Source organism: Trachypithecus francoisi, unplaced genomic scaffold (assembly GCF_009764315.1).
Source record: "Trachypithecus francoisi isolate TF-2019V2 unplaced genomic scaffold, Tfra_2.0 Lachesis_group18, whole genome shotgun sequence".
NCBI lineage: Eukaryota > Metazoa > Chordata > Mammalia > Primates > Cercopithecidae > Trachypithecus > Trachypithecus francoisi.
Genome location: NW_022681463.1, coordinates 24201058 through 24345236, shown reverse-complemented (window position 1 = coordinate 24345236; position 144179 = coordinate 24201058). Strand labels below are relative to the sequence as shown.

Genomic DNA, 144179 nt, shown 5'->3' with positions numbered 1-144179 from the left:
GAGCTAACCTGTATATGAGACATACTGCAGTACAATTGCTAGCAGTCTCCCAAAATTGGAAAAATAGGAAAATACATTTATGAAGGTCCAGGGTCTGGGCTGGGTAACTTTAAGGCAGAGAAATGCTAGAAATGGGCAGTGTTTACTTTGATTGCTAAACTTAGCAGTAAGATGATCTTGTAAGGGAGTCTTGAGGAGCAAACTGTTAGTCTTGATAATAAGTTGTTTAGGTCTTTCCTGGTCTTATCTTTCAGGAGCCAGTAATTCTGGAGCATGCAGATAAGTTATTATTGCTCGGTCCCAGCATTGTTTAACATAGGGACAGAGAATTAGTTAGGCTCAATTGTTGAGTCTCACATAGCAATTTTGCCTTCAACAATAGAGTATCTTTTCTAAAAAATTATTTTTGTTTATCTAATTGCATTAAATCGTGACTCCATGTCAAATTAACTTACAGTGTGTAATATATAACAGGGACTTCTTATTCCTGATTTTAAAGCAAAAGCTTTCTGTAATTCTGCATTGCACTCTTGAAACTATGTAACTGTTTTACAGTTTTCATGATTTCTATTTCTATTGCTTTTAACCTTAATTTATTCCTTCTACTGTCCTTTTTTAAATGTTGTAATTTCTTGCATTGAGTGATTAAAGATTTTGATTATTTTTGTTTATTATACCGATGGATTTATTTATGATAGATTTTTTCTGTGAGCACTGATTCAGCTGTATCCGTAAGTTCTTCATTAATTGTATTTTGCAGATCATCATAAATTTGATTCCTTATGACCCAAAATTTCTTTAGAAGAGTTGTTAAATTTTCCTTTGGCATAGTAGTATTTTTTTAACTTTTGTTGCTTATATTTATTATTATTTTTAGCTAAAATTATACCCATGGTTAGGGAGAGACCAGGAGTGAACCTTCAAGCCCAAACTGGTCCAATTAATTTGTTCATTTCTTGAGGAAATGAGGAACTGGACTAGGGAATTTTTCAATGAAACAAAGAATGACTTAAACAAGGAATAGGAAACACTCAGAAAGACTGGCATTGACTGAACTTATACACAGAAGGAGAGAACAAATATATGCATGGAAAATATCTACTGGTTACTTTTAGCTCTCTAGTCTCCAACTTAGGCTGTTCTTGGAACCCAACTGAAACTCTGACTTTGGATTTCATGAAACACCTCTGTAGCACCATAAACACAGCTCCCATTTTACTTACACTGGCCTCAGGAGATTTCTCTTAATTTCAACCTGAAAAGACCAATAAATATACAGTGGAAATGTTTCTGTTGTTATAACAATTAACAGTCCAGCAGATCAAGTAAAGCCTGGGCCAAATTGAAGATATCACGTAAAACTGGCATTCAAAAAAGAATTTTAAGGGTTGTAAGAAATTCTGTGAATCAAAACTTTCCAGCAAGACATTTAAATCTAGAAAATTAGCCGAAGAAAATCAAGGATAAGTAAAAAACATATATACAATTAGTTTATAGTCACATTATTTATCATTGTAAAGAATGTCCCAAAATTGGAAATCATCTACATGTTCAATATTATGGAATTCATGAAATATTATAAATTACTTGACATTCCTATAATTTTTAAAAGTCGTAGTGATAAAAGTTTTATGCAGATCTACCTACCTAAATATGGAAGAATTTCTGTGAGTTATCAAAGGAAATAATGCAAATCATTTTGTAAATGTTCCCATTTTTACAAGAAAGGCTGTGTGTGCACACATTTGTGTATGTGAATTGAAAAATATTGGATGGATACACAGCAATATGTTATGAGTTATTATTCCCTGCTTGGTGGACTAAAGGTAATTTTACTAGCATTTTTAAAAATTGGTATTATTTATAGTAAACATATACTATGTAATTATAAGAAATAACCTATTTCATCTTAAGACAAAAGAAAGAAATGTATGTGACCAAAGAAAATATTTTATGCTGAGAAGAAGGCCATAAAAACTCAGGCATTATGAGATAAATAGGAAATGGAGTCAAAGGTCAAATCTTGAGGCACTGGGAAAGACCTCATTGCCAGGTAATGGGAAAGAACTACTAAGGATCAGGTTATTTCTCTCTTAGTAACTGCTCTAGACAAGTAAGTAGGGCAGTCTGGTAAAGGGTAGAAAAAGAAGTTCATGTTTGATAAACAGATTTTTATCATTGAAGATTCTGAAGAAAATGTTTAGATTTTCGTCCTGGGGAAAAAAAAAAATGATAGGAATGCTTTGCTGTGTTGTCTTAGCAATTTACATCACTTTAAATTAACTCAGCAAGTCATCCTTTGCCCTGTGCAAATCTTCCAGGCGTCCTTTTGTATTTCCTTTGCCCTTTTCTCAGCCCTGTTCTTTGTTGTATTGTTCCAATAGGAACCAAAGTAAGGGCCTCCTGAGTCCTCTAGCTTGTTATTTGGCTGATCAGAGGCCTGGCAGGAAAGGGAAGGAAGACAGAACACGAGACACAGTGTCCACTCCCCGGGCAGGCTTCCCGCCAACAGAGGAAGACCCTGCTTCTCTTCACACAGCATTTTTATGCTCTGTCTCTTTACCCCTTCCAATGTAAGCGTGACATTCACCCCACAACCAGTTCTGCACTGATCCCCCATGGCTTCCTAACCCTCTGCCTTCACCTTACTAAATAGCCCTTTGATGAAACTCTTCTCAAATTACCCAGTGTGTAACTAAAAGAGTATAACTGGATTGTTTGTAACACAAAGGATTAATGCTTGAGGGGATGGATACCTCATTCTCTATGATGTGATCACGCCTGTATCAGAACATCTCATATACCCCATAAATATATACACCTACTATGTACCCACAAAGATTCAAAATTAAAAGATTTTTTAAATAATATAAAGTTACCTAGTGTAGCGGACCATCTGCTTCCTGCAATGCACTCATCAATACAGACATTAATCTGTAAAACAGATGAGCAGGACCTACCGCCCTGTTCTTTATACAAAATGACTTCATTAAATAATATTCATCAACTTCATGGTTGCTCGTGGAATGTAATTACAAACGGACCTGCAGCGGACATTGTCAGTATTCTGCCTGTAACTCTCACATCTCTTTGCTCATGTCTTTCATTTTTAGTCTATGAGGCAGCACTTGCTCTCTTTGTTGGAGGCCTACCTCCATCTGCCAGAACCCTTCTGACAACACACAGGAAAAACAAACATGCCTAGAAATGTACATACCCCCATCATGACTGATGGTGCAGTTGTAAATACTTCAGCACCCTCGTCTCTGATGGGGACGATTCTAAGAAGTGACTGACCTTATCTCCAGATCTACTTTGCTGGATTGAGCCACAGATGTTTTCCATGGAGTCTAACTATATAATGCAAGCTTGCTTGGATTTCTTCCCTTTCCTTCACTTCCTTTCCCATCTCTGTTTCAGGTCCCCGTCCATCTACATGTTTTTCCTGGATATATTTCCTAATAAACCGTGTTCACCCAAATCCTCATCTCACGGTCTGCTTCAGAGCAACCGCAATCTAAGTCAGGAATCATATCACATACATTAGAAAATAGGTTTTTTTTAACATAAAATGATAGCAAAAATAAAAAATCTCATATAACCATTGCAAAAAAAAATTACACATGTCTAAAAGAAATCCGTGTCAGATAAATTTAGTGTTTTGATCGTGATTTAATACAATTAATTTTTGGCCTGGTATCAATTTTCTAAAAAGCACTGCTCTGCGGAAAAGTGAAAGCATATCCCTTTCTCTAACATATTCTTAATGTTGAGATATTAGATTCTAAAACACAGACTCTATGGACTCTAATGAGATCACATTACCCATTGCTAGTGGGTGTGGCACTGACAAGGATAAAGAGATAGCATTCTGCTGGCCTTTCAGAGACCTGAAAAGAAAGTAGTACGTGCTCAGTGAGCTAGTTACACTTTGAGAGGTCTGCTGATAACCATTTGTCCACTTCCAGGGGCCTCTCAAACCTGATTCATCTTCAACCTCACCAGGGGAATACAGTCCTCTTTGTAAAATCAGAGTAATGAATGGAAAAGATACCAAAAAGATACGGTTCATTATCTTCCCATTTCAGCCTTTACTTTGACAAATGAGGTGACCAAGCACAAACGTGTAGGAGGTTTACACAAAACCATTCAGCTGGTTAGTGGAAGGGCAGGGACTTAGATCCACATGTCCAACATTCTAGCTAAGCAAGTTTCTTCAGTTGATACTACTGATTCCATTTTTGAAATTATTCAAATATCCTTCAAGATTCTGAGAGAAATGCACATTTAATCTTTCACAACTTTTTTTCTTATGTAATTATTGCCATTATATCAGAAAACTAAGTGCTGATTTTATCAATTACCAAAGATTGAGGTTGGTTCTTTGTGAAGTCATTAGAAAGCTTACCTTATCAATTATGAACCTGACTTCAAGATGAGGGATGGGGGATGTGGGTCACCCTCCTTTTTCTCCCAGAAGGACTGAGGTGTCACCATCTCACTTCTAGAAAGGGAGCCACGTGTCACCAACAAACCAACAGTATTAAGGAGAATGTTTAACGTAAAAAGTTATGTTTTATAACAAAAATGTAGAACATTTATTCAAGTCAATAAAAGGAACAAAATACTGAAACAATGTCTTCTCTAATCATTTTTTTTTGTTCATTTACAGAGTAGTAATGATTATTTTCTCTGCCTTAATTTCTAAGCAATTTCTCAATTTAGAATGAATTAACTGGAAGAATAGTTGCTTCTTTCTACACATACAGAAGATAGTACAGATGCAAATAACTTTTTCAACAAGATATCTTGATAAATCCACGCACCTAAATTATTTCCACTGGTACATCATTACTATATTTTCCAACATCTAATAAGCAAACATAAGATCTGAAAATGAGTTCTCCCTGCATATTTGCATCTATTACAATGAATATTGTGTGTGGTTTGGGTTTTGGCTGATATAACTGTGACATATTTATAAAATTCATTCTAAAAAGTTTACATGCACGCTAGTGGCTATTAGTTAAAAGTAGGAATACATAGCACATGATGGTCTCTTCAAAGAGAAATGTCAATAATACAGTTTAAAGATATTTCACAAATGCATTTAAAAGGTGTCAAATTATGTTTGTACTTTTCATCAGTTTAAATAGCATACATATCTTAAATCTAGGTTTTTAAGTCTTTTGTAAAGCTTCTTTTCTAAGAGAAGAGAGGCGCCTATTAATGGAAGATTTTTAATCATTTATAAATTAAAAAGCAGAAATGTTACACTGTCCTGTAAAAACCTACACATTCTATTTCTGTAAAATTTGCTTCTACCTACATGCCAAACTAACATTATTTGTCAGAAGAGATTATGGAAGAAATAATTAATTTTGAGAAGAAACTATTAGTGTGAACAAAATAATGCTACTTAAAAAGCAATTGCTTCATAATTAGAGCCATTCTGCACAAATCTAATTCATGTTTGTTGTTTTTGTTACACGTATACACAAAATTATCTTTGAAATGGACCACTTACCATCTCTTCCGACATTAACCCAACCAGCAGACTTGAGCCTAATGTGCGAATTCAAACCAAATTCACCTCTCACCAGCTGTGTGACCTTGGGCAAATTACATCACCACTCAGTTTTCTCATCTGTAGAAAGGATACGTTAATGAGAGTAACTACATCATAGCATTGCTGTGAGGGTTAAAACGAATCAATACAAAGAAATATTTAGAAGCATGCCTAGCACAGAGTGACATTATATATGTTTTTACTATTATTGTTATTCCCAGTCCACAGGAGGCACTCAGTAAGTATCTGTTAAACTAAATGCCTCTGACAAATAAAACAATATATAGCAGCCTCGATCAGATAAAATGACACAAAATATTCTCACATTTATTAAACACACAATTTCTGAGACAGAAATTCAGAAACTCTGTTCCAGAAACTGGTATTTACAAGGCCAGGAACCGTTTGTGCAGTGTTATCTGTAGGTCTCTGAGAACACCATATCCCTCCCACAAACTGTTTTAGGGCCTGAAGCCCAAACAGTACTCCCTTGGCTAAATCTTTGGAAGTCCATTTAAAAGGCAATTTTTAAAAAGCAGAAGAGGTGGTGTTACATATTAAAACATAACCATTTAGGGCCGGGCGCAGTGGCTCGTGCCTGTAATCCCAGCACTTTGGGAGGCCGAGACGGGCGGATCATGAGGTCAGGAGATCTAGACCATCCTGGTTAACACGGTGAAAACCCTGTCTCTACTAAAATACAAAAAAAAAATTAGCCGGGCGTGGTGGCGGGCGCCTGTAGTCCCAGCTACTCAGAAGGCTGAGGCAGGAGAATGGCGTGAACCCGGGAGGCGGAGCTTGCAGTGAGCCGAGATGGCGCCACTGCACTCCAGCCTGGGTGACAGAGCGAGTCTCCGTCTCAAAAAAAAAAAAAAAGAGCCATTTAGAACAAGGTGAGGTGTATTTGAACACCTACTGATACTTTAGTCGTACAGTTTATTAGATTAGTCAACTAGTTTTAGACACATTCCGTGGGATGATATCAGTGAAAGAACAAGGATACTAATGGGAGAGTTCTGGAAGGACCCTGTCATAAGGTGGGAGGAATAAATTGCCTGTGTAATATTTTTTCAGAGGCTAGTACACCTCTGTCATCTTAAAATGCCATCAATACTAGTTTAAACAAGAATTTTCAACCTCAGCATGTATGTGGTAGTGTGTCTAGCTTTTGAAGTCACTGACAAAAAGATCTGATAATGTTCCATGTTATGACACTTCCATTATCTCACAAAATAAAGACTTTCTTGCTTTAAAAAAAAAAAAAAAAAAGTGGTTCCAGACTTCAAAGCAAAAGCTTGTCTCCACCTAACACTGAAGGTTTCATTTCTACTGTGTGCTGAGTACAAACTGCAGTGCAAAAGTCAGCCTGGATCTGTCAGTGACACAATTAGGAAACCTGACACAGGGTCACCAGGACACAGACTGCTGCTATGTAAATTTAACCTGCTACATTCAAAGGTGGAGGAAGAACTGAGAAACCACTGTTGTGCTATAAGAAGCAAATGGCACCGATTTTCAGTACACACCTACTGAACTAATTCCAAAAAGTTCACAATCCCTCAGTATTACTTTGAGTTCCAGGATCTGGGTCAATGTACTCAGGGCATGCGTTATAGCAGGGAATGAAGGTTGGAATGTAAGTAGTATCCCATCTGATACTTCTATGGATTAACATTACATATATTTGGAGTGGTGGATCCATAATTAGCATTCTTCTCCTTCCTTCCCAAGATCAGATACGATAGACACAGGAGTCAGATTGATGGAAACGAAGGCGCCACCTCTCTTACTGGAAGAAGCTAGCTCGGAGGACACATGGCAGGTGTGCTGACAGATGGCTTGCTGACACTCATGCGAACTGAACTTTCACACACACCCCTAACCCGAGGAGATGGCAAGAAGCAAAGTCAACTCCACCAGTTATGGAAGAAAGCAGACCACAATTAATTTTCACTACAAGTAGGCAGTTTCCACCTCCCTCTGCCCTCAAGAACAAAAGGGAAAAAAATAAGTCAAACACACCAGTTCTTTCTTTCACTAATGAATTAGAAAACGCATCCCTCCTCCTATGAAGAGAGTTCAGGGATTTTGCTCTAGCATGTGGTTTTCAGCTGGGCTGCAGATAGACTCCACAGGAGACTTGAAGAAATGCAATGAGATGCTCCTGGCATTTAGTAGGTGCGTGCCAGAGTTACCAAACATCCTGCAAAGCACACTACGGTCCCAGCCAATGAAGAACTCCACTGCCTAAAAGACAGTACCATTCCTGTTGAGAGCACTTCTGGGGAGATTTCCACAGGAAAACATGAGGAAAAAGGAAAGCATCACCCTAGCAGTATTGTAGGTGGGCATGTGTGTGTGCACATGCAAGTCTGCACCTTTGGGGACACAGCTAAGTGAATTCTTGCTCTGTCCCTCTTTTTTTTTTTTTTCTTTGAGATGGAGTCTTGCTCTTGTTGGCCACACCGGAGTTCAGTGGCGCAATCTCAGCTCACTGCAACCTCCACCTCCCAGGTTCAAGCGATTCTCCTGCCTCAGCCTCCCGAGTAGCTGGGATTACAGGCGCCCGCCACCGTGCCCAGCTAATTTTTGTATTTTTAGTGGAGACGGGGTTTCACCATGTTGGCCAGGCTGGTCTTGAACTCCTGACCTCAGGTGATTCCCCCGCCTCAGCCTCCTAAAGTGATGGAATTACAGGCGTGAGCCACGGTGCCCAGCCGAATTCTTACTCTCTTTTTTAAAAACTTAAGGTGTAATTTATATTCAATAATAGTCACTGTTTTTAGTAAACAATTCTGAGACTTTAATACCACCAAGATATAGAACAATTCTATCTCCTCCAAAATTCGCCCATGACTTTTGAAGAAAACTCCTCCTACCCCTAATCCCTAGCCACTGTTGATCTGCTTTATGTCCTCATAATTGTGTCTTTCCCAGAAGATCATATAAATGGAATCACACCTTTGAATCTGGCTTCTTTCACTCAGCACAGCACATCGGAGATTCATTCATGCTGTTGCACGTATCAAAAATTCATTTCTTTTTATTGCTGAGTAATACCCCATTGTGTGAAGGTACACCAATTTGCTTATTCATTCCCTAGTTGAGAGGCCATCATGTAAACTTCTAACCTTTAGAGATTTCGATTGCAGGTAAGATAAATATCTTTCAAGAAGCCATGTCCAAAACTGAACTTGCTGAATCTCTCACCATATTCTCTCTCGACACCTTTGGGAAACCATTCTGATTCAGGTGATGTAACTCATTGAACACACGTTTCTTGTACATGCTGCCATCATGTCATTTACTACACTGTAATTGCCAATTTCTCCCAACAGGCTTGAATTCACTGAGGTAGGTGTAGTGTCTCATTTAATACTTTTTATCCCGGGCACAAGTACCAGGTTTGGAGCATATAGGGTGTTAATATTTATTGAATAAATGCTTGAGCAAATCAATGGCAAGTGAATGAAAACACTCTTATATGTGTCTTATTTATGTATTTTTGAACCAACAGTGTATGCATCTGTGCAGAAGTCTGTACTTGACTGTTGGTATCTAAGAGGAACTCAAAGTTCCCCTCTGCTTTTTTCTCTACACCCTACACACGCACACACACATCTACACACACTCACACCTAAGTAGAAATGTAGACTCCTAAGTACGTGATTGTTTCTTTTGCAGCCACCTTACCCTCTAAGATTTATCAAGAAAATATTTAAACAGAGACCAAGCCAGGTAGGTGTGGGTGTCTTATAATAACGTCATTATAGGCAAGAAATGTTGGCACAACCAGGGAACTCCATCCTGGGCTCGATGGCCCTTAATTACATAAGTCAAGCTGTCTCCTCTGCTCCTCCCCTCTAAGCCTGCGTCTAAATCTCAGCTCCCTGAATCATAGTACTGGGATGGCAGGAAAAGATAGAAAAGCTAGCAAGAACGTGGGGGTACGCCTCAAGCAGGGGCCAGGTCCCATGCAGAAACCGCCTCTGGGAGGCTCTTGCCTACCCTACAGCTCTGGAGAGAGAGTGGAAAAAATCAAAGGGACACCCAAAACGTTTACGTCTCTCTTCACCACATGAAAACTGGACCCCTGAGAATTGTGGCCGGAAAACAAACCCTTGCACTTAACCCTGATAAAGGGCTGAGAAGGAGACAGAGAGAAAGAAGCAAAAGGGAATCTCTAGTGGCAGTTAGGGGTCAACAATCTAGTCTAACAATCTCATTTTGTAGATGAGAACAGCCTGTGGTCAGAAAACTTCTTTAGAAGTCAGAAAAGCTAAATTCTTGATCTCCTTCCATCGCTAATTATTAGTGATGAAACGATCTTGAGCAAGTCCTTTAACCTTCCTGAACTTCCTTAAGGAAAAGTCCCATATTCCGTGCTTACCCCATCGATGCATTATTTCAATGAAACAATATATTAAAAGTACTTTGAAATACGTATGATATTATCATGTTTAGAGTGCTGCTATCAAACAACTCACTTGGGATAACAGTTAGAAACATCATAGATTCCAGGATAGACTATGCCTGGGACTGAAATAAGAAAACCTTGATGAAGCCTTGCCTTAGTTCTGTTACCAACGGGTTCTATGATAACCAAAAGGAATATTTCTCAGCCACTTATTTTTTTTTCCAGGCATGACACAGGAACACATAAATTTCATTTCAAACAGTGTAGAAAAATAAGTATTAGCCACATTTTATAGGGTAAGAAAATAAAACTTACAGTGGGTAAAAATTTTGCCCAGGAAACAAATTATAAATGGTAGCTTTGGGATTCAAATCTTGGCCCACTTGATATTAAGCTTGTATTCTTCCCATTATCAACATTTCTAAGCTGCAGTTATTTTATCTGAAAAGTAAAAATGAGAGAAGATTTGAACATCTACATTATCCTTTACAGGTCAGAAATATTTTAACTTTTAATGATTCTAATTTTAAATTTTGTATTTCTCTATATATCCTCTTAATTACAGAAATCTTTTATTTTGCCCTTCTACTCATCATCTCAGTTCCTGATTTTATAACCATGGGTTACAGAAATTTTTCCAACTCAGTAAAGTGAAATACAAGTAGGTTAAGCTACTGCCTTCATCTTCGCTCACCTATCACTTTAAAATATTTTGAAATTTCATGTAATTTGTTTGGTTTATATCTATAATTTTTCAAATGAGTTTAATTAAATAACATAAACATATTGCTAAATCTATAAGACATGAAAGTAACTATTGCAAATGTATCTCCTACAGAAAATCGTGAGCTTTTTTTTAAGTTAGTTCATGTCTCACCGAATGAATATGACCAATAACTAGAATGAAGCAATACATTAACTGTAAAAAAATAAATTAAAAAGTCCAATTTTCTAAGAGATATATTTGCAATAAAATTTTACTTTCATGTTTAATACCTATTTATAGATTTTAGAATGTATTTGTGTTGTTTACTTAAACTCCTTTTTAAATTTTTTAATGTCAACCAAAAAGAACTACATGAGCTCGTAATAAGTAGGTGGTAATAGAAGAGATCTTGATAACTATATCACTTACTTTGTAAATTTCTTCTGAATGTTATACCAAAATTGTGATATATTATCAGGAATGATTTTAATAGTATATCAATTAATAACTCAAATATTTTGTTTTTAATAATGTTGAAAGCAAATTTTGAAACCACTTGACCTGCAAAAGAATATTTTGCCCAGAATTTACTTTCTCAGTATCTGAATAGTATCCCAGAAAAGCTTTACAAAGACTTAGCAAGTGGCTCTTGATTATAATGGTAGCTCTTTTACTTGGGGACACCTTTTTTTAAAGCAAGTGTGCAGAAAGGAGTTGACATAGAACTTGAAAAAAAGCTGTCCTTGGCCAGGCGCGGTGGCTCACGCTTGTAATCCCAACACTTTGGGAGGCGAAGGCAGGTGGATCACCTGAGGTCAGGAGTTCAAGACCAGCCTGACCAACATGATGAAACCCAGTCTCTACTAAAAATACAAAAATTAGTGGGGCATGGTGGCATGCACCTGTAATTTCAGCTATCCAGGAGCCTGAGGCAGGAGAATAGCTGGGACCTGGGAGGCAGAGACTGCAGAGAGCCGAGATCGTGCCACTGCACTCCAACCTGGGTGACAGAGCAAGACTCCGTCTCAAACAAACACACAAAAAAGCTATCCCTTTGAAAGGTCTGCCTGCAAAATTGGCTCATGACTGGCACCTGGGAACTTAGATTTTGAGTGGATTCCCACCACCATTAGATGATAATAATGGCTTATGATTTCTAAACTATTTATGCAAACAATATGGCTTAGGCTGAACACCTGCTTTCCTTCTGGTAGTCTGGGATTTGGGTACATGACAGGCAGCAGGTACCTAGGTGACCAGCCCCCAGTAAAACCCTGGGCAGTGAGTCTCAAAGAAGCTTTTTGTGGCAAACAACAATTCCCAAGTGTTAGTGTCACTTGTTGCTGGGGGAATTAAGTGTGCCCTGTCTGACTCCACTTTGGAAGCGTGTGCCTGGTTTTCTCAGGACTTCGCCTCATGCACACTTTCCCTTTGCTGTTTGTGCTTGTACTTTCATTGTAAAATATTAAAGCACTGAGTACAACTATATGCTGAGTCCTATGAGTCATCCTACTAAATCATCAAATCTGAGGGTGGTCCTGTACCCCCAACATACATAGTATAGTCAGAAAAAGTTGGAAAAAATTAAAATATAGTTATTTCAACATACATTTTCCAACGCAATATTTTTATTATTTTTCATCTTAATTTTTGTAAAATATGCTTTCATATTTTTGAAACCTTGAACTTGCATATTTTGGTTACTTCATTTATGGAACATTTTCACAATATAGCCTAAATGGCAAAATCATTCTTGTTACCAAACAATTAGCCAAAGCTGACTAAGGAATAAATCATCTTGTAATATTAATTACTAGAGGTTATCTCATCAAAATTAAACCAAACGAGATCCAATATATTTATTTTATCCAAATGTGTAATATTAGAAAATAAGAAGAAAAACATACAGCTTCTCTTTACTTTATAATGAGATAAAATATAAAATTAATACACGAGATATAGCTAAAATTAAAGGTATTAATAAAATGGAAAATACAAGTTATGGTATTCTTTGAAAAATGTTTATATGGAGAGATTGACATCCTGGATTCAATTTTATAGAATAACTGCATAAGAACCAACTATCAAATAAGAAATAATTAACTTTATACATCATGATCAAACTTTTCTAATATACCAATGAAAGAGAAAAGAATATAATGTTAAAATGAATCCATTCATGAGCTAGCATAAAGTTTTAGACTTTGTCTATAGGTGGCAAAAAAATACTAAATATATAATAAAATGAAATAAGATGAGGCTACAATTGCAATAAATATTTCATAGTATGACTTATTTTGAACTTGAAAGAAATCATAATAAAGTTTTATCTTGGACTTTTAGCCAATGTATCATGAAAAATTTAATAGTCCTTGAAAATATTCCAGTTAGAGTTAAAAAGTCAATATGAATAATCTGTTTTGCTTTGGCTTTTTGAAAGTACTTTTGAAAGTTTTCCAAGGGTGAATTTTGAGAACAGTGAAAAAGAATAGTTTATGATTACATATACGAGAAAAATATTTTTATTGCTCAGTACATCTTACTGATATTTACTTAGCTGTGTTTTAATCTCCTTCAAGAGTAATGCATTTTGTACAATAGGACAAAAGGGGAATGAAATAAAACAAAACAAAACTTTTGAATAAACATGGCCATTAATCCCACAGTGCAATTCTACCAAATACCTGAATCCAGAAGATCCCACACAAATCAAACTACCCTGCTGACGCCATGCTGTATGCTTAAGAGAACACGTATGAAGAAAGAACAATGAAAATCTCTGATGGTTTCTTGTGCATTGATCAGTTGTCAAAAGTTAAAGGGGTCATTCCTTTAACTTTTCATTTTAGTATTGAGGGTGCCTAAAGCACCATGATAAAATTTGGGGTATGGTAGGGTTCCTTTCTTTGATGAAATGGAAGAATTTTCACAAAAACTGTCACAGACTAATTTTAGAAAAGCGGTCATATAAAGGTGGAGAATCTGAAAAATATTCCTTAAAACATCTGGGTTCCCTTACCCCTTAGAAAGTTTTCTTACACCCCCAGGATTAACATGTCAATCCCAGTTTGAAGATCACTAGTGACAAAAATTTTTCCTGAATATCCCTAAGATTTCTTTCTGACTTAATTCCCAGGTCCAGTTGCAAGTGGAAAAATATTATGGGTAATATAGGATAAACTTGGAAATGAAGGCGTTCACTTAACTCACATGCTAGGCTTTCTTTCTAATGATGCTTTCTGTGGTTCTTCTTTGTAGGATTTCACACCACCCCAGCTCCAACTTGCCAGCCATTTTTAGTGTGTCTTGTCAGTCTAGGTAGCAGCTCTATTAATCCACTGACGACCGTAATGTGATTTGCCTTGTTCAAGAGATAACAGCATTATTAGATATAGGATCTTTAACAGCAAAAATATACGCCCGAATATTATTGCAGTAATTTGTATTTCTAAATCTTATTATAAATAACATTATAAAATCCACATAAATATATGCATGTGCAACTTGAAAAAAAAGTGAGATTTTGTGTTTATTATGTTGAAACTTAGATTCTTTCATAGAAGAACTCATGGAACTTAGATAAAAGAAAAAAATTGAGAGCTACTGGTTTAGGAAATAGAAAGCCAATTTGGCAATAACCAGTCATTCTACTTTCTTCCCTTGGCCAGTGATCGCTAAATTTTAAATCATGATTTTTCTGTACTTTAATCAATAATTATTCCAGGCTAGAAATGAAGTGTATTATTATAATATATTTCTAATAATGTGCAATAATAAGGATAGACAATCATCTGGCATCCAGAATTAGTATGCTCCGTCTCTAAAGTGGTTGATACAGTGAAATAAATGAAGTAACCTAAGTGAGTTTACACAGAGATGTACTTACGTATCTAGAAATAAAACCCAAAACCAATTTTGGTTCAGTCATTTATCATCCCACCAAACCACAATTCCCTCTTCTATATTGTTTAGGCTCTTTGAACCACCAGTCCTTCAAAGTGATGTATTTGAAATAGATTTCAGAAATTGACTTCCACTTTGTTCCTCATATGTGATATTTTGAGCATGACTAGTAATGGCAGAGAAAGAAAAGAAAAGAAAATGAAAGAAAAGAATAGAAAAGAAAAGAGAAAGAGAAAAAACTGTTATTGTGAAAAATCTGAACACACACGACTATCATGTTAGGTAGATTATTACATATAAAAATAACCCTACTAAAAGAAAGAAATAGACTCATTATTACTTACAACATCCTAATATTACATTATTATATATATATGTGTGTGTGTGTGTGTATATATATATATTTTTTTTCAGATGGAGTTTTGCTCTTGTTGCCCAGGTTAGAGTACAATGGCACAAATTCGGCTCACCACAACCTCCGCCTCCTGGGTTCAAGTGATTCTCCTGCTTCAACCTCCCGAGTAGCTGGGATTACAGGCATGCGCCATCATACCCAGCTAATTTTGTATTTTTAGTAGATACAGGGTTTCTCCATGTTGGTCAGGCTGGTCTAGAACTCCCAACCTCAACTGATTCGCCCGCCTCAGCCTCCCAAAGTGCTGGGATTACAGACGTGAGCCACTGCACCCAGCTACATTATCATATTTCTTTTAAGAACGTTTGCTATACTAACAAGTTTATCCACATAAAACAACAAAGTTAGCACCACTGACAAATAAAACTGATAATGTTTAAATAAATCTCTGATAGATTACTAAAAAGGTCTAGAAAACAACTTTCTATTTAGTTTATATTTATAATTTGATCAAATGCAGCCTATGTAAAGGAACTATTATGTATTTCTGTGCATCACCATAATTCAGCTATAAAGCAAATGAAACTGGGAAAAATTATGCATTCTACTGGAATTTTATTTCACTTCTTTTGCTTTATTAAGTACACCCTTATCTGGCTTTTTAGGAACCGATTCTTTATCCAGGATGGCAGTTTCAGGAAATGATGTATAAAGTTTCTGCGTATGTCTTGCTTAAAATTCCAACTGGACACCTTTACAGTTTCTAAAGGGTAATTCAGACCAATCTTATGCACAATACTGTGCACTTTTTTCAAAAGAACTGATATTTATGTGCTTTGCCAATTTCTCAGAAACCACAACTATCTGAATCTCTATGAAATAAATAGGGAAGATTTATGAAACCATCCACATTCTATCTATAAGGTCAAATGAAAATATTATGGAAACTCGGGGATGTACAGAAAAGTTGGAAACTGTGTAGGAAGAGAAGTTGGTGAATTTACTTGAACTTCTTTTTCTTGCAAATATCCAATGGCGTCAACACACGGTGGTTATGCAGATACTAAATAAGCTGAGAAAACCTCCAAATATTTGAAATTCACATATTTCCTCAGCCCGAAGTTGCTCTGAGAATTGTACTCAGCTCAGAAATGCTTGGGAATGCAGCTCCTAATTCCCCCTGAAGAGAAGTTTCTTTCCATTTTGATTTTCTCAGCCACAAACTAATCATTCTTAATTGTTCCCAGCTGTGATTCCTTCTCCCAGAGGTTACTTCCTGCTGGTACCCAAGTAGTACAGAATCCTGCAATTTTGTTAAACTTCAATAAATACATGGGAGTTTTGTGGAACCTAATTCATGATACAAGATTGCAAGCACTGTAACTATCAAGTAAACTTTCACTTGGCTTTGAAAACTGACCACATAATGAAGACCACTCTTTGTTACAAAGAGATGACAAGATAGCAGGCAATTAAAAGTTATGTTTTCTACTATTAGGGAGTATAATGGAATAATATTTATATATTTATTTGTAATATGTGTATATATGTATATGTATTTGTGTATGGACATACATGTTAAATTATTTGTAATACATTGAAAATAGTTTTCACATATGTTTGGGATATTTATTTAAATTATTGTTATAGCAACAAGAAATAAAATAACATTTCAGGACCAAATGACACTGTCTTGAAACAAAACACTCTATAACAACACCAAGAAAGTAAATCAAAATAGGGAATGTTGACACATTACGGTCTGCATAAAATCAAATAATTGGTTCCTCTTTACATGTTTACATTTTAATCTCAAAAACAAATATTTTTTAAAAATTTTTAAATCCTTGTTATCAGAAGAGCATTTAAATTATATCATTGAAAGGATATTAGGATTTTGTCTTTTCTAGTTTATTAATGTTACAAACTCAACCATTTTGTTGGTATTAATGAATCAATCCTTTTTAAATTATTTTTAAACAAAGAAAACAAAGCAACAAAAAAACATGATTAGAAGAAATTAAGTACATGTGAAAGTGATTTAAAAAGTGACTATAGGCTTTTTTATTAAAACCAGTGAATCTGAAGTTTCAGTTAATGAACCACCATTCATGGCTATTAGCTTCACTAATAAACTTTGTTACTGGGGAGAAAATTGAGGATAATAAAAACAACATTTCAAAGCTTGAGAACAGGTTGTCACTGACAGAAACCATGCAAGTTTAAAATGCCTAAGAAAGTTTGCAAAAAGACATTAAGAAACGCACAAAAATAATTGTTCTTCTGCACCTGTAGCCTTAATGAACTCATTGGCTATTTCAACATACTACGGTTAATTTGTGCTCCAAATAATACTTACCATAGCATCAATGTGCTGAAGGAAGATTAAGATTTAGGGTAATATGGAGAATCTCTTAGTGTTATTTTTATTTCTGAAAGCAATTTTATAAATAATAATTCAAGGTGTGCCATATTTACACTAAAACTCAAGAAATGAAAACACAATGTTCAGACAGAAATGAAATCTAGAATAACTAAACTGAGAGAGGATTGAGTAGTTCATGCCATACTAATGCCTCCACAAAAAGCAAGTAGGAAAGATACATAAAATATAATAATCACTTATTTAAAACATCGGATTTCTGTGGAAGCAACAAAAACTAAAAACGAATATGTTAGACATGGGGAGACTTTGGAGAAATGCGCTGGTGATCTGCAGCCACGAGGGCATCTGTCAGGCTAGAGCACCAGGAAGAGGGAAGGAATGTGGTTTGGTCTAGGCAGAAAGCCGCTATGTGGAGAGCAGAATCAGCAGATTGTTCAGAGCTGGAAAAACAAAACTGGAAAGTTAAGTGACCTCAAACATACATGTTATCCCCAAAACTGGATAGGAAAGAGACAGAAGAGGTAATCCAAAAACCTTGATAAAGTAAAGCAGCCAAAGATAAATATAGGGGAAATAAACCTATAAAAAGATGCGTTGCAGGCCGAGAGCAGTGGCTCACGCCTGTAATCCCAGCACTTTGGGAGGCCGAGGCGGGCGGATCACGAGGTCAGGAGATCCAGACCATCCTGGCTAACACGGTGAAACCCTGTATCGACTAAAAAAAAATACAAAAAATTAGCTGGACGTGGTGGCGGATGCCTGTGGACCCAGCTACTCAGGAGACTGAGGCAGAAGAATCGTTTGAACTCGGGAGGCGGAGCTTGCAGTGAGCCGAGATTGCACCGCTGCACTCCAGCCTGGGCAACACAGCGAGACTCCATCTTAAAAAAAAAAAAAAAAGATGCGCTCCATCAAATGTCATCAGGAAAATGCAAATTAAAACCATGAGATACCACTACACCTATTAGGATGGCCAAAACCCAAAAGAGTCACACCACCAAATGCAGGAGAAGCTAGAGAACAACAGAAACCTCATTCATCGCATTCATTGCCTGGGGGGATATAAAATGGTACAACTGCTTTGAAAGACAGTTTGGCAGTTTCTTATGAAACCAAACATACTCTTACAATGAAGTTCAGGAACCACGCTCCTTGGTATTTACCCAAAGGAGTTGAAAACATGTCTACACAAAAACCTGTTTATGGATGTTTACTGCAATTTGATTCATAATAATCAAAACTTGGGAGCAAGCAAGATCTCCTTCAGTAGGTGAATGGATAAACTGTATTACATCTGGACAATGGAATATTATTTAGCACTTAAAAGAAATGAGTTATCAAGCCATGAAAAGACATGGAGGAAACTTAATGTATATTCCTAAGTGAAAAAAGAACAACCTGAAAAGGCTACATACTGTAGGATTCCAACTATATGGCTTTCTAGAAAAGTCAAAATTGTGGAGATACTGCAAAGATCAGTGGATGCCTGGGGTTAGTGGGAGGTGGAAGCGAAATATGGTAGAACTTGAGCCATAGAGTGGAGTCAGTGAAGACCAGAGGGCAGTGAAAATACTCTGTATGATACTATAATGGCGGATGCTTGTCATTATCGATTTGTCCAAACCCATAAAACACACAACACCAAGAGTGAACTGTAATGTAAACTATAGACTTAAGGTGATAATGATGTGTCAGTGTAGGTTCAGAGTGGTTATATACCCTGCTGGCGGGGAGTGTTGAAATGGGGAAAGCTATGTGTGGGGTGGAGTGGCAGCAGGGAGGCATATGGGAAATCTCTGTACCTTCCACTCAATATTACTGGGAACCTAAAACTTCTCTAAAAGAATCTATTTGGTTAACAAAAAAAATAGAGCCACTAAAACAGTGGAAAAAATAGTAAAGTAGACTGTTTCACAGTAATGTGATGCTAAAGAGAAAAGACTATTCAGATGAACCGGTCCTAGTGACTATCATATTTTCAGTGGAAAGTCTTGGAAGGAGAAATGTATTGGTGATCCAGAGATGTACTTTCAATGTTTTCAGTGGGCAGAGAAAGGGATTCCACTCTTGTCCCTGGAGAAGAACTGGATTACAAAGAAACCAGCAGAGACATCTGTGGTCACACAGGATTAACATGACTAAATTAAAGACTTCAGTTTCCCCTTTAAGACCTTTGCCTGCTTACTTGAATAAATGGATCACCTTCGAAACTGAATCCTTGAGTAATCAATTAATTGTTGCCTAATAATTTTGATTTAATGCTACATATTGTAAATAAAAAACAAGAGACACAAGATAAGGTTATCTTCCTCCATTTAGCAGACAGAGAAACAGATAAGTACCTTCAAATAATAATGATATGTTAATGGCAACAGAGGAAGAGAGGAATAAATAGATGAGCAAGAAAAAGAGAAAGAATTTGATCATATAACTGAAACACCTTTTTACTTTTAGAACTGAAAAATATATCTAAAATTAAGAAACTATTGGTTGGGTATACTGGCAAGTTGAACACAGTAAAAAATAAGATTGTTGGAAAGATAAACTGGAAGACGGGTCAAAATAAAATATAATAACCGAAATATAGAAAGAAAAATGATTGTGAAATAAAGAAAGCATGAGAAGCATGAACGGCATAGTGAAAAGATCTAAAATATGTAAAATTGGAGTTCATATAAAGAGAAGGAGAAGATTGAAATAGAAAATATATCTAAGGAAACAACGGCTGAGAACTTAACAAAATTAATGAAAGTGATTAATAAGAATCTACAGGGAGTTCTGCAAATATGAAACAAGATAATTACATAGAAAGTCATAAATAGGCACATTGTGATAAAACTGTTGAAAATCAAAGGGAATGGGAAACTTGTTAAAACAGCCATAGGAAAATGATACATGACTTTCAAAGAAGCAGCCTTAAGGATGACAGCAGGTTTGTCTACCAAAACCATGGGAACCAAAAGACAAGGGAATGGTGTCTTCATAATGCAGAAAGAAAATATCTGCCATCCTAAAAATCTATGCCAAGTAAAAATTCTCTTTAAATATAAATATTAAACAAAGTCATTTTTAGGCAAATGCAAGTTTTTAAAAATGTATTGACAGAAGACTTTCACTAAAATAAATAAAAAAGGAAATTCTTTATGAAAAAGAATAATGGTCTCACAAAAACAAAAGCAGTAAGAAGGTTAAAATAGGTGCTTAAAAAGTGGGCAAATAGAAACAAATATTAACTGTAAAAATAATATTAAATCTTAAGACATTAAAAAGTTTATCTACTTATCAACTAAATGTAATATGGTATCATAAATGGAATCCTTGAACAGAAAAAGACCAATTAGGTAGAAAACTAAGGAAATCTGAGAAAAGTATGTACTTTCATTAATCATAATGTATCAATATTAGTTTGTTAATTTAGACAAATATACTTAATAAAGTAAGATGTTTATAATATGGAAAAGTGAATATGGTTATTTGGAAACTGTGCAGCATCATCATGATTTTTCTGTAAATCTAAATCAAAAAAGTAAAATTAAATGTTTATTTAAAATACATAGAATTAAAACACATGGCAATGACACAAAGTATGGAAAGAGTATATAGGGCCGGACTATTCTTGGATTCTAGCATGATCAGGCAAGTGTAAGAATAATAATTTCAGATAGACCCCAATACACATATGGGCTGTACTCTCCGGAGGAACACTGTATAATAAAATTTTCTGTAATTATAGAAATTTCCTGTATATGTACTAACAATACCATAGCCACTGACCATTTCAAACGTAGCTAGTGGGACTAGGAAACTGAAATTTAAATTTACTTAAATTTAAATTAAACTGAAATTTAAATTTTATTTAAATTTAAATAGCCAGCTGTGGCTAGTGGCCACCACACTGAGGAGCATAATTCTAGAGTAGCTTGAAATAACAATAAAAACTTAGGTGGCCAACAAGTTATCAGAAAAAAAAATAATAAAAAATTATATTTCATTCATCCAATTGAAGGCAAAGAAGGTAAGAAAACATTACATAATGCAAGTGGGTCTAAAAGAAAAAAAATTGTAATATGGTAGCTATAAACTCAACTGCATCAATATTATATTCAATGTACTTGGACAAAACATTCCAAATAAAAAAAAAAAAACAATATGTTGCTTAGACCCGATTATATATTGTTTGTAAAAATAAAAATGCTCTTTCCAAGACAGCAAAATAAGGGAAAAAATCAATTTTGCAAGGTAGGCAAGGACTTCAATCAACGCAGAAAACTGAAAGAGTAGTATCTTAAATTTCAGTCCAAGGTTAGTTGGATATAAAGCAAAGGCAGAATAGACGACTCTTCCAAAGATACCTTCTCAATCAATACTTCCATATTTAAACTTCAGCTCTCAGGTATGAGTGACAGCACAAAAGGAAAATTTGCTAAGGATATATACCCTTTGCCTGACATTTTTAAGCCACTCCTTTTCTCACTTATTTTTATTTTCTCCTACTTTACCAGCTCTTGTCCAGCACGGTAATATTTCTAGAGAGCATCAGTTTCAACCACAACCAGTGGTCAAAAAAAAAGAGAACTAAGACAGTGTTTGTAAATCACTCACATTTTTTCTACTAGATTTTTCTTTCCTAAATCTATGAGAATATACTGTTCTTGTTCGTCTGGGATATTGAGTCAGCCCCAGTGAATTGAATTTATTTATATATTTCTTTACATTCAGCTCCAGTTTTAGAGAAATCTAGTTTATTCATGACAGGTTAAGTTAGGTGGTAACAGAAAAATCCCAAAATCTCAGTGGCTAAAGAAAAAGTTTTATTTCATGCTTAAGGAAGTTGGCAAAGGGTCTGGGTGATGCTTCAGGGGTTCTGTCTTCTAATGGCTTAGCATTACACCTTCATTTCAATATTTGCTTTTATAACCACATAGCAAGGGTGAAAGTGCTGAAGCATCTCACAAGTAAAGGATTCTTCAGAGGAATATGAGTTACTTCTGGTCAAATTTCATTAAGACCATAAGTCAATGGCTATGCATAAAGCCTCAACAAGAGACAGGAGTGTCATCCTTCCCTTGCAATCTTATCCCAACAGAAGGCAAAAAGGAACCATTGATCAAATAAAAAATATATTGGGTAACTAATGTTTTAAACCAATTGTCCAAGCTATGTCAAGTCTGAACTGTAAAGGAGAAAGAAATATTAGACTTGAAAAAACTGGATACTAGATAAGGAAGAGAAAATAGGGTCTATCCAATGATTCAATATCACATAGCTTCATTGAACACTGACTTGAGAAGACTTCTAAGCCGTGTTAGCTCAGTGGAAAAGAGTCATTTAAAAGGCCAGTGATATCAGCTAGGAGCCCAAGAATGAGGGGTAGTTCTATGTAACAGTCTTACTCGCCCCAATTCCAACTTTCTCCTGCTTCCACACTTTTGCAGGGCTTCATGGAGGGAGGGCAGAGTGTGCTTCTCCATCCTTCAATCAGGCTTGACCCTGTAACTTGTTTTGCCTAATAGCACATGGGTAGAAGTGTGCAATTTCTGAGCCAAGACTTCAGTGTCCTCCTGTGTTTCCACTTGCTCTCATGTGCCTCTGTCATTCTCATGAAAAAAGCATACCCCAGTTGGCACTCTGGTACCAGGAGAAGAATGTGAGATATATGAAACATAAACCCCCTGTTCCCAGGGCCTAAAATGGCGTCACCCCAGGCATTCCTTAGGCTTGTGAAGGGTGATCATCAAAGCCATATGTTGAGTTCAGTCTACATCAGCTGAACTTCAGACAATCTTCAGAGAAGCAAGAACAAATGTTCGCTGTTTTAAGCCATGGAACTTTGGGGCAATTTGTTATGCAGCAAGAGCTAATCAGTACATGCTGGTGTGCCAGACACTGACCACACATAAATTACAGTGGTTGGAAAAAAAAAAAAAAAACACAATCTAGAAAAGAAAAGGGATGGCAGACTGTCACACAAAGAAAATTAAAAAGACAGGCATTCTTGAAAATTTGGAAAGAAAAAGAAGAATAGATAAATTTAATGTGACTATTTTCTAAATATAGATATATGAACTAACAGTGTCTTTTCTAGTTTCAGTCTCTATTTATCTGGAAAAAAATCAAAGATACAAAATTGTACTTTAAAATATATATATTTAAAAACTGATTTTATTTTAAAAGAAAAAATTAAATGAAATGGAAATAGTACCTGACAATACACATGAATGACTATTAATAATTATTCTATAAAATTACAAATTTCAACATCATGTTTATTTAAAAATATATATATATGGAGAGAGAGAGAGAGAGAGAAGGTCTGGCTCTATCATCTAGACTGGAGTGCAGTGGCACAATCTTGCCTCACTACAACCTTCGCTTCCTGAACTCAGGTCATCCTTCCACCTCAGTCTCCTGAGTAGCTGGGACTACAGGCACGTGCCACCATGCATGGCTTATTTTTCTATGTTTTGTAGAGATAGGGTTTCATCATGTTGCCCAGGGTGGTCTCAAACTCCTGAGCTCAAGCAATCTGCCTGCCTTGGCCTTCCAAAATGCTGGGATTATAGGCATGAGCCACCATGCCTGGCCTAAAATATCTTAATGTATTAAAATTAAAGAGATGTCTCAGTCTTGAAGGAGGAAAAAAAAAGAAAGCATAATTTCCAACAGTAAAACCATAGAACTCAGTGACTTACTATAAAATGTTAAAATGTAAATGCAATCATGTACCCAATAATGATATTTTGATCAATGACAGACCAAATAAACAATGCTGGTCTGACAGAATTGTAATACTATCTTGTTACTGTACTTTTTCTACATTTAGATATGTTTCAGTATGCAACTATTTACCACTGTGTTATAATTGCCTACAGAAGGGGTGTCCAATCTTTTGAATTCCCTGGGCCACATTGGAAGAATTATCTTGGGCCACACACATAAAATACACTAACACTAATGATAGCTGATGTGCAAAAAAAAAAAAGAAAGAAAAGAAAAAAAAGAAGGAAGGAAGGAAGGAAGGAAAGAAGAGAGAGAGAGAGAGAGAGAGGGAGGGAAGGAAGGAAGGAAGGAAGGAAGGAAGGAAGGAAGGAAGGAAGGAAGGAAGGAAGGAAAGAAAGAAAGAAAGAGAGATTTATGTTGGGCCACATTCAATGCTGTCCTGGGCTGCATGTAGCCCATAGGCTGCTGATTGCATAAGCCGGGCTTACAATATTCAGCACAGTAATATGCTGTACAAGTTTGTAGCTTAGGAGCAATAGACCATATTGTGTAGCCTAGGCATAGGCCATACTGTCTAGGTCTATGTACACTCTATGATGTTTGCACAATGATGAAATCTCTTAATGGTACATTACTCAGAATATATCCCTGCTGTTAAGCAATGCATGACTATAGATGTTTTAAGGTGAATTTCAGAATGACAATTTTAAAATGGGATGGGATATTTAAGAAAGCTAATTTGAAATACCTTTTGAAATGAATACCAATGTCCAAAAGGTAGCCAGACACTAGTTTTATAAGAGCAAGTATTGGTTTGATTTGGCAGCATTGTGCTTTTAACCCAAGACTCCAGCCCAGGTATCAGCAACCTTTCCTTGCATCAGAATCACTTGGGATGTTTTTTAACATACAGGTGCCCACACTCTATCTCTGAGTTTTTCATTTAATTGATTTGGTTACAGCCTAGATATTAGTAACTTTTAGAAGAATTCTATATGATTTCAAAGTGTGACTAGGATTAATAATCATCACTACTTTGTCCTTTTTAAGATATAAATAAGTCAATTATTTCAAAACGATTCATAACAGTTACCACCTCTCCAGATCCCTGGCTGTTCCCAGTCTCATTGCATTGAACCAGATCAAGTCTGATAATTCTTATAATCTGTTTATAATCATTCTGATCCTTCTAATAATCTATTTCTTATTCTGGTGTTTAAAATCTATAGGAACTGTCATGTTCATATTATAAAATATGTTCAAAGTAACACAGTGGCATCTTTGCAAATTGTACCTCCCAGTAGTCAAAGTGGATTACATAACAAACAGAGGCAAAAGATTACCAGTTAACCATAAAAACAATCTGCTATATCTATAGAGATCACGGTTTACACAGAAAGTACTAGTTTCCAATAATATGAAGTAGAGAACTTTTTTAGTGTAAGCATCATGCTATGGAAGTGACTGGACAAAAGAAAGAACCACTATGTCATAGATTGAACTTTTGAAAAACAGTGTATCTTTTCAATAAAAATGAGATAATATTGAAGCTGTATTTACAGGTTATTTAGAAAACAGTCACAGAGAAAACTTTGCTGAATACCTACTGAAGTCCAGGTGTAGGAACTTAGTACATGGAATACAGAAGGACACAAGACTAACCGTTTTTCAAAAAAAAAAAAAAAAAAAAAAAAAAAACAGAAAAAGGAAATAAAGAAGAAAAGATAGAGGGAAGAAAAAAGGAAAATGGGAAAATTTATTTTCCTTTTCAATTTTGAAGAAAGTTAGAGAAACAAAAACAGGAAAACCGTTGGAAACTTACTACTTGCCAGTGTTACTATTTGATTGAAGTGATTTCTTTAGAAAATTCCATTTGAAGTTATTTTTTATTAATAAATTGATGTGTTTGCAACTGTAAAACATCTTTAAGATTCCTATAGGTAAGAATACCCCACAAAACAGCAGGTATAAAATAAGTAGAAGCTTTAGCAAGAAAAAAAATGTTTAAGAATATGGACTCTGCTATCCATGTTTCTGTTCAAAGGGGCACTCTGATTATAACCTTATCCCAGATTTGGAAGCTATGAAGGGGTATGGGGGGGAATTTATAGCTGCACAGATAATAGAACAAACTGGCAACAGCACCAGACGGAGCCAACAAACTTCATGCCCAGGCAAACAGTGCGGAAAAAGGAGGAGAAGAATGGGAGGACAAGAAAGAAAATGTTGACAGAAAGTGTTTTATGCCAGAAGTGTACCAGCAGCTTTGTTATTAAACACAGGCTTTGATGATGATACATTTCCCGTGTCCATAACTACTGATTGGTGAGTTACTTTTACATTTATCTTAATGAGATGACACCCTGCTCTGAGATTTTATAAGCCATTTTCCTACCTATAAAACAAACAAAATATTATTTTCTCCTATTTCATTACTTCGTTGACCTTGGGAAACCTGAACAAGAGCATAGTCTTGGTTACGTATTAACCTATGTGTCTGAGGTTGTGTGGGGAAAAGGAGTAGTCAGGCTTTACTAACGCTGAGGTGTTTTTCACCTGGGAAAATCGGTTCAGTGTTTTTGTGACTTTTATTTGTACCCTGAAACATTAGAAAGACAAATGATGAGAAGTAAATGGAAGGGGGAAGTTCTCAAAAAAATGTAAATACATATTCGGCCTTGAAAAATGCATCTGAAATCAATTCTTTTTTGTGGGTGAATAAAAATTAATGGAATGTGATTCATTATGGGTATTAAATATTCAAATTAATGAAGAACACAGCCAAGCAGACACAATTATTGTATTCTTCAGTTATTACCTGCATGCTGCAGCGGACAGAGGAATTTGGAACGTGTCTTTTATTGCTGTTACGCTGCTTGGAGCACGGGCTTGGGAATTAAGGATTTGTGCCTCTACATAATGATATATGATTAGCACTGTGAAAGTAATTGAACTCTTCATTCTAGACAATCCTTTGCAGTGTCAGCAAGAAGCTGGAACAAACTGTGTCACTGAACAGAGTTATACTGTGAGAAAAACCTCTGATCCCTGCACAATTAACTTCCTAATAATTTTTAGGTTTTTGAGATCAAATGAGAGAATTAATATAATAGAGCGTGTAAATGTGCATCAGAATATAAAGCAATGCAAAGGCATGAAAAGGGATGGGAAATTTAAAGAAATTAATAATTGTGCTCAAATATAATAAGAGACAGGTGTCGAGCTGTTAAAAGGATGATTGTTGTAACTGGAACAGCTGAAGATGGTAAAAGCACAGCTGTTGCAAAGATTACTTGTATAGGAACAGAGAATACTTGTTTCACTGTGCACTCCACTAAACTAAATTGTATTACAACAAGCTCATAAAGTACCTTGGAAAGTGAAGTAATAATGATATTGACACATATTTTACATAATAAAATACTATAACTCAAACCATTTACCATAATTTTATGTCTTCAAAATTTCACAAACTGGCTTTATTCTTTATGAAGTTGCTCCATTTTCTTCATTAAATGCATAACATATCATAATAATTGTAAGATAACAATAATGCAATTACATTATATCACATTAGGATCACATTTTGAAAGTAATATATTCTCCTTGAGGTTTGCCAGTGCCAAACAACATTTTATTTTGGGAGTTGAGCTTAATCAAAATGTTATTTTGTTCAGTGCAGAGTAATAAATTGTATTTCAGGTAATTCTGTAAATTCAATGAGTGTCCCTTCTGGATGAGGACCGGATTGTGTTTGTTTCAATGTCAGACTCATGCTAACATTTAGGGGGAAAAAAGGAGATTGTTTTATAATTACTTTCAGTTTTTTGTTTGTTACAAACAAAATGATGGCTGGGCACGGTGGCTCATGCCTGTAATCCCAACACTTTGGGAGGCTGAGGTGGGAGAATTACCTGAGGTCAGGAGTTTGAGACCAGCCTGGCCACCATGGTGAAACCCTATCTCTATTAAAAAAAAAAATTACAAAAAAAAAAAAAAAATTAGCCAGGCGTGGTGGCTGGCGCCTGTAATCCTAGCTACTTGGGAGGCTGAGGTGGGAGAATTGCTTGAACCCAGGAGGCAGAGGTTGTGGTGAGCAGAGATTGCACCATTGCACTCCAGTCTGGGAGACAAGAGTGAAACTTTGTCTAAAAAAAAAAATCATAACTAACCCCCTTTGTACAGTATAGATCACAGAGAAAAAAAAAACAACTTATTAAAATAGAGAAGTGACTGTATTTATGTTTCCCAATGTTATTTCATCTTTACAGAGTCTAAGAATAAAAATGAATTTTGGTCACTTATTCTTAACTTCCTAAAATATGTACATTCGTTGATGGCACTAGGGTTATTCAGTGAGTTTTCTTTTAGGTTCATAATATTTTGTTTTGATAGATTACAAAATTTCCCTCTCCCACCTGTCTAGTCAACACCATCTCATGTGAGTTACATTCACATCGGCAACTAGATGCTCATTCTACCAAACATGAATTAAACATGGAAATAACACATTTGAACTGATAAATTGCTTTGAGAATTGATCTCAAACAGCAGTTTTGTGCAACTTTGGAAACTTTTCCAGTATTTAATATGTGTTTGATGGCTGGCTAAATAAACATTTTTCACCCTAGCAATATTACATTGACCATACACAAAGTATTAGACATTTTTTGTTAGTGATCAGAAGAGTTTTGTGTCTGCCTGGATAGACTTAAATAAAACATTCATCTTTTTACTATTAAAGTTAATTTGATATTGCAGAATTCAAATGCTTAGAATTTTATTCTTTGGGTTTTGTTCTGCTTTGTTTTTGTTTGTGTGCTTTGTTTTGTTTGTTTTTTGCTGGAGTAAGTTGGCTATGCAATTAAACTTCCACTAGTCTTTAATTACTACCGGCCCACTGATTTTGGAGCCAAGGTTTGGTAGACACTCTGGCTGACTGCCTAATGACATTTCCATTTGAATAATCAGAGAGAGACCAGTGTGAAGCGATGGTGAATTTTGATAATACTAAACTGTTCTCCTTATAAAGAGCAAAAAGGAAAAAGCATGCTATTAACCGTGTTAAAGAAAAGTTTAGTAGAACTTTTCCTATATGTGCTATTCTATTCTTTCAAGAGCAATTACTTCACTTACTGTTTCTAAAACCTTAACAAAATTTTACTTATAAGAGAGTAAATGAAGTAATTCAATGAAAAATTATATTGTTGCTGCTGCTGTGAATGATTGTCAAAGGTGTGTCTTCAGGGTGACATCAGCCTTCTGAGATGGTGAATCTGGCTGGTTGTGGCATAATTAATAACATACCACAACCACTTGACTTTTCCATTATCTTTGCAATTTAAATTATATAACTAGTTTCTCTGGATCTTTTGTTGTTTATCAAAGTTACTGCCACTTAAACCAATGAGCTAAAGTTCTTGGAAAGTTTTTAGATCTTAGTATATAAGTTGTTTGTTTACTTATCTTTCCTCCCTGTTTTCTGCCCCATGCTTATACCAAAAATGAGCCAATCACACAAGAGTAGGCATTTTTTTTTTCATGGTTCTATGCCCTGCAGTATTCAACAAATTGCCTTTCTTTTAAAGGACTCACAGATAAGTTTAAACGAATTGAACACATGAACACCCATGGAATCCAAGCAAGGGAACAGAAGATCAAGATAATGCACAGAAACCAAAAAGGAAGATAGTACCAGAATGCAGAAAGGAAGATAGTATCCAGAATGCAGTAGGGAAAATAAGTGAGAAACAACAGAAGCCCTAAAAAATAAAAAGAGGCAGACAGGCTTCAGGATGGTTGCAGCAATTGGAGGATCCAGACAAAGTAGGAGTTTATTTCACTCAATGCCCAAATATTGGTCAAGTAACAGGAAGCACAGCAAATATGGAGTAACAATGAGTAAGACAAACACCTAACCTCCTGCAAGTGTTTCCTTGTGGAAAGCACAGTGAAGGAAACGAACACTGTGCTTTGGAAGGTGGTAATGGATGGACAAGGGGTTGACAAGGAGTGGAGTAGGCAGCTAGGATTTCCATGAATAGATGTTTATTTTGAGATCTATTATTTCCAAAAGTGGAAAAAAATAAATTCCAAGCAGAGTGGACATGTGCCAAATTCCTGAGGTGAGAGAAAGCTTGGAAAGTCCAAGGAACTGCAAATAAAAGCCAGTGAGGCTGGAGGACTGAGAGGGGGGTTGGCAGAAGTAAAGTTGAAGAAAAAGGTGTGGCAAGGCATTGTAGGGCCTTGAACACCAAGATAAGGATTTCATTACAAGTGCAATGGAAGAATTTCACAACTCTTCCAAGTGCACCAGATGTCAGTATTTAATTTAACATAAAGATGGAATATATACATATAAAACACTTCCTGGTGACCATGTGAAGATTAAGTGTTAGGGAAACAAGAATGGAAGAGGGAAGGCCAATTAGCAGGCCATACAGCATCTCTAATGTGAGATGATGACAGCTTCAATTTGGGCAATGGTGGTGAAGACAGTGAAGCATAGAGCTCTTTGATGATACAGCATTTGCTGAGGAATTGGATGGTGGAGATGGAAATGAGGAAAGTAATGAAACAACTGAATTTTAGGTTCATGGCTTGAGAAACTAAATGAAGTTAATGCATTGATTAATATGGGGAATGTAACAAAAGCGAGGGAAAACTGAGTTTGAGTGGGAGTATGAATCAGTAGTCCAATTTTAGCTATGTTCATGCAGAGATACCTAAGATGTCTAAGTGGACATGTCTGTCTTATATACGAATTTAGAGATCAGAGATGCCTTGGCTAAGGGATTTATTTGGAAATCATCTGCACAATATAGCATTTAAACGAAAGAAAATGAAAGAGGTCATCCAGAGAGAGGAGAAACAAAAGTAAATACCCAAGTACCACCAGCAATCAGAAATGACATGACTATTGCTGTCAGGTGTTTTGTCTCTGACCTAAGCAGAACTTTCTTAGAAACTTCTAACTACACTTCCACCTACATGGAACAGGGGAGGTCTTCTCATGGAAACAGGAGATTCATTGCTGACTGGCTTGAGGACGTATGTGGCTAGAAAATAATAATAGTTGTTAATAATGTGATGTTTCTGTCTTAGAACTGCCAACATAGCTTCTGGTTAAGAAAGATCACCGTATCTTCCTTAAATCTAAAGCACAGTCTGGATATCCTCTTGCTCAGGTCAAGAGGAGGAGGAAATCTTTTCTCTGAATAAACATTCATGCCATACCCTCTCCTGTAAACATCTTAAGATACCTGGCTGCAGCTGGTTACAATGACTAATAAAATGTTGGTCTTTTGAGCCCCAAACATCTTTCCCACCCTCCCCTCAGCATGGTTTTCCTTCTTTGAACAATATCAAATCTCACGAATGGATCCAAAATTATTCTGACATAGTTAAAGATGACTGGTAACTTTTAAAATATTACGTTTCCCTGAAGAATTTTCTTTTCAACAAAAAATTTGGAAAATTATGATATCATTGAAAATAGGACGGTTGAAATTGAAGCCTTCAGTGGTAGAGTTTCAGATGATTGCCTTCAGGAAAGATGAACCAAGATGTAGAAGGGAAGAGGGGTTTTATGCTACTGTTGGTAGCATTAACATGTTCTATTAAACACACACACACACACACACACACTTTGGAAGCAGAGAATACAAATTTAGCTGAGAAGCCTATCTTTTGTATCATATGCCCTTGGCTGGTATAAAGTCCGGGCATCCTGATCCAAGTGAATTCTGTGTAAAGGTAATAATGAGTTGTCAAGCTTTTACCCAATAAAATTGGTTATATTTTTCTTTATGAACTGAAAAGTATGTCTATTGTAGCAGAAAAATAATAGCAATGATGCTTAAGGTTTATTTTATGTTTATGAATTTATTTTTCTCACTCTGAAAAATTTATTTTTCTCTTTAATAATTGCCTTGAGCACTTTTCCTCCTAGGAGGAACAAAAGCAAGGCACACTAGAAAGTACTAGACTGAAAGTATAGCAGAAGCTCTATTATTTGAAACAAAGTTCAAGTCAACACAGACAATAAAGTCATTGGCTGGGGTAAAATTTAACTGACCCTTTCAAGGTTGCGAAAAATCTTCAATCAAATGTTTCTCTCTCAGTGGATGAAGAGTTCTGTATTGAACTGATTTAACGGTAAAACTTACTGAAATACTTTTCACTGGGGAAAAATAGGCTAAAACAAAAACAACAATAGTAAAAACCCACTACAATAGTGGTTAAGAATATGCATTAAGCTGCATTTTTCTGTTTCAAAGGCTATTACAGGCAAGAGGACTTTTTTTAAGTAAAACGAGTCAGATGGACAAAATTAGTATTTTTTAAGAGTAAAGTTTTGTTTTGTTTTTGTGAGAGGGAGTCTTGCTCTGTTGCCCAGGCTGGAGTGCAGTGGCCCGATCTCCGCTCACTGCAAGCTCTGCCTCCTGGGTTCAGGCCATCTCCTGCCTCAGCCTCCCCAGTAGCTGGGACTACAGGCACCCGCCACCTCACCCAGCTAATTTTTTGTATTTTTAATAGAGACAGGGTTTCACCATGTTAGCCAGGATGGTCTCGATCTCCTGACCTCGTGATCTGCCTGCCTCGGCCTCCCAAAGTGTTGGGATTACAGGCGTGAGCCACCACGCCTGGCCTAAGAGTAAAGTTATTCCTCTCTACTGTTATGGTTAAGTATGGCATTAGATCTAAGATTTTAGACTTCTATATATATATACACACACTTTATCTTTATATACATATAAAATATAAATTATATATATTTATATAAATATAAACATGTATATTTATATAAATATATATAATTATATATTTATAATTTATAATTATATATTTATATAAATATATAATTTATATTTTATATGTATATCAATATATGCAACTTATATTTATTTTATTTTTATATTATTTTTATTTGTATTTATATTATTTTATAATATAAAAATTAAAAGGTTATGTATACAAGACATACAAGTAACAATATACAAATAAAAAGAGAATTTTTTTGACACAGAATGATATTTGTGATTTGTTCTATTATACTTACTATCAATGTCACTGGCCTGCCTTCAGGGTTAAATCCACTAGTAAGTGTTCTGCAGTAAACGAGTTACCATAAATATGGTATTAACTTGCGCTTCCTGGAAAATGTAAACAAATTTCTCTGAAAGTTGAGGAGATCATTGTTCATCATAATGAAGTATCTTCCAGTGGCTCTATTTTTGTTTTCTAAGTTCTAATTATTTTAGCCACAATCACAGCCAATGCACAGGGTCTCCAGCTAGACAAATTAAAATCAATGGGTGGCTCGAAATGATTCAACATGATGTGCCTTTTTCATTTCAAAATGAAGAACAACAAAAATTATAACTTTACTTCTACTGATTCCAGCTGGAAGCAAATCTGATAGGTTCACAAATCCCTCAAAAAGGAAGGTTAATAGAAGCCGTAATTCTGACACCTTCTCAAATTGTGGGAAGCAAGTCAGAGGCCACACAACAAGCCCCGCTCCATTGTTAATTTCACACTTGAGTAGTACCACATAGTTAAGCATTCACTGCATAAATTCAGATCACAGCAGACTATTGGTTTCAGTAATAATCAAAAAGGAAAGTTAAGTTTAAAAAAAGATGAAAACTACAGAATACAAGGCTTTCTGTCACAAAAAAGTCACTTTTACCAAAATACAGATTTATCAGACTTAATCATAATATTAGTGTACATAATAAAAACTATCAAAGAGGCCAAAGCTTATGCCATCTGAATGAATAAAAGTATGAAAGTAGTTTTCCAGATAATTCTATAAGTGACTATTCCTCTTGCTTGAAATCTGAATTAAGGTGAAAGTATTCTCCTCCCTTTTTCTATCCCTAATTGTCATACTATTTTGGCAGTTTGCTCAATTCTTTACTTTGATAGTGCAAATTTCTTGTAATTATTAAATGTTCTCAGATGATTTCATGATCTCTAGAAAGCTCATGAAAGCATTGTATGCTTAGAACAAAATAGCACCATTCAACAGTGGCCAGAATTGTGAATAAGAAATAGTATATCTACTGATTGAACTATTAAATAGTAGACTGTACTCATGTAGAGTTCATGGTACTACCTTAGGAAAATGTGTACTGAATGGAAGAAAGAGATAAATTATCCAGAAAAGAAAATATGTTTGCCAACTTATGAAAAGTAACATGTTTCTCAAAGTAATTTCTAAGTAATTTTAATGTAAGGTTTCCACCTGATTTTTAGCTGCTTTAAACATGAAACATAACAATTTGCACACATGCACATTCACCTTCATATGTTTATATTTTGTTTATGCATTTATCTGAAGGCTTGTATCTGTCTCAGGCCCATCAATGAGACCCTTTGGCCGTTTGAATTTTCTAGTCATCAGGCATAAGTAGCGTATTCATGTCCACTTATTTTACTTTTTTTGTACAAAGACAAAAAAATGTTTTGGCCTAGATCAATGTCCTCTTTTCTAAGCTGATACTTACAGCTGTACCTCATCCATCAGATGAGTGAATATTGTTACCACAGATCTTGACAACAATAACCTAAAAAACCTCTAAAATGAAAATACTGATCCAAAATAAAATTACATTTCCCTCAAATCTATGTTACTGACTTGCGCATTCATTTTTAAAGTTTGTTTCCAGCAAAACCATTTACCAAGGTGTAAGTGGAATCATAATAGTTCAAACTCAACTACATTCACTGAAAGTCAAAAGTCGAAAACATTTTAACTTAAAATGCTCAGTTTTAAACTTCAATTTATGTGTATAAACACGGTCTATATGTATGTAAGTTGTCCCCACAAGAAAAGCACATTGTAGTTAGTTGAAAACATTTTAAAGAGATTGGAGCAGTAAATAGAGCAACTTATGTCTAGGCAAGAATACACACAAAGAAAAGTATAATTGCTTGAGTTCTATATAAAGCAAAAAAATTCGGTGGAAAAGTTTCTGAAATCACTTTTTTGAACAAATTAACTAGTGGACCCACTACCTACTTTCCTCATATTGTGAAAAGTTGCCTAGCCCACACCAAGTCTCACTTTGTAAGAACATTTTTAAGATTTATGAATATTTTTGAGCTGTTGTGATTGCCATTTGATTTAAGATTTGGGTAATGAATAGTCTAGTAATATGCAGGGTGCAGGCACTTAAAAGCACAGAACATATTATTTTCAAATCATTTTCCGTTAAATACAGAAAGATATGAAGGCAGGATTGAAATAGTGCTCCATTACATACAGTTCCCTGATGTGTCTCTCCTCCCTGCACTCCTCATACCTCCCTCTGCTTATGGGCATGTGTCAGAGCCCATCCCCTAGGCATATTCTGCTTTACTGCAGCTTGCCGCTACCGCGTCTTTGATCTATGTGCCCCACTGTGTTTATGCTCCATAAATTTCCATGAGAAATCAGTGATTTTTTTTTTTTTTTCCTAAAGTACTCTGGGGAGACTGAGCATTTAAATGCAGTTATTATCTAATCTAGCAATATTTACAATTAGAGAAGTTTAAAACGTATACAAAGGCTCTCCATAGTCTCCCTTCATAACGTAGTTTTGTTTTGAAACAGGGTCTTGCTCTGTCACCTAGGCTGGAGTGTGGTGGCATGATCTCAGCTCACTGCAACCTCCACCTCCCGGGCTCAAGTGATTCTCCTCTTCAGCCTCCCAACGCAGCTGGGATTACAGGCACCCCCCACCATGCCTGGCTAATGTTTTTTATTTTTAGTAGAGTCGGGGTTTCATCATGTTGCCAGGCTGGTCTCGAACTCCTGACATCAAGTGATCTGCCCACCTCAGCCTCCCAAAGTGCTGGGATTACAGGCGTGAGCCACCGCGCCTGGCCTATAGTTTTGAAGGGTACAGAGAAGACACTTTAATAGAATATTTACATATTAAGAAACAAATGATTAAGCAAATAACATTAATGAAATCCCTTCAGCATGAATCTACTCCATTCTTGTGGCAGCAGAGTCCTAAAACCACGTCTAAGATCTTGTTTTAACTAATGGGAAGCATCAAACGCCTTTCTAACACCTGATGCTAGTAATTATGTGTCTTTCCTCACCTTACTACATTCTAACTCTGTGTTTCTCAGAATTTAGTAAACATAAATTTTGGCTATGGTAAGTATAAGCATAGGTGAAGCCCTAATATCCACTGTGCTTGGGGTAATAGTTTATCAGTTAATGGCAAAAACAAACAAAACAAAAAATTCTAAATACAAATGATACAAATAACCATTAAAATAATTAAAATTAATTTTTACTTTAACAAAAATGCACACATTTATTTAATTTTTTTATACACAGGTCTTTTTTTGTTAATTAGAAATCAGTAGATAAGTATTCTCCAGAAATTCATTATTTAAAATTTTGGGTTTTATTTATTTAAAGTGGTCTGAGAATAAAAGATACTAGCAAAGCAATCAGAATACAGAAACTGACAGCTGGTATTTTTTATCTCAGTCTTTCACCTTCTTGCTTATACTAGAGAGCCCTTTTTAGTAACTTACCATTATCAATGTTTTCTATAGCATTCAACATGGTTTCATAGAAACAAAAATAACTGTATCAAGATACACAACTGGATATGTACATATGTCCTGACGTATAATGAAAATGTATATTATAGAATCCTAGAAAAGTATAAACTTCTTATTTCTTTCTGTCTCCATATCAATAGCATAAATAGGTAACTTTATAATTTAATTTGTTCATACTGACTTCTACTCATTTTGACATGTCTAGCAAATCTGTAAGAACTTAACGATGGAGGGAAGGGAAGGGAAGGCAAGGGAAGGGAAGGGAAGGGGAAAGGGAAGGGGAAGGAATGGAAGGAAGAAAGGAAAGGGGAAGGAAGGAAGGGAGGGAGGGAGGGATGGAGGGAGTCTCACATGAGTTTAAGTTTCACTGTTTTTAACCTGCGTTATAATAGGCAATATCAAATATCATATATACAGGAGTGCTGAACTACACCTAGTTCATGTAGGCCTAAAAGAGTACATTTGTAAATTTGGAAACCAGTTGTTAAATACAGCCATTGCCAAAAATTTAATTACATAAACTTACAATTAAATAAATTACAAGATAAGGAAATGAAGTAATACTCAAAACCTAATATTTCCCAATTATTTTAATGTATTTCACTATTATCTGTGCTTTTGTAGCTGCTTATATTTATTGCATCTTTACTATAAAAATACTTTATAATGATACCTCTTCCTAACTCTATATCCAGTGACATCAAGTTGGTACTTTGAAACTGGCCATGGGGGAGTATTTAAACCATGGAAATCAGCAAATGCAACACAATAAGTTGCTGTTTTTCTGGGAGGAGGATAGCTGTTCAACATTCACAGGTACACAGTTTTATATAGAGCATAATATGCTACTAAAAGATATGTTTTAAATATATTTTGTCATGTTCTTAAGTATCGAAAGTCATATTTGAAGAGTCAATTTTCAAAATGTTTCAAAAAGGTAATTTCTAAATGTGTTACTGCACTGTCCTCAAGAAGAAAGAAAAGTACTTTGGCAGACACAATGGGAAATCAACTCAGATTATACAAAGAAATTTAATCTGAAAACCAATGGTCCAGTCACCATGATATTTAAATAAAGTTAAATATGCAATGAATTGTACCACTTAAATGCTGTGGCTGACAGCTGAAAACTCAGCAAAATTTCTAATGCAATGCACAGATTTTGCAACCTATAGGTATACAATTTTGCACATCAAAAACATTTACAAATGGTGTAATACTCTTATTTTAATAATGGAAGTTATAAAAGCAAAACATTGTGTGCTGGAAAACTCAAGAAATATAAATTCAAAGTTTATTTTGCATTAGATAAGAACTCATGGAAAATAAAGCCTAACCTTCCCAGGCATATGCTCTCATTGGGAAATCATCCACTTACATTGGTTGTGGCCTAAAGTCCAGGGTCTTTGACATGTAACCAAAAGTTTATATCCTTTAAATGCTGTAATCTAATTAAGTAGATGCTCCATTTAAGCATTAGTAGCAGAGTGCCTGTTAAAGTCCAGAGGGACAGTAAAAGATGAACTTAGAGAAAAAAGGAGAGTGGAAGAATAATCATCTGAGATTGGAATATTTGTCTCTTACATAGTCCGTCTCCCCATCCCCAGGTCCTTCTAGCCTTTGTCTATAATGGAGGATAGTATTTCCTCAAATCTGAGACAATTATCAAATTATCAATTTTAGATGCACCATTCCTTCATGTGGAGCTAATTTTAAGAAATCAGCCAATTAAACTGACACAATGCTTTCTAATAACTTAGAATCTTTATTTGACACTTGTTGAAAAATTTAGACATACATGAATATAACACTTTTCAAATATCACTCTCATGCACTTGTAAAATGAAAATAGAAATAAAAATAAACTGGCAAAGAAATACATAAACTTCTTTGCAGAATCTTACTCTTTTGGATAATTTTCAACAAAAAGTCATTGATAACTCTGTTTTCCCATAAAGTGTCATCCTCAGTGCCATACAGAGTATTGATTATGCTCTTAAAATATGCCCAAATATTGTCTTTGAGGTCTTCTTTCAAGCTTCCAACATCCTTTCAGTTTTGGTTTAGTGTTCTCTTGATCTTAATTGATTCTGACAATGGAAAAGTTTGGGTAACAGTCGAAAGACATAAACTTTCCTACTAATGCTCTCAAGTAGTCTATGATTGAGATATCAAAGTTTTTATTTGCCATATGGTACAGAAGCAACAGAAAAGGTGAAGCATGGGTGGGAAATAACATGCCATTATCTCCACCTGATCAGAGTCCATTTTAAGATTCCATCAATCTTAAGACATGTCCCAACTTCAGAAAAATTAAAATGTGGAAAATGTGCAGCCTAGAATCAATAAAATTAAGTGTTCAAGCTGCTCCAAGTTAACTTTTCCAAGCTGAGTTAGGAATTTTGCCACAATTCTTAAGTCATTAGACTGCTGATTGATTTAATCTGTCTATGTGACTTTCCCTTTAGTAAGAACCCATCCTTCCTGCCCTCATAATCCATTACACTGAAGTCACCTACACTGCCCTCTATGCCTGGGTCTAGAGTTTGTAATATCAGCAAATTTTGCTCTCCGAATTTCTCCTCCCTTCATGAAGAATACTTTATAAACCATTTCTCTCAGCAAAAGATCCAATATTTCTTTTAACCAAGCAGTAAAACACATAGTAAAATACTATCCAATGTAAAGGTCTATATCCCTTCTCTAGGACCAGAGTATAGATGAGTTTCAGAACTCTTAATTGTTTAAAAAAAGTCATAAAGATACTACAGTACCTGTACTATATCCTATGTAACCCCAGTGGGGTCTAGAGTGGCACTCTGAAATCAAATGCTAATATTTCTATAGCAAAATGTATAAATAGTAACATTAAAAGGGATAAAGGTTCTTGTAAAAGAAAAATCTGGGGCACAATAAAATTTTAAAGAGTTTATTTAAGAAATAATTCATGAATTGGGGAACACCAGACTAAATGAAGTTTAGTGTTCCAATGACACAGCTTCAGAGGCAAATATTTATAGGGTGATTAAGAAAACAAAACAAGTTATTTGACTAGTGGCAATTACAAAATTGCTTTTTATGGTTTACCTTGTTGGAAAGTCCCTAGTCACATAATCATATGTTAGTTGGCTGCTCATGATTGGCTATGGTTAAGTTTTGTCTCTGTATAACATAAGCATTTACCCAAAAAGATCCGAGTTAACTTTTGCTTATGTTTGCAACTTAAGCAATGCTAAGGCACTCTTTAAAGCCTTGTTGGTTTTGTTTGGTAAGGCATTCTTCAGGCAGAGTCTCCATTTAATCTTGCTTTGACATTACCAATGACATCCCTTAAATTCAAGCTGGATTTTGCCACCAAATTAGAGCAGATCAGGTGAATTTTGCTGCCAAGTAGGTTACACAAATCTATTACTTTTCCAAGCTAATGGAATTCAGAATTGCAGATATGGTGTTGTGGACATATATTAGGCATAAAGAATCTAGCTTGTGCATAGAGTTTTAGACATGAGCAAAAAGTGAATTACATTTTAGAAGGATGGAGAAAGCAGTAGTTTTTCTCAGTTCCCCAGTAACTGCATCACATTTGGAGAAATGGGCAATATCCACACCTAAGGTTCACCTAGTTGTTCCAAAAAGTTTCCTCACTGCGTTATCTTCCTCCTTAAATATCCTTATCTCAGCAATGGCATCATGTACCATCAATTGCTCAAACCAACCACTGCATAGTCATCCTTGGTTCCTTTTTGATCCCTCCTCATATAACCTATCATGAAGTCTATCAATTCTGCTTCCAGAGTATTCTCTTCAATGTCATAGGACCTATAACATCCTCTCCATTTCTGTAGCTACTACCTCAGTCCAAGCCCATCATGTCTTCCCTGAATTAAAATAACTTCCTAATCAGTCTTCTGCTTACATCCTTATCTCCCTGCTGCCATTCTGCATGTAGCAACCAGGGTCATTGTTCAGTCAAAAATCAGATGATCTCATTCCCCTGTTTAAAAATTTAAAAACTCTTAAAATGACTAAAAAGGCTTTTAATGACCCACCCTTTTCCTCCCACTCTCCCTTCACTTACTGCACTTTAGTTGCTCTCATCAGCTTTCTTTCTTTTTGGCAAATAAGTAAGCTCCTTCTTCCTTTAGAGTCTTTTGCATTTCCTGCTTCCTCAAGGACACAGCTGGAAACATTCATTTCCAACCTGTGCCTTGCTGGTTTCTTCTGGGTCTTTAGTTGTCAGTGAAGACATAAATCCCTCAGCCATGACTTCTCTGGTTTCCAAACTAAAGTACATTTAATTCCCAAGCCCTCAAGGCAAGACCCTAGTTGATTTTCTTTAAAGTATTATTGATGAATTGTTTGCTGAGTTATTTACTGATCTGTCTCTGCCTTCCAAAATGTAAGCTCCATACAGGCAAGGACTGTTCACGAGTGCGTCTCTGCTGCCCAGAACATTGTCTGGCACACAGCAGAGGCTCACTGAATGTATTTCAAGCATAGAGTTAAAGACAAGTAACTGATAGCTTAACATACTCATTTTATTATTGCAGTCATTCACATTACTTGTGTTCCTGGTCCACCTAAGTTGTGCTCAAATTAGAGTGGTCTGTGGATATTTCAGAGAATAATGATGTGTCCAGAATACGAGACACATTTTTTATGTCTGGTATTTTGTTGTTGTTGTTAGTTTGATATTTTGCCTACCTAAATCAGTACTGTGGGTCTAAAACTTGGATTACATTTAATGAGGGTTTGTATAAGAACTCTATGTGTGTGCGCGCGTGTGTGTGTGTATCGATAGATAGATAGATAGATAATTGTAAAAAATATTTTATCCTTTTAATCCTCTGAAGAGAATAAGTGACCTGCGCATAGCTAAAGCGCAATCGCACTTAGTTTAAATTCCACATTCTTCAGAGTACAAACGTAAGGAAATGAATGTAATTATTCATTTTTAAATAAATTTAACCTTCTGTATGTAGATGATTTAAATGCAATTTTGGAAATAATGCTATTCTATAGAAAATGAAAATAAGTAGTTATTTTAGCTCTATGGATTTTGAAGAACATGGAGAAAGAAGAGTTTACTGTGTCTATAATAGAAAGAGTATCTTCTTTGTGGAAAAGCTCTAGAAGCTGGAGTCTCCAAATTTATTTCCTGCTACTCTCAGAGAAGATTTAAATAAAGTAAGAAAATCCCCTCATGAAAATAGCCTGGTTTGCAAGGCTATCATTTGGAAAAGAACACCAAAAATCTGCTTTCCCCTACATTCTTGACCTCAAGGAAGATGTATTTCAGTATAGAATTTAATGTTCTGGTTTAAAATGTGTAGGAATATTAACCTTCTTTTGGTGAAGAAAGTCCAGATTATCTATCAGGAGGAAACAATCATATGTAATCCAATGGAAACTATAAGAAGAAGATGTTTTGCAAACAAATTGCTAATATGTAAGTCATTTGACTAGACCAACAGGGTGACCTTTCAAGCTATCTCATGGGCTATTTATGCACTTATTTAAAGACCACCCTGCTATATTGGGTGAAATAACATTTTCTTTGTCTTATTTTCTCATTTATTTGTTATGTTGCAATAAAGTGTGTATTTCCTCAAAAACAACACTCACACACCAAGAAATAGAATTTTAAACCAAAAAGTTGTCTTGAGGTTTATTTTCAACTCTTCTTGTCAACACTTTTCAATGCTATCTAGATTTAGTGAAACTTCTTTTATAAGCATGTGAAGACCTTTTCAGCAATGACTATCCCAGCTAATATTAACAACAAAGTCTGGGGTGTGATTGTAAATGACTTTTCATATGCCAAAAGTATTTTGTTGTTTGAAGTGTCAAACCCTTTTCTTAACTGGCAAATAAAAAATTCTATATATTTATTGTGTATTATGTACATGTTGTTTTGAAATATGCATACATTATGGAATGGCTACATAGAGCTAATTAACATATGTATTATCTCACACACTTATTTTTTTGTGGTCAGAACACTTAAAATCTACTCTCATGGATTTTCAATAATACAATACATTGTTATTAACTGTAGTCACCATGTGACAGTGCGTCTCTTTAACTTATTCCTTCTAAATGAAATTTTGGGTCCTTTGACCCATATCTCCTCTACCCCTGCCTCCAGCCCCTGGTAACTACGGTTCTACTCTCTACTCTCAAATCCTTCTCTTATTGCTGGCTTTACACAATGACTGTAATCATTCCAAGAAGTGACCTCAAAGAAGCCATTTCAAAAAACATCATTACCTAAACTAATTTTAAAATAAAGTTGCTGTAAGTTATTAAAAAAGAAACAATACATGCTAAGTATAGAAAATTTAGGACTGGAGAATTGTTATTCAAAACATTTCTCTCTTCATATTTATTTAAGAAATTGTATAATGTCAAAGAATAAATATTAATTTTTTGAAACACACAAAAGACAGACATCTAAACCATGCAGATATAATATAATCATGGTCGAGTAAAAATTATTGTAACCATGATTGTAACCATAGAGAAGAAGAAACCCATACTTGTAAGTTCTTTAATGGTTATACTGACTTTATTTATACAATGATGGCATCATCTGTCTTTCACTGTATATTATTTCAGTGACTTTCAGTAACTTGATTTTAAAGGATCTTTGTTGCCCTATTTCTCAGTCTTCTTCAAGGCCAGTACACATTGGAGGGAAAGTTATTTTTGCAAGAGGTGCAGTTTGTGACTGATATACGGAGACAAATCAGCCTGAATGGGACTTATTTTGAGTCCAAGCCTATTGACTGAAAGAGAGAGGGCTGGAATTTAACCAGCATCCGCCATAAACTAGGCTATGTCTTTTATCAGCATATCAAGAAATAAGTTTGGGTGCTCAACTCCTTAAGTTCCTCTACAGAGAGGGAACCACTGACGTTCCTCACTGCATTTAATCTCATTAATAATAATCTCCTGTTTGTTAAGTTCTGTTATAGACCTCATGTTAAACATAACGATACTGAGGTTCAAACATTCAGTCCGTGGTGGGCAAGGGTTTAAATCAAAAGACTCTGGTTGCAGGCTCATTCTATTTGTCATACTTCCTGGAGAGGGAGGATGACTCACACCTATAATCATAGAACTTCAGGAGGCCAAGGTAGGGCCAGTCACTTGAACCCAGGAGTTCCAGACCACCCTGGGGAACATGATGAAACCCCATCTCTACAAAAAAAGAAAAAAAACACAAAAAGTAGCTGGGTGTGGTGGCATGCCTGTGGTCCCAGCTACAAGGGAAGCTGGGAGAACACCTTGAACCTTGGAGACTGAGGCTGTAGTGAGCCAGGACTGCACCACTGCACTCCAGCCTGGGCGACAGAGTGAGACTCTGTCTCAAAATAAATAAAATAAAAATAAAATAAAATAAATACTTCCTTTCCAAGCACTAGAGAACTGAGAGATTGGTCAAGAGAGTTAAAAAGGGCCAAAGCAGTGATTTTCAACATTTTATGAATAAATAATGAAATCTGTGTGTGTGTATGCATGCATGCATGTGTACAGAAAGAGCACATGAAGACACACAGAGATGTACAGATGGTTTTGGTAGAAAACACCAAGCTTTAAGAACAAATGTAAAAAACGTAAATATGAAGATTAAGGAACAGAGGATTAATACCATGATTGCCTATTCAGAAAAGAAGATTTTTATCCTGAAAATTTCATTACTGGAAATCATTTCTCCAAAAGCATTTAGATCATCCTTTATTCATATTAAGAGGAATTAATTGCTTTCCATTTCAATTTATTTTTTCTTCAAGTTAGTCAGGTTTTTCCCTAGTATTATAGATTCATGCTTCATAGACAAGATTAACTTTTTAAAAAAAGTTTAACAACAAGAAGGGTATGAAAGGATTAAGAGCTTGAACTTTTTCCTTTAGATTTCTTGGATTCAAATCAACTGCACCTCAGATTTCATATTTTTCTCCTGTAAAATGAAAGTTGTAATGATTAAATGAGAAGATACAAATAAAGCACTTAAGATACCTGATAAACATTAAATTATAGCTCTTACATCAAAATAACATGCAGAAGTGAGCATTTAAATGTCTTAGATAACAAAGATGCTTCAATTATCAACAATTCATACTAGACCTGCATTGGATTGTTGAATCAATTATCCAGTGAATAAAGTATTGATTGCCAGTCTCTCTAAATGTCCAAATAATAAGGGATTGTTAAAAAATTAATCATATTCTATGGGCACAAATGCTCTTTGCCTCTCTATCTTAAAACCACGCACCAAACCACTCATGAATCACTTGAATCAGTCATTTGGAAGTGTCAAACCAGCATAACACAATCTAACAGTGTTCCTAATGTTACATCTTAAAAGACTTATCCACAAACAGGCAACATAGAATCATGACAAGCATTTTACTTTTTGTACATAAAGTATGAGTATTTTGAGAATTTGAGAAGAATTATAGGTGGAACATTTTGCTTCTCAGATTACTGGTTTAGTGATGGCTAAGCTAAGGACAATAGGGTTGAACAATTTATGCCCAGGATCTCAAGAATAAAACTGTATTGTCCCAAGTGGTAGCCCCAAAGCAGTTAGCAATTAGCGATTCTGAGCCTAGGGTTCTTTCTCTGCTTTCTAACCTCTTGCTGTTATTTGCCTGAGAGTGCTCAAGTCTGCTGATGACTGGGCACATCAAGTTTGAATGAACATGTGGCAGACTCGATTCCTGAAACCTGTGGCATCTGGGTGGAATCCGGATTGCCAACATGGCTCAGCTGATTGTGCACGAGCAGCTAGAACTTCCTTATGTAATCTGATGGACTTCACATTACAATGTAACTATGTACACATGTACCTGTGTTCCTAGCTCTGTGTGATTAACTCAATCCTGAGAAGAGTTGAGTTTGTTCTCAGTTGTCAGTAATAAAGGAGTTACTTTAAGTGCTTAAAAGGATTTCTGAGACCATATGTATGGTAACATAATGTTATACTGATGAAGTAGAGACTTTGACTCATGTATGGATACCTAGGATGGGGCACAGACAAGGACTCAATAACTATCTGTTGCTTGATGACTGAGTGAAGAAATGTATAAGGCAAAGCCTGGAAGTGAGTGAGTTAGGTAGAAAAAAGAAAAAATCTGGGTGTAGGTGGAAAGAAAGAAAGAAAGAAAGAGGTACCTATTAGGTTAGTAGATCAATATGTTGTCAAAAGTTACAGAAAATTAAATGCTCAACAAATTCCACACACATTTACAGCCACCTTCATGCGTTAGTTCACTGTTTCCCACACATCAGTCATTTGTTTACTCCCTTCACAGCTTGTCATATTGAGGCAATGCCTACATGTTATTTTCCTTTAAATGAAGCTTTAATCAACTGACCTTTTTTAAATGAGGCCCATTCTACAGAGTATCACCTGCTAGATGATGGGTTTGGTGCTCTCAATGCTTCTTACACTGTCTTTCTTTTTTTTTTTTTTTAATTAATTAATTAATTTTTTTGAGGCAGCATTTCACTCTTGTTGCCTACACTAGAGTGCAATGGTGCGATCTCGGTTCACTGCAACCTCTGCCTCCTGGGTTCAAACAATTCTCCTGCCTCAGCCTCCCAAGTAGCTGGGATTACAGGTGCCTGCCACCACACCTGGCTAATTTTTTGTATTTTTAGTAGAGACGGGTTTTCACCATATTGGCCAGGCTGCTCTTGAACTCCTGACCTCAGGTGATTTTCCTGCCTTGGTCTCTGAAAGTGCTGGGATTACAAGCGTGAGTCCCCCTGGCCACTTCTCCTACTTTGATGTGAGCTCAAATCACCTGGGATAAAGTTAAAATGATTCAGATGCCATCAGTCTGGGTTGGGGCCATTTCTGCATCTCTCACAAGTTCTCAGATGAGTCTGAGAACCATATTATGAATATCAAGATGCTACATATATATTCTGATAAACACTTAAATACTTAACTAGCAACGTTTTAAAATTTATCTTCGTATCAAGTAAAATTGTTTCATATACCCCGTCAGTGGTAAATTGAATTATATAAATACAAACACTCTACTGAAGTAAAAAAATAAATAAATTTCCTTTGCTTTCTGGGAATTCACTGCCAAGAAGAAAGATAATTATGTAAGAAACCAAAGTAACATGTGTTGTGGGCTATTCTAGAGCTCTGTACAAAATGCTCTGAGAAAATCCTAGAAATTTGGGGAAGACCATAGAAAAAGTGTGTCTCTGAGCACAAAAATAATGGTGGGATGTCTTTTGGTAGGAAGGAACTAGTTGGAGGGGTCAGAGGGTCAGGGGAGCCCAGAACCTGGGCTGTCTTCTGCCTGCCCCTACAGTTGTGAAGACCGTGCCCCATGCAATGGAACCCAGCCGGGGGCTGCATAGGTGTGCCACTTGACCATTTCTGCAGACCTTCGCAGGACTGCATTGGCCTGTGTATTAGTCTGTTTTCACACTGCTGATAAAGACATACCCAAGACTGGGAAGAAAAAGAGGTTTAATGGACTCATAGTTCCACATGGCTGGGGAGGCCTCACAATCATGGTGGAAGGCAAGGAGGAGCAAGTCACATCTCACATGGATGGCAGCAGGCAAAGAGAGAGATGGGCAGGGAAATTCCGCCTTATATCTCATGAGACTTGTTCACTATCATGAGAATAGCACCAAAAGACCTGCCCCCATGATTCAGTTACCTCCCACTGGGTCCCTCCCACAATATCTGGGAATTCAAGATGAGATTTGGGTGGGGACATAGCCAAACCGTATCAGCCTGGAAGGGGGCATCATTTTGGTATCACCCATTCACAGATAGAGAAAGTGTAGCTTTTTCAGCATTTATCTTCCTGGAAGAGGCTCCCTCTTTTTATTTATCTTCCTGGAGGGGCATTTTGATTCTAATTTGCACAGACATCATAGAGCTGCTTCCCTGAACTATTTCCTTAGTACCAAAAGACATCCCATCCTTATTTAGCACCACACACTGTGAATTATTTGCATAATTTCTTGTCAAATGGGGTTCAATTATCTTCTCCTTTCCCAACTTTCTATCCCATTAGTAGAAGGTAAGAGGATGGATTTAGGAAAGGAGAGGAGAGGATGAGAAAGCCCTAATTCCAGCTCTCAGAGATTCCTGGCCTTTCTTCAGTATTCTATTTACCCTCTGTCACAGGCAGGATAGTGGTCCCCAGAGATGTTCACGTTCTAATCCCCTGAACCTGTAAATATGTTGTGTTACATGACAAAGGAGAATTAAGGTTGAAAATGGAATTAATGTTGTTAACCGACCTTAAAATAGGGAGAGTATCTTGGAATATCCAAGTGGACCAGCTATAATCACAAGGTCCCTTAAAAGTGGAAGAGGTCTCAAACTGCCAGCCTCAAGCAATTTTCCCAGCTTAGCCTTCCAAAGTGCTGGGATTGCAGATGTAAGGCACTACACCTGGACTAAGATAAATTACTATAAAGTATAATCTGTAAACAAAAAAAAAAGTATGTGTATATATATATACATACATACATACATATGTATGTGTATATATATAAAGAATTATATATATATACACATACATATGTATGTATGTATATATATATAAAGAATTTTCCAATTTTCTTTCTCAGAGAGAAAACTAGCAATTATTATTTCAAATGTATTTTATTAGCCTATATTTATGTGTTAATTTGAAAAAATAACAACTTGAGTTCAAGCTGGTATCAGTTTTTTTAAAATTCCTACTAATAAGGCAATAATTTAACCAGATATCATAATCACTTATAAAAACAAAATATTTTGCCATTACAGGCCTGCCACACACCCTCAGTGATATGCCCAACAACTTCTTGAATATTTTCTTCAACACCTAAAATTAATTACTACACAATTATAATTTGTTTCCATATTATGCCTTGCTTCATATAAGTTCAAAAAATTATCAAACAATTATACATATGATTAATAGCACTAATAACATTTAAAAAATAACCATAACAATATTTGAGTAAGTTCAATACCTTTTGAGACATTATTAACTGTGTCAATAACATATACTAATGGTGATAATACCTAATATGTGTCTAGAAAGCCGCCCTGTTAATTTATTTGGCTTACAGTTAATAAAATGAACATTATTTATTTGGGGGAACAAAGCGGGAGAGGGAAGCAGGAGAGGAGGTCAAATGGTGTGATATGAGAAGGACTCCACACTCCTGGCTGGGGGAAGGGGCCATAAGCCAAAGACTGCAAGCAGCCTCTAGAGGCTAGGAAAGAGTAGGAAGTAGATTTTCTCCTAGAACAGTTGTCCCCAGCCTTTTTGGCACCAGGGACCAGTTTTGTGCAAAACAATTTTTCCACGGACTGTGGAGGGTGGATAGTCTCAGGATAGTTCAAGCACATTACATTTACTGTGCACTTTATTTCCATTATTATTATGTTATAATATATAAAGAAATGATTATACAACAAGCCACAAAGTATAATCAGTGGGAGCCCTGAGTTTGTGTTCCTGCAACTAGACGGTCCCATGGGACCGTCACAGATGGGAGACAGTGATGGGAGACAGTGACATTAGATTCTCATCAGACATTAGATTCTCATAAGGAGTGTGCAACCTAGATCCTCACATATGCAGTTCACAATAGGATTTGGGCTCTTATGAGAATCTAATGCTATTGCTGATGTGACAGGAGGCGGAGCTCAGGCGGTAATGCCAGCGGAGCAATGGGGGAGCAGCCTACAGTACAGGTGAAGCTTCTCACCTGCCCGCCGCTCACCTGCTGCTGTGCAGTACCAGTCCGTGGCCCTGGGGGAACCTTTTCCCTGTCCTAGAACCTCCAGAAGTAACGCAGCCCCGACCACACCTTGATTTTAGCCCAGTCAGACACACATCAAAATCCTGGCCTGTAGAACTATAAGATTATAAGTTTGTGTTGCTTTAAGCCACTAAATGTGTGGTAATTCGGAACAGCAGCAATAGGAAACCAACATGACCTCCCGAGACCCAGAGACCCCTCTGCTTTGCCTCTTTCTGTTTCCAGGATGTTGCTTTTTTCTGGCTACATCTCCTACTTTTCCTTCACAGTCTCTTTTTCTGGCTTCTCTTTATCTCTAAAAATTGGTTCTTCTCCAGATTATGCAGTCACTTCCCTTTTCTCACTCTACAGGAATCACAAATTTGCTGAACACGGCCCAGATTCAGATTTCAGATATGTTTTCCTTGGCCTACATGGTGTTTTTTCACAAGCCAAAGTGAAATGCATTTAGGCGAAGCATGCGTCCTCTAGATTTCCATAACTCACACTACTCCATACTGTATTTTACCTGGCCTTCTTCCCTCATTTACATTATTTGCTTTGTCCCTAAACATTTTGAGTTGAGGATTCTTCTTCTACAACATACATATGTAATGAGATGTCAAGATGTTACTTTGAAAAGGATTCACGGATCACATAAGTTTAGGAAATGCCAAGTTAGACAAAGGTGGGTTGTTATATGTCAAGAATTAGGAGCCTCGATTATGCTAATTATCACATATCTGCATAGATAGAGCATAGGCATGCACACAGTATGCAGCTGTATACAGCATTCAGCATATCCCAAACTTGTATCCCTATGGAACTTTAACTAGTGTGGAATCTTTAGGTTGGATGCTCCAACTGTACACATTGAGGTATGTTGTTCAATACTCTCTTTTCATCCGTTTCCATTACTGCAATCATCACCCACATCTTGATAAATTCCCAAAGCTATAAATAAAGCCAGCACTTACAAAGCATGAACTGCATGGTACATACTGTTGTAAGTACTTTCATACATATAAGATGACTTACAACACTGATATGATTGATAGTAGACACTGTTTTTATTCTTATTTTACAGGTCAAGAAACAACTGAGGCCTAGATAAGTTATGTGCACAATGCCACGCAGCTAGAAAGCTACAAAGCTGAAGTTTGAACCCAACGCATCTTCATCTTAGTCCAGACTCTATGCACAGAAGTACCCATATATCCAGCACTCATCTTGCTCTTGAGCAAAAGGTGCGTGTCCAACTTAAGAAAGCGTTTACTACTAGAGATCACTGAAAAAATCATAAGTCATCTCAATCAGGTTGAATGCACTGCCCCAGAGATGTTCAAGAAGAGGTTCAAGGACTTCTTAGGAGAGAGTTTTTTGAGAGGCACACTGAAGACATCAAATTCAATCGTAAAGTCCTTCCAAACGGGAGATTGTAAAAGGATATAAAGGTCTATTGTGGGTGGGAAGATAACATGGGCAAAGGTAATGACTATCTGGGAGGAGCAGAACAGTCTGGCTGTCGTGAGAAATTCATGGAGAAGAGTAGTTCCCAGTAATGCTGCAAAGATCGGCTAGAATCAGATTGTGAGAGGCCTTAAATGTCAGCAAAATTGGGGTTTGTTCTGAATCCTCTTAATCCTTTAACTGATGGGAAGTCCTAAAGAGTTTCTCCTAGGGAAAGTGATAAAGTTTTGCCTTTTTTTTTTTCTGGTTTGGAGTTTTTTGTTTCGTTTTGTTTTGGATGCAAAGGGTATGAAGGAAATTAATCAGATGACAGTCTTGATCTTTTGAAGAATGACTCAGTCAAACCTGTTTCGCATCTTCTCTTCCTCCCACTGCCCACAAGGTGGCACCAGAACTCAAAATCAGGACTCCCTGGAAGGTAGTCTCACTGTTTCAAGCCTTTACTGTAGGATGACTCCTATAAAGATACTTGTGGGGTGAACATGTCAAAATATATTTTTATTACCAATTTCTAATCAGCCTCTTCATTCACTCTGGGGTATTTGTACAGGAGTTAACAATTTTCAGCTTAACCGACTGCAACGTTCTGAGGAACTTCTGGGAACTGTGCCAGTTTAGAGACTGTTGTAGACCAAAATCATAAACAACACATCCTACAGAAAATGCTAGTGACCAGCTGGAAGTTGATACAGTGGAATTTGTTCCACCCTCGATGACTTCCAGAAGGGGGGAGCTGTTCTAGTTCACAAGACGGAGAGGTTTTTCAGGTGGCTGGTTAAATTACCTCTTTGACACTTAACTCTAGTTAGGATGTGGAAGGAGATGAAAGGCTGAGCCAACTTATTACCTAATTCTTCAGGAAAGAAATGTGAGAGTACAGCAGTGTCCCTCTTTCCTTCCGAGTGCCTTTTCACGCTATCAACTAGTTTACACTGCTGAGGGCTCGCTCCTTTACATATTTCTTAAGCAAAATTTTTTTCTTAATGTCATAGTTCTGCTTTTGTCTTTTTTTTTTTTTTTTAAATAATGAGAGGGAAGTAGGCTTTCAATTTGCTGGAAAGTTTCTCTTCTCACCAATCTCTATAAAAAGCAATCATACTTGGTCACTTGTAAATATGCCTAGTACACGTATCAGGATTCCTATTTTAAACATCTAAGACTAGTTCATATGATTCAAAACTTCAAAAGGCAAAATGGTCTAGCACTCAAATCACGGGTAAGTGGGCACATGCATTTTTCCCTAAATCCTTCAAACTGAAATTTGAGGAGGAAATTCGTGAGCGTGTGACAAAGCGGGTATTGTTTAAAGATAAAGGGGCTTTGTCTAAATACCATGGTCTCAATTTCCCAGATTCTAGAGAAAAAGAAAAAAAAATGTATATTCTCTTTTTAATTTTGTTTACTTGAAATTCTTATGTTTTAGTTTTTCCAAACCTGTCTCTTCTAAAATGGGCAGCAGAAAAGCGAGGCTAATATAGATGATAGACTGATGGACTTAGATAAATAATTAATGGCCTGGAGTAATTAGCTAGAAGATGTTTAATCATTAATTTGTCTGAGTCATCAGAAGCATTTGAGCTTACCAATAAAATATTCCGCTAATCATGATTGTGTATATTTTGTCAAGATGGAAATTAATATGAGATGAGAATTAGCACTTTGAAAAATTAAAATACGAGACAAGTCTATTTGGTCTACTCTTTGTTTGTGAAAGATAAATGAAATTTTGCTTTCCTTTATTGTACCTAATGAGAAAAAAAAGGTACATAAATTATATCTGTACATAAAACCAAGAAGTCAAACTTTTTGGTTAGAGAGGCAAAGTAGCTGGCAAGCTTTGTCTTTCTTTAGGGACTTATTTAGGGGGTAGGAGAGCAAAAACAAAAACACTTCATTATTAAAGTATCTGGTGAACAATTAGGCTTCTTCCAGAGGATTTAAGGGGAAAAGGGTTCTTTAACATAGTGCAATTTATGGCTGTGTTCTTCAATGTGGTGTTTTCCAATACAATTTTATTACAGGCTCTAAATTATACTTTCACAGGAAAGGTCTGTCTTTAAACTTTTAGGTCAGAATTGTTCAGATCTTTTCACACTGAATCAATCAGGTTTAAAGCTGGCAAAATCCTTGGCAGCCTTGTAAATCTTTCAAAAGATGTTATCCAATTACCCTTCATGGGCCACAGGATTCTACAGCGTGACTATTTCCTTCTCTATGAGGAATTAAGTGCTCAAGAGAGGTTAGAAACCAATGGAGTTGAAAAGTAAGGTTCTGCATTTTTCCTCCAGTTCACATGGTAGAGATATAGGCAGCTACTAAGATATCCTGAGATTTGACAGATATTCTGACCTAAACAGTGGCCCTCCTGGCATCATTAAAGTTGTAATTGTTTTAACTCAGGAAAACAAACAAACAAAAAACGTTAACACCAGAATGGTTCTTGTTACAAAACCTTATTTTGGGAGCTGTATTAAGGATTTACCAGAAGAACGTGTTCCAGATGGAAAGCGTAAGAGATCACTATTACTCTTAGTTACTTTTGCAAGAAAAACATTTTTAGGTACAGTCAGTAAATACACAAGGGATTGAAAAAGAAAACAACAAAAAAGGATAAATGTACTTCTTTAGTCTGTGTTGATCTAAAAAAGTCCTTATTTTCCATTTAAAAAACACATATTAATCTCTGTTAGTTCTTCCTCTTCTAGGTTCCCGATATAGAATACTAATAAAAGGCTAAGGAGACATTCAATTTATATAAAAGCCTATTTCATGCCACTTGGTTTCAAGGGAGAAAATAATCATAGGCAGAATCATTTGAAAATAATTTTTCAAGGGAAAATGTGAACATGTAGCTAGATTCCTTCACAGAAGTTAGGAAAGCACAGCTTTCCTTTGTCAGGTAAAAAGTGGAGGGGAGGTTATGGGATTCCAGCTGCACCTTTGACCTCAAGGCTTCTTGAGTCACTCACTTGTCATGACCTTTGACCTTTGGCAAATCATGACCCTGTCTGCTTCGCTTGATTTTTACTACCTACAACAAAAGGCGTTTTCCCCTCTGGAACACATAAGCAGAAGTCATATAAATGTTTGCAAATAGTTTCTCCGCCAACCGTCAGGCAAAGAGAGAGTAAGTATAAAAGAAAAAATTACAAAGCACGGAGGAAAATGCTCTAACATTTAAAGTTTCCTCCAGTGGCGTAGATTGATTTCAATAACTACAGTGTAAACACCTGGATTCATGTTCCCTTTTTTAAAAATCTTTACTTTGTTTGATTTAAAATATAATGTAGTAAGAGGTGGAAAGATTGGTGCTTTAATAAATTATACTTCTTGTGCTTTGCTGTGTGTCATCAATACCTCCTTTTACTCACTTTCTAGACTCTTTCCATTTCCAAAGACATGCACTTCCTTGTATCAACATTGTGAGTGAAAGGTGAATATGTGCAAACATTGGGAATAAAAGGTAGTGTTGGAGCTAACTCAAGTACAGGAGAGGAAACCAGGCTTGCAAAAGTGTAGGTAGAAGCTCTCCGGGTAGAATATTCAACCACTTAACACTTACAATTCTAAGTCTCAAACCTCATTTAGTCTTTACGATAATAACAACTATTCAGAATCTATTTAATGCACACTGCTGATTGGTAACACGTGATTCGAGTTTTCACACGTTTTCCTTTCTAATACTCAAGTTTGTTTGCTTGCTTGTTGCTTGTTTTAAGCAAGAAATAAGGGGGGGGAAGCTTGAAGATATACATTAATAAAAGTGTCTAGAAGGTTCGACACAACAAAGAATGATGTATACTTTTTCACCAAGATGAGAATGAATGAAATCTCTTGGATCATAATACTTTAGGATTTGTCTACTTGTGGGATGTTTTGTGGTTATTTTTACTGCCCAGCCAGCATGGAGATTCTTATTTTTTTCTTTTTGCATCAAGACAGAAGCATTTTAATATTTGCTTTGGGAATAGTTTTATTTTTAGCTATTTCCACCCACTTTTTGCATTCATTCACAATCCACTGTTTTGTTTTTTCCTGGCAGTTTCTCTTTCTCTGAGGCTCAACATACGTGTTTGATACTTCGAAAACAGTGAAAATTGGCACCACACTGAAGTCAGTTTAGGTGAGCCAATACACCTGGTTCAATCAAAATTTAAAAGGAAAATTAAGAGCTTTCCAAATAAATGCTCATTTAGTTAAAACCTTTGCAACAAAGACTTTCAATATTTGTAATTCATTTTAAAGAGAGTTGAAAACAAAATCTCTTCTAAAATTCTCACATAAATCTGTTTATAGCAGTGTATCTGCAGCCTATAGTTTTTCTGGTGGCTACACAGAAAAAGATTAGACTAAAAGATGCCCAGAGGGTTAAAATATTACCCTTCCTGAGTTAGAGGTAGGGTCATTTGAATGGGCTGATAACTGTTGAGGAAATACTTAACACTGGCCAGCCTGTGACATCCTACACTGCCTGAATGTACTTTTTTCTAATTTTCAGATCTGTCACCACAATACCAAATACTTCCTAGAGCAGTCAAAATTCTTTCCCCTCAGATCTTAGCTAAGGAAGGGTCCTATGGCTACCAATTAAAACTCTCAGGATTTAGTTTTCATTACCTTTCCACTAGAATATTTATGACTTCCTGTAGAGCTAGGCTTCAATAGCTTTTAACCATATGGAAATTTGGGGGAATTTGTTGCATTGCTTTCTTACTTGAAAGGTCTGAAAGTTGAGTTGATAGGAAATAGATTCTTTAATTTCATGAAAATCTGTAACACATGTCATCTGAATGAGATAACTAAACGACGAATATTATCCATGTTTTAATTTTTTTCCCCTATGTTAAGCCATTTGAATGAATAATGTCACTGACTTTCTCCATCCTCCTGAGGGATGGGTGCAGTTTTTATAGCCATGATAAAAAAAATTAATACTACTATGTGAGATAGTAAACAAATTTTACTTTAGGCTTCACATGGCTAATAGTGACTGTAATTTCTTTATGACCCCTTTGATGTCAACCTGTATCTACCATTAGCTTTCTCCAGAGCAAGATACTTTTGAAATGCAAAAGATTACCCTCCTGTCCTCCCTCCCCCAACCCACCCTAACCCTCCACCCGGAGTCCTGCATAAAATATTTCAGTGGCTATCCATTCAGATGAAGCAGGGTTTCTCAACTATGGGATAATTCTTTACTGGGGTGGGGAGAGGACTGTCTTTTTTTATTTTAGGAGGCTTAGCCTAATCTCTACCCTCTAGATGCCAGGAACATTATCCCCAAGTGATGACAACCAAAAACATCTTGAGATATTGCTAAATGTTTCCAGGAGGGGGAAATTGGCCTCAGTGATAAACCAGTGAGATGGAATGAAATCCTCAAGAATGGTTTAAGGAGTTTTCCTACTTATTAAAGTCTGTAATAGTCAGGGTTCTCCGGAGAAACTGAACCAATAGGATGTGCATATAAATAGAGAAAGAGATTTATTATAAGGAGTTGGCTTCCATGATTATGAAGACTAGCAAGTCCAAATCTGCAGTGTAGACAGGTAAACTGGAGACCCAGGAGAACCAATGGTGCGAATGAAATCTGCTGGAGAATTCATGTCCCTCAATGATCCCTTTCCATTATCCCCATGCTTCAGCCAAACAGACCTTATTTCATTTCCTTGAATATATGCTCTTTCTCATCGTGGGATCTTTGCACATGATATTCCCCAATCCTGGAATACCTTTTCCCACTACACCCTGCCATTAAACAACTAACTCCCTCTTTCAGTTCAACCTCAATTGCACCTCTTGCAATTATAAATTCTTCCCAACCTTCCTGAGTAGATGAAGTCTCCCCATTATTTGCTGTCATAGCACTTACACATCTTCGTCAAGACACTTATCACTTTAAAGTCCTTGAGGCTTTTAAATGTTTGCTTTGCTCTATATCCCCAATACCTAACATACAGTAGGTATTCATCAAATATTTGTTGACTGACCAAATAAATGAATTTGCATTTACTCAAAATGTGGTATCCTTTTTCTGGCAATCACTGGCTTACTGAATGATGTTATAATGGTCTGAATCACAAGCTTCTATGCATGAATATCAGAAAGTCAATATAGCAATGCAGCATGCTTACTTGACAAACATTCACTGTCAGCTGCCTATGGGCTAGTAGAAAAACTTCAGATGCCTTAGACTCCACTGCCACTGTTTCTTATTGCAACCCCTTGAAAACTATAAAATGCATCACTTTATTTATTGTAGCATAAAATTTGTAATGAGCATTCATAAATGTGCATTACATATCTTGGAATTTAATGATTTGGGGAAAAGTAGTGTGAAAGGAAAATACATCTTGGGGCCCCCAAATCACTAAAGCTAAAGGGAAAAATCAAGCTGGGAACTGCGTAGGGCCAACCTGCCTCCCATACTTTTCAAAGTCACCCCTCTGCTCACGGAGATAAATGTGTATTTGACTGCCTCCTTTGGAGAGGCTAATCAGAAACTGAGAATACAAGCATCTGTCTCTTATTTACCTATGACCTGGAAGCCCCCTCCACACTTCAAGTTGTCCTACCCTTGCTTCCAGTTGTCGCAGCCTTTCTGAACAGAGCCAATGCTCATTTTATACAAGTTGATTGATGTCTCATGTCTCCCTAAAATGTATAAAACTAAGCTGTGCTCTGACCACCTTGGGCATGTGTTGTCAGGACCTCCTGAGGCTGGTCATGGGCATACGTCCTTAACTTTGGCAGAATAAACTTTTTAAATTTACTGAGACCAATCTCAGATGTGGGGGGTTCACATTAAGTATGCCAGTCACCCATTTATTGCCCCTGTGCTCCAAATTCACCCTTCATTGCCCTGCTTTGGAACACTGGAGATGGAACCCTAAAAGTCATATCTTTTGCTAGTCAGTACCACGTTAATCTTTGTCAGTGGGAGACAGCAGAGGAGGGACAGTGCCAGAGGAAGAGACTTCTCTTGATTTGGTTGCTTCCTCTCTTCTTGTTTTAGAGTGTAGCAATTGGAGGTGTGTGTCCAAGAGGTGACGTGGCACATGCCCTCCAGCCAGTTTTGCTTGGACCCCAGTGGAAGGCTTTCTGAATGCCAGTTCCTACCCAGATTTCCCAGCTCACCAGTCCCAGCCAACTGGCCATGGACCAGATTTGGCCTGAAGCAATCCAACTCCTCTGCCATCCAGTAGGTCCAGCCACAATGAATTTAGATTCCAATGAAGTCTGAATCTTAGTGCTGGAGAGGAACCCCTCCAAGTGTATTTCTTCATTTGGGACGTTCAGAGAATTCAAGGGAATTCCCTGAATTCTCTTTTATACTCTCTGAGTGGCTACTCACCTGCTACCAGTTAGTAGTTCAATTAAATATTCCTTGATAAATTACTGGTGTTGATTCTGTTTCCTTTTTGGACTCTGTCTTGTACAGTAAATCAATGAGTAAGAAGTCTGAATACATAGACATTTACTCAGTCTTAATTCAAGAATATTCTGCGTTTCCAGGCTAAAAAAAATGTTAGCAAGCAGAGCTTTTTAAAGACCTAATGTAATGATCAGACTCCAAGGAATAGATCTTTACTGTTGGACGGAGCCCAAGAGGCCACCAGCCTTTCCAGTTGAACCATCCTGGTCACCCAGAGGTGAAGTGGCTTTGTTTATGGAGTGGCTGTGTGGGACATGCTGGGAGGCAGCTCCTCCTTGAGATTCCCCTGGCTGCTGCTAAGGACCCTCTCCAGGAGCTGCACCAGATGATGCACTGGCGTTTTTATGAGGACCCATGGGAGGGAGAAAGTTCTCTCAAGTCTAAGAACTGGGAATAGTTACGTTTCTTCTGAATGACTCCTTCGGATTTAGCTCATGGACACTGTGAAACAGGTAACTGCTTGGTTTCTATTTAGAACAGTGGCCAGAAAGGTCAGGAGCAAAACCGTGCCTCTCTCCTGGGAAGCAGGCAGTGCCCCACGACAATGACACTTTACATTCCTGCTCCTCTGGCTTAGCCTCAGTTGTTTTCCACCCTGCTTTTTCCCTTGCCTTGATTGCCTCATGTATTATTGTTATCCTATTATATACATCAGACACTTTAAAACATCCATTTAAAAGTGAGTTGGCTATAAACAAAATATCCAAGTACAAATCTGTTCTCCTCAAGCTGACTTCATTGTTGTTTTTATTACTGTTTCCTTACAGCAACAAAGAATTCAAATACTTGTACCTTCCTGAGAACAGGTGCACCTCGGAGACCCAAGAGCAATTTGTTCAGATACTTCGATATTTCCTTTACTACTTGCTTACCTAATTAATATGTTTAATAAATGTCCAATTTCATATCCAAATCACAAAAATTGTTAGTCTGGGCTTTATCAACTTTTTAGGATTTTTTTCAATGCAAAAGTATCCAAATTGATCACATTTGACTATTACAAAGCTGGCCACAGGCTCAAAAAAATAAACTTTTATTTTTTCTTATATCTTTATCAAATTATATTATCAAAATATGGTTTCTTTCAAAGATAATCATTTAGCAACATTCCACGAATTGTGGGGGAAAAAATTTGTGTCCTTTCTCTTCATTTTTGTGTTCTTATTGTTTTTTCTGTGCTGAATAAGCAGCTTTCTTTCTCATGTCTCTCTAGGATGGTGAGAGATGACTATACAAAACCTTATTTACACCTAGACTCCCTCATGTTTCTGTGCTTCCGTGGCCAGACTTCCACAGCTATCATTTATCACAGGCAGTGACTCATACCTTGTAGGGGCAAAATAAATATTTGCTGAATAATCCTCAGAGCTGCTACCAAAAATGGGAAATCTTGGAAACAAAAAAGCAATCACAGAAAATAAAGTAACTGCAGCTGTGGAAACAAAGAAACTATATGATATTCTTGCTTTTCTCTTCATAATTCCTCCAAAGAGAGGCAGATTTTGTTTCTCTGTACTGTAGCTGAAAAACAACGTAGCTTTGTCTTCGTCTGATTTCAAAGAATTCCAAACAATGTTTTTTTTTGTTTGTTTTCCTTTACTTCACAGAAAACATGACACTTTGCCATTGGTAGATATTCTTCTTTTTGTTAAGTATCTATGTGAGAGTTTGCCAATGTTTTTATGCAGATAGCCCTGGTAACCTTGGTTCATACTCCAGAAGGCCTTTGGTGAAGAAAAGTCAGGCAAATGGATCTACAGACTCGTCTAATGGGAGAAATTTGGAGAAATGGGCCACAGGAACAAATGACAGAAATAAATAAAAAAGAAGTGTAAATGAACCAATAAGGAGTCAGTGCCTCTGCTCTCCTATTGCTGTAACCAGCACATTACTAGACGTAGCCTTCTCTTTGTCTCTCATTTAACCCTGAGTATGGTTCATAGATAAATGGGCCAGTGTCCTTTTAACCATCAGATTTTCCATTTATTTCAGAAAATATAAGATCAATTGTCCATGTGATTCAATTGGGTTACTGGGTTAGTGCCCTTCATGCCTTCAAACATGTTCTTGTACCTATTTGTATCACCCAAGTCTTTGATCTTCCACAATAAAGCCTGTGTTTTTCTCAGGGTCCTTCTAGGATGATTAGCTCAACTGAATCAAGGAGGAATGAACCCTTATCTCTGAACACCCTAAGTTCCTCATGCAAGTGAGCTAACAGAAATCAAAACAGACAAAGGAATTGCAAAAGACACATTTTAAATACCATATTCTATCAGTTGATATTTTATTAAAACGAGTGACTAGATTTTCCGACTTAGACAGGTCTTACAAGTAATTTGTTTTTGAAATTAGTAACAGGAAAATACATTGACATTTTCCAGCTTTATCAATCACGTGAAAAGTTTTGATGAGCAGTTTTAAGACATTTTAATAAAAACAGTCTTTTCCTATAGTATGTTAGCCTTTGGTTAAGGAAAGCATGCATGTTGTAAGTGTAAGTTCTCCTGGCACAGAGATGTAAGTATGACCAGGAAGATAAAAGGCAGTGGTGTAGTGAAACAGAGCTATTCAGATATGTGTACAGGCAGGATCCCTGGGAGCCAAGGGATGCTGTGTTGTGATACGCTGCAGTTACATCTGCTCTTGTCCTGTGTGGTCAGCTCGCTTCGGATAAGATGTGGGATCTCTGAGGAATTAAGTCAGGACCTCAATCTAACCACTAGAGAGCCTGTCGCTGGCATCAGCAGTGGCATTGGCCCTGCAGTATGCAATAGCTAAGCTTCCCCTTGACAACCACAAAAGTTCCTCAAAGGCTGTCTGCAGGATAATGTGAGCAACTAAAGAGGAAGAGAAGCATGGCATGCACAGTACTTAGTAATGGAAATATGACAATTCCTGTTGCTATTTTTGACGAGTGCAAAATTACAATGGGGATAAGGCAGTCTAGAAAAGGCTATGGCTTTAGTGCGCTTAGTTTGGGGGTGAAAGTAGAGATAAGGGTTGGTACAGTTAAAAATAAATGACTCAGTTGCCATGGTTTCCTTCTTTATAAATTCTTTTCAACATGAATTGCTGTTGTTGTGTTTAATTTTAGATTCATGCAGATTTTCAACAAATAAGAATTCCTATACATCTGAAAAATGGTTTTTTAAAGCTGTAGGAAAGGTTTTTGGCAGTCTGGTTTAAACATTTCTAAGCAAATTAACATGCAGGGCTCTGGCTTTTAGACAACTACCAAAGGAAAGTGAATAAAGAGAATGAGAACTTAAAGAACATATAAGGCTACATTTATTGTTCTGATTAAAACATAAATTCATATTATTGTAACATTTAAGGGCATGCTGAGTATTAAATACTGCCTCTCAGAACCATAGAAATACAGGTGTTCCTCCTATAAAGTAACTCTCTTGACAATGTACCCATAAAAGATTTCAGGTATCAAACATTAATTTACATAAATATGTATTAATTAATATCAACGGCTCTAATTGTGTTTTCAAAATCTGTCATATTACCTCAAATACAATTCCATTTTCTTGAATAGGGTAACAGAATTACTTATAATTTATACCCACTCTAAAACACCTATGTTTCATTTTTTTTTAAAAAAAAATGGATATTTCAAATTTGGAAAACATAAATGAAAAGGAAAAGTTGACTTTACCAAATAAATTATTTTTCCTTATGCATTCGTATGGCATCATTTAAATAATGAACTCCCCTACCACAATTAAAATAGGACTTGATTTTTTAAAAGAAAGAAAATCAAATTACCTGTACAGAAATGCATTATAATGTAGTTACAATGTACACAGCAGTAATACAGTTGCAGTAGTACAGGATGGAATTCATTACAACTGAAAGGAAATGAGTGAACTATATTTGTCTTTATAGATTTATTTTCTAATTTCATTACTCTGACTTATTAGAGTACTTAATTATTTTCTTAATTGTGCATTTTGTCTTTTAGTCATAATAGTTCCAATTTTGCTAATTTTTTTTTAAATCTGAAAATTTAGAAAATAAAAAGTAATTCTTATGGTATTTTAGTTCAATTAAAGTTGAAACAGAAGCTGACAATATTTCTCTTGATTTATCCTAAATTTAAATTAACATATACTGATTTGTGGTTTGGTGAGGGGAGGTGTGTGTGGTGTGCTTTGGAGGAAGGCAATGGACTTGATTATTAAGATATTTCAATTAATTGCAAGTCATTGCCCAAGTTGATGTCATAATTGTATCAGTCTCCACTTCTGCCTGTAAGTATAAGGAGATTTCCTCATGTTTTTTACTATTTCCATAATATAGTAATCACGCAAAAAATGTGAAAATTCAGGTGTGAAATTTTCATGAATAGATCAGAGCTGCTCAGAGCCGATTTTATCTGGTGTCTGTTCTTTCCAGAAATATGTCTGGGAGGTAGTATGGCCAAGGACATACTACTTCAGTTTCGCTAAGCTTTGCTTGTGGCTAATTTGGAAGAACAGCTGATCAGCTTTTTCCTGATGGCAGCTTGCCTCTGTCCTGAAGCTAAAAATCCCAGGGGCCTTTGGATTAAAGTGCAACTGCAGCGCTTCTGTGGCTATTAAATCATTTAGCTTCGCTATGAAAGCATAAGGTACATACCATTGGCTATGACAGACTAGTGTTGACTGGTCTTCATACCCAGAACAACTAGAAAAGCTTGAGAAAATACTTTTCAAGAATCTGCTTGAGGCTAGGCGCGTGGCTCATGCCTGTAATCTCAACACTTTGGGAGGCCGAGGCAGAAGGATCACTTGAGGCCAGGAGTTTGAGACCAGCCTGGGCAACACAGGGAGACCTTGTTTTTACCAAAAAAAAAAAAAAAATTAGAGGGGGGGAAAAAAAACATAAGCCAGGCATGGTCCCAGCTACTCAGGAGATTGAGGTGAGGAGACAGCCCGTGTCTGGGAGGTTGAGGCTAACAGTGAGCCATGAGCACGCCAGTAACTCTATCTTTGGCAACAAAGCAAGACCATGTCTTAAAACAAACAAACAAAAAAAAATAGCATTTGCCTGAAAGTTTAAAGAACTAGCAGAACAGCCCTGACATAAAGAAGTCAAGATCCCAGAAAGTAGAGAAATTCATTGAGATGAGTCTCCTATTTTACGCCACTTTTCTCCCTGAGCAATTCCAGGGTTTCCTGCAGTCTCACCAAACTGGAGAGCTAAAACTTGGAGTCCAAACTCCAAGGAGCCATAAATTGGAGAGAGAAGGTAAGCACAGAGAAGTGAACTGAACAATTTGAGAGGAGACCCAGTGAGAAAGTGGATGACAGAAACAAATGGTAATGTAATAGATACAATGGAGTTATGAGGCACAGACTTTCCAATAACTCAAGAACATACTTGGCAAAATGAGCAATTGCATTGGAAAACTGAAACCTATTGAAAGAAGAAATCAAATGAAATCTCTAGATCTAAAAATCAAACTAAAATAAACACGCAATAGATTGCCATAATGACAGATTAGACACAACTGAACAAAAAAGACAATGATATGGAAAACAGGTCACTAGAAAAAATAGCCAGGTTAAAACAGAGGGAGAAAAAAACTAGAATATACAGAACAAAGACTTCAGAGAATGTGCAACAAGATGCCAAGGCCTAATATATGTGATTAGAGCCCCAAAGGAGAGAAAGAACAAAAGTGAAACGAACAACATTTATGAAGATAATAGCCAGGACCTCTTCAAAACTAATAAAAGTTATCAACCCACAGATTCAAAAAGCAATATGAACCCAAAGTACAGTAAATACAGTGAAAACCATGCCTAGGCAAATTAGTAAAATCTGCTGAAAACAAAAGAAAAGACACAACCTTCAAAGTGGCTACAGAAAAATTACAAGCTTTTACTTTCAAGGGGCAAAATACTTTCCATAGTGAATTTCTCAATAGAAATAAATCCAGAAAACAACGAAATGATATCTTTCAAGAAAAAAGAAACAGCCAACTTAGAAATCTATACCAAGAAATAAGTCTTCTAAACTGAGATAAATGCTTTTCTATACAAACTTAAACTATAACAAAATTTGCCAACATATCTGCATACAAGAAATATTAAAATATTTTTTCAAGCAAAAGGAAAATTGTAACAGAAGCACAGAAATGCAAGAAAGAATAAAAAAAGAAATTTTAAATATGTGGGTAAATCTAAATAAATATTGACTGAAAATAAATATAATTTCACCTTATGTGGTAGAAATACTTATAGAAGTAAAACACATGATTATCATAATCCAAAAAGCAAGAATGACAGCAACTGGTGTTAACGAGTCTAAGATCTCCATAAGGTGTAAGAGGTGATAAAGATACAATTTATATTAGAGTCTTACAGGTTAGGGATACATACAGTGACTTCTAATATGGTTTTGTAACTAATGTCTACCTACAAAGTTAAAGAAAGGAAAGTGGAGTGATAAAATATTTTATGAAATACAAAAAATACTTGCATAAAAAGAGATGTATCACAGGCAGAACAAGTAGAAAAGAGTAAGACGACAGACTTAATGTCAAATATATCAGTGATTATATCACATACACATGGCTTAATAGAATTTTAAAGTAGTGCAATGGCTTGAGAAAATTTTTTGGCAGTTTCTTATGAATTAAATATACATCTATTCTCTGACCCTGAAATTCCACCCCATTGAAGTTTTCCTAAGAAAAGTAAGAATGTATGTACATATAAATGCTTATGGAATCTTTATTCATTATATATGAAGGTTGGAAACAATTCAACTGTATATCACACACAAAAAAACAGTCATACAATATAACACTACTCAACAATAAAAAAATTACTTATAAATGGTAAGCATGTATCATGCAAAATAAAGGAAACCATATACTCAAAAGTTTACATGTTGTATGATTCATTTATATGAAGTACATATCCAGTCTATGGAGTTAGAGCTCAGAAAAATGGTTGTGTATGGGAGTAGAGACTGCCTGGAATGTGACCCAGGGAACTTTCTGGAAAGATGGAAATATTCTATGTTTGGTTTGAGTGGTTTGTATGAGTATATACTATTTTTAAAGTTGTCATATTATAGCCAGGATACATGTATGGGTCTCACTGTATGAAAATTTCACTTTAGTAAAAAAATTAAAGGCAAGCAAAAAACAAAAGTATACCCACAAAGATAAATGGACTCAATATTCTAATTTTTAAAAATTATCAAACTGTATGAAACAATCCAAAATAAATGCTGCTTATAAGATACAATTATAAAGATACATAAAGGAATAAAATAACGTTGAAAGTAAAAGGATGGATAAAAGATATTCTATGCAAATACTAATCAAATGAAAACTAATGTATATAAATTAATACCAGACAATACAGAATGTAAGGAAAGACGCATTACTAGGAATAATCCTTCACATTCCTCCACAAAGAAGATTAAAACAAAACCCTAGGCCGGGTGTGGTGACTCATGCCTGTAATCCTAGCACTTTGGGAGGCCTAGGTGGACAGATCACCTGAGGTCCGGAGTTCAAGACCAGCCTGGTCAACATGGCGAAACCTTGTCTCTACTAAAAATACAAAAATTAGCTGAGCGTGGTGGCACACACCTGTAATCTCAGCTACTCTGGAGACTGAGGCAGGAGAATTGCTTGAAGCCAGGAGGCAGAGGTTGCAGTGAGTTTAAATCATACCAGCCTGGGCAACAGAGCGAGGCTCCACCTCAAAAAAAAACAACGACAACAACAAAAAACTCTATGCATCTAATAACATACCTTCAAAATACAGCAAAAAATGCAAGACAGAAGTTGAATTATCACAATAGGAGATATATATATATATATATATATATATATATACACACACACATATATATATAGATAGATATACACAATTTTTTTGTTTTTGAGATGGAGTCTCACTCTGTCTCCCAGGCTGGAATGCAGCGGCGTGATCTTGGCTCACTGCAACCTCCGCCTCCCGGATTCAAGCGATTCTCCTGCTTCAGGCTTCCGAGTAGCTGGGATTACAGGCATGCGCCACCATGCCCAGCTAATTTTTGTATTTTTCGTAGAGATGGGGTTTTACCATATCGGCCAGGCTGGTCTCAAACTCTTGACCTCGTGATCCACCTGCCTTGGCCTCCTGCCTTTGCCTCCCTGCCCGCCTTGGCCTCCCACAGCGCCAGACATGTAATGGGAGACATTAACATTCTCATCTTCGTAACAGAAAGAAAAATCAAACCAAAAAAGTCTATAAGATTATAAAAGATTTGGACGCTTGTAACTAATCTGACCTAATTGACCAAACATAAAACAATGCACCAACAACTGCAGAATGTACATTCTTTATCAAGTGATACGGTTTGCCTCTGTGTCCCTATCCAAGTCTCATGTTGAATTGTAATTCCTACATGTCAGGGGAGGGGCCTGGTGGGAGGTGATTGGATCATGGGGGTGGATTTCCCCCTTGCTTTCTCATGATAGTGAGTGAATTCTCATGAGATCTGATGGTTTAAAAGTGCAGCACTTTCTCTCTCTCTCTCTCTTTCTCTCTCTCTCTCTCTCCCTCTCTCTCCTGCCACCATGGTAAGATGTGCCTTGCTTCCCCTTCACCTTCCGCTATAATTTTTAAGTTTCCTGAGGCTTCCCCAGCCATGCAGAACTGAGTCCATTAAACCTCTTTTATTAATAAATTACCCAGTCTTAGGTAGTTCTTTATAGCAGTGTGAAAATTGACTAATACATCAAGTAAATGTTGAGTATTTATCAAAAACTGACCACAAACAAGTCTATAAAGTAAGCTGCAACAAATGTCAAAGGATTTTAATCAGAATATCTTCACTGACTATAAAAAATTAGAAATTAATAACAGCAAAGTCACTATAAAATAACCTTATGTCTAGAAATTAAGTATATTTCCTAAAAAAAATGAAATTAGAATTTTATATAATGTGATGGGAGTCTAAATTGGTATCATTACTTTCGAAAACTGGCAGTATCTAATTAAATGGAAATCATATATGTCCATGGAAGTAGTAATTCCACTCAAAAGAATACACTCAGCAGAAATATTTATGTTCACCAAAACACATGTAAAAAATGTTTATGGCCACTCTATTTGAAATAGCCTGAAACTGGTTAATATTTCTATCAAATCATCATCAAGACATCAGAATGAATAATAATGACATATTCATAATATTCATTCAATGCATTAACACGTGAAAATTGACTACAGAGATATGTAATGATGTGGTAATTGTTAATTATGAGTGAATACGACACAATGTACATATTTTGTCTTCCTGTATATAACAACTTTATCTTCATAAATTGTATAGATGGATATCAGGATAGTAATTACCTTTGGGCAGCTAGGAAATTGTTAATGACTACAAGAGGGCAAAAAGGAGGCTACTAAGCTGGTAGTGATGTTCTATTTCCTGACCTGGGTTATGATTAGCCAATGTGTTCATTTTGTGAAAACTGATCAAGCTTTACACCTCTTTATGCAGCTTACTCTAAGTATATATTATTTAAACTACAGAACCGACTTAAAAGCATGAGACAAATTATTTTAGATAGCTTCACTCATGGTGACTGATCCCTTCTTTGATGACTTGATTCACCATTTTGAAAAGAAAAATCAAAAGTAATTTTGATGCCATGTGGTGAATAAAGGAGATAATTAAGCCAAGGAAGAAGGAGGGGTTGTCTGACCAAACAGGACACGAGGCTGTAACATAATGGGAATGATGCTCTTGTGAGAGTGAAAAACTGATCTTAATAATATCATTTCCTAGGAGGATTTCCAAAAGTTTTAAACAATGGAAAACTGGGAGGAAGAAGCATGACTATTTGGATTGCAGCACTTGTTTGTATGAAATCTTGCTATTTGTTCACATAGGTGTGTAAGGATTTATTAAATAGTGCTTTCCTACTGTATTTTTACTGCCTCAGCACTCTGGTGAAGTAAGCATTATAATTACTTTGTGAAGGCAGGCATTATTATCCTGCCATTTTTATTTAATTTTTTGAAGGACAGAGATAGAGGAGGATAGGAGAATCTAGATGGTGATTCATTTGCCAAGGTTACACACAGTGGGAACATGCTAGACGCAGATTTTGTCCAAGGTCCTTTAATTCCTGTCCACTTTCCATTCCTGCGCATCCTGGAGAGTTGTTTTTTCTTTGAGCTGTTTCCTTATCTACACTACCCCTTTATACAACACAGCATGTCGAGCTTCTGATTTTATTGGAAAAATACATGATTTTTGTACCTGTAGAGCAGAAATTTCAGTGTTACAAAATCTAACAATTTTGTCTCTAGGTTTGTGTCATTTGCACAATAAAGACAATGAGAAAAAATTAAAGTCAATAAAACAATACTTATCTTTATGATTACCTCCAATATTTTATAAAATCAAGATTTTTGTTTTGGGATGAATTTATCTGATTCCATTGTTTTGTTATGCATATTGCACAGCTATTAAAACTCAAAGTCAGAGTTCCTCTGTTAAAGTTTGCTACTATGTTTACTAGTGTTTGAATGCTATCTCAAGCAATTCCTGAGGAACTGCTCTGTCCTCAGAAAATTATCTCGGAGCATAGAATTACAGCTTGTCTTCCTGTACATGCATTTTACACAGTAGGTGGCCAGGGAATATTTTTAGAATGCATCAACAACTGAATCATTAGTGACATGAGGCACTTTGATTTGGGGAGAGGCTCAGAGCATCCTGTACCTCACAATTATACCTCAGACAGAAGATATTTTCTCTGCCCTTTGTGACAACTTATGCAATTTTTGTGTTAGGGAATGTGAGATACAGTCCTGCTACTACACATTCAGATATATGTGGGTGATTCTCCTTTTTAGTGTTAATTTGAGCTTTGTAACTTTTTGATGTTTCCAGTTAATTTTTTATTATGAAGAGTACACACAGCCTTATGGAAGACAATAGCTAGTAGATATAACCAGAGCCAAATTAAACTTCTGCTGACCTATTTCAGAAAATAATGTTATCTTGGATTTCCTCTGATAGGTGGAAGACAATTATTATTCTTTGTCCATCTTTCCTGCCCCACGTTTGCAGTTGAATGTAAGACAATTAAGGCATATATATTTATAGCAAAGAGTGCATGATTAAACATTTTCTGCATAATTTAGAAATTTCTTATATTTCCAACATTTTGTTTTTCTCTAATTTCAGTCTTTCCATCTCAACAGGAAAGTGATGGCCAATTTGAAGAGTTGTAAAGATAGTATTTACAAAGCTATCTGGGAAGTAAAAGTGGAGCTAATGTATGAAACCAAAAATGCTCTTACCATACAATCCAGCAATCATATACTCTTGAGCATTTATCCCAGAAAAATAAAAACATACAAGCATGAAGAACCCTGTACGTGAATGTTCACAGAAGCTGCATTCCTAGAAAACAGACCAAGGTGGAGAATAGACGTGGGAACAGAGAGTCAGGGGCAAATGGAGAAATCTGTCCATTTCTGCCATATGCAAATACTTTCTTCTTGCATTTCTCAGAGCAAAATTTTTCTTATAACAGTAGTATTTATTTTTCTGAAATTTTCACATTTTTTTCAGTTGTCTGTGTAGGCTTCTGCCTAATTGGTCCTATGGTCAGTATTACTCTATTTGTTGTAAAGGTGTATTTGTAGTTTTTGATCAGTAAACAAACACTATGTAAACTGGATATATTTTATTTCTTAAATTTAATTAAAAGCATGGTACTGTGGTAAGCCCTGCTAGAGATACAATTAGCAATAGAGAGAGGGAGATTTCCCTGACCTCAAAGTTATTCTTCGTCCTGTGCAGGAGATAAAAATGCTTACAAAAAGACACCAGTGCACCAGTGCATGGTACAAAGTGAAAGGAAGGGAATGCTGTGTCTTTAACCAGATGTAAAATTCCAGGTTGAAATATTGACCTGATGATGCATGTAGCTTTAAAATTCCATCAAAGTTGAGCAAATGTTGGAAAGGGATGGTGAAATGAGAAATGTGATACTTCTGAATCTCATCCCAGGAATGTAGTTAATGGAGTCCTGAGATGGCTTTGCATTTCTAATGCAAGTTAGGTTTTCTTCCACTTTCCATCATTTTCTTCAGAAATGCAAGATGGTATTTGTGCAGTCACCTATTTCCCTCTTGCTTTCTTATGTTGCAACTCTCTGGACTACATCAATCTTTCAGCCTTAATTCCTGACCAAATCTACTCTTTCCCTGCCATATCACAGCATTTGAAGAGAAACAAACTTAAAATTTGAGTATTGTTTTTAACAAAGTAGAAAAGATTATGTTTATCATCTATCAATTTTGAAATGCAGGTCACATAGGACATCAATGTGACATGAAAGCACACTTTTTCATTTAAATTACATTTTTTTTTTTTTTTGGTACAGAAGGGAAGATCCAACTGAGATTGTTCTGAATAAAATAAATATACTATAACCAACTTTGCAGTATTTCCATCTGTGAAAATGAAAATAGATCTGCATAGCCTTTGAAATATTTATTTAGTTTTTTTTCTTCAAAACTGTTTTTTCCTTGCATTTGATTGCCACCAGCAAATATAAAAAGTGATAACTTTTTCTAAAGTCTGGAACTAAACAACTCTTATTAAGTAGCAAGGATCTCACAGTCATTGTTCTTTGTATTCACTCTGCACAATGACTTTTAATTTGCCTGGCTGTTATGTTGAAATAAAAGAAAAATCTGACTTATAAGTGATATAATTTAGTCAACTTTACAAAAATTGTTTCACTTAAATATTTTATAAAACAAAGATGTCCAAAACAGTTCAAATTGTACTTATCTTCAAAACAGATTTGCACTGAAATCTAATCTGTAAAAAAAATCCTGTCTAAACAGTATGTATATTTTGAGTATATTCGTCTTTAACAAAAGACAGTGACTTTTTTATCACGTTATCTCCAAAGAACACCACCACTACTATGCATTATAAAAGCATGTTTATCTTGAATATTTGTATATATTTCATCTCATTTTATCCTAACTCAGTGGTAGTAGAAATCTGTCTTGCAGATGAAGAATGAAGACAAATGATTTTGTCTGAAGTGGCATCTGTACCAGGGGCTATGCATGAACCTAAAACCCTGACATGTAGCCCAGCTCTCTCCCAGTGGCCACACTGCTGAAGTTGCCAGCATACCATGCGCAGTCGAGAGTTGAAAGCTTTTGTCTGCCTCTGTAACTCCAGCAGCTGCTGGTCACTGCTGTTCTGAGGATGGTTGCTTCGGGGATGCTTTAAAATTAGAAACTCAGGAAGAAACTAGAAAGGGGTTTGGCTTATTTATTTTCTGGAGAAGGAGGAAATGGAGAGGATTCCTCCTAGTGGTATGCTAAATTTTTCACTACCAGAAGTCAAACTTTTTATTACAAAATGACAATTTTCTAAAGGAAATGAATAACTCTTTTCATTCTGCATGTTGACAAAAACTCATGGGGGGGAAGACAACTCAGGCTAGTGTTAGTGTGCTTCAGACACTGGATACATTAGGGCAAATATATAGAGAAGAGAAACGCAAGTGAGAGACAGAAAGCTAGTGGCCAATGAGGAGGCCCCAGGGATGGGCTTAAAGAAAATGGGGAACTTACAAAGATTTGCCACAAAGGCTCGAAAATACTTATAGAGATCCTCCTTAGAGATGAAGTCATCGCAGCAGAAGTCTGCAAGCCCTCTGAAACCCAACGGGAGCAGCAGCAAGAAGGGTAAGGCTGAGACGAGACCTGTTTGTTATTAACTTGGAAATGAGGAAGAATAGGGAGATTTACTGCCAAAGATCACTATCTGCAAACTCATCCACTAAAATGTTTAATGAATTCTTCTGTAACGGTCCGTTGTACTCAATTGTTCCCTTTTTGTTACAAATCCCAAAGAAGTAGCCTCAATCTGCTATCCTTTGAGAAACTGCTGATTCTTGGTGGCCTCTGAAATGAAGAAGCCACAGACATATTTCAAAGAAGGGAAGCAGAAAGTAACATCAAGTCCAGTGTTTTTAGAACTGGATGACTTTGGGGATAACTTGGTTGCAAACTCCAGGCTCCTTTATCTCTTTAGTCTCACACTAGGAAGAAAAACCTGTTCTCCCTGACCGCATTCCTTTTCAGAAATTTCCCTGTCTCATACCCAGATGGTGCCCTTTGAACTTAAAAGCTAAAGAACTTTGTTCCCCACTGTAAATCGTCCCCACGGCCATGTTGCTTTTCCATTTAGCTGCCAAGCCGGGGAGAATTGGCTGTTCTACCGGACAATTAGCACTTTGAAATATTATACCACCACATATGTAACAGGTTAGCACAGTGCCTGGACCCAGAGAGCACTCTGCAAATGTTAGTGCTTCCTTCCCTGTGGGCATGGGAGTAAGCAAGGTCTACTTACCCTCCTACCACTGACACACAGGAAAAGGAAAGTAGGAAAGTTGGTGTTTGGTGTCCTAAAAGGGAATAGATACAGAAGTAAAAAATATATTAAAAAAAGATGTTACTGGACCCTTATTTTAAAACTTACTTTTAGATGTATAGATCACTAAGCAAAATCTGAAAAAATCAGAGAGAAAGATAAACAACAAGAAATGAAATATTAATGTTGAAATGCCTGAGGGCGATCACCTTTATCTCTGGTTGGTAAAACAATCCCCACTCTAAAAGCTCACAGCCCACCGCATTACAGAAAACCAAAGACCTATAAGTGGACTGTCTCTATTAATAATAAGTGATGGTTTTAAGTTTTTTTCCTAGCACTTTAGTACAACCCAAAATGTTATCACCTAGAAGAAAGAAGCAATAGCAGGACTGTTATTTATACAATCTGTGAAAATAAGCACTAACCCACTCCTCTAGTCCCTGAATAAAATCAGACATATGGTGGATATTAAAAATCAAATATAGTCTATCACAATTTCCTAAATTTTTCTTTGTCTTTTCATGAAAACTCTCACTTAAAGGGCATTTCTCTGTTTCAGTCTTCCTTTAAGAGATAAATTCTCTAAAATACTATTCACCCTTGCAAAAATCCTTAAACCCAGAAGAACATGGCTTCTAAAAGTATTCAGATTAACTTAGGAGTAATAGGGCAATTTAGCCACCCAAGAAGTAAGTGGAGACTTTCTAGCTATTCCAATAATTCTTTTCTAACCAGAAGAGGGAATAAACTATAGCTTTGTCCTGAGTTAATAAATCAAGACAAATTTAAGCCAATGATTAAGTGAGACATCCATAATCTAGATTGCTAAACGGAAAAAACAAACAAACAAACAAACATAGAATTTAGTTGAGCTTTCCAAGTTTGATTAAAAGTATACTAAATCAGGAATCAGAAGATGAGTATGAGTCTTAGATCTGTGAACTTGAAGTGTGTCTTTCTGTTTTTCAATTTTCTCATTGGTAACATAAGATAATAGAAATTATGAGCTTCTGTTTTTATGTAAGAAAGAATTTTGTAACTCTAATTGGATATACATTATTATTCCATCGGATAACATTCATTTAACAAATATATTTTCAGTGCTCATTCCCCCAAAAAAGATTTTATTCCATTTGAAAGCTTATCATTACATATATCCAAAATCTGTGGTGTTTTTGGAAGGAATAAGAAGGGTTAAGTCTCAGGTATTACAAAGCCCCCTTTATTCCTCTGACCTTGCAACCCTTAGTTCCGGAAGCAATGCCTAGCCTCTCCTCAAAGACTGCTTGATCTCACTTGGGGAAGGGGAAAAGATGCTTCTAAATTTAGTCTAAGTGGATTTAACATATGGCATCATGCCTTCCTGGGTCAAGAGGTCCCAGGGTTTCTGGAAAACTGGAAAACAGATTTTACTGGGTGGTGGAAATTCGAGAGGGCAGACCATTCAGCTACTTGAAGAAAAACAGTGACTTGAGGATTTATTTTTCCAAGCTAAATTTCTAAAAGAAAGCTATGCCCTGATGCTAAAAGGCATCTTGATTTAGGCTTTTGGGATATTTCCCTGATGGCTCTAAGATATATTAAATTATTTGGCATCTGGTCCATGCGGACTCTGCTCCAACGGAGTTAAGTCAGGCTTCGACCTGCCAAATTATCCTTATTGGATTTGAGGATAAAAATAAATAGAAACATAAGGAGGGTTAAAATAGAGGTTTTCTTTTAAAAAGCCAAATGGGCCGGGCGCGGTGGCTCAAGCCTGTAATCCCAGCACTTTGGGAGGCCGAGACGGGCGGATCACGAGGTCAGGAGATCGAGACCATCCTGGCTAACACGGTGAAACCCCGTCTCTACTAAAAACTACAAAAAAAAAAAAACTAGCCGGGCGAGGTGGCGGCGCCTGTAGTCCCAGCTACCCGGGAGGCTGAGGCAGGAGAATGGCGTGAACCCGGGAGGCGGAGCTTGCAGTGAGCTGAGATCCGGCCACTGCACTCCAGCCCGGGCAACAGAGCGAGACTCCGTCTCAAAAAAAAAAAAAAAAAAAAAAAAAAAAAAAAAAAAAAAAAAAAAAAAAAAAAAAAAAAAAAAATAAAAAGCCAAATGGTCAAAATCTATAAAAAGGCAAAAGAGGAAATAATAAGGAAAAAATAGTAAAATCTAATAAGACTTTTAAATTAGTAACAATTTTTAATGAAGAATGTGATTCAAATCTGAACATTTTCTTCCTAACAAAGTCATCCCATTACTTTTAAGCGAGCATGGCTGGCACTGTATTAGCAAAAGACAGTGATATGTATTTCTTTGAACCATAAACAGCCATGAATGAGAAACAGCTATGATCTTCCATATTTCCTTATTGCTTAAGTAAGCTATAAAGATTCAAAAGACACAGAACCTGCTTTTATGTCTGTCGTGGGATATCCATAATTACTAACTTTCCTATAGAAGTTTTTTTTTTAATTTTTGTTTTCCCTGCTTGCACCAAAGGCATAAAAGAAGGCCAGGAAACTAACAATTAGAGACAGAGATGGAATGTTGTAAAATCCAAAAAGAAGGTGTATATTTGGGTCTGTGCATTGAAAACGGCTGCAGTGGCTGCCGTTCTAAACTATGTGAATAGTGCCATCTAATGCATTACTTAAAACCAGCAAGTATTTTGGGAACTTAACACTGGGAAACAAGAGAAACTGAAAATAACCACCTAATCAGAAATGCCGTTATCAAGATTTTACTTCAAATTAAATTGAATGAAGTATTTAAATGAATCATGGTTCTTGTGTCTTTTTTTTTTTTTTTTTTTTAGCGCACCAACTGAATTTATTTACGGAATACCTGCCACATTATCTTTTCTCATTTTTAAATAATAGATTTTTTTTTACCAGTGCTGTGTAGGAAATAGTATTTAAATTCAGAAATTTGCTAATTTAGGATTATTTTGTAGCTTGGAGAAAATAAGTAATCAAAGTCTAGACCTAGAAAATATCCAACAATTTGTCTTTATTCAACATTGGATGTAATTAAAATGTCAGATGTTCTGTTAGAAGCTATCAATCCTGTATTCACCATGGCCATTTTCATTGCTTCAAGACTAGAAAAATTTTGAAAACCTGTTTATAATGAATGAGGTAGAAGAAGCATATCTCACACATACACACACACAGACACACAGACACACAGACACAATAACAAGACTATCATAACTTCCTCTAGTCTTCATATGAGGAATATTTGGGAAAGAAATGGTTAAAAATGTATGAACCATTTCTTATATTGGGATTTTGTTAAATGGCTTTACTAAAGCTTCAAATGAGTCTGGCACAAACATTTGTATAAAATCTCTAAGTTGAAGTAGTCCTGTATTCTTTTGGTTTCACTGCCAGGAAATAGCTGATGGTTATCTTGCTGTAACAATTCCTACCCCGGAGAAACTGAAAATTCTATTTATGAAGAAAGGAGAGATAGTGCAGTAAATTTGGTAAGTTTGGAGAAAAGAGTACTGCTCCAAACTTCCCCAGCTTTGACTGAGATCAATGCTTCATGTTAGCTGAAGATACATGAAGGTCAAGGATCTAGAGGCAGTCGTCTACATTGACAGTGGTAGAATGTTTAGAAAATGTTTTTATTCCTGCATTCATTAATTCACTCAGTTTGCTGAGCTGAGACCTGTGAGAGATGCAGAGATCAATGAGATGGTGTTTCTATGTTTCAAAACTTTCACAGCAGTAGGAGAAAGAAGATATCTTCATAAATACAACACATATAACAGAGTTTGAAAAGGGTGTAGAGCTTAGCAGAATAGGTGTCCAATAATTATTTTTTGAATATTTGAATGTGTAGATAATTGTTTGGATGAATGAATAAATGAATATACGATGGAGTGCCATAAGAGAGGTCATGGGGGTTCAGAGAAAAGACAAATTACTTCTAATTTTGGTGAGATGAGAAGTGGAAAACGGATACAGGAGATTAAGATAAAATATAAGGTAGACTTGGTGTTTGTGCAACATTGAATGATTGTTAATACTAGCTCAGGTGAGGATGAGAGTAAGGAAGGTCAGTGTAGACAGAAGAAATAAGAAAGGCTTAGAGACAGGAATTCATTTGAAATAATTTTATTTCTGTTTGCCTGAGTGACAGATGATATTTTTAAAAGAGGAAAACCACAACTACACACCATTTACAAAAATTAAAATAGATCAATGACCTAAATACAAAAGCTAACAGCTATAAAATATGTAGAAAAAAATGTACAAGCAAATCTTCACAACATTGGATTTGGTAATGGATTCTTAGATATGACAACATAAGCATGAACAACAAAATTTTAAAAATAGCTAAATTGGACTACAGCAAAATTAAAGATTTTTGTGCATCAAAGGACATTAATAAGAAAGTGAAAAGAACCTACAGAAGGCAGGGAAATATCTGTAAATAATATATCTGACAAAAATCTGGTGTCTAGAATATACAAATCGCTTAGAGCTCAATAACAAAAAATAAATAAATAAAAAATAAAAACAGCCCAAATTTAAAAGGGGAAAGGAGTTAAATATCTCTCCAAAGTACAAGAAAAGACGTTCAAGATCATTAGCCATTAAAGAAATGCAAATTAAAACCACAATGACATGGCACTTCATATTCACTAAAATGGCTATAAAAATAAATATATATTGGCAAGAATGTGGAGAAATTGGCACCCTTGTACATTGCTGGAGGGAATGTAAAACCTTTCAGTTGTTATTTAAAAAGTAGCTTGGTGGTTTCTCAAAAAAGTAAACAGAATTGCCATATGACCCAGCAATCCCATTCCTACTTATATATGCAAAAGATACAAAACAAGGTACTCAAATACATGTACATGCATGTTCATACCAGCTCTATTCACAATAGCCAAAAAGTGGAAATGACCTAAATGTCGATTAATGGATGAATGGTTAAACAAAATGTGGCATATCTATGTAGTGGAATATTGTTTGGCCATAAAAAGAAATGAAGTTACTGATACATCAATAAAACTGGAAACAATACGCCCTGCATCAAAAAGTCAGACAAAGGTCAGTAATTTGACCTGCATAATGAATTATACAGTCAAAACTGTATAATTTCATCTATATGAAATATCTGGAATAGATAAATCCACAGAGAGAGAAAGAGTATTGACGATAGTGGCTGGGGAGGAGTAAATGGGAAGTGATAGAGTTTGGATGTCTGTCCTCTCCATATCTCATGTTGAAATGTAATCCAGTGTTGGACATGGGGCCTGATGGGAGGTGTTTCAGTCATGGGGGCATATCCCTCACGAATGCCTTAGCACCATCCCGGTGGTGATGAGTGAGTTCTCGAGGTGAGTTCATGGGGCATCTGGTTATTTAAGAGTCCGGCCGGGCGCGCCGGGCGCGGTGGCTCATGCCTGTAATCCCAGCACTTTGGGAGGCTGAGACGGGCGGATCATGAGGTCAGGAGATCGAGATCACCCTGGCTAACATGGTGAAACCCCGTCTCTACTAAAATACAAAAAAAAATTAGCCGGGCGTGGTGGCGGGCGCCTATAGTCCCAGCTACTCAGGACCCTGAGGCAGGAGAATGGCGTGAACCCGGGAGGCGGAGTTTGCAGTGAGCGGAGATCGCGCCACTGCACTCCAGCCTGCGCGACAGAGCAAGACTCCCTCTCAAAAAAAAAAAAAGAAAAAGAGTCTGGGATCTCCCGCTTCTCTTGCTCCTGCTCTCAACATGTAATATGCCTGATCCCCCTTCACCTTCCACCATGAGTGAAAGCTTCCTGAGGCCTCACCAGAAGGAGATGCTGGCACCATGCTTCTTACACAGCTTGCAGAACCATGAGCCAATTGAACCTCTTTTCCTTATAAATTACCCAGCCTCAGGTATTTCTTCATAGCAAAGCAAAACCAGACTAACACACGGAGTAACTGCTCTGTAAGTATGGGTTTCCTTTGGGGTAATGAAAATGTTCTGCAACTAGAGGGAGGCGGTTGAACAACATGTGACTATACCAAATGCCACCAAATTGTTAACTTTAAGCTGGTAAGTTTTATGTTATGTGAATTTCATCTTGATTAAAAAAATAAAGAAGAGGGAAAAATTTTAAATGGAGGGTAAGTTGGATAACTTTTTATTCACTGCCAATAAGATAAACATCCAAGGGAGAGTCACTCACTATAGGTTGCTGGTTAAAAGAATGACGTGATCACCTCTATGCTGGGGGAGGTTTGAAGCAGCTGTAATGTGTGGCAGAGATTGGATGAAGTGACAGGGAGCAAAGCTACCTTTTCACAATTTAAAAACTAGTTCTGCAGAGGTCTGTAAAGGTCCAAACTATGCTGGCAGCTGCAACAGGCATGGAAAGGGTAGACTGAATATCAGAAGTTAAGAAAGTTGTATGACATACTCAAACCAATCCATCTAATCTATCTACAGTGGGGGTATAATTTGCAGAGAATGATTCCAGTTATTTTTTTTATATAGTTGAATAATATTGCCTAAATTGACAGAAAAATGCAAGTGGAATGGCTCTCACTGGAAAGCTGTGTAGAGGGTTATTCCATTCACTCATGTGCGTGAGGCATATGATAGAGCAATCACAATTGTTATCATATTTTATTATGCACCTCTGAAAGTTTCCATCATTATACTCAATTTCTTCTCTCAAGGTGAAGAACAAAGGTACTCTCTTAGCAAATATTTGTTGAGTATACACAATGTGCATAATGATAGACAGAGTTCAAAGACGGGGAAAAGTTGGGCTTGCAGTCTAGTGGAAGGTAAGTCAACAGGAAATAATAATGTAAAAAAAGGGGAAGGATGAGGGTAAGTTCAGTAAACACCAGATATGGGAAAAGATACCTGAACCATCTGGGATATGAGCAAAGGCAGGTGGGGGTGGCAGAACAACGGGAGTGGGAAATGGTGGGAAGTCTTCTGCAGAGGAAGTCACAGCTGAGACCTAGAGGACAAGACCTATTAAACAGAGTAGGGCAGGGTTGGGAGCAGAGGAACCTCCGTGATTTCCATTCAGGTACCTGAGTTAGCAAGAGAAGTGTTTCTGTAGCAGGAGCCTGCTACCAACAGAGAAAAGAAACAAGTGTCTTGACCTAAAAACTGGCAGGCAGGTTTTATCCTGCAGGTGGCAGAACTTATGTCAGCTAGAAAAGACAGTATACCATTTGGGGGTCTTATAGCTGCCTGGACTTGGACTGTCATCAAAGGTAACTAGACTGGGTGCCTGATGCTGGGGAGCCCTCCCCTGTAACTGTCCCAGAAAAGCTACTCCTGATTTACACTTGACTCACATTCACGTCACAAACTCTTTAGTGCTAATTACACAAGGATTTTTATATGGTTCCTTTCAATGGTTCTATCTAATTGGGTTTCTATCTTTTCACTATATTGGATTGCTTTTAATGTTTACATTAATTAATAATGTTTTTGCGTATTTATTTTTTCCTCTTATATTTTACTTTTAAATGAGGAATAGGAAGCAGAATGATGTTGAATATGATGAACAGCTTTCAGTTCACACAAATTAATCATTTCCTGCCTAAAGGTTGTTTTTTTCCCCACCAAGTCCCCACGCAGCATAGTAATCCTATTAGAAAAAATAATGTTATTTTGAAAAATATCTAAATGCCTTCTTTTAGAAAGAGACTCAAATAACTCTTTATTTCTAGGGAAGACTTTATGCCAAGTCTCTGATAACTTTTCCAGTCAGTTTCCAGCAAACTCTCCATTTCACTGTGGGCTATGAAACTGGCTTTTCTAGTTTTAACTATATATTTCCTTCCCTACTTACATATCAGTTGGTGGAAATCACCATATCCTAGTTATGCTCTACATGTGGGTTATGGATGATTTGTTTGCTATTATTTTGAAATGTATGGCTTTTCAGAGAAGTTGTAGGAAGATTCAGATTCAGGGGGCCACCAATAGCCTATAAGAACCTACACATTCTTAAAAATATGACACAACTTGCATTCTAAGTTCTAAAACTGAACTGAGTGGGGAATCTTTGAAGAATTAGGAATTTCTTTACAAATATTTTCAAGTATAAAAACATTAAACCAAAATATTTATTTCAAAACTACTATAAGTTCTATGTTGACGGTGATGGTGGTTACATATCAATACTGTAACATAGATTTTTAAGATTATTGACCAGTTGCTGTAATGCGTTAACTTAGAAATAAGCAGCCATGGCCGGGCGCGGTGGCTCAAGCCTGTAATCCCAGCACTTTGGGAGGCCGAGACGGGCGGATCACGAGGTCAGGAGATCGAGACCATCCTGGCTAATACGGTGAAACCCTGTCTCTACTTAAAAATACAAAAAACTAGCCGGGCGACGAGGCGGGCGCCTGTAGTCCCAGCTACTCGGGAGGCTGAGGCAGGAGAATGGCGTAAACCCGGGAGGCGGAGCTTGCAGTGAGCTGAGATCTGGCCACTGCACTCCAGCCTGGGTGGCAGAGCAAGACTCCGTCTCAAACAAACAAACAAAAAAAAAAAAAAGAAAGAAAGAAATAAGCAGCCATTTTTACTTTTTGAGTAGAAATTTTATTTTTTGTAGGTACCTCCTAAAGGTGAGAACTTACCCCAACCACGATAAAAATGGAAGAAAATATATTTCTCATGCTTTGAAAAGTAACTCTCACCAACTGTGTTTTTCTCAATACCTTTGCTTTCCCTAGCCCATCCTCTTCTTCATTCTCTTTCTGTCTTAATTCTGTAAAAGACGCTTAACTTCTTCCCTCTCAACCATTATATCTCTCTCTTACAGATATTAGAAATCCTAATTGGGGAACTGTTCATTCCCATGGAGTGTAATCATTTTTTTTTTTTAGATTTGAAAGTTGTTCTCAGTCATAAAATGATTAATAAGGCTGTCTATATTAAGAATTTATGGCTATGATCAAATTTTATATATTTGGAATCATAAACATAAATGTAAAATAGCAGACAGTGACTTCTTTACCTATTATCTGTAAGGAAATCATTTCCATTACACAAACATTGTCACTAAAAAAAATTTACATTCTGAATAATTAGTTAAACATTTCTGTTAGATGTTTGGATATTCTTTTAATATTTTCTGCTTTTGACTAATGCTGTTGGGGGAAATAACTTGATTCTTCTCATCTCATTTTAGACAGTGCTAAATAGAGTTCATGACACTTGGCTATAGGCTTAAGAATGATACTTACAAAGAACAACAGACTTTGTCACATTTCAGCATTATAAAAGGTAGGGAGGAAAATAAGGGAAGGTTCAATTCTTCCTGCTTTTTTTTATTCATCAGGCTGATTCTTTCTTTATGATAACTGCTCTTGTAGCTCCTTTTTTGCTTCCCCAGTTGTTCAATTCTTTCCCCAAAATTTTGTCTATATAGTAACAATTACAACCCAAATGCTTTCAGCCCACCGTCATCTTCCTGCAGGATTCTCCTACCTCTGGTCTTTATGGGGGAAAGAGAAAATATTTCTTTTTCCTACTGAGTCATTTCTATTCTGCACCTCTTTCCTAACCCCATGAGAGACTTCTACCCCTTGACTGGCAGTCACCTCCACCCATTCACACCCCCAAAAACAATTAAATCAAGGTTAGGTATAACATTTTTTACTGGAGAATTGAAAAAAACACTTAAACTATTAAACATTCTATCTTCAAAATTCTTTTCACCATCCCCATCACGAGAGGCTGTTTTCTGAGTATCCCCTCTACTTGGGCAGACTTCTGCCTTATTGCAAAGCCTCATCTGTCCTTTTCACTTCCAGGCAGCTCCCCACTGTCTACTTTCTTTTTATTTTATCTAAAGCCAATTTACCAATCTTCTGTTTTGCTGTCTCCTTCCAAATCCTATACACATTTACTCCCAAGGTCAGCCTGTTAACATATTTTCTTAAACAAAAGACTCCAGAGAAAAATTATGCCACTTCCTTAGGGCCAAAGGCAGTTATGTTATTTGTAGTTTTAACTAGCATTTTTTTCTCCCTGTTACTTTATGTTATTCAACAAATAATGTATAACTTTACATCAGAGTCATCATAACCAAAGACTCAATGAATACCCTTAAGCTTTAGAAGTGCTTTTGCAAGAGAAGAGATTTATAACAACCTAACTCAGGGTTAGAGGAGATACAACAGTGATGAAAGAATTAAAATACTCATTTTCTGTTTCAGTATAAACCAGTTCAGGGATTTTAAAAAGGCAACACTTCTCTTTGTCCATTTCTGAGGTGGAGAGGTGCAGAAGCTTTAAGCAGACTGTGACTAAGTCATTAATGGAACACTACACTAAATAAATTAAATAAGCAAATGCCTTGTAAAAGTACAAGGCAATCATGGTTATGATTAGAGAAGCTTAGGTGCAGAACACCCAGAGAGAGCACTGACGGAAGCATTAAAGACTCCATATGTGGCCCACCTGGCTGTGGAAAAAAATCTGAAGAAACAGTCAAATGAATAAATCAGAAAAGTAGATCAAAAAGAAACTTTGAGAGCGAGATCAATGTAAGTAAATTAAAAGAGAAGAAAAAACCTTTTATATAATATGACCAAGATTTTGAGGGAGCCAGCTATGTAAAATGATAATAGGTTTTTAAAAAAATACCTATTTGTATCAAAAGTCTTTCCTATGTATAATTAATTACTGTATTTATAAGTTTTCTTGAAGTGTAGCAGTCAATCAGTATGGATTATTGGTGACAAGCAACAGAAATCAACTCAAAGCAAAAAAAAAATACTGAAAGATATTCAATATCTCAAAGACTTGATTTGAGGGGAGGACACTGCAGAATGAGTTTCAGAAATGGGTACTACTCAGGGAGAGGAGGTGGTTAAAGACCTACCACTGAAAAGCTTGATTCAGATGCTCTCTTTGGAACACTCCCAATGGGCACTCAAGTCTCCTCTGATGCTTCCACCGCCACTCTGGAAAATTTCTCACCATTTTTCTTCTTGAGATTTAAAGTTCAAAGTCTCAGACAAGAACATCTTGTGGGCTGAGCCTATGTCACATGACTGGTTCTAAAGCCAGAAACAACCGCGTCTCTTACCACAGTTCATAGACTGTGCCTGTGTGTGTTGGGGACGTGGGGCGGATTCCTCAAATACTGAAGCCCCTTCTCCTTGCCCCCACCACCAAGTAAGACATATCAAATAGCTTCCATGAAAAATGGAACGTTTGACAGTGCATTCAATTTAATTTAGTTGGATTGATGAATGGAAACAGCTAGAATTCAGTTTTCCTGATTGATCTTCCATCACAAAACGAAGTTGTAGGGTGATGGCTGGGGGAGGAGAAAATTGAGGTGGAGAGGGCTAATGGTGAAGGCTCTATAGTCCAAGATTTAGATCTCAGTTACAACATTTACTATCTTTGAACACGGGTAAATCTATTACAGCTTCATATTGGTGATGTCAAAAACAAAAATAAAAATCCTATTTACCTCATAGATTTATTCTGAGGATGAAATGAAAAAATGCATAACACTCGCTTACCGTGTTGCTTGGAATATGGGCAAGTGCTCGTAAAGTGTCAGCAACTATTACCACTTAGACTATGCAGCTCCACTTTCCTCCCACCGTGGCACCAACACATGCATTACCAGGACAGCTACTTTGAATCAATGACTAAATTTTTATACTCCTCTTTCTTCCAGAACTGAGGAGAATCTTGATACCAGGCTTCTGTGTCCAGTGATCTTGAATGCTTTCTGGAGTTTGTCTAGTTAAAACTCAATCTCCTCAACATATTATCTTGTGAATAAAAGAAATTCTGCCTTCATCTGTATTCTTGAGTTCCATATTTGGTTTAAAAGAAACATCCCAACAGCCCTTTCTAGGACTAGTGCTTTGTCTTATCTTGTGAGCCATTTTGCCACCAATCTCTAGCATTCTAGTGACTGGATTCTACTACCATGACATCAGCTCAGAAGCCAGATGGACTTGGCTTTGAATCAAGCTCTACCACTCATAAGTTGTGTGACCTTAGACAAGTTAGTTAACCTCTCTAGGCCTCATTGGCATCATCTGTATAATAAGGATGATAACGAATCTGGCACGTTAAAAATGCCTTTGATTGTTATCTCAATAAGTACACTTAACTATGAGTAGTCCGAAGCTTCTGTCAGGATACCGTAATGGAAAAGGCTCTATGGCATGCTCTGATCAGAGGTCACAATAAATTAATGGAAGATATAACGGTTAGTGACTCTGTAAGAAACTAAGATTTAAGATCACTCCATTCAAGCACTTTATAAAATTATTGTAAGACCAGTGGAGAGAAAGCCCTCTTCCAACCTCAGCCAGGACCATGTGGATCATAATGGGAGATACAACAGCAAGATGACAGGAAAAAGGACAACATCACAGTCAAACCCATGTAGGATTGAAGCCCAGGCTCTCTCAGGCTTTGGGATGTGTCCTCTCCAAAGAGATGATCTCAAACCTGGCTAGACAATGGAATCATTTGAAGACTTTTTCAAAAACACCAATCTCCAAGCCCCATCATCAGAAGTCTAATGTGGAACTGCATTAACAGGGAAAATAAATATAGTTTAAAATATAATTTAGGATTAGAAAGGAAGAGAGAGAAGGAAACACTATCCAGGGAAGTTACTGATCAAGATCATCTAGATCATTTGCCCACTTCCTAGAAAGACCCTGAAATCCATGCAGAAAGATAAAAACCCTAATCAAGTTCTTATGGGTTCTATTGTTGATGTGTTTCCAATAGCTCAAAACCTTTACACTTAAGAAACTCTTACTAGAGTTTAATCTAAATCCCTCCTATTGAAAGATAAGTCCCATTATTTCAGCTCAGAGCCTGTTTAGCTCAGAGGAAATAAGACTTGCCAGCAACACTCAGATGTTGCCCCTCTCTTGAAGTGTCACCCAAGTTTACATAAGGTGAGTTCCTTTCATGCTTGATGAAATTGAGTCACCATTTCTGCCAGGCTGTCCTAGAAATCAGCTCACAAGCCACTCAAAGCAGCATCCATCTTGTCTCCTAAGCCAGGTTCTGCTGTGACAGCAAGCATCTCTGTCCCAAGGGCCATCAGGTGGATGGGATGGCAGGACCCCACATTTTGGTTTCCACTCAGAGTAACCATTACACTGACCACAAGTCCCTGGTGGTAGCCTGACTTTATTAAAACTTTTCTGCCAAGCCTGGGAAATGAAAAATGAGTCTTTGGCAATCTCCAGTCTGACTCAGTGTGCATTTAAGCCAAGGCATGAAATATAATAGCCACTGTTACTGAGCATCTAATTTATGCCAAAAATGTAGTAACAATTAAAGGAGAAAATTTATGTACACAGCATACTGCCAAGCACATGGTAATCTCTATAAATAGTGACTACTATAGGTGTTACTGCTAATCCCCAAAGTGGCCTTGAAAGGGTGCCATGATTATCCTCATTTTACAAGGAGGAAATCAAGGTTCAGACAGGTTCCATAATTTGCCCAAGGTCATACAGTTTGTAAATGGCAGAGCAACCATTAAACTCGGGGCAACATTTTAACAATGGAGCCTTGCCCAGGATTTAGAGAATAAGGGCAGTTGCAACCGTTTGTGGTGGTTTCCCATGACTGGGAAGGAGAATGAATGGAGAGATCAGTGAATTACTTCCTTTTCTTTTGCATATGATCAAAACCTTAAAATTAATCCTGCAGTAGACTATTGGTTTTGGGTGTGTATGTGTGTAAGAAATACATATCAAATGTGATTCACTGGCTTAGTGATAATAGTATAGAAGGGCAGGTGCTAAATTGAATTGAACTGAATTGTAGCCGTAGCACAAATTGATCACATTCTTTGTGAATATCAATACTATTCAATTCAATTCTCAAAGTATTTATTTTAAGGATGTATTATATATTTGATAGTGTGTGCATGTTCCTTAGAGGATTGAAAATAATATATTGCAGAGCACCAGCACTTAGAAATCTTTGGTGTAGTTAATACTTACTGTGAAACAAAGAGTCAACGAATATAAGAAATTGTACAATAAAATGCTAAATTAATCATAAAATTAAATACCCAAATATATACTACATGATTTCAGGATGAATGATCTGAAGGGAAAAGAAAGAGCTGGACAGTTATCAAGGAAGGCTTCATGAAGGAAGAGTTGGCTACAGACAGGCACTCAGGTATTTGAAGCAAAATGGAGAAAAGGGTATGAATTTCATTTTCTTCAGTCTACGTCTCTTAGGTATCAGCCTGAGCAAAGCACTTAAGTCAAGAATTTGTTTATTCATTCATTAACCAAGCAAATGTAATAGGTGTTAGATTTCTGGTAGGGAGAGAAATAAGCATGATATGTACAATGACAATGAAGAAGCTTACTTGGTAGAACAGAGAGTTTGATAGGAGTTGTTAGGAAACAGACACAGAGGGCAAAAGTCTGGACACCCTGAGAGACAGAAGTCAGTGGCTCATGAGAAACTATTCTAAAGTTTTGAAGAAGAGAAAGATACAATGAAAGTGGTATTAGAGAGAAATTAGTCCAGAAGCGGTACTCAGGATCCTTGGTGGCAGGTCAGTACACACATGCACACACATATATAATCTGCTTACTTGAAAAACTGGTTTGGCTATGCTAAATCTTCAAGAAAAACAGTATTTAAACATGGCAATGGATACACTCGAAGGCAAAAATGGTCCATAATCCCTGACTCTGGTTTTCACTTGGTATCAGATAGCCCCAGTCTAGCCCCTTTCTAGGAAATTTTTTGTAATCCCTTCATCAAGCATACCATAGGTTGGGTTTTCCATTACCAGTAAACAGAAAACACCAAGAAGTTTTTCATCTGCACCCAGAAATCCATGTGGCTAAAGAGGGGATTATTTTGCTCTTGGGGACATAAGGCAACAGGCCAAGAAAGGAAAATCCTTTCCATGAAACAAAGAAAAGTCAAACAGTTTGTTGTGCTTCACTGCTAACAAAAAAAAAAAAAAGAAAGAAAAGAAAAGAAAAGAAAGAAAAAAAAGGAGAGATCAAATCTTATATTCCTACTGTCAGACCAAAGGTCTGTCTTTAAGGAATCTATGACACTCAAGCTAATTAGAATAAATCTGTCCTAAACTGCAATTGCTTTCATTACATGAGCAAAAAAAAAAAAAAAATCAGAAAAACTCTCTAGCGGGAAAATGTGAAAATTGCCAGAGAATCGCTTTAATTTTAGATTATCAGGAAGAATTTCACACAGCAGCAAACATAATTCCACTAAAGCTGCATGAAAATAATATCTACCTAAACAACTATAAATCTTTTCTTGCAAAATAACAGTAAATGCTGTCGTTCTAATGAATAAAAATGAAGTTTAAATCTATATCCAGTACTAGTGTTGGCTTGGCTGCTAACAGAGCAGGTCTCAATTTTAGTTTATGGCCTTATTGCTCAGCTCCAGGACCTGTGGATTGGCTTTCCTATTATGAGTGCATCAAATATGAAAGCAACCTTCCCAACCATCAATCACTTAAAGGAAAGGAGATGTCTTAGTGGGGTGCAGTGGCCATACCTGTAACCCAGCGACTGGGGAGGTTGAGGGCAGGAGTTCAAGACCAGTCTGGGCAACATAGCAAGATCCTGTCTCTACAAAAGAAAAAATAAAGAAAAGATGTCTTACTCTTAACCAAAACACTGCCTATTGGCACACTAGATGTTTCAGCCTAGTAGAAGTGGGCTGGCTGAGACTTCAGAATGTGTCTGTAGCATCTAAGACCACATTGTTCTTTCCTGATGCTCCATAGTTATCAATAGCGACAGTGCCAGACATGAGAATGTGGTTAGGAAAAAAAGTTCAGAAATGCTAGACAGAAAAATTCATCATAGCCAATCTAACAACTACGGTGATTTCACTAGTTTGGTTTTACAATGTCTAGAGAAATGGAAATTATCACTCAGAATGACCCCTAGCCAACTTTTACTAGCCACTCTAGCTTGTTATACAGCTACTCCTACAATTGCTCTTGTAAGAAGGTGACATCGAAGGCAACTACGGGTTGATGAACTAAAGAACTGGCTTTTGCTCTTTGCGACATTGATAGCAATTGTGTGGGTAGAAAGGAATTTAGATGATCAGACATTACCACACCACATGCTTTTTCTCTGCTCTCTGAATGGTGACTGCAAGCTGATCAACAAAATCTGATCTTTCTCTTACACAGTATAGACAGTGCTGAGCATGTCCCCTCCCATGGTTCTAGGATCTAGGTTTATTTACAGTTAGGGGTGGCCATATCACTATGATTTTGGCAAAACAATGTAGGCAGAAGTGATGGATGTCTTTTTAGTCTTATAATGAAATGAGGCTGTGCCTTAAAACCACGAACATATCTGTTCCATGCTCTCTTTCTTTTTTCTTCTTGCTGCAACCCAGACAGGGTAGCAGTTCAGCATTGTGATTGCCCGAGAGGATGCCTGTATCAGTCCGTTTTCACACTGCTATAAAGTAATACCCGAGACTGGGTAAAGGAAAGAGGTTTAATTGACTCAGTTTCACATAGCTGAGGAGGCCTCAGGAAACTTACAATCATAGCAGAAGGCAAAGCAGGCACCTATTCACAAGGCAGCAGGAAAGACAGCGTGAAGGAGGAACTGTCAAACACTTAAAAACCATCAGATCTTATGAGAGCTGACTATCACGAGAACAGCAGGAGGGAAACCGCCCCCCATGATCCAATCACCTCCCTCCCTCAACATGTGGGGCTTACAATTCAAGATGAGATTTGGAAGGGGACACAGAGCCAAACAATATCAATGCCAGAACATGAAATTAGCAGAAATCTAGATACCAAATTAACTTCAAGGAGTAGAGTCACCCTACTGACCTGCAACTATCCTCTGAGCAAGGAACCGTCTTCTATATTCTTTAAGACTGTCTCTTGAAGTTTAGTTTTATCCCAAATAATATGCTCTACACAGCCTAGATATCCACATTTGTCAGTTAATTAACTTTATACTAATTTATTAATTAAAAACAGCTTTGAATATTCAATACCTTGCCATTCTGGACGAAAAATAAGCAAATTTCATTTGTACCTGTTAAACAAACTTACGTGAGCTGTACTTTTCCAGTGATATATTTTCCTTGAGGCTGTTCCCTTCATCTGAATGACATCCTTGAATATCTGCAGTTGTTCCAAGTTATCATAATTATAAGTTTTGAGAGGAAAGAGTATATGACAAAGCAATTTCTTATTTCAGTTGGAATTATAAGTGAGCTAGAATAGACCAGAATATTAAAAATAATAATAAGGAGGTCCTTGCCCTTTGAAATACTAAAATGCTTTCTAAAAAACTACAATCGTTTTATAAAGGGAGATACTGGCCAGGGAACGGACAGATGACAAGATGAGACAGAATGCACACACACATATACACACACACATATGCACACACATATATACACACACACATACACACACGTATACACAGATACATACATATACACACACGCACACACATATATACACACATGCACACACGTATACACAGATATACATACATATACAGATACACATACATATACACACACATGTACACACATATATATGCACACACATACACACACGTATACACAGATACACATACATATACACACACGTGCACATATATGCACACATAAAGTCATATATGCATATAAACACACACATATATAACACATATATACACACGCACTATATATACACACACATACATATATGTATATATTTATAGGTTAAGGCAGCATCTCAGATCAAGAAAAAAGAGTAGGTGTTGATGGTGCTGGAATAACTAGTTTTCCATTTGGAAAAAGCAGCAAAAACCAATCTCTACCTCATTTTATATAGCAAAATTATTTCCAGACCCCAAAAAAAAAGCTTACATGAAATAAATAAATAAATATCAAAGCATTTATCACAGGAAAATGACAAAAATTTGGAAAATGTATACAAAAGATATCCATGTCTTTAAGACACCTAAAAGTCAATGTACACATTGGCATACAGAGCAACAAATGTATACCATGTTTACAAAGGTATACAGAAGATATCCATGTCTTTAAGACACCTAAAATTCCTACACCTATTGAGACACCTATTGAGAAAAAGAGGTACCCATAGATACCATAGAAACATGAACAAGGGATTAGAATAATCACATCACAGAATAATCGATTAAAATTGACGGTGGCCATATAAAGATTTCAGCTTCAGTAGCAATTCAAAATTTCAACTCAAAACGAAAATGAGAGGTTATATGTCAACTATCAGATTGGTAAGAAAATACATTGCACTAGCAGGGCAACATGCAGATTGGAAAAGTGAATGCAAATTAAGGTTTATGGAACTCGCCTCCCACTGGGACCACCTATGCCACGACAGCAGCATGTTTTCCACAGACCTATAGAATCTCTAAGTCTCCCCTGTGTTCTAAACTCTGGGGCTTAGATGTGCCTTTAATTCACACCTATAGTTACCTATTATTTTTGCTATTCCTATCTGGGATTCTAGGTTCTTCCTGTTGCTCATAACTATACATATGATTAGGCACATAAGATGTTAGAGAAATATCGCCCACTGTCAAATAATGACTTCCTTTCTGCTAGAACTAAATCACAACTCCATAAACAAGGTTTCTTGGCTAACTGGGAAAAGAAGGCTTAAGGAGTCGGTATGCAGTTGGGATGAATTGCAGGCCCACATGAGAATATCACTGGTGATTAGGTCACCTCTACTTAAGTATCCTCCTTCTTACTTTACCCCTCTTCGGATCATCTGCCTGCAAGACAGACCCTCCTTCTTTTCACAACGCCTTTCACATTAGACTGCATTTGTCCGATTTGCCATTTTCTCAGGACAAGCAAATCAATCGAACTTATCCCTATTAATGAGGTAGTGGGTGTATCTATTACCTCTATTCTTAATCTAACCAGGTGGTTCTAATGGTGGCACTTGCTGGCGCCGCGGCATGGGTGCTCGGCCCTGGAAGCAGATTCAATCACCTGAGGATGACACCAAAGCCAATTTCTTTTTTTTTTTTTTTTTTTTCTTTTTTGAGGCAGAGTCTCACTCTGTTGCCCAGGCTGGAGTGCAGTAGCGCGATCTCGGCTCACTGCAAGCTCTGCCTTCCGGGTTCACACCATGCTCCTGCCTCAGCCTCCTGAGTAGCTGGGACTACAGGCGCCCACCTAATTAGTAGTAGTAGTAGTAGTAGTAGTAGAGGAAGAGACGGGGTTTCACCGTGTTACCGTGTTAACCAGGATAGTCTCAATCTCCTGACCTCATGATCCGCCCGCCTCGACCTCCCAAAGTGCTGGGATTACAGGCGTGAGCCACCGCGCCCGGCCACCAGAGCCAATTTCTAACCAGCAAAACCTATTAATTCAGAATATCGGGCACTGGGGCTTGGGCACACTTTGTTTGTTGTTCGTTTGGTTTGGTCTGAATGCTCCGAAGGTGATTCTAATGTTAACATGCAGCAAAAATGGTAAATCAATCCCTAGGGCAGTGGCTCTCAAAATGTGGTCTCCAAATCAGCAGCATCGGGATCACCTGGGAACTTGTTAGAAATGCAAATTCTCAGGGTCCACCCCAAGCCTACTGAATCAGGACTCCAAGGGTGAGGCCCAAGACTGTTTCAGCAATGCCTTCAGGAGATTCTGACGCGAATGCTCAAGTTTGATTACCACTGCAAGAGGACAGTCATTCCACGATATTTTGTGAGTCTTTCCTGTGCCCAGGCACTCTGTATATAAAGACAAAATGGAAGTGAGCTTCTAATTTGGCATGGTATCACCGGGAAAGAATAATGATGTACTTTAACAGTCCAGAGGAAGAAAGGATTAAGCCTCACTGTGGGAAGGCTTTCCACATAGCCCTTTCAGCAGCCTCTCAAATCATTACGCTGCTTTAGGATTTGAGGGTGACCATGGACAAGGTAAGGTCAGGTGGGCTTTTACAGACTACAGACTGGCGATCTTAAACCCCAAACGTCCCGTTTACTTTCCATCTTCTGATGACAACGATCTGATGAGAGTTATACAGCGTGAGCCCAAGAACGGGAGGTGTAATGGCAACCGGCATTGCCTTCCGTTCCGAAGCCACTGATCAGCTCCATCCCACCCCATCCCCAGCGTCTTTCCAAAGTGCTTCAGTCAAGTTTTGCCGAAATTGAAGGCTCTGGCTTCAATCCCTGAAGCACAGCACTGAGCTGGCGGCCAGGGCCAAACCTAAGCTAGAGTCCAACAGAGCTGCCCAGTCACCCCACCCACTCACACCCCCTCCCGGGAACCCCCAGTGTGCGCAGTCCCTCGCCAGCCCTGGGCGCCTTCACAAGGCAGCCCAGCTCCTCCCACACAACCCGGAAGGAAGGATAAAGGACCAGCAAGAAGGGAGAAGAAGCGAAAGGGTGGATCTTCTGTTGTCTTCCACGTCCGGTGGACGGCGCCACTCCTCGGCCGCTTGCCCCGGTGCCGGCGGGCCTGGGCGCGCCTCCGTGGCCGCCGCCAGGCGCGTCCTCCGCGAGCGCGCAGTGCCCAGCCCCGAGTGGGACGCGGGGACGGCCCTCCGCCCAGGAACGGACAGTCTGCGTTCACAACTGAGTCTGGGGCTCGGTACACCCAGCCTCCCGCGGGGAAACGGCGAGCCTGGCCCTGGTGGTCCCCGCTGGCCAGATCCCACCCAGCTCAGCGCAATCTTGTACACCGGGAGCCGCGAGCCCAGGAGAAAGGGACGCGCTAGCCCAGGAAGGAGGGCGGGGCTCAGGGGTGAAGGCACCTCTCGGCTTCCTTGCCCCTTTATTTCTTATCCCATTCCCTCTCCTCTTCTTTCTCCCCTTCGATCCTTCCAACCCTTCCCATTCTTCTCGATCTTTCTGCAGCTCTCCTCCCAGATACTCACTGAAACAGTGGGAGGAGGAGCCACCGCCCTGCTGCCCTTTTGACTTTGTACATTCCTGATAGCCCCTTCCAAGCTGGGTTGGAAAAGAAAAAGCAAAGGATCGGGCTTCTAGGAAGAGTCATACCCCATTCGCTCCCACACATGCACACCTGGAAACAGTAGTCCAAGAGAAACATCAACCCTGGGTGAAATGATCAAGTGATTACATCATTGCCCTTCTGTGATCGCGCACACACACCGCTAAGCAGGCATGCGTACATCCATGTGCTCACCCTCTGTGGGACCCAGCCGCTCCCCACAGATGGCATTTTATGTGCTGTGTCTTTCTCCATCAAATGGAGACTCTCCTGTCTCATTTTCCTCAGGGCCTGCCTGGGGATATATCCGCTCCACCACCACTTAGCCTAAGCCTGCACTTGTCTCTCCCTCTTCTCACACCAAATCTCGCCCCTTACCCTACCCCTCAGTGGATATGTTCATTAAAAACAAGTAAAAGGAGTCCACAAACTTCTCACCCAAGGTAGTTATTTTATACTAAAAATTATCTTCTCTTTAGGTGTCAATGTGCTAATAACCATAGAGTCTCCAGATACACTCTATTAATCCCACTATTTCTCCTGAGGACCCTTTGACTTTGAGATCTTGCTGGCAGGGGGCACCTGTGTGTTGAAAGGAATCAGACTAGGCCCTGGGGTAACAGAAGTTAAAATGGGTACCCATAACTTAAAAACGTATCTCTGCTTATCAGATATTGCCCAGCACACAGCACAGGGTACCTTGGGAAAAGGTACTTAGTAGGTATCTTTTGTAGGAAGGAGGGGTTCTAGAGCAAGGTAGAGAGCAATGGTATTCCGTCCTGACTGCATATAATATTCACAAGGGAGCCATGTAGGTATCTGTGTGTGTGTGTGTGTGTGTGTGTGTGTGTGTACACAAAGCACCAGGGAATGGACCTGGATATATATTAATCATTTAAAAATATAAAAATCATTCTTATGCTCTGGGATGAAGCCTGGACATAATTTGGGGAGTTTTGTTTTGCTTTTTCTTTTTTAATTCCTTTGGTGATTCTAAGATACCGTTGCGATTAAGAAGTGCTGCTAAAAGCCTTCTCAAAACACAGTTCCAAGACCAGTAGTATCACCATAACCTAGAAGCTGGTGAGAAACGCAGATCCTCAGTTCGCACCCCAGACAGAGTGAATCAGGAACTCTGGAGGCGAGGCCCAGTAATCTGTGTTTCCACAAGCCCTCCAGATGATTCTGATGCACACTAAAGCCTGACAACCAATGAGGGTTGTTTGGTCTATATGGTGCTGCTATACCACCCACAGAGCTAAAATAATATGCATATTTTAAAAGAACTATAAATAAGCTGCAAACAGATAAGGCTATGCCCACAAAGCCTAAAATATTTACTAGATGGCCCCTTACAGAAAAAAGATTCCATTCTAGACTAGAGGGTCATATGGTGGGGGACCCTGTTATCCTACCAGACAATGGCAGTATGAGAGTACTGAGAAGTTTTGTGAATTAGTAAGAGACAGGAGAATGTATGGAAAGAGAATAGGAAGGTGTCCAGAGTAGAGAGAGGGAAAGATATTTTTTTCTTATTCATATAAAACCAGACTTGTTTAAAGGATTTGCTAAAATCACTGGAGGTCAAAGCAAGATTGCCCTCTTTTAGTAGATGTGTATTATTTATAAGCATCAAGCAAACAAGTATGGAGGATCTGTCTTTAATATGGCTTACGTGAGCCATAGCAGTTTTCCAGGTAGAAGCTGAAGCAGACTGGTTCCATTTTTAGTCCACTTCCAGCAGCCCTACCTCTACCCAAAGCTGTTTGTGTGTAGGTTTGCTTTCCCTAGGAGCCCTTCAGTGCCTTGAAGACAGAAAATATAAGTTTTATTTTTGTGGTAGGTTGAGCCTGAAGCAGAGTGATAGGCATAGAGTAGCTGCTTACATATGTACATTTCAGTCACTGTTTGTTTAAAAATTCTCAAGCGTGGTTCTCTGTAGGAAATAGTGCCAACTCTTCAAGTATGTGCTAGGTTAGATATGTGGGGAAACTACACCAATTATAGGGTAGGGAGGAGGCTAAAAAGTATATAATAAAGGCTACGAGGCATCCCAAATGGTGAACATTATATTTTACTTATTGTTAAAAGAAATAATGCCCATCTTTGATACAACAGGGTAACCATTCATAAACTGGGATCAATCTTTATCCATTCAAAATAAAGTTAGTAAAGCTTATTGCTGGTTAATGTTAGTGCTATTTGTTCACCTAAAAATGGATCACCTCCCTGCTCATCATTCTTAGTAAGGTATGCAAACTAAATGTATACATGTGGATTTCCATTTTAAAGACTAGACTTATAGCATCCATTTTGATTGAATGATACTATTTCCAGGCCTGGATCCCAGCCATTACTAATACTACTTGGCTGTGGTGGGGCTAAAATGAATTCTATTAAAAGAGAAAATCCTAAGTAACAGATATGTTCACAAGTTACTCTCCATTTAGCATTCAATCTGTTTAAAAATATGTGATTCTTTTAATCCAGAATTAATGCAAAATTACTGCATTTCAGTACCGCATTGTGTGCTTTAATAAACTAAAATTTTTGCCAAAAACCTCATATTGTAATTTTTGGAAAAGGCAATCATTTGGGGCTTAGGTCGTCTCTCTCTGACAATGAAAAAAAAAAGTTATTGATTCACAAACAAATATTTGTTTCCTCAAACTTATTCCTACCTCATGTTTCAAGGCCACTTCAAGTCATTCAGACACCTCACTTGCCATTAAATTAAGAACAGATGTAGCAACACCAGCATGATCTACTAGAGTGAAACCTTGTGCACTAGTCAGCTCGGGCTGCCATAACTAAATACCATAGACTGGGTGGTTTAAACAACAGAAGTTATTGTCTCACAGGTCTGCAGGCTGAATCCAAGACAAGGGTACCAGCAATGGCTGGTTCTGGGGAGGGACACCTTCCTGGTTTGTGGAGGGCGACCTCCTCACTGTGACCTCACAGATGAGAGGGACAGAGAGAGTCTAGATCTTTTTTTTTTTTTTTTTGGTGGAGTTTTGCTCTTGTTACCCAGGCTGGAGTGCAGTGGCGCAATCTTGGCTCACTGCAACCTCCGCCTTCCAGGTTCAAGTGATTCTCTTGCCTTTGCCCCAAGTAGCCAGGATTACAGGTGCCCGCCACCAGACCAAGCTAATTTTTTGCATTTTTAGTGGAGACAGGGTTTCACCATGTTGACCAGGCTGGTCTCACACTTTTGACCTCAGGTAATCCACCCACCTCAGCCTCCCAAAGTGCTGGGATTACAGGTGTAAGCCACTGTGCCTGGCCTCTAAGTCTCTTCTTATAAGAATACTAATCCAGTCCAATCACAGCTCCACCCTTATGACCTCATTCAACCTTCATTATTTTTGTGAAGGTTCTACCTCCAAATATAGTCACACTGTGGGGCCAGAGCTTCAACACACAAGTATGGAGGGGTGGGCACAATTCAGTCAACAGCACCCTGATTTTTAAAGATGTAAAAATTCAACCTTGCTCAAGTATAGAGTACCTGGTTAAATCCCGTGGAAAGCAATTAGCCTATGAAGTCTCATTTACATCCGTGATTGTAAAAACACAAACTTGATTTGAGTCTTTAGCACAGTAATAAAAAAAGACTTAAAAATAACGGTATCCCTTTATGAAAATAATATGAATGTATGAAAGTATAGTTGAGGCTACCTAGGAGGTTGAGATGCTTGAAATGCTAAAACATAACATAGTTAAGATGCCACTAAAGTGTAAAAGTTCACCAATAAAGATAGCAAAGACCATAATTTTATTAAAGTCCCACAAAACAAATACAATATAAAATTATTGCTCTAAATAATTTGATCAAATGCTTTTGATTAAATGCTTTTTTTTTTTCCTTTGACAGAGTCTTGCTCTGTTGCCCAGGCTGGAGTGCAGTGGTGTGATCCGGTTCACAGCCACCTCCGCCTCCAGGGTTCAAGCGATTCTCCTGACTCAGCCTCCCAAGTAGCCGGGATCACAGGTATGTACCCCCATGCCTGGCTAATTTTTGTATATTTAGTAGAGACAGAGTGTCACTATGTTGGCCAGGCTGACCTCAAACTCCTGACCTCAGGTGATCCACCCGCTTCAGCCTCCCAAAGTGCTAGGACTACAGACATGAGCCAACACACTCAGTCTGATCAAACTCTTTTGATCAAATGCTTTTACCTATGCTAATCATGATGTTTTGCTGCATGTTTGCACCCCATTTTCCCAAGGAAGAGGCAAATTACAAAAAAATAAAATTAAAAATATGGCAGAAAGTAAGATGTACCTTAAAAAAATACAAAATATGCCTCGAGGTCAATACAGATCCAGGCCTCTATTTCAAACTCTCTTATCAGTCACCATCTACTCCTAGGTATCTGTAACCACTAGTATCACACTAATATTCCTATGGATATTAGTTTGATGAATGTTTTTAAAGGCCATGGTTGCCCCCCGGGGGTGCATATTACTAAGATAAGGGTCTCCCTAGCTGGGACATACAGCCAACTACTCCTATAATCAGGCCTACTTAGCATGTTGGGCCTTCCCTGGCTGCCTCCTGATGGTCCTGTCAACACCTACCCAGTTCCCATACTGGACTGGCTCCTTAGTATAGTTCAGCTGAACAGTAATGAAATTCTAGGTTGAAAGATTTCCTTGCTTTGGCCCTCCTGCCCAAAATCAACCCCAAAGGACCAGATTAAATCTATCCCCATTCAAGAAAATCAGCAATTAAAGCAGACAAGACAGATCAACTGCATGTCCCACTTTGTGTTTCTGGAAAAACATCCAACATCCTTACAATATATCCCCCTTCAATGAAGCTAGCTTAAATTCCTTTCTCTTTTCTACAACCAAATAACTCCCAAGGCAATAAAGGATTCAAGATGGAATTGTGGTCAACAGGCTGGACTACCTTGGAAAAGTCTAGAAGAAAGTATTATAAGAAAATGTATAGATATCTAAGTTTATCAGAACAGAAACCAGTCAAGAAATAGAACCTCTATGTGATAATTACACTGGGCAAAAAAAAAAAAAAGGAGGCAAGTGTGGAATTGGAGAGGCAACCCAGGCAATAGCAGGGAGATACTACTACCTATGGGTTTGAAGAACCAGAGGGAGAAGATAGGGCTAATAGAACACAAGAGTTAGGACTGCCCATGAGGATGTGGGATTATAGAGAGTGGTGCTGCCTAGCAAAGCTAGAAGCATAGTTGATACAACTATAGTTAGAAACCCATCCAAAACAGGAAGGTTAGGGGTGAGAGAAATTCCCTGGCTTCTACCCTCTTGCTGTCCTTCTACTTCCTGCCTCTTTTTCCCACTGGCCAAACCCAGCCGGAAGTTGATTGGATAAGAAGCTAGAGAAATGCAGGTGTCAGGAGTCAATATTATACTATACAGGGCAAAGGGAGGGAAATGGATCAGAGAGCAAATAAATTGCCCAATAATCCACCAGTCTCTGATACTGGTTGCTAGATCTATATCAGTAAGCCTGGTAGGTCAAGACTATTCAAACATGGTCTGCTTTAGTGACGATTGGTTCTACTGCCCAATATAATGAAAATAATATCTTAGTCTGGCACAAAGGTCAGGCAGGTTTGCTTGCACACCATAGTGAAAGATGTGGATTCTTTAAGCCTGGAATTCCTGAGCTATGTGACAAACCCACTTAGAACACAGCATCCACCTAGGCTGCTCACCATTACAGAGCAGACTTGTGTGGCAAGCGAACTAGCATGAGTGGGAAGCTCGGGCTGCTCCATATGCCGTGAGTCCTCAGTCTCTGGCCCGGGGACCTTTTGTCTTTTGCCAGCATCCATGAAACTAAAGTAGGCTAACTTGTTAGCTTGCAAGGAAGATAAAACCTCAGACCCTTCATGTTTCTTGAAACTAGGATCATGGCACCAGGGCAAAGCGAGAGGTGCCTTGGGCGAACAACGTAAGGAGGAATTTGCTCAAGATCCTGCAAGGGCCTTCTCTACGGGCTCCTCTCTTCCCTCGCTCCAGTCCTGGCCTTGCTTGACTCCTTGGGTATTAAGGATTATATTACTCATTTTATAGATGAATATTGTAGACAAAGTTTTAGCCCAAGATCTGCCTCCATCCAAATCACATTTTACCATGTGTGTATATGTTCCTGAATAACGTATTTATAGGTATGGAGGACCTGAAGTGGTGATGGCACCAGAGATTATTAAAGAAAAACAGAATTGTCTGATAGGAAAAATACACCAAGCTTTTGAACAGTTGAGTAGAAACTGGACAGCATCATCTCTGATACCATTTTGACTTTGGAGTTCCGGATGCACAGTTCGCCTTGCATCACAAACAAATCATAGTGCACGCACTGGTCTGTGCTGCACTGCAACATTAACATATTACCTGGCCTTCACACAGAAGACAGCAGAACTCCCTTTGGAGTTTTCATCACTGAAGAGACAGCCAAGAGATATAGAAAATTTGTTGCTATGAAAGAATAACTCAGTGTGAACTAAAATGCTTTGCAGACCATGAAGGAAACTGGCAGGGCTGTAAACACTAATGGACCTTGTAAACAGTGGTTTCAGACATTATATCCAACCACTGTGGCAGATGAGTCACATTTTTTTTTTTATTTAGTGTCAGATGCAAGCACAAGAAAAAAACATCCCTGGAAGCTTCATTGAAAGCTAATGATAAATTTTATGGAATATAAAAGGAAAGGGGATGTCAGGGAGAGTTAAAATGATATTTTCATTCAGATCACTTGAAGTTAAAAAATCCTTGCTTAAAAGAGGTGCTTAACTCCTTATTAGAAAGGTTAATTTGGGAACATTTAAATGAAAAACTTGAATTCCATTAATAGACATTAAGGAACGATGGAATCTGAAGTTGTTCCATTTGATAATATAGACGGATGGGAGTAATGAGGGCAGACAAGGTCAAATTGATACATTAAAGTGAACGTTATATCTTGGAAAATTAAAATACTATAAGTCTTTAAGTCAAGTCGAGAGCTCCTAAATTCCCAGCATTTGAATGGTGAAAATTATCCTACATTTAATTTTGATTGGATGACATTATCAGGCATAAAGAAGGCAAGTTCCATATGCAATGAATACAATCATTCACATATATATAAATATATATGTGTGATTCTTTGTATACAGAGATACATACATGTAGCACTACCTAATATTCTAGAAAGAAAGCTGCTTATTTTGTGTGTTCTGGGACCCAGTGCCTTTACTGAGATCTCCAGGTAAAATCCTTTCGGGCCAAATTGCATCTGTAACAAGCCAAAGGTATCTATAAAATTACCCAGAGGGGTTCTTCAACTTAGAGTTTTTGAATCTATAAAAGGCTTCATGGAGAAGTACTGAGCTAATATGATAAAAGACTTATATTCTATTTTACTAATCAGTTAATGTATGTACTGACACTGAATTAGTTAATTCAGTTATATAACCTGCAGTTACTTAACACCTCTTAGCTTCAGTTTTCTCCTGAGGAGCATAATGGAAAAACACATACCTTAATGTTAATGTGAATTTAATGAAATAATGCAAGCAAAGTGCTTGGCATGCACCTAGTTTTTTAAAGTGTTAGCTATTATTGTTATCATGCACATTATAGAAAATATACTTTCTCCTCACAGAGGATTGGTGAAAACCGTGAGCCATGTATGATGCTAAGGATCTGAGCTATAGTTCTTCTCTTTGGATCTCTGGGGTTTGCTTACCATCTTCTAAGTCCCCCACAATGTTCTTATTCTGCCCTTCAAGGGGAGGGAAGGGGTCAAATGCCTCCCAGCATCAGGACTGAGAAGTCTCAGATGTTATCTGCAATATCTCAAAAGTTCACATTTCAATATCCGAGTCTTTGTATACCATGGTAAATGATCTTCAAACTCTCCTCCAAAGTGCTCTTCTGAATGCCTGCCAAGGATTACTCATGTCCCAGAAAGTGGCTTCTTTCTCAACGTGTGCATACCGCAGCTTCCTGTTCCTTTGGGAGGGCTCTAAGCCTGACACCCCTCAACGCTGCCAGGTCTGTGTCATTTGCTCTGCGTTGCGGCAGGGATGGAGGGAACCTGATTCCATAACACTTCTGGTTGGAGGAATCACCTCTGAGTTTGGTCATCACCAAAAAGAATCCCCTATTGTGTGGTAAGTAAGCTATGATGCCACCTGCTTAGCTCCATTGAACATCAACCCGCCTGGTTACAGCAGCCACGAGACCTTGCTTTGTATGAACTGCATTCCTGATACCTTGTGTACTGCAGAACGGAAACACTCTAGAAGGGTTATTATTACACACAATGGCACCCCCTTCCCACTTTCCCCTTCAAAACAGCAAATATTTATATAACACTTTGGCTCTAAGTGTTATATAATGCCAGCTACTATATTATATTTATATAATACCAGCTATTGTTCTAAGCACTTTACATGTAACAATTCACTCAGTACTCAACAGCAACACTGTGAGATGGAAACAAGAATTATCTCCATTGTACAGGTTAGGAATGTTAGGCACAGAGGGGTTAAATAGATTGCCCATAGACATGGCTAGTAAGCTGCAGAGCAGGGCTTCTAGTGCTCTGCTGTCTTTCAGGTGGCATGATAAACCCAAGTTTATGTAACCATTATAAATAATTCTTAATATTGAGCATTCTCTAACTCTGAAATTGCAATCATCGACATATATAAATGTATATCCACAAGAAAAGAAGAACTACAAATTGTACACGAAACATTTTGGACACATTAGTGATAACTAACTGGAAATAAAGTCACTTGTCTTCTGGGAACTTCCCTAAAGCAAAAATAAATATAAGATGCAAAATATTACAAAACCAGACCTGCAGTCCATCTTATGCATTTTCTTTGCAGAAGTAGAAAATGCAGGATAAATATCTGTTTCATGAAACGCTCTTAGGAGAATTATAAGTACCTTTAGAAATAGTTCCCACATAAGTCAGCTCTGAATGTCTTGATTAATACTGCCATCTAATGCCCGATGGAGAAATCCAAATTTACTTTAGACTGAATGTGTCCTGGTGCTGTCCTCCAACATTACTAACAGAAATGGCAGCACAAATTGTATTATCAACTAGGATCCTATAACTATATCAATCATTGTGAGATAAACTTTAGAAAGTAACAAGAGACTGTGGCTCTTTAGCATTACCATCCAGCTTTAGGCGCCTTAGTTTCAGGGTATGGTGGCATGGTCATTACAAAAACTGATTTCATTATAACCTCCCGCCAGGTAGAAGACCAACATCACAAAATACTGTCAGTAAAACCCTACTGAAAAAATCAATATTTATTTTCCTTTCTATTTAAATCTCTTTAGATTTTTTTTTTTTTTTTCTCTCTCTGGCTTCTTCTTGAGAAGTGTACTGATAAAACATGTCTTCCCTTGGCCTGCAGAAAAATACCAAAACAAAATGCAGAAACTAAACAAAGTCTAAAGTGTGACAATAAGACCAGGTACTGTATGTATAAAGAAAAGTATAATCTATACTAGGCATGATTCACTCATGTCTCTAATCCCAGCTGCTTAGAAGGCTGAGGAGTGAGGATCACTTGAGCCCAGGAGTTTGAGGCTGCAGGTAGCTATGACAACACCATTGCACTTCAGCCTGGGAAACAGAGTGAGAACCCATCTCTTCAAAAAAAAAGAGAGAGAGAGAAAAAAGAATATGGTCTATTTCCACTTTTACATACATATATCAGTGTAAAGGCGTACATTGTTCTACTTTTATCTCTCTTGGATTATTTCTCAATACTTGATTGATAGTTATTTCCTGGTAACAAGAAGATTGGGTGACCCTTGGATCCTTTTAGCTAGGATATAAAAGATTAAAAGAAAAATTATTCCGATAATTTATATATTGGTAAGTTGAAGAACCTTGACTCTTCCTGAAAAGTTCCCATAGTTTTTACACGTTTATTTAATCTTTACTTAAATTTAAAACATTTTATAAACTATTACATTTTTATAATCTACATGTTAACTAATAGTCTCCTCTTAATGTGACTTCCCAAAATTACGTATTCAGCCGGTCGTGGTGGCTCACGCCTGTAATCCCACCACTTTGGGAGGCCGAGGCGGGTGGATCACCTGGGGTCAGGAGTTCGAGACCAGCCTAGCCAACATGATGAAACCCAGACCCTACTAAAAATACAAAAACTAGCCAGGCATGGTGGCAGGCACCTGTAATCCCAGCTACTCAGGAGGCTGAGGCATGAGAATCACTTGAACCTGGGAGGCAAATGTTACAATGAGCCAAGATGGCACCACTGCACTCCATCCTGGGGGATACAGCGAGACTCTGTCTCCAAAACAAAAAAAGAGAAAATAAAACAAAACAAAACTGATATATTCATTCTTGTCAACATGATTGAGCAAATTTTAGATAACTAGTGCTATAATAGCCACACATGTACTACGCCTAGAAGAATTCAATTCATGGCCTAAAGCTCATTTGATCTTTCAACTTCCCTAACTTCCCGAAAGTAAGAATGCTTTGGTCAGTACAACTAAACCACGAGTAGACCCCATTGGTTAATCAGTTTCACAAGGATAGTTCTCACATCATGAGTGGGCCTGAGACATGCCTCCAACCCATGTGGCATATGGAAAGACAACTTGAGCAGTGCACAGAACAAAATGTCAGGGCCAGAAAAGAGGATCCCTAAGTAAGAAATGAACTTGCCACGATTTATCCACCTAGCATCCTCCCTTCCCCATTGCCCTTAGATCTGCTTGCTTCGTCGCCTTTCTAAGGCTGACAAAATTAAAAAGTAGGATCACTGTTTAAAAAGGGCAGAAAATCATCCAGGGATAGATCTGTCCCTACATATTGACCAATTCCATCTTATGACATTTATGCATGTACTTAGACAAAATAGGAAAAGAGGCTATTTATGCAATTTCAAGCCAGTTTTTAAGAAAGAGTTGAATTATAGTTAAAAGTGATTCTGAAAACTGATAAAATACTGTCAAATTTGTAATGAATAGCTATTTTCACAATAGCAAATGATTTGAGTCCATTCAGCCTCTACTGTTCAAATCAGTTTGTTGCTGGCACAGCTGAAACCATTTGCTGGAGTATTTGGAATTGAATACAAAGAAAAATAAATAGCTTGACCTGACATTAATTAATATAATGTTGTTAGGAGCAATTTAGCTTGCTAGATGCAAAACCAAAATTTTTTAAGATTTAACCTTCTAGTATGAAGTACTTCTAAGCAATTTTCAGCAACTCCATACGGAATTCTTAAAATGCAGAACCAACATTATTATAATAATGGCTATGAACCAGGGACAGAAAAGAGGCAGACATTCATCCTGACAGAGATAAATAATGGCCAAAGTAAATTATTAGCTGGATACTTGTTATACATGAACTAAACCATCTCACTTATATTTATACACAAAGCACAATGTTCTGGAATCCATTCAAATGAACACAGTAGTAGTTACTAGGGAAAAATGATTTTGATTGTATCATCAAATTTAAAGCATTCACTTTAGGCACTGAGCACAGCCCTCAAGTGGGCCTTTTATCACAGGCTTAATGTGAAGAGTGCAAGAAAAAACTTGCTAGCTAATGTTTTTAGCATCTAAAGCTCTCTCCACTTTTTGGTGAGAATATCTAAAATACTTAGGAAAAAAAGTCAGCATTGCATTTCTAATTCAGCTTCAAAAATAATGTGGAAATATTGGGAAAAAAAAAAGAATGAAATGGCTGTGGTGGTGCTGGGGGGAAGCGCTTACTGGTTGTCTGCTGCCTGTTCAGGACAGTAAATGTCATTGGCCATAAGGGACTGTGAAGCCTCATCACTCTAGATTTCATGAAAGACAGAAACTAAAGTAGAGATAACTTGAAAAGTTCTGCTACCCTGAATCACTTACCACAAATTGAAACATACATTGGGGTTTTATGTTGAGTAATAATTGACCATGTTTTGAGAAAACTGCCTCTAATTTTGTTTTCCTGATTTTCTGTCAAAAAAAAAAAAAAAACAGAAATACCCATCCAACGATTAAAGTTGACCATTTTGTATAGTGATTTTTAATCTTTGTAATAGTAGTAGTTGTTGTTGTTACATATCCCTTTGAGAATCTGATGATCTCTCCAGAAAAATCCATGTACGTTCCCTTCAGTTCTGCATGTTTCAGAAGATGCATAGAAGTTTTATTCAATTTAAGAAGGTGATAATGTAGGTAGGAATAGGATGAGCAGGATAAAAAAGGAATGTGATAATGTACAACATGATGATGAAGAGCAATTCTGGAACCAGGTTTGGATGGTTCAGGGCCATCGAGCACAGCTCCACATAGAGGGAGGATAAAGAGAATGGTATCCTAGCTCTGATGGGGTTCAAATCCACCCCCACCATTCCTAAACTCCAGGAACTGTCAAGTTCTTAGTCTCCGTTTCTTCACCTGTATACTTATATCACCATTTTGAATATTAGAAAAAGTAATGCCTGCAAAACATTTTTAAATAAGAGGCGTGGCACATAGTAAACACATATAAAGATAAGCTGTTACCATTGTGCCCAAGTTGGAGCTAGTATAATATCATAGCATGACATGCCAAGTTATTTTTCTAATCCTTCATTACCGACTTCTTGGATATGTTTTCTACCTGGTTGTACCATGCACATGTTCACTATTCCCATACTTTGGAGTGTCCTCTTCTTATCCCTTTTCACACTGATAAGCTCCTACCCAGCATTTCATTTCCAACTCAAATATCACTTCCACTTGGATGGTTTCCTCAATTCCCTTGGACAGAGCTTGCTGTTCCTTTTCTATACTCATAGCATGTATTATCTCTATTATTTAATTCGTCACCTTATACTGAAGTTTTAAATCCACCTTTTTATACTCTTAGATTGTAACATTTTGTTTCTATTCCCAAGTCTTAGCATATGACTGGCAAAAAGCTAAATATTTAATAATAGATGTGTGGAAATAAAGAAATAAGAAAGAGAAGGATGGAGTAAGGGAGGGAGAAAGGAAAGAAGGGAGGCTGGTTGTATTGCCAACCTCCATCAAAATGGAATAAAAGTGAACCCATTATCTTCACCCACACCTGAAATTCCCTGGAGTTCTCTTTCTCTAGGTTTATATGTTTTTTGTTTGTTTTTTGTTTTTCAGTGCTTTCACTGTCTCCCACTTTAAAACCATAGTCCTATCTGACTTTCTTGCTCAATCCCTTAAAAGGCAATCCATTAGAATGCCATCTTATCTCTCTTTTTTTGAGATAGAGTCTACTCTGTTACCCAGGCTGGAGTACAATAGCGCAATCTCAGCTCACTGCAACCTCCACTTCCCAGGTTCAAACAATTCTCCTGCTTCAGCCTCCTGAGTAGTTGGGATTGCAGGCATGCACCACTACACCTGGCTAATTTTTCTATTTTTAGTAGACAAGAGATTTTGCCGTGTTGGCCAGGCTAGTCTTGAACTTCTGACTTCAAGTGACCCTCCTCCCTAGGCCTCCTAAAGTACTAGTATTACAGGCATGAGCCACTGCACCCGGTCAACCATTTTATCTTTCTTCATGGAATATCTTCATCAGTCCACCTCTTATTCCTTTTTTACTAATAGTTTAGAACTTGTGCCTAAAGCATTTTTAAAACCTTCCTTACTGCTTTCTCATGTCCAGTCTCTCCCTACTAAAATTTAGTTTTCCCAGAGAAAAACTAATTATGTCATTTTCTTGCTAGAATACCTTTAAGAGTTCCCTGTTGCCTGACACTCAGTGTGCTCCAAAGTGTGGTCCCAGCCAGCCTTTTCAGAATTCTCTCACTCAATCCCTTCTCCTTTGGCCAATGAAGTAGGCACATTTCTCTTACTCCACCACACTTTTGATATCTTCCTCTACACCATACCTTTGCTCTTGGTCACTCTCTTCTCCAATGCCCTTCCTTTTTTCTTTTTAGCTCATATAAATCTTTTAATTAACAGTGTTTTATTTATCTAAGACCTCAGACCAATGATTTCCAGCCCATGGAGTACTAGAGATCATTTTAATGCTAAAAAAATTAAATGTTGAAGATTTCCAGGTCTGTCATGAACTGAAGGGTCTGAGATTTTAACTACTTGCAAACTAATGTTAGCCTGTTACTGTTTCATGAATGCTGGCAGAAGCAGGAGACTCCTAAAGACAAAGGACTTTGGCATAACGAAATAAGCAGCAAGCACATCAGGATACTGAGGCTCATAGCCCTTGCACCCAGTACTAGCAGAGCAATCTTATGGGCCCAGATAGGTCTTTCACATCCACTGAGTTTGCTCACAGATGAGAAACCCAGGGCCTAGGGCTCAGCATTATTATTTTTTTCTAAATTTGAATATTAATTGATACATTATATTTGAGACATTTACGTGGTTTGTGTGACATTTTCTTACATGATAGAATATGTAATGGACAAGTCATGGTATTTGAAGTATCCATCACCTCAAGTATTTATTCCTATATGTTGGGAACAATTCAAGTCATCTCTTCTAGCTACTTTCAAATATAAAATACATTGTTGTTAATGGAATCAACCATATCTTTTTTTTTTTTCTCTTTGATTCTATATCTTTTTTTTCCTTTTGTTTGTTTGTTCTGTCACCCAGGCTTGAGCACAGTGGCGCGATCTCGGCTCACTGCAACCTCCGCCTCCCAGGTTCAAGCCATTCTCCTGCCTCAGCCTCCCGAGTAGATGGGATTACAGGCGTGCACCACCACACCTGGCTAATTTTTGTATTTTTGGTAGAGATGGGGTTTGACCATGTTGGCCAGGATTGTCTCAAACTCCTGACTTCATGATTCACCCACCTCAGCCTCCTAAAGTGCTGGGATTACAGGCATGAGCCACTGTGCCCAGCCGATTCTATATCTTTGCTACTATGTACAGTGCTGCAACAAACATGAGAGTGTAGATATTTCTTTGATATGCTGATTTATTTTCCTTTGGATAAAGACCCAGTGGTGGGATTGCTGGATCATATGGCACAACATTTCAGCATTATTTTTTAATATTTTTTATTTTTTTGAGAAAGCCTTGTTCTGTTGCCCAGGCTGGAGTACAGTGGCATGATCATGGCTTACTACAGCCTCAATCTCTCAGGCTCAAGCAATCCTCCCACCTTAGCCTCCTAAGTAGCTGGGAGTATGTGCAGGCCACCATGCCTGGCTAATTTGTGCATGTTTCTTGTAGAGATGGAGTTTTACCATGTTGCCCAGGCTAGTTCCGAACTTCTGGGCTCAAGTGATTTGTCCACTTTGGCCTCCCAAAGTCCTGGGATTACAAACCTAAGCCACTGTACCTAGCCTCCAGCATTATTTTTGAGCAAGCAGCAAATATTGTAGCAAATAATAGTCAGTCCTTTTCTCTCCAAGTAGCATGCATTTATAGGGAAGTCAGACTATGATCCCTTTATCTACTAGTTGCCTGAATTACTAGCTACAGAAATGGGTTCACCAGTAGTGGGATACGCCTTGCAGTGTGTGGAGACATTCAGGGCTCATGCTTAAAAATATTAAGAGTTTTCCACTCTTAACAATATTGAGTGGCAAACATCATGACAAACAAGTATACATTCATACACTTGTATTCTATTAGTCATAGAAGTATCTACATGCCTTTTTGAAAAGTAATTATATAGGTAATTTGTGAAGCCTCAGTCAGTCTACAGAAAGTGCAACTCTCATTTCTGTCATCCTTAGGGGTCTGTAATATACACAGGTTGGAAACCACTACTTTTCATTACAAAGCTCTTTGAGGTCTCAGACTGCATTTTGATGTCTTTTTATTTCCCATGACCTAGCGTAGGGTTAGGTTTATTCTAACCATTTAACAGATACTCGTTAAAAAAAAAAAAAAAAAAAAAGAAGGTAAATAGAATTTGCCAATAAATTCGAGTTGAAAACTATGGAGAGGCTAGGCGCGGTGGCTCAAGCCTGTAATCCTGGCACTTTGGGAGGCCGAGACGGGCGGATCACGAGATCGGGAGATCGAGACCATCCTGGCTAACATGGTGAAACCCCGTCTCCACTAAAAAATACAAAAAACTAGCCGGGCGCGGTGGCGGGCGCCTGTAGTCCCAGCTACTCAGGAGGCTGAGGCAGAAGAATGGCATAAACCCGGGAGGCGGAGCTTGCAGTGAGCTGAGATCTGGCCACTGCACTCCAGCCTGGGCGACAGAGCGAGACTCCGTCTCAAAAAAAAAAAAAAAAAAAAAAAGAAAACTATGGAGATACATTTCATAGAGAGTATCAGTGAAGGCAGCTGACTTAGAAAACAACAGGAGACAAAGAGTAACTGTACATCAAACCCAGGATGTGGGGAAGCAGGTTTCCGCATGAGTTTGATTCCATTTCTCTTTGGTGTGTTGTAGAATTCTGTTAAAGTTCTGAGCAGTAACAATTCAATAGCCAAAAAGAGATGCTTCTGGCAGGTAATGATATAGTAAAGTCACCATGACAGAGTTCAAACAGTAGCAGAATATTGATCAGGAGACAGAGATTCCAGTTTGAGTTCTTCCCCTAACAAGTTGTATGATATTTGACGTATATCTCCTGTCTTCATCTGCAGTGGACAGGGACAAGGCTGAATTCTGCAGGGGATGTTGTTGGGGTCTCATCATGGTAGACAGTAAACAATGGCCACACTTTTTTTTTTTTTTTAAGTTCTTCCCATCAACAGAATTTCTCCATTCCTGGGGCACTGAATTGGCCCCGTGACTTCCTTTGACCAACAGAATGTGGCAGAAGTAACCTTGTGCACGCCCCAAGCCTGGACCTCAAGAAGCCTTGCAGCTTGTACTCTTGCACTGAGAACCCTCCCACCACACAAGCAAGCTTGAGCTACCTTTATGAATCAGGAGTCAGCAAACTTTTTCTGTAAAGAGTCAGATGGTAAATATATTAGCTTTGGTGTCTGTACAGTCTCAGCCTAACTCTTTCATTTTACTGATAAAGCAGATACAGGCAAGATATAAATGAATGTACTCCAATAAAGCTTTATCTACAAAAACAAGCTGGATTTGGCCCATGGGTCACAGTTTCAGATCCCTATGATAGAAGATAAGAAACTATGCGAAGAGAGCCCCAGCCATGCCCACTGCCCCAGCCATCCCAGCTAAGGCCCCAGACGTGGGGGCAAGCCCAGCTTAGATCAGCTGAAACCTCCTGAGACCTGCAGCGTGGTCCAGCTGCCCTATCACATGAACAACCTGAAGACATCTGAAATGAACTCAGCCACTGCAGTTTTAAGCTTCTAGGTGGTTTGCTGCACTGCCAAAGTTCAACCATACACACATTCCAATCTTCTTTTCCAGTCTAAATTACCTGTTCTCCAGCGGCTGTAAGGTTACTGAGGGCCCAGAGCTGCTCCTACTTCAGAGAACTGCCTTGCGTTACAGATTATACTCTGCCCCCAAGGCAATCCATGAAAAATGGCCGACAAGGAGGTACAACAGGTCAAACCCCTACTGTAAAGTGGGTGCAATTCAGGAGTTGTGGCCTCTCTCTGGGAAGCTGGAGTGAGTTTTGGAGATTTCCTCTGAAATCGTGCTTTGTTCGGGAGCTTCTTCCCTGTCCTGCCTTGCTTCCCTCTCTTCCCTTCTCCTGCATGTACTCTTCCAATAGACCATTTGCACAAAAATCACCATGCCAAGTTCTGCTTTTAGGAAACGTAAGATAGCTCCTAAAATTTCTTTGGTATCCATCATAATTATAATCAGGCCATAACTTGGGATAAAAGACTGAGATGCAAATGTGAAGGGCAACATAATAAACCAAAAAGATGAAATGAAACCCACCTTAAGACATGGCAAGAAGAAGAGCATGATCTTCTATGCCTCAAATGCCTTGTCTGCACCTAGAAATGCTAGTAGGGGAAGGAAAATTGAAAGTAGAATTTCTTGGAATAAAATTAAAATCCTGGTAATCTGTCTTCACTTAATATCATTTCCTTAAAATTACCAAAATCTATCAAATATTTGAAATATATGTTTATTATATTGTCCCAAAAAAGTCCCTGTTATAGTTGGTGCATTTCTCCCCTCCAAATCTCAAGTTGAAATTTGATGCACGGTGTTGAAGGTGAGACCTAGCTGGAGGTGTGTGGATGGATCCCTCATGAATGACTTGGTGCCATTCTTAAAGGATTAAGTGAGTTCTCACTCAAAGTGCCAACAAGAGCTGACTCTTAAAACGAGTCTAACACCATTCTCTCCTTTCTCTTGCTTCTGTCTCACCACGTAATGCCTACTTCCACTCCCCCATGAATGGAAGCTTCCTAAGGCCCTCCCCCAAAGCAGATGTGGGTGCCATGCTTCTTGTACAGCCTGCAGAACCATGAGCCAAGTAAATCTCTTCTCTTTATTAATTACGCAGCCTCAGGTATTCCTTTACAGCAACACAAAATGGACTAAGGCAAACCTTATTCTATTGGACACTGTGCCCACATCATGCTAATAGATAATGCTAGTCCCTAATCTTGTCTCCCTTTTGTCCTTTGTTTCCTCACTGAGAAAAAACAACACAAGTTGTTCCAACACATCGTGTGAAAATTGAGACTACTAATGAATTCATGTACATAAATTACATTGAAATCACCAGATGGCCGGGCGCGGTGGCTCAAGCCTGTAATCCCAGCACTTTGGGAGGCCGAGACGGGCGGATCACGAGGTCAGGAGATCAAGACCATCCTGGCTAACACGGTGAAACCCCGTCTCTACTAAAAATACCAAAAAAAAAAAAAAAAAACTAGCCGGGCGAGGTGGCGGGCGCCTGTAGTCCCAGCTACTCGGGAGGCTGAGGCAGGAGAATGGCGTAAACCCGGGAGGCGGAGCTTGCAGTGAGCTGAGATCCGGCCACTGCACTCCAGCCCGGGCGACAGAGCGAGACTCCATCTCAAAAAAAAAAAAAAAAAAAGAAATCACCAGATGGACAGTAATTTGTAAATACAATATACCTATCATCATTATTCTTCAAACAGCATTCTGAGTATTCTGAATGAAAAAAAAAAGGAAAGAAATATTGCCATCAGTGGGTTCCCTGTAAACTGGGAATTGGGTAGCTGGCAAAAGGAGAGATCTGAAGGAAATCTGAAGAAAAAGTAATGACAGCAGCAGGGTTCCCTTTCAAAGGAAGAGAAATAAAGAATTGTCAGAGAGGAAATACTAATAACTAGCACAGTGAAGTATGTGAAAAGAATCTCTAAAAGATGTGAGATAGAAACAGAAAGACAGCCTATATCTAGAGGCTAGAAAGGGCAAATTTAAGAAAAAGGAAATGCATTTGTTGGAATAACATGAAGATGCTTCCTCCATGTGGGTATGTCTTCTAGGGATGAAAACACTCAGGAAAAGAGTGCAGTGAAAAATAAAATCAGGAATACCTTGGTAGATACATACCAGAATTTACACATTCTTAAATATGTGTTAGTTTTAAAAAATAAAGATTTAAACAAATGTTTTCTGTTTTGATGTTCATCATTTCAATTAGTTTATATTTTTTTCTAAGTGAGAATTATTATCCAAACTAAGATGGTTCTGTCATACTTGCTTTCTTAGAAAATAAAAGAAAAACGGCCGGGCGCGGTGGCTCAAGCCTGTAATCCCAGCACTTTGGGAGGCCGAGACGGGCGGATCACGAGGTCAGGAGATCGAGACCATCCTGGCTAATACGGCGAAACCCCGTCTCTACTAAAAAATACAAAAAACTAGCCGGGCGACGAGGCGGGCGCCTGTAGTCCCAGCTACTCGGGAGGCTGAGACAGGAGAATGGCGTGAACCCGGGAGGCGGAGCTTGCAGTGAGCTGAGAGCCGGCCACTGCACTCCAGCCTGGGCGGCAGAGCAAGACTCCGTCTCAAAAAAAAAAAAAAAAAAAAAAAAAGAAAATAAAAGAAAAACAAAGAAAGGAGGGAAAGAACAGTTTAATATACAGACTTCTTTTGAAATGCTGAGCACTTCACCCAAACTTTCTATATCTTAGTTTCCTCACTTGTATGTAAATGAAAAGATCAGGATATGTTTTAAAATTCAATAATTCTTAGGGAAATACATGAGGTTTTACTGCATGAATACTAACTGGAGGAAACATTCTAAATGGCATTTTTAAGTCAAATTGCTGTTTGTAACCTTAGAATACAACTTAGAAGAGCGATACTTTCTGCATTGCTTCAAATCTAAAAGTATCCAAAAAAAAAAAAAGCTAATTTGGTACAGCTGGGAAGAGCTCTAAGGATGTATGTTAATCTAATGACTGTTTAGTATAGGAAATTATAGCTTAAATAATTTATATGAATTTGGATATTCATTAAGGTTTAACAGCATTTGAGAAAGACTAATTTTAAGACCAGGAACTAAAAATAGTGGCATTTGCTTTCACAGAAACCATAAGTAAATGGCAAAGCATATAATTAACGTACACATTACTTCATTTTAGGGTTTATACAAACCAAGAGTTACACAAACTATAAGACATTTTGAGTTCAATGCATGTGGTTATTTTCAGGGAATTAAAAAATCTGTAAGATTGAAAAAGGAATCAACTAGATAACTTTAAAATAAAAATTAGCAGGAAGGCTTAGGGAAGCATTTTTATGGATAAATTTGACTTCATCATAATCAAGAGAAGGGTGTAAAGACAGACTAGGGAGAAAGATGGCAAAGGATAATTAGGAAGCAACATCCCAAAGCAGGTGAAAGCCATGAGAATTCCTCTCTCACATGGAAGGGGATTCCCTGAAAATGCACAGAAGTAATTGTCCCTCAGGAGGGGAAGAGGCAAAAGCAAAGGTAATTAACTACTAGTTGCCAAGACATTTGCTTTTTCATGGACTTCAATTCTGCTCTTCTTGTCTCCTTCTAAACCACTCCTTCTTGGCCACTGGTATGAGGAAGTGCTTCCTGAACTCATGTGGTTCAAATCTCTCTCCCTGTGCCCCAAGTCTCATTTCAATTTTGATGATTGCCCTCTGGGTACTGGTACTCCATGGATCTGATTGGGTTCCATAATTGACTTCTGATTTGAATTCTCTAAATTACCATGAATATTACCATCTGAAATGTTCCCTATTTTTTACTCTTCTGACAAAATCCACCCCTACTTCCATGGCTGTAACTATTTAGTCATTACAAAATATGTGAATTGGCTAATCAAGATATTTGATATATGCCACAATCCAGACTGTTGTCATATAAAACACAGGTTTCATACCTTTGGTCTTCAATGCGAAGAATTTCACATTGCTTATTATTTAGGCACCAATACATTATAGAATATATAATTTTAAAAATTATGTGTAATTCTATATTATTAAAATATACAAATATAATTTATGTATATTAATAACAGTGTTACAGACTTTCAATAAATCAGCATGTTAATCTCACAACTAAGATTTTGTTAATAACTGAAAAGTATTTTATTCTGGTAAAGTATACATAATACAAAATACCATCTGAACTATTTGAAAGTGTAGAGTTTTGTGGCATTAGCATATTCACATTGTTCAGCAACATCGCAACCATTCATCTCCAGAAGGTTTTCATCTTCCCAAACTGAAACTCTGTAACCACTAAACACTAACTTTTCATTCTCCCTCCTCCCAACTACTGACAACTACCATTCTCTTTTCTATCTCTATGAATTTGACTACTTTAGTTACCTCATATTAGTTGGCTCATATAATATCTGTCCATGTATGACTCATTTATGGCAGCTAGCATAATGTCTTCAAAGTTCATTCACGTTTTAGTACGTGTCAGAATTCCTCTTCCTTTTTTGGAGGGGGGGTGGGGGGACGGAGTCTCCCTCTGTCTCCCAGGCTGGAGTGCAGTGGGGCGATCTCGGCTCACTGCAAGCTCCGCCTCCCGGGTTCACGCCATTCTCCTGCCTCAGCCTCCCGAGTAGCTGGGACTACAGGCGCCCGCCACGTCACCCGGCTAGTTTTTTATATTTTTTAGTAGAGACGGGGTTTCACCGTGTTAGCCAGGATGGTGTCGATCTCCTGACCTCGTGATCCGCCCATCTGGGCGGCTCCCAAAGTGCTGGGATTACAGGCTTGAGCCACCGCGCCGGCCGAATTCCCTTCCTTTTTAAGGCTGAATAGCATTCCATTGTGTGTGTGTGTGTGTATGTATATGTAATTTTTATACACACACACCCACCACATTTTGTTTATCCTTTTAAACATTGTTAAACACATGAGTTCTTTCTTGGCTATTATTAAGAATGCTGCTATGAATGTGGATGTACAAATATTTGTTAAAGTTTCTGCTTTCAATTCGGAATGGTCATAGTTTTTGTTTCATTGTTTATATTTAAAGTCTACAACATTATGTTACGGGATACAGAGATACTGAAAAGGTTACTATAGTGAAACAAAGTAACATATCTACAACCTCACACAGTTACATATTGTGTGTATGTGTGTGTTGGTAGCAATAGCAGCTATAATCTACTAATTTAGCATGAATCTCACATACAGTACAAATTTACTGCCCATGGTCTTTGTGTTACAACATTGGATCTCTAGACTACAGAGAACTCAATCGTGAAAAAACAAATAACCCAGTTAAAAAATGGGGAAAAGACCTGACTAGATATTTCTACAAAGAATACATAAAAATGGCCAACAGGTATGAGAAAATGTGCTTCACATTAATAAAAGGGAAACACAAATCAAAACCACTATGAGATACCATCTCACCTCCCATTAGGATGGCTGATAACAAAAAGACAAAAGACATCAAATGTCAGCAAGGATGTGAAGAAAAGGGAACTCCTCTCTACCGTTGATGAGAATTTAGGTTGCTACAGCCATTAAGGAAAACAGTATGGAGATTTCTAAAGAAATTAGAAATAGAACTACCATATGACCCAGCAATCCATCTTCTGGGTATATACCCAAAGGCAATAAAGTCACTAGCACATAAACATATCTGCATACTCATGGTCATTGCAGCATTAGCTACAACAGCCAAGATATGTAAATGACCTCTGTATCTGTCAACAAATGAATGGATAAAGAAATTGTGGTACAGACATAAAATGGAATATTATTCAGCCCTAAAAAAGAACAAGCAAGATCTTGCCATTTGCCACATGTATGAGGCTGAAGGATATTATGCAGACAGATGACAAATATTTCATGATCTCACTTATATGTAGACTCTAAAACAAAAATTCAAACATAAGAGAAAGAACAAAACAGGGATGGGAGGGAGAGGGGGAAGAAATAAGGAGACGTACGTTAGAGGATACAAAACTAAGTATTTCAAAAATTACTTTAGTGCCTGGTTAAGTATCCTGCTCCTAGCTACTCAATACATTTCTACTAAATGCAAAATAGCATTCCCAATTTCCCATGATTATTTTGTTGTCAAATATTAACATGTGTCATTTTAGTAAAATGATAGGAATTACTTTTCTAATTAATAAAATGAATCCCTATTTTCCTTTAGGAGTCTTCATAGAAATTGTTACAAAATAGTTGGAAGGAAATGTACAATTAAAGGTTATTTTAAGAAAGGTTATATGAAGAATTGCTTCTTAATTAACAATCCTCTTTACCAATTTAGTTGTAATTTATGTCCTTATAAAAGTGAAGTTTCTGTAGCATTAAGATTCTTCCTTAAGGCATGTAGTAATCATTTAAAGGTGGACTAACATACAATGAAGGTTAACCAGTAAGTCAGGTTGCGCTATTGGTAAGTTTGTGCTGTTAGCGTACACTTTCAAATAAAATGAATTTCGTTGAATCAGATGCTGTTACCTTTCTAATTTTACCGGCAATTTTAAAAAGAAAATGAAATCCTTCACCTGAAAAAGTAAAGGTCACTTAACTTCCTTTGCATTGTTTGTAATCTTTTAAAAATATTCTAGGCCGGGCGCGGTGGCTCAAGCCTGTAATCCCAGCACTTTGGGAGGCTGAGACGGGCGGATCACGAGGTCAGGAGATCCAGACCATCCTGACTAACACGGTGAAACCCCGTCTCTACTAAAAAATACAAAAAACTAGCCGGGCGAGGTGGCGGGCGCCTGTAGTCCCAGCTACTCAGGAGGCTGAGGCAGGAGAATGGCGTGAACCCGGGAGGCGGAGCTTGCAGTGAGCTGAGATCTGGCCACTGCACTCCAGCCTGGGCGACAGAGGGAGACTCCGTCCCAAAAAAAAAAAAAAAGAAAAGAAAAAAAAAAGAAAAAAAATATTCTAACAAAAAATAACATTAATATCTAAATTCATAAAGATTCCCTCCACTTTAGTCTCTTTACCTTATTAAATATACTCTCATTACTGATGCTAATTGTGAAAATAAACCACACATGACCTCCAAATCACATTTTTTCTTTTTTCTTCTTTTCTGAGACAGAGCCTCGCTCTGTCACGCAAGCTGGAGGGCATTGCTGCGATCTCAGCTCAACCTCCGCCTCCCGAGTTCAGGCATTTCTGGTACCTCAGCTGAATAGCTGGGATACAGGCGTGCACCACCACGCCTGGCCAATTTTTTTTTTTTTTTGCATTTTTAGTAGAGACAGGGTTTCACTGTGTTGGCCAAGCTGGTCTCGAACTCCTGACCTCAAGTGATCTGCCTGTCTCGGCCTCCCAAAGTGCTGTGATCACAGGCATGAGCCACCACCCCCGGTCTAAATAACTTCTTAAAAATAATATGTAATTATAACTTCAAATGTTATAGATGTAGAAGAAATCTATTAGAATCCCTGATTTTTCAGTGGCAAAAGTAACATCTCTCTGCTGTTTTTACAAAGAAAAAAAAAAAAAGCTGATACCTATACATATACAGGTATGGTATAATATAATATGTACACAGAACACAATAAACATAATAACATATACCTATATCACACATGTCTATTAAACAGCACTGATCATTCATTCTATCACCACATGTTGAATGCCTATAATATACCAGGCACTCTTCTGGAGAAAATGACATGACATCTAAGGTAACTAAAGATCTGACGTAACACAGACTATTTTACATGAACGTGATTGCTTTTAAATATCTTCTGATAAAGAAAAATAATCCTAACATTTTGTATATAAAGGGTAGTGTAGACCCACTACGGGTTTTGACTCCAGATTGACCTGGTTTCAAATAACTATTGCGTCACTTACTAGATATGTGATTTATGTAAGTTACTTAGGTGATTTATGTAAGTTACTTTAAGTTCTTTAAAAAAAGAACTTATGTATGTTCTTGCATCTATGAAATGGAGACAATAATATAGATTTTTAGGGGGTGGTTGTTGCATGATAATTATATACACACACACACATATAGCTTAACACCATACCTCACACACCCTTCGAAAGGTAGTTCTTATTGAATCTCATTGCTGTGATTCAGGAAATATGTACAATGACACTGTATTAGTTTTCTATTGCTTCACTAACAAATTACCACAAATATAACCACTTAAACAGAAGTTTATTATGATTTTATAGTTTTATAGATCATTAGTACAACACAAGTTTCATCAGGCTAAAATCAAAGGAACTGCATTTCTTTCTGCAGACTCTAGGGAGGATAAAATCCTGTTTTCTTCCCTTTTCTATCTGCTAGGGGCCACCTGCATTTCTTGGTTTGTGGCCTCTTTAATCTATTTTCAAAGCCAGCGACAATGGGTTGAGTCCTCTCATCACATCTCTCTGGCCACCAGAAAAACCAGAAAAGATTTTTTTGCTTTTAAAGATTCATATGATTGCACTGGACACACAAAGATAACTTAGGAAAATCTCCCCCATCTCAAAGTCTGCAAACAATGACATCTGCTAAGTCCCTTTTGCCCTGCATGGTAGCACATTCACAGGTTTCAAAGATTAGAGCACGCACATATTTAGACAGCACTATTCGACCTACTAACGACACCACGGGACCAACTGGAAGGGTCCTGTATTGTGGCAACAAGTGGCAGGAACTCAGATGTAACTATTGCTGCTGCTGGCATTGGACATTCCTAGAAACATGGAACTTAATGCTGAAGAAACTTTCCATTCTTCCTCTACCCACGTGAAATCGTGTTAGTGTAAATGCTATTAAGTTAGAAGCAATCACGCTCTACGACTATCTTAAGAGAGCAGTGTGAAGTCAGAATTAAAAATACGCCCATTTATGTTGAAATCCTTGGGCTCTCTGACACTACTTTCATGTCCCTAATCAATATATCCCATGGCTGCAACTACCTGGGGCTTTACTGTTTAACCATTTTACACTCTCTGTGAATGTTCTTCTCCACAATGTATGTTCTGCTCAACCGTCTTAGCAAGACAGCACGACTGGTTTGGCAGCTTCATCTCAATTAAGCAAATGAATTATTCTAAATGGATCTACCTAAGTAGTTTGATCCTGCCACCATCTCACATGTTCTGTCTAACGAACAAAGATGTAATAAACAATTTAAGTACATCATTTGGCCACTATATTTAATTCCTTTCATCTTGTAAAGAAAATAACATATTTGCCATTTTAAAAAGCAATGAAATAGAGTGGAAATTTTGTTTTACCTAGTCTTAAAATCAAGGAATTTAATGCAACTTCATTAAAGCCGATGAATATTTTTGGTATATCTACAAAGTCAGGCACCAGGGCCTCAGTAGATGGACCACATTTGTTCATCGCACTCAAAGACGCTAAACTATAATGGAGGTAAAAACCCATAGATCCTACCATCCTAACCCCTCATTTAAACAATAAGGAACTGGATTCCGAAAGGTTTAAATGCAGCTGATTCCACCTTTGATGCATAATCCACCTTCCTATCCCCCAAAGTAGAATTCATTAGAAAGATTGGGCTTCTGAGATTAGGGAGGTCAAGGCATTCAGCAGAACACTGACTCTAATTATCTTGGTAATCCAAGAGAGAAAAGTGGTGCAAAAGATATCAAGCACATTAATAATATTAGAGAAGCAATAATAGAAATAGCTAGAGCTCCCTTGTCAGACACATCAGGGCTTTCATCCCAGTCCAGTATGTTAGCTTGTGATCTTCACCAAACTGCTTGACCTTTCTAAGCCTCAGATACCTCCCTTGCAAAGCATGGAGACATCATAGCATGGAGTATAAAAATGCAGACTTCTGGCTTCAGAATCACATGAGTTTGAATGTGATTCTGCCATCTTCAAGCTGGGTGATGTTGAGTTCATTCACCTCCTTTAATATTACTCTCACTGATATTGGAATAACACCCGCCTCAAAGGTATTATTAACTCCTTGTTACAAGGAGCAAATGGGGTACAGAGAGCACTTAGGGCAGTGTCTAAGTAACAGCAAGCAGTCAGTAAATAGTAACAAGTGTCACTGCAAATAAATTTGATGATGCTTTGTGAAGATTATTAATAAATGCAAACCAATTCCCTCATACATGACAATTGCTATGGTCTGATGTTTATGTCTTCTCAAGACTCGTATGGTGAAATCCTCACTGCCAAGGTGATGGTCTTAAGAAGTGGAGCCTCTGGGAGGTGATTAAGTCATGATTTGGTTTAATGCCCTTGTTATACCAGCCTGAACGAACTATTAAAGCAATGTTGTGACTATCTACATTCTAATAGTAATTGTATATTTTTAAAGTCTCTTTAACCACAAAACCTATCCTCATGCCCCAGCAACTGAATGATTAATTTGTCCTCACTTCACAAAGTAGAAATTTGACTTTGGTAAGGTCCAACTGGTTCAGGATCAAATATTAAAGTAGGAATGAAGAAAGAATTCAAACTCAGTGACCCCTGGCTCTCTATTCACTGCTTTACCTGTTAAATTATATCACCTTGGCAGTTTAACAGTACACTGGAAACATTTTCGAGGAAGAATATTTATACACACAACTCTTGGCACCATAAATATTTGTCTGAATTTATCCTGCTCCAGGCCAATCAACACCTTATGAAACTTGTGATTTAAAAGGTTGGATTTTTATTCATGCAATGTTAATATAATGGAAAACAATTCAGTATCTCCAGTAGGAATGATTTTACAGGCATTAAGCAGGTGGCAGACTATATAAACTTTACCTTTCTTGACATTTTTAAACAACTAATATAGTTTTAAAGCATGTACATTTTTGTGTCATTTAAATAGGAAAATTATTAATGATAAACAAAGGTTGTAAGAGACATAAATTTGAGGCATTTTGTTTACACTGAGTTAAGGACATATAAACTTTGATAAATGTTAGTGGAAGTTACCAACACACATTCCTTTCATAGCAATGGAAGACTTCTTTGTATAATTCCAAATAACCCTTCTAACTTGTGAAAAATGAATAAGGAACTGGAGTATATAGAACACCAAAGTATAATAAGAGCAGAAATAAGTGAGCTTACTCCAGTTTATTTCTGAGTTAAATACTAAGCAATAATTCCAAAAAAGTACATTTCATGAGGCTTATCTTTCATGGCACTTTTCTTCTGACCTAGCCCAAAGAGAATGCCCTCATTTTTTACTCATTCCCCCATAACAATTCCCTGGCTTCCTTCCTTACCTGCTGTGCTTTTGTAATGCTGTATTGAATTAGAACTATAATTAGTCAGCATCTACTCATTTAGTCCACAAGTATGTATTTAGCACCAGGTACCATTTGTGATAATAAACAAGAGCACTCTCCCTGCTCTCCAAAAGCTTATAGTCCAGTGGGGAGAACACGAATTAAGCAGAAGTTTTCAAAACAGTGTGATAGCATCTGAGGCATGTAGTGTGGAAAGGGCTAAGGCTTAGGTAAACAGGGTGTTCTGGAAATGCATGGAGATAATGTAGCTAAATAACTTCAAGGACTCAGATGCTAGACAGAGAGCACCTGTTGAGCAAGGCACTGTGTTGGGACATTGTAAAATATAAATTCAGCCCCTGCTGCCCAGAAAATTCACTGCAATTGGGAAGATGGAGGCCAAAGCTCTCTCCCCTTTTTTCCAGAACCAAACTGCCTCCTAGACATCTTCACTTGGATGTCCCACCAGAGCTAAAACTTATTAGACTCAATGCTTATTTGTTTTCTCCTCCAATCCCCAAACCGGATCCTCACCTCCAACATTCTCTGTCTTAGCAACTGCCCCAACCCATCCAGTTACTAAATTAGAATGAGAAGGAGCATTCCGTGGGTCACTTCCTACTTCACCTCTTACTTCACAAGCATAGGACAATGTTTGGGAGGGTGAGTAGTAACAAGACGGGAATAGTTCACACAGGTTTCATGGGACAAGCTGAAAACTGTAGGCATTATCCTACAGACAATTTTGCCATTCAATCACTGCTAGCATTGCCTTGTCACATAGCTAAATGAAAGAATATATTTATAAGGCACTCTGTGAATTTTCATTAGTGATAAATAGGCTCTGATTAATTTTAATGTCTGGCTGGGAAACAGGGAGAAAATTTGTTAAATCATAAAATGCATTCTAAAGTCAAACATTAATGGGAAGGGATCATTATTTAAATTTAAAAATTCCATGTGTGCATGTGAATATATACATATAAATAGCATATTCTAAAGCCAAATATTAATGGCAATAAAACTTTTTATAAGGAGCATACCAGATAATTCATATCAAATAGTATCTCTTGAAACTAATGATCTCTGTGGACCACAGAGACACAAGTTGAACATCCCTAGTCTGAAAATCTGAAATCCAAAATGTTCCAAAATCCCAAAACTATTTTCGGTAAACACAGCATTACGAGTGGAAAATTTCATACCTGACCTCATGTGATGGGTTGCAGTCAAAATTTTGTTTCATGCACAAAATTATTGCAAATCTTGTGTAAAATTACCTTCAGGCTATGTGTATAAGATGTATATGAAAAACAAATAAATTTTGTGTTTAGACTTGGGTCCCATCACAAAGATTTCTCATTATGTATATGTGTATATTCTAAAATACCCCCAAAAAACCTGAAATCTGAAACACTTCTGGTCCCAAGCATTTGGGATAAGGGATACTCAACCTGTAAAGGCTTATAAGCAAAGTTTTTGCATTGAATAGACCTCCACTGACATCGTGCCTGTGATATTCTTCTACTATGTGACCTGGGTCAAGTCATTTAACCTCTCTGAGTCTCAATATCCTCACTTATAAAATGCATATATACCCAACCTGTCAGGTTTTTATGTGAGCATTAAATAATATAATTGAAGCATAAATATATGGTAATAATTCAACACATTATAACTACAACTAGACTCACTTCAAAGAGAAGCCAAGGAGAAAAATGGCATTTTGCTTAGGAAGAGGTCATTTTAAAGCATCAACTGGCTTTTCAAGGGAGCAGCATTTAATAGCTGTATGACATATTCTAACAACAGGGTGGAAAATGATAAACTAAAAATGATCCAGATGCAAACACTCAGAAATGCTGGATAAAATCCACCTAAATCCACAGTTGAAAGTCCAAGAACAGAAAGTACTCAGGAGTTAAAAACAAAAGACAGTTGAAAAACTAAAGTAGTATACGAATATACTGGCAGCTGTCCTTACTGTGGATGATAGATGTGGTCAGCTTCCATAAACTTACAGCCTGGGTTTAAATACCATCAGTGACAAGAAATGAGGCCTTGGGCCCAAACAGGAGGAGGAAGTTAGAACTAAAACCCCTACCGAAATCTGGAACCTCAAAATATTTCACTATTGATGACAAGTAGACTAAAGCAAAAATATACTCACATACAAAATAACAAGGAAGCTAGGTCTCTGCCATGGGCTTAGGTAGGAAAAAAAAAAAAAAAAAAAGAGAATCTCCCGTGAAAATCAAAAACAACTGACCAGCACCTAGTGTGGGTTCGGGTTCAGAATTCTTCTGCTACTTTGTCTAGGAACTCCCAAGCCAAGGTATTAGCAACAATAGCAAAATTATCCCGAGCATTGATAGCCTGTAGGGGTATCTGGTAGAAGCAAAAGCAAATCTGCATTGGAGAGTCATGAATTCCACCTAAGCTCACTACATACCTAAAAGTACCCTAAAATTGCAATACTAAAAATATGTTTAAAGTTACTTTTAAATATTCCATATGAGCAATGATTAGCAGGGACAGCCAAAAGGATTAGAATCCCACAAACTTCATATTATAAAAGACTCCGATAAACCCTTTGGAAATGAGCATGTTTAAAATTATTGAAAGAGAAATCAACTTCTAAAAAGAACAAGACATAATGGAAAAAGACTGGCTAGCTTTGAGAAAGAACAGTTCAAACTTGTAACAGTAAAAAATATAATCATAGAAATTAAATCTTAATAGGCAGATGACATAGGAGATAAAACAAAATGTAAGGCACAATTGACAAATCGAAAGATAAGGAAAATACCTAAAATGTATCAAAGAGAGATAAGGAATTACGAAAATAAAAGACAATTTAAGCATCAAAGAAAGCAAAATCAGATGTTCAAATATACAGCTCTTTGGAGTTCTGGATAGTGATAACAGAGGGAATGTAGAAATATTACTCAAAAATATAATGGCTGTGAATGTTACTAATTGTAATGTATTCAGGCTGTCATTCATGAGTCGAAAAGCAAAAGATCCTCTCAAGATTAATAGATGGGTGGGTAGATAATAAATGATAATAGATAAATAGATACATAAGTAGACAGGTAGATGATTGATTGATTGATTGATTGATAGACAAATAATATTGAAACTGTAGAGTTACAGTCATAGAGAAAGTATTTAAAGAAACCAGAAAAAAAAAAGACAGATTATTTACAAGGGATCAACAATAGACTGACAGCAAACTTCTGAACAATAAAAGACAGAAGACATTACATTTAAAAGTGAGAAGAAAGTAAACTGTTAACTTAGATTTCTCTATTTCCATAAGGTAAATAGTTCTATCTACTACTGGAAAAAGTGAACTGTATATTATATTTATTTCTTTGGAGAAACTTTCAATATGGACTATAACCTTATTTGACTACATAACATACATCCTTTTAAAAGGCAAAATAACTGAATAAAAAATACAAAACAAGATCCCTTGCAGCTCTATGATTCATCAGTTTGGGGATTTAAAATTCAATACTTCATCTTTGAAGATGCTGATTTCTAAAGTGAGTTATTCTTCCAGGTCCCATGTGCCTCAAAACAAACAAAAACTACGAACAAACAACGAATATGAAATCCCTCCTAGAGAGATTTAATTTAATTTGCACTTAAAATATTACATAAAACCAGCAGTGTACAGTAGTCATCACTAAGTTTTTTGTGGCGTAACTTTAATGGGTTCGAAAATCAAGGGCCACCAGATCTTGCTCTATGTATAACATTAAAAAGTTGGAAGTCGTGGATTTCTTACATTTGACCACCAAAAGATACGCCAGCTCTGAGTTATTAGGCTGTGCTGCCCTGTTTAAAAAACAAAAGCAGAAAAGCCAATTACAACATATTATTATTAAAGATTGTGAGATTTTGACCCTGAAAGGTATTTTTATCTTCCAGCTTGGTGAAATATTCCTAGCGGAATTCACAGGAAGTGGAGAGCCAGCTGGAAAGAAGGGAGCCTTTGAAGTGGCTGTGCCTGTGAGGGACCCTCAGTGTCAAGGGGCTGCAGAGCTCTGATATCCCATGGGTGCCTGAAAGAAGCTTTTTCCTCTGTTGATGAGTTCTCAGTCAGTTAGATATTTTCTGTCTTCACTAATAATTTTCATATTACAAATGTGATTACAGCGGTTTACATTTTTTTCCAAACCAAACAATTGGGTAAATTTCAATATAAACTCTTTCCAGTCTACGCATGTATAAGTATTTTAAACATTCTACATGCCTTTAAAAGATACTTGGACTGCCTGATAAATAAGGTTAGCAATCTTAATGACTGCAGTTGAATATGTCTCTTACAAGAATGGAGATAACATTCTTTCATATTGATTAAATCTTTAGCAATTTCGTAACCGTATTCAAAAATATATACTGTATGCCCAATAAAATCTGCAGATTAAGAAATTAAACATGTTTATATTGTGTTACCTCCTATTATTTTTCTTTATAAACTACAATGATATCTTTAATTTTATTTTTTTCAAGACATCAAAACAAGAAAGGAAAAAAACAATTTTAAAGAATGAAAATAGACCAGGCCTTCACATCCAGGTTAAACAGATATCTTTGTTCAGAACTACAAACAAATACATAAAACAGCCAAAAATCATCCTACTCACAAGCACCTTCACACTATTACAAGAATTGAAAGGTAGCCAAAGATTTGATCTCTGACAAGTACTCAAATATTCTAACACTAACATGAAAGGGTACGACAGTTACCCTCACAGGATGATGACTTTTGTTTCGTAAACCATCTTAAACACTAAATTATTAAACTGAAACTTGGTTTTTAAATGATGAAATTAAAGTCACAGGTTCATATCCCAGAAAAGGTAAGTGGGAATAAGCCTGAATTGTGCGAGATCATTGGGTATGCAGCCGTGATTTCAGGGGAAGCAGCACAGACGTTTTTCAGCTTGGGTTTAAGCTTGGAATGAATTCCATGGCCTCCTTAGGCCTGTGTTGTCTTTCTTATCACTGCCTAGTGATCTCTGCATATAAGGGACAAGGAACAATAATAATAGCTAATGCTTACTGAATAGTGAATATAAACTGGCCTTGTTTTAATCATTTTACATATACCACCTCATTTAGTCCTCATAAAAACCCTGAGGTAGGCAGTCTACCTCATGTACAGTTCCGTTCGACAGATAAGAGAAGAAAGGCAGAGCAGGGTTAATTTACTTGCCTGAAAATCACTGTTAGCAAGAGATGGGTGATTTGAATACAGGTACATTTATATATGCACACACAGAACCTGTGCGTGCACACGTGTGTGTGTGCGAGTCTGTGTGTAAACACAGTAACATAAAACTTACCGTTCTAATCATTTTCAAGTATACAATTCAGTGACATTAAGTGCATTCACAACATTGTACAACCATTACCCCTATCAATTTCCACAACTTTTTCATCATCCCAAACAGAAACTCTCTACCTTTTAAGATGAATTAATCTTTCTCCCTCCCTCAGTCCCACAGCCTGTCTTTTTAACTACTTCCTTCTTTTGAGTAAATGAAGTAAAACTGAATCTCTGTAACAAAAACTGAGAAAGAAACAAACTAAAAATCATTTTGTCATCCCAAATCCTTAATAATGGAAAGTCTGAGGATGTATTTTAGGCAGAATAAAGATAATACCAGGGAGGAGGTCTGAGTATGAGAAGGGATCATAAGCAGAGATATCGTTAAATTTTTTATTAAATCTCAACAATATTGATTGAATAAAATAATTTCTGTCTTTAAAGATCAGCAGAATTAAAATATCAGGAAACACCGCATGTAAATTAGAAAGGAAGTAAGATCAAAGTTAAAGCATTTTAAGGTTCTTGTAATTTTCAGGATGAAGGTAAATGTTTTGATACTTCTAGAAGAACAGACGTGGAACACATAGCTTCCAAACAAGTTGAGGAGAAAAAAGGAAAAGGAAAAAAAGACGGCCGGCACTGTGGCTCACACCTGTAATCCCAGAACTTTGGGAGGCCGAGACGGGTGGATCACAAGGTCAGGAGATGGAGACCATCCTGGCTAACACGGTGAAACCCCGTCTTTACTAAAAATACAAAAAACTAGCCGAGCGTGGTGGCGGGCGCCTGTAGTCCCAGCTACTTGGGAGGCTGAGGCAGAAGAATGGCGTGAACCCGGGAGGTGGAGCTTGCAGTGAGCCGAGATCACTCCACTGCACTCCAGCCTGGGCGACAGAGTGAGACTCCATCTCTAAATAAATAAATAAATAAATACACAAAAAATGAAAGAAACACACACACACATAACAAAAAATACTTGACATAGGTATATTGATGCATAGAGTATAATATATATATTGAAATACCTACCTTAGAGAAGTAGAAATGTTCAACATTAATAAGTTTAGTGTGCAACCCAGAAATTTAGGAAAAGAACAGAAAACCAAAAACAAAGAAAATAAGAGGAAAGAAATATTAAAAGTAAAATCATAACAATGAGAAGCGAAAACATACAATAGAGAGAATCAGCAATGCTAAAAATTAAGCCTTTGGACAGATTAATAATACAGAAAGACTTCTGGCTAGATCAATTGAAAGACAAATAGAAGACACAAAATAAAAAATATTTGTAATAAAAAAGAGACATTACAGTACATGCTACAGAGATTTAAAAACGGCGACAAGTTTTTAGGGGCAACAGTAATGTCAAATATCTTGAAAATGTCGTCAAAATAGATATATCCTTTAAAAATACAAATTCCAAAATTTACTCAAAGAGCAGGTAAAAGTTTAGTAGTCTTAGAGCCATTAAAGAAATCAGTCAGCAGTTAAATATCTTCTCCAAAGGAGAACACTAGGTCCAAATGGCTTTGTAGCAGATAATTCCAATCCTACACAAGTTTTCAGAGAATAGAAAAGTAATAGTCTCCTCAATACATTTCGAATGTAGTTCTCAAGCTTGAGATGGAGCGCTCAAGCTGTGATACCAAGGAAAAACAAGGAAAACAGTACTTATCAATCTTACTTATGAGCAGAAATTCAAAAATTGAGCACAGCATTGTTTAAACGTATATATATGTCAAGACCCAGCTGGAATTATTTCAGAAACATAGGATTGAATTAATAATAATAAAATATTAAAATCAGTTACTACTCTAAAAGAATAAAAAAGAAAAATTTTGTTATTACCCCAATGGATACAAAAAAAGGGGGTTGATGAAATTCAGTATCACCCATAAAAAATCCAAGCAAGGAGACAAACAAGAAAAGAGCAAGAGAGAAATTTCCTAACCTGAAAAGAACATGTATAAAAATAGCATTAAAATAAATGCCACACTTAATGGCAAAACATTGAGAATATTTACTTTAAGATAAAGCAGCTTAATGACAAAGATATTCATTATTATCACTTCCATGGCAAAAAGGTAAAACAAAATAAAATTGCATCCATACTTTGTATCATACATAGACATTAACTTTAAATGGATTCAAGACTAAAACTTAGTTGTGGAAGACAGTTTATCTTCATGATTTCAGAATTGGAAAAGATTTCCTAAGACCCTGAAAGTTCCAACTATAAAGAAAAATATTAATAAACACAACTTCATTAAAACTTCAAACTTTTGCTCATCGAAAGATACTATAAAAGCAATAAAGAGCCATATAGTAGAAAAATATTTGCTCCATGTATAACTGACCAAGAATTAGTATTCATATATATAAAGAACTTCTATACGTTAATATGAAAAAGAAAATCCACTAAAAACATGGGCAAAAGACCTCTTCTGAAGTTTCAAACACAATCATGGAAGGAACCACACTTTATTGTGTAATCATGATGTCACCTGGTCTCCTCACTACTTAAAATCTAAATAAGATTAATTCAAACACCCAAATGCATGGATTGTGGAAATTCAAAATCTTCCCTAATTATATTCAAATTCCTGGGAATGGAGAAGGTGGAGGTGTGCCTTAAATTCTCATAATCTCTTCTGATACGGTTTTCTTCCTCAGGTTGAATTTTTTACCCCTGCCCTGTGTCTCATGCCTATTTTTATATTTTCATCCTGGGGTCATCCCAAATATAGAACAAAGGTCCCTCTTCTATCCCATCTCCCAAAAGCTACAAAAATCAAGCCTATTAAGTGTAACAAAACTTCTACTGGAGATTTGGGGATCCCAAGGAGGGACAGATCTATGCCATGAAGCACTCCAGGCTTTAACCTTTCTGGCATCTCTGACACCCACCTCACTTCCAACACTACTTCTCTGGTCCTACCCTCTCTTCTCCACCTGGCTCACAGAAGCAGAACTGTTCCTTCCTTACTTTCATTCCTGCCAACACCCATTCCCTCAGGGTCTCCCTGTCCTAGTGAATGTTGCATAAACAAAACAATACCGCCGGGAAAGGAGTTCCGGAGGCAGCTGATAAGATAACATATTTTCGCCCTGCTGCATTTAAAAGAAACAGAAATATGCCAGGGTTTGTAATAAGTAATGATTGTTGTAAAGATATCTCATACACTGAGAATTTTGAGAGCACTCACATCTGTTGAAAATTGACTTGAAGCCGGGAGCGGTGTGGCTTACGCCTGTAATCCCAGCCCTTTGGGAGGCCGAGGAGGGCTGATCACGAGGGCAGGAGATGGAGACCACGGTGAAACCCCGTCTCTACTAAAACACAAAAAATTAGCCGGGCGAGGTGGCGGGCGCCTGTAGTCCCAGCTATTCGCGAGGCTGAGGCAGGAGAATGACGTAACCCGGGGGGCGGAGCTTGCAGTGAGCCGAGATGGCGCCACTGCACTCCAGCCTGGGAGACAGAATGAGACTTCGTCTCAAAAAAAAAAAAAAAGAAAATTGATTTGAAAGTTAAGTTTTATTAGATTGCACCTCTGCATGCCTCACTTTTGACTGCATTTTAACAAATTATCATTTGTCCAGACATACGTTTTTCATGTCGTGTCTAATTCTTCTATAACTTTCAACCAGTCCGCCTATCAGTATATCATATAACTAAGGTGGTTTATTTTAGATTAGAAATCTGCTTTACTTTTCGACAGTGTTTAACACTCTCTGTTTTATGCAAACTTTATCAAGAATATTTTTTCCATTAAAGAACATCTACATTTTAGGGTCAGCTGATAACTAGAATATTTTACAAGTAATTTTTAAAGTTGATTTTTTAAAATAAAACATACTCCATAGACAAATATCTTAAATCCATTTTCTACATCCCCACCCCGAGCAATTGTCATGAATATGACATCTAGCTTGGGTGCCACTAACTGTCCTTCTCCAAATAACAAACAGCTAGTTAGGATCGGAAGTGGTGACCAAAGTGGTTCCCAACTCATGACTGTGATTGACAAGTTTCCTAAACCACTTCCTCTTCAGGTTATAATGTCTCTCGGTTTTGTGACTTTTTTTTTTTATCTCACACGGCGTTGAAAATTATTCTCAAAATTAATTGACATTTCATTGATAAAAAAAGAAGAGCCAACTACCAAATTTTTAATAACAATTAAAAAGTATTAACATTATTAACACACGGAACAAAGCTTAACACACTCTTTTATTCCTTCAGTATCCCTCCTCTTCTTTGAATATTATCACTTTCTCCTCTTAGGCTTCCATATTTAAGAATTGACAGCTAGCAAAACTCACACATAAGTGTTTCTTTCCACAGTTCTCTAGGACTTCTCAAGCAGTTTTCACTTCACCATAATGACGTTTACAAATGCGACGTGGAAACTTGGTTGGCAGTTCAAAGGAAAATTGATTTTTTTACTATGAGATTTTAAAACTTCACTTTATGAGGAGATTTTAACACCATCCATGTAGAGGGAGGAAATCGCTGCAGCCTAACAAGGTCCATAACAGTTACTTCTGACAAAACAAAAACAAGAGCTCCTTGTCACCTCGTTTCACAGCTGCCAGGGTAATCATAAACCAAACTACTCGAGGTTTAGTTTGGAGGAACAAGAAGGCTAACCTAAAATAAATAATTAAAAATTAAGCCTCCAGCAATCCATTTTGAAAATTTCAAGTCTTCTAAATTCTAGTTAGGCGGGAAACATATTAAGAAGTCATGACCCTGGTAGAAATCAGGATTTCATTTCTTGACAGAAAAGTAGATGAAAATAGAAAAACTGAATCTTGAAAAAAGTAAATCTCTCTTTTTCAACTATTTTAGCTGTATTTGTCTTTTTTTCTTAGCAGGTATCTTATCTAAGAATACAGAAAAAGGAGATTTGGAAACTACATATGAATACAGTTAAGACAATAGTTTGCCTCTTTCAGGATCTGAAAATGGCCCCTGACATTGGATGCAGCGATCATGCAAAGAATACATATGTATTTTTATTTTATATGAAACACATATATATTTATATCTTATATTAAAATAACTATATTTACAATTGTTACTAATTTTTTAATCTTAAAAATAGCCATGAATTTAGAAATGAATTCTATGATTTGCAACTAAATACTTTCAGTTTTCCAAAAGTATAATTGTTCTGAAAAGGCTATCTACTGTATAATATCAGCTAGATGGCATTCTGGAAAAGGCAAAAGTATGAAGACAGTAAGATGAGCAGTAGTTGGCAGGGGCTGGGAGGAGGGAGAGGGAGAGACACATATATCCGTAGATGAAGCACAGAGAATATTTAAGGTGATACTGTATGATACTTTAATGGTTACTATATGGCGTTATGCATTTGTCAAAACCCATAGAACATACAACACCAAGGATGAACCCTAATGGAGATTATAGACTTTGGGTGATAAAGAAATATAAATATATGTTCATCAATTGTGACAAATGTACCATCTGGTGAGGGTCCTTGACGATGGGGAAGGCTGTGCATTTGCAGGGACAGGGAGTTAAATATGAACTCTGTAGTTTCTGCTCAATTTTGCTGGGAATATAAAAGTGCTCTAAAAACTAGAAAAGTATAGTTGGCAACTAAGAAAACAACATGGTAAGAGATGGCAGTTACTGCTCTACCAAACCTCACATTAAGGAATCAAGAGTAATAGCAATAAATATTTTAAGAGGAACTATATATGACACTTCAGGAATAAAGGTTAGCCTCAAACGGAAATTCTTGTACAAAAACTTCATAACCATTTGATTGCATGCAAAACAAGAGCACTATAAAGGGGTACACATCTACACATATTCTGTTGTAAGAATAGAGGTTGCAAAAGAAGTGGGGCTTGTTCAGTGTGTTCAAGTTGCGAACAGATCTGTGCTTTAGCAACAAGACTTCCTCAACTGAAAATAGAACTTTTGAGTTCAAGTTTGATCTATTCCTTTTTTCAATGATGCTGAGTCATTTCCTCTCTTTAGTCTTTCTCTGAAAAGCCAAAACTTTGAAGGGCTCAAAAAAATGAAACTTCAGGTTGTCTGAGCCTTTCAGAACATGCATGCTGTTCCAACACTCATCTGCATTTAGAAAAGAATATCAGCCCTGTTTGATTCGTTCTTGTGGAATGAGCCCATAATCCAAATTCATTTTTTTTCAACTTTTGCACTCATTTTTAAGATTATTTTCATGACACCCTCTTTACATAGCCATTTTAGGAATTACCATCTCTATTGTAAGGACCAAAAACAAGGGGGTTAGCAACAACATCATCTGACTTGCCACCTAATGCCAAAGGACTATGTGGAAAATTAAAATTGGTGGCCACACTTATTTTGAGTCCCTGTGTATAAAAACATGGTAGCTTTTTCTTAAGTAGACAGCTTAAATTTTCATACATCCTCTCCATGATATTTCCTCAAAGAAATGCTCTGATATGCTGGAATTGTTTGCTACTTAATCTGTGCTGTCTTCCTTAGTATTCTGTACCCCCAAAATCTCTAAATAAGTTACTTTAAAGAAAAGAAAAAACTCAAAAAACAGACATTTTACCTTGTGTATTTATACCTCTAAGCTTTCTTGTGTATGTAATGGCCTTTCAAGTCAACATAGAATGGAGATAAATTTAGAAGACTTTTTATTTCTAAAGAGATAATTACGGCCAGGCACAGCACTTTGGGAGGCCAAGGCGGGAGGATCACCTGAGGTCAGGAGTTCGAGACCAGCCTGGACAGCATGCTAAAACCCCATCTCTACTAAAAATTCAAAAATTAGCCAGGCATGGTGGCATACGCCTGTAATCCCAGCTACTCTGGAGGCTGAGGCAGGAGAATTGCTTGAACCCAGGAGGCGGAGGTTGCAGTGAGCCGAGATCGTGCCACTGCACTCCAGCCTGGTCAACAGAGTAAGACTCTCTCTCTCAAAAAAAAAGAGCTAATTACAAAAAGAGAATAAGCCGAGCATCTCCTAATTTTCTCTGGGATTCAGAGATAGTTGGTATATACCTATGAATATTTTCAGAGATGTTTAATTGGACTAAAGTTCTGAAAAACTTGGATGCCTAAAAGGCCAAGACTAGAGAAATGCCATAAAGTGAATGAGGAATTTGACTGAATAGAAAAAGAAATTGTATATCATATGAGGGTAAATCTAATTTATAAGTGAGAAGTACTCAACAATGGCAGGTCCAAGTTCAGTTGAATCTCCTTTCTTCAAGATTTCTAACTATTGCACATAGACAGAAGAATGCTGCTTGTGAAACATTACTCAGTGAAAAAAATACACATATCCTTAATCGAAAGAGCACTTTGAAAATTATGTAATTTTCATAAGAGCTTCATAAATACCTCATCCTGTGATTTACAAAAGCACAAAAGGATCTAATGTCCTCTAGCCCAGTAGAAAGCAAGCTGACCTAAAGTTTACTATATAATATAAAATGTACATATAATTTCCTCTCTCCATTTTTGGTTGGCCAAGCTTTAAACAAGCTGCAAAGCCACTCAGTTCTACAAAAGAATATGCCTAAAATAAATGCTTCTATGTTTCCATGCATTCAAATATTTTAGGAAAAATAAATAAATAATAGAAACAAATTATGTTTATTTGAGGACAGCAGCGCTGACAAGAGCAGGGGTAGATTGATGATCAAGATTCTCTTCCTATCGCCTACAATTACGATGGATGGCGGAGCTAAACCACAAATCAAAGAGATACAATGCACTTTTCAGTATTTTTAAAAGTTATTCATCCCACTCTTTAAATTCCGAAAATGACAGAACATTTATTCTTTCATGAGATTATATTCACTGTGAAAATTCTCAAAGAAAAATAGTTCTTTGTTGCTATTGAAATGCTACTAGATGTATGTCAGTTTTCCCACTTCCCGTTTTCATGGGACTTAGTTTATGTGTCTCCCGGATTCCTTACTGTCCTGAACTCTGCTTTTTAGTGAAGCCAGAAAAGACATTCAAAGAATAGATTCTAGGTCCCGTTGTTTTATTGTATTAGAGAAAACAAAACAGGATAATTCAACTCATACAAATCCCAGAAGTGGATCTCCCTTGCTAGAGGAGAGGTCGCCCCGAAGGATGTGATGAAATAGAGGTTTGTCCCCCTGACCCCATTTTTATTACATCAGCTCTGCTTTTGTTTTACTTACTGGGTTTCCATGTTTTTGCTTAAGGAATGGGTTCAGCTGCATCCAGCTTTTAAAGCCACTCTCTAAGAGAATTTGATCACCGCATTTAAGCACATTTGGTCTGATGCTTTATTTTTATATACATTTCTGCTGAGGAAAACAACAGTTGCTAGGTTGGCAATAGAAGTCAGGGGACTAAGTGAAAGAGTATGAATGATCTACAATTTGCTAAATAGCTCAAAGTATTCATAGAGAAATTACAAAAATAGCAGGTGTAGACTGGGGAAACCCTCGACATCATTATAAAAAAGAAATGTCCTCATTGTCACTTTTGTAAGCCTGTTCTCTAGCTCCCATTCTATTCACACAGGTCTTGATACCCACTATTTTGTATTTTCCCTTCTCAACATTACACTCTTATACCAGTAGCTTACCTTATCTCAATCTGTTAGTATGTTGCTTTCTGCATTGGGAAAGCCTTATTTTTAAGGGATTGTCCTCCGTTAATTAAAGGCAAAGGAGCATAATTTTCAGACATAGAAGAGATAAAATTCCTCTGAATTGAACTTTTAAGGAAGATTAACTTCGATACACTTTGCAAAGACTCTCAACGTATAAAATATATCCGTTTATTTTTTAACAAATATTTGTTGTGCTTTTACTGAGATCCACATAGTCCTTTAAAAGAACACTCCAAAGAAACTTAAAATTGCAAGGTGGAAGTAGGACTAGTGCAGGTGTGGCTTTCAGCCTTATAAACCCAGAGTCTCAATTTCATCAGTTTACTCAGAAGCAGAGGGGCTTTATAAATGTAGAGCAAAGATCACAGGATTCTGAGTCCAAGACATAGGTTTGAGTTCCTGCTGCACAGCTTATTAGCTGTTTGTGTTCTTAAGCAAGTGACTTAATCCCCTAAGGAAAAAAATAAAAGTTGAGAGATAATAGTTGTCTTGCAGGATTGTTGTGAAGATTAAATGAAATGGTGCATACAAAAGGGTTTTATATACTGTCCTAGGTTAAACATGTGTTGGTTAGATTTGCCTCTAGCTTGAGAGAGACTCCCCAAAGAAAAGGACTTCTACGTGCCAGTAGGCACCCAGCAGGGATTCCCTGTGGGCAACTTTTGAAGGCCGATAAGCATCTCTAACAGCTGCATAAGAGAATACAGGGACCAGCCAGAGGGCAAGGGTCATGCCCTTTGCCCTTTTGCTCTCAGCTCAAAGGACATCTGCCAAAGATCCCCTGCAGGGAAATTTAACTCTAAGGAGAGAGGCCCAGCAAACATTTTAAGAGATCATTACATGTTCTCTTATAGACCTACCCCTCCCTTTGCACACATAGTGTCTTGCCTGTGTCTTCCATCACCTGCTGAATTTAACATCCTCTAATACTCAGTAAAAGCCTCCATATTTTTCAGACTCCATCTAGATTCTTCAGAGTTGTTCAGGTTTCTCTCTCTTCAGCATCTGCAGAGAACCCATTCTTGGCAACCTCCAACCCCTCTCCCCTAACACAGAGCTTTTTTAAAGCAGGAATCGTGGGTTCATCTCTGATCACTAAAGGTTATTCTACTCTGCAGTTTCTCTGAGACAACTGCTACGGATACTCTCCTTTGAACCTGGAGTTCTCAAATGTAGTCCTTGTCCGTAGCTAAACTGTATCAGAATCACCTGAGATATTTTTTAAATAAAGATACCTTGGTCTTTGCAATTTTGCTTCAATAGTTTTAAAGTAAGACCCTAGGGACTATATCAAGAATGTTTAAAGTAGAAACAATTTTAAAACTCCCCAAGTAATTCTGATGCAGTTTATCCATGGACTGGCATTTGGACCCACTGACATCAATTGCTGTAATTATCTTGATGAGGTTTAGATATTAAAACAACAACTTGGTGTTATTAAAATGTTTACAAATGCCTTTTTAGAATGGGTGAATTTTATTTTTTTTTCTTTAGTGTGTGATTTCTGCAGTTAGCTATCTTTCATATTATATATTGAATATTCATTATCAATTTCATTAAGAGTTCCTGTTTCTGACTTTGTTTTCAAATTGTCTAGTGTTTCTTACTACAGATTCAAAGTGCCTATTGTGGTTGTGAGAGTTGTATACCTTCCACTCACAAAATTGACCTAGAAATTCATTATCAGAATAACTGCATAAATGCTAGACAAGAAGCATGAATCTATTTCTTTCAGAAAAGAACCTCTTACATCTATTGACTGCTTCTCTGCTGAGATTCTGGCACTGGCATCTTTATAGAAGAATAAATAAATGTTTCAATGTAAGCAATAAGCGATCTCGCGACAATAAAGAAGCAAACGAACGAAAACTCAGAAAGTTCTTTTGACACTCAGAGCTGATTTCCTCAATCACATTGGTTTTGAAAACAGAGAAATATATGCAGTATAACATTTAGAAAAGTGACTTTTTAAAACAAACCTGCCATATGCCACACACCCAAATAATTGTTGACCCTTTATAATACTTTTTATAATATTGGTTTCTTTGGTGGCTTTAGACATTTTTTTCATTGTCACTTCTATAGAATCAGGGATCTCTTCTGAAACTAAAATAAAATGACTTGAAAAATAAAATATAACAAATTGTGTTGATAACAGATTTGAGTTTTGAAAACAGCTAGGAGATATATGGCTTCAAGTCTGATGAAAAGTTGGGGAAAAATATGATTATATAGTAAAAATAATGTTTGGTCTAATTTTAATTTAGTTTTGAAGCCAATTGCCAAAGTTTATTTCTAAAAAGTTTCAGAAAATAATACTACCAACTGAGCAAGAATAAAGCTTCCCATTTTGTAATCTGATTTTGACAATATTTATTTGGATGTTTATCTGATAGAAGGTATGTTTATGTGCTAGAAGGTGAGTAAAGTCAATAATGTTTCATAAACTTTGAGATAAATTATTAGTTTAATATTGGGCTTTTTAGCTACTTTAAACATTTATATAATTTCAAAATTAAACATATCTTTTAAAAAAAGAAAAGAAACAGCTTTCCCCATTTGCATAAGTATAGCCAGAGCAACAGATGGCCACTGTCTGTTCTTCTCCCAGTCCTCTTCTCTACTTAGAATTTTTGTAGTGTTCAAAGCAGTTCTTCATTTGAGAGCAAGAATTTAGAAAAAGGAATATTCAAGGTGCTAACGAAAAGAACTACTTTCATGGAAAGCAGAAAGTTCTTGGCATGATAAAAATAAGCTCCTTTAAGAGGCTCAGGAAACAGCATGGCATTTGAGGTGTATTATTGTTGGATGCACAAAGTGTGCATGAGATGTGGATAGTGGAAACGTGAAGGTGGGGAGGAACTGAGACCCTCTCCAGTCTCTGGATCCTATCCAACTTTGAGCAAAACTGAAAAGCAGACTAAAGCTTGTATGTGAAGCTCCTCTTTTCCCTGTTTAACGATCACATCCCATCTCCCAGTGACCCTTACTAAAATATTAGCTAATAATTCTTAAGGAATACAAAGGAATCAACCCCAGCAAATTAGGCAATAAATGAGCTGGGGATAAAAATGTTACCCCCTCAGTATGGGAATAATTTCACTACTGCCCCTTAAAGGCAGTCTTGAGATTGTTATTTTATTTTCTCTTGTTAGATATTACCCTGGAAGTATATTTGTGCCTTCCTGTGAGGTTCTTAAGGAGAAAACAGTGTTCCGAATCCAGAGAGAGAAAGCTGTGATGTCAAATCTGTGGCCCTTTCCTGACTTGGGAAGATGATACTGTACAGAGAGGGCTTAACCCTCACTATCCAGGTTCACACCAGGCGGTGGCCACCGATTCTGCCTCACTGTGGTGTTTACTTATCCTGTTCCAGACACCCAAGATGTTTTCCCTGTACTGCCACATGAGTGGCATGGCAAGATTGTTTGTTAAACGTAGGCAGGGCATGATGGCTCACATCTGTAATCCTAGCACTTTGGGAGGCCAAGAGAGGAGGGTCATTTGAGCCTAGGAGTTCGAGACCAACCTGGGTGATATGGCAAAATCCCATCTCTACAAAAAATACATAAATCAGCTGCGCGTGGTGGTGTGCACCTGTGGTCCCAGCTACTTGGGAGGATGAGGTGGGAGGATCATCTAGGCCTGGGGAGGTTGAGGCTGCAGTAAGCCATGATAGAGCCACCGAACTCCAGCCTGGGTAACAGAGTGACACCCTGTCCCAAAAAAAAAAAAAAGGGAAAAAGTGACACCGTTGTTAGAGAAACAATTATTTAGGCCGGGAGCGGTGGCTCACGCCTGTAATCCCAGCACTTTGGGAAGCCGAGGCAGGAGGATCATGAGGTTAGGAGATCAAGACTGTCCTGGCTAACATGGTGAAATCCTGTCTCTACTGAAAAATACAAAAAATTAGCCAGGCGCAGTGGCGGGTGCCTCTAGGCCCAGCTACTAGGGAGGCTGAGGCAGGAGAATGGCGTGAACCTGGGAGGTGGAGCTTGCAGTGAGCCGAGATCACGCCACCGCACTCCAGCCTGGGCGAGAGTAAGATTCCATCTCAAAAAAAAAAAAAAAAAAAATTTAATGATGTTTGTTAAAGCACAGTATGAAAGACTTTATTCAGGACCATTGCAATAGGTATAGAGACCACTGCAATAGGGTCTTGTAGTTATTGGAGATCGGGCTCAACTCCAAATATAGCATGGGCAGGTGGGAATTTACATCCAAGGAGCAAAGTGGGGGGTCAAAGGATGGAAAATTACTAAGATGAAACATTAGAGGTAAGGAGGATTCTGGCTAAACCGACCTAACAGGATTCTTGCTGAATGCAGGCCAGGTTAATGAGACCTCACCTGGGGGATGGTGAAGGATGAAGAATCCGATCAGATATCTGGTGTGAGCAGATATCCAGCTAAACTGCCTTGCTAAACCAGGATTTTATAAGGAAGTACAGAGATGGGCTGAGGAGAAATTTCAGAAGCCTGACTGAAGTTTGGCCAAGCAAAGGATATTTGTGACCACATGGCAGTGGCACCCAAATTAAATCAAAACTAGAAAAAAGAATTCTTTAACCTTGGCTTTGAATGACTGAGCCAATTTTCTGGGTTTTTTGTGTGTTAGTTTGTAGCAGAAACCAGAACTAACTCTTTTTGCTGAATACCCATATTTGTGTCTTGGCACTATTATAACAGGAGGAACACAACGAAGGGAAGGAAGTCATTCTTGCAATAACAGAGTCATCCTACTTCAAAATGGAAAAGGATGATCCTCATTTGGGGAATGTCACATTGCATTTGAGATGTATTTTTATTTGGCACAAAAAGTATGTATAAGATGCAAATAATGGAGAAATAGAAGTGAGAGGGAACCAAGATCTGTGAAAGCCCTCATCTGCTAACAGGATTCCCGATCCCTGCTTTTCACTAACCAACTCTCAGTTGGAGTTTGGTTCAGTATCTATTTCCCTAAATAATGGGCATTTTTCCTACCTATAAAATAGGAAACATCATAAAGTTTGCAATCTAAAGTAAGTATAGTTACAAACTTCAAGATCTGACTTGAGATTTGAGTAGTGCCACTCAGAAGGTTACCCAAGTTTTATCTTCCTATCCCTCCCCAAGGCTGGTGTAATTTAGGAAATCAGAATTTACAAGTATGTTTTATACATATTCATATTTTCATAATGCAAATGTATACTGTAGACCCCATTAATGAAACCATATATTTAGTCTAAGTCATCTTTCCAAAATTATTTCATCTGTCATCTTTTGATAGAAATTACTAAAAGCACTATTGCCACTGAAGGAAAGAATTCAAATTTATTCTTCAGAGCTAAATAGAAATAAAATGAATTCATGTCTCTTTCAACTTTTTGATAAAGTAATAAAATGACAAAATTTCATTACTTTTTTGTCCAAAGACATATTTTAGTGTGACTTAATCATATATATTCATGTAATAATAATGGCACCAGTAATAACAATAAACATTCTGTCCTTTGCATGTGGAGATGAGTCTAAGCATGCTAGAAGCTCCAAGAAAACAATTATGAGGTCAAAGAAAGTATGCTTATGGCACTATCCGAGTTCTCCTTCAGGTAATTTCTCCCAGTTCCTGGAGCACAGTCTTCTGTTTTCCATTCTCCCCTCCCTCAGCAACTTCAGTGTGTACTATTCACATAGACACTAAGTTTCCAGAAGGCAGCAACTCCTTGACTCCTTTCCCTTTCCCTGATTTTCCCAACATTTTCAACCACTGATTGCAGAATGCACACCACCTCCTAGCTCCAATATACCACACCTTCAGATTTAGCAACATATTAATCAGTTCCCTGCTAGCATGAGTTTGAAAAGATACGTTTAAGCTGTCCAGCTTGCCACATTCTGTGAGACTTAGTTTTGTCACTCTCTCAGTTATGCATCTCAAAGGGTTTTCTTTCTGCCGACCTGAAACTCCCCATTTGTGCTGTGAATCGTCTTTGTGACCTTAATCCAGTGTCCTTCAGTACTCACCATGGGCTTTCGGCATTGTTTCTCAAATCAATTTACACTGTCACAATGGTGCCTCTTTCTGAAAATGGGGGACCTGATCCCTGCCTTTCTTTAACTTCAAAACTATAACCCAGTTTGCAAAACTGGGTTTCTTTCTATCTTATTTTATATTATGAGAGTTGTGTTATAGTTACTCATTCAAGTATGCAGGAATTCTCAGTTATTTATACTTAGTTGCTATAACCAAGAAACATTTAGTGTTTTGGCTTTTTGGTTAAGGAATATGATTATATGGGATCATATTATTTAGTCAATTTAGCTAAAATAGAAAGGCAATTGATTAGCCCACCAAAAAGTCATACTTTCTACGTAAAACCAATCATCAAACCTCAAGTTAATTTCTCTGATTTTTCAAAGCATATTAGAATGATCTATATCTTCTTTTTTTTTTTCTTTTTTTCTTTTTTTTTTTTTTTTTGAGACGGAGTCTCGCTCTGTCACCCAGGCTGGAGTGCAGTGGCTGGATCTTGGCTCACTGCAAGCTCCGCCTCCCAGGTTCACGCCATTCTCCTGCCTCAGCCTCCCCAGTAGCTGGGACTACAGGCACCCGCCACCTCGCCCGGCTAGTTTTTTTTGTATTTTTTAGTAGAGACGGGGTTTCACCGGGTTAGCCAGGATGGTCTCGATCTCCTGACCTCGTGATCTGCCCGTCTTGACCTCCCAAAGTGCTGGGATTACAGGCTTGAGCCACCGCGCCCGGCCATGATCTATATTTTCATGAGCAATTCTGGCTGGTGGATCTGGCTTCAACCTTTGGAAATTTTATTTTCACGAACAGCATCATCCACATCACAGCTTAGACCCTATTTCAGGGCAGGCTTCTTAAGAAATAGTAAAGAGTCTAAAATTTTTAACCTGCTTTTAAGCTAGCAAGTTGAGCAAGCTTCTGCCAGTTTCATGGATGCTGGCAGAACACAAGAGACTCCTGGGTCAGAAACAACGCACAGTTTATTGCTTGCAGAAAGAGCATTGGTCAGAGTGTCAATTTTCTTGTGGGACCCTTACGTCCCAATTCCCATAAGGCAATGTAAAAAGGGTCAGGTGACACCTGCACGTGGAGTGAATGGCATTACAGCAGAGTTACCCTGAGCTTAGGAAATCCCAGTGTTTTATAATATACAGTAACACGTCCTTGGTGAAAATAGCTCCAACTTCTGAGGCTGTCTGCCACACAAAAATCCTTTAAAAGAGAGCCATGAACAAAGGTGAGTTAGTCCCTCTGCTCGCAAGATGTGCAGAAAAGGAAGAAACCCATAAAGAACTGTCTCCCAGTGATATTGCCTCTTCATTTCTATACTATCTTGTCTTTTGGTAAATCTTCTCTTGAGTACACCACTTCATCAGTCACAGTACTTAATCTGAACAGAGACTGGGACCAAATTAAATGTCAGTGCCTCCTAACTGGGACCTATATCAATTAAGGAAACAGGAGGCAGTGCTTCCACCACAATTTCTTAAGTAACTGGCAGGACTTAGATTTCCAGTTCAGTTCAAATAATTGAATCTACTCCTTGTTTCTGAAGAGACTGCCTCAGGGTGTCAGTCCAACCTGCCTGTTTTTCCATCTCACTACAGTGACTGCAGGAATGGGGTTAGAAATGATATTCTGAGGTACTGACGGAGTGTTTTGCAAGGGAAGTGCAGGAGCTCGGCCGTCCCTGATGTTTCCAACAGACTCCAGGTAAAGTTTTAGGGAGTGGAGATCAAATCATAGTCAAAATCATGTGGCAGAAGATGACAGACAAACAGTTAGTTAATTATTCCGAGGTGTTTACAAAACTTTCAGAGAGCCTTATCAGAGTATTTTCCTTTGTGAAAAAAGTTCCAGTGTTGATTCTGAAAGTCAATGATCACTAAGTCCTTCATTCTCTTGTACTTCTCAGGGCCTACAGTGTTTCC

General features: G+C 37.4%; 1 long non-coding RNA gene across 1 annotated transcript; it reads right to left on the bottom strand.

Moving 5' to 3' along the window:
- Window positions 1-44356: 44356 nt before the first annotated feature.
- On the bottom strand, window positions 44357-130579 carry LOC117063389. The gene is made up of 4 exons (XR_004428897.1): window positions 130511-130579; window positions 111559-111626; window positions 47922-48107; window positions 44357-44595 (listed from the first exon to the last, which is right to left on the bottom strand). It is a non-coding gene; the product is annotated as an uncharacterized LOC117063389 (long non-coding RNA).
- Between the last annotated feature and the right edge of the window lie 13600 nt (window positions 130580-144179).